The sequence below is a fragment of the Biomphalaria glabrata genome, chromosome 16 (assembly GCF_947242115.1).
Source record: "Biomphalaria glabrata chromosome 16, xgBioGlab47.1, whole genome shotgun sequence".
NCBI lineage: Eukaryota > Metazoa > Mollusca > Gastropoda > Planorbidae > Biomphalaria > Biomphalaria glabrata.
The window spans coordinates 16,097,158-16,215,383 of NC_074726.1; the positions used below are offsets into that span (position 1 = coordinate 16,097,158).

Genomic DNA, 118,226 nt, shown 5'->3' on the forward strand with positions numbered 1-118,226 from the left:
TTAAGATACTCAAGCTGCTCAATAATGGCAGCTATCTCTTACCCACCCCACCCCCACACACAGGCACACACACACAGACTTCATAGTTTTCTTAAAGCTCGAAAAAAAAAAACAACCCCAGCGCACACTCGTCTACTTTCAGAAAGCACGTGCGCACGTGACCTCCCGCCTCCTTTCTTCCTCTCTGCGGGGCTATATGGCCATTTTATGGAGTGGCTGGAACGATCAAATCGAGGTAGAACGGATCTCTGCGTCACGGTATTAATGGCCGCCCGATTGAGACGGCCCAGATTTACGATCTATAGGGAGAGAGGGGGAATACGATCTTCTAACTAAGAAGGGGTGAGATTGGATGGGGTCCCTCCGCCCCCCCCCCACCTCCTCATAAACTCACTAAATGTAGAACTGCTTTACGCTTGAGTGAACAACAGACACTTAGACACGAGTCAAAAAGATATAAAACTGCGCCAAATAGGTCAAGTAAAAAAATAAAAAGATCTAGTCTAGTTCAACTCTGCAAGGTGCCGAGGCTCTCGTATTGCCAAGTCTGTAACTGCTGTCAGGTTAAACTAATTGTCCGTAGATCTATGTCTAATGAAGTAGCGAATGTTCGTCATGTTTCGGTAATACGACAGAACCATCTGGCGTGGGGTTGGCATATGTGCGAAGAGCAAGCATTCGTTTGGGGAAAAGGGACACACGGTGTATTCGTGGCGCGAAGAAGATGAGCGATACACCTGAGAGTTAGAGCCCAAAACCTGGGATCCTTAAACCATAGTCAATCTTAAGGGCGAAAGAAAGACAGAGGGAGAGGGGGGGGCGAAGTCTACGGAGAAGGAAAAACAACAGCAATGAACACACAAACAAATTATTGGCTTGCTCTTAAGATGTTTGAACATATTTTAAACTTCCATGATCCACCAGTCTACATTTACTGTGTCCACCAGTCTACATTTACTGTGTCTACCAGTCTACATTTACTGTGTCTACCAGTCTATATTTACTGTGTCCACCAGTCTACATTTACTGTCTCCACCAGTCTACATTTACTGTGCTGAACTGAGAGAAATGAACGTTCGATGTGACACCAACGTAAATTGCTATTTCTTAGACACAAACTTTTAATTACTCTTTAGGAATGTCCTTGTTAAGGCTAACAACCACTCCCCCCCACCTCATTGGTTAATGTAAATATTAAAAGTTAAAGATGTATAAAATTGTTTTTTTATGCGATTGTATTCTGATTGATCACTGATGGTGGATGATTGATGAGTTGCGAGTAGTCAGACTTCACTTTGAGACGCTCATGAAATGAAACTACAAGACAAGGCATTAGTATGCATGCAAGTTTGACAGTTTGTCAATTAAATAACATCGGAAACCCCCATCCCCCCTCCTCTTTTCATTTTACCATCGTCTTGAACAATAGACCTTCTTGAACAGTAGACCTTCTTGAACAATATACCTTCTTGAACAGTAGACCTTCTTGAACAGTAGACCTTCTTGAACAGTAGACCTTCTTGAACAGTAGACCTTCTTGAACAGTAGACCTTCTTGAACAGTAGACCTTCTTGAACAGTAGACCTTCTTGAACAGTAGACCTTCTTGAACAGTAGACCTTCTTGAACAATATACCTTCTTGAACAGTAGACCTTCTTGAACAGTAGACCTTCTTGAACAATATACCTTCTTGAACAGTAGACCTTCTTGAACAGTAGACCTTCTTGAACAGTAGACCTTCTTGAACAGTAGACCTTCTTGATCAATATACCTTCTTGAACAGTAGACCTTCTTGAACAGTAGACCTTCTTGAACAGTAGACCTTCTTGAACAGTAGACCTTCTTGAACAGTAGACCTTCTTGAAACCCCCCCCCCCAACACACCTCTTTCTTGCATTCCACTTTCCTATTTGTTTTCTCTGTTCCAGTAGAAAGGAAGAGGAGACTGTGTTGCGTTCCTGAGAACAAAGGGAGGTCACAAGGCAGAAGGAAACAAACAATCGTTGTGTTTATTTAGCTTCGCTGGTTAAATGGTGTCTGTGACAAAAAGAATGTGGAAACAAGGGGCACAGTATTGGGCATTCAAGTGTCCACTAAATAAACCAACACATCTTCTCTTAGATCTGCATTAAACAGTGTGTAACCAACCTGACAAGTTCAATTTCTATTAGCTATAGCACCCAGCCATCTCTACCAATAGATATACTAGACATCAATGACAGACTAGTTAACAAATACATTGTAGTCTTGTGGTCTATGCAAAGACAGAGTGATACACTTTTATGCAATTCAAAAAGATATGCACATCTGGAGAACTCTTCTTCGAATGAAACTATAGGAAGATAGAGATATCCACTTACTTGAGACTAGTGAGCTCTCCTTGACATGGAGTTCCAGAATGATCGTCTTACCGGCATTGTGAACTTCCGGTACTTAACATACCGCACCAATAATATAAATGTAGTTTTGCTGTAATGAATGGATGGCATGGAGAATAATGGAATGACCTGAAGTTAACACTATGTCTCTCTACTAGAAGTAATATCTAGTTGTCCACAGTTACGTCTGGAGAATTATGTAGATCAGACGGACAGTAATCATCAGTGAAGTTGTTACATTACAAAGTATTTGTCTAACTCCAGTGAAGCAAAACAGAAAACGTATTGACTGTTCTATAAGTCTCTAGAGACTCAAGGTTAATGATAAGTCTCTAGAGACTCAAGGTTAATGATAAGTCTCTAGAGACTCAAGGTTAATGATAAGTCTCTCCTCCTTTGGCCTAAATGAAAGCAATATTTCTTTTTCCCTTCACTTCTCTCATCTCTGTCATCTCTCTCTTCTTTCCCTCCCTTCTCTCATCTCTCTCTCTTTCTCTTTCTTCTTTCCCTCAATTCTCTCATCTGTCTCTTTCTTCTTTCCCTCACTTCTCTCATCTCTTTCTTCTTTCCCTCACTTCTCTCTTCTCTTTCTTCTTTCCCTCACTTCTCTCATCTCTTTCTTCTTTCCCTCACTTCTCTCATCTCTTTCTTCTTTCCCTCACTTCTCTCATTTTTAACCTTCACATACTTTTTTTGTTTTCATTCTTTTTCTTATTTCTTATCTTTTTTTAAAAATGTATTTCTCTTTCTCTACTTGCAACTCTTCTTTCAGAGGTTACTCTTCTTTGCCTCCACTGTTCTCTCTCCAACACACACACACACACACTAGTGGGGTATTGCTGTTTGCCTAAGTTGATGTGTAGTCTCAACCCTGTGTGTGTGTGTGTGTATGTCAATGAAGTGTATGTGTGTGTCAATAAGTGTATGTGTGTGTCAATGAAGTCTACTAGGAGAAAGATGACATAAAAAAGAGCTAGGTAAACACACGAAAGAGTGAAGGAATGAAGCCAGGTGAGGCGGAGCAGGTGAGGCGGAGATATGATGCCGGAGTCTGGACTATTTATGTCTTCTTATTACACGACTTTCAGCTTTTTATTTTTTTTTTCATTCTTTTATTTTTATTTATTTATTTGCTTTTTCTTTCCTTCTGCACTTTGCCTCATGAAAACAAAATGTGAAGAAAGCGAAGCCAAACCTATTGGAGGACGAGCAGAGTGTCCTCAAGATATTGGGAGTGAACTAAACTTCTCTATTGATAGTAAGGAATAGTACGGGCATCGATTGTCGCATGATTGCTGAGTTCTATAGCAATATAAACTTCGCTGTAATGTTGATGATCACTAACATAGTGAGTATGCACTACTTCGTTGGTAACATCACATTGCACGTACATTTGTATTCAAATATATCAACTAAGGCTCTTTCAAAATGATATTGAGTCACAAGATTGGACAGAAAATGTTACAAATTGGAAGCTCTTGATTCACCTGTTCATTTTAGACTACTGGTGTACGTACGTTTATTGTATGCTCACGTATTAAAGTTAATCGATATTTTTTTACACTCAACACAATTATATATTTCAAACATATTATCCTCGGACAAACTTGTAGTCTTGGGGGATTTCAACGCCCTAGTTGGAGGCGACACGAGTGAACGATCAGGACCACTTCCTTAATGCTGTCGACCACTTGACAACACAAAGTTGCGTTTGTCTAGAGAAATAGACAACTTTGTTGCTAAGGCCAACATCGCTTTTGGCGCCTCCAATTGAGAGTCTAGCACTCTAGCATATAGGTCTTTTCACCTACCAACAAAATTCAATGTCTGGCCGCTTTTGTATCCGTCCACGGCCAATGGAAGAATTGTTTTCATGTCAGTCAGTAGGTACAAACATCACGGCCCTTAGGAATATATTAGAGATGTTAACAGTTAACCGTATGTAATTAAACAACAAAACAACAACTAATATCACGTACAAGAGAGTGAAGCCTAGCTAGCTTTAAAGAGACTTTGCTTTAACCAAGTCTAGTAGATGTCAAACTTCTCTACTGCAAGCAACAAACATCTCTCTTTAAATTTGAATCGGACAGTCGCGACTTCTGTTTGGTATTATCTTATCTTGCTCCCATTATAGGTCTATGTGTCTATGTGTCTATAGGTCTATGTGTCTATAGGTCTATGTGTCTATAGGTCGATGTGTCTATATGTCTATGTGTCTATAGGTCTATGTGTCTATATGTCTATGTGTCTATAGGTCTATGTGTCTATATGTCTATGTGTCTATGAGTCTATATGTCTATGTGTCTATATGTCTATGTGTCTATGTGTCTATATGTCTATGTGTCTATGTGTCTATAGGTCTATGTGTCTATATGTCTATGTGTCTATAGGTCTATGAGTCTATAGGTCTATGTGTCTATATGTATATGTGTCTATATGTCTATAAGTCTATGAGTCTATATGTATATGTGTCTATATGTCTATGTGTCTATGTGTCTATATGTCTATAAGTCTATGTGTCTATATGTCTATAGGTCTATGAGTCTATATGTATATGTGTCTATATGTCTATATGTCTATGTGTCTATATGTCTATGTGTCTATATGTCTATAGGTCTATATTTCTATGTATCTATATATCTATGTGTCTATATGTATATGTCTATATGTCTATATGTCTATGTGTCTATATGTCTATGTGTCTATATGTCTATGTGTCTATATGTCTATATGCTATATTTCTATATGTATATGTGTCTATAGGTCTATATGTCTATGTGTCTATATGTCTATAGGTCTATGTGTCTATGTGTCTATGTGTCTATATGTATATAGGTCTATATGTCTATGTGTCTATATGTCTATGTGTCTATATGTCTATGTGTCTATATGTATATAGGTCTATATGTCTATGTGTCTATATGTATATGTGTCTATATGTCTTTGTGTCTATGTGTCTATGTATCTATATGTCTATATGTCTATGTGTCTATATGTCTATGTGTCTATATGTCTATGTGTCTATATGTCTATATGCTATATGTCTATATGTATATGTGTCTATAGGTCTATATGTCTATGTGTCTATATGTCTATAGGTCTATGTGTCTATATGTATATAGGTCTATATGTCTATGTGTCTATATGTCTATGTGTCTATATGTATATAGGTCTATATGTCTATGTGTCTATATGTCTTTGTGTCTATGTGTCTATGTATCTATATGTCTATATGTCTATGTGTCTATATGTCTATGTGTCTATATGTCTATATGCTATATGTCTATATGTATATGTGTCTATAGGTCTATATGTCTATGTGTCTATATGTCTATAGGTCTATATGTCTATGTGTCTAAATGTCTATGTGTCTATATGTCTATGTGTCTATATGTCTATATGTCAATGTGTCTATATGTCTATAGGTCTATGTGTCTATATGTATATGTCTATATGTCAATGTGTCTATATGTCTATAGGTCTATATGTCTATATGTCTCTATGTTTATGTGTAGGACAAAGTCTCTGGTTCTGGAAAATGATCAAATTTTAATAAAGTGAGGGAAATTCTTACAATTTCATTTTTCAAGAATTAAATGTTATTTTCAGACCAATCAGTTACATCTGTAGAAATGACAAGGTATTTCCATAGGGTTCCGTTCGGTAAGTGAAAATGTCTCAGGCATACAGTTCAGAACACTCCTTGAGACGTCTACCTTGTACTAACATGACTTGTTTCGTGGCTTGATCTTGAACACAATTTTGTGCTTTTTAATGTTGACAGTAAGTCAAATCTTTTTTTTTTTTTGACTTAGAGAAATAGTTTTCACTTCATTTTAAATTATCTGATACCTAAACTAGAAAACATTGGCCTGCAGTTTTAGATTTAGCTCAGTGAGATAGCTTGTAACATCAACCTAAAATACTCCATTCAGAAAACATTTTTCCTGTAACAAAAGTGCTCGTGTGTGTCATCTTTCTCTTCTAGAAAGTCCTGTACACTATTTTCTTTCACATCCTCTAGAAAGTTACGCACCTCACAATGCAGGATGACATCAACATGTTCCATATTTAACAGTTTATTCTGTTTCATGGCCGGGGGGGGGGAGTGGTGACCGAATGACTTCTAAACCTGGTCGTTGTGCTGACCACTCCCTGCTCCTTAACCGTTGACCACAGAAACAGATAATCTTAACATTATCTGAACTATAGGCCTGATCGTTAACCGTTGACCACAGAAACAGATAATCTTAACATTATCAGAACTATAGAACTGCTCGTTAACCGTTGACCAAAGAAACAGATAATCATCAGCCCTATATATCGCAAGGTCTGAGAGTTCAATGAAATCAATCTCTCAATAGGAACTATACTTTTATTTTTACTTTACAATAACATGCTGACCATTCAAAGTGTTTCCATACAGAGAGTGGCTGTATAATGTAATGCCCTATGTTTTCTCCAATACATTCTTAAAAGATTGTCATCAATTTCTCATCACAAAAATTGTCAGAAGATTTACGTCCAAGGCCAATGAAAGGAAATAGAATGGAAACAACAAGGGCCTTCACTTGACACCATGTCCTCTTGTAGTTGTCTGCCTTAGGCGATTGATTTCATTGAACTTTCTTTCGATACTTTTATCACCTAGGCGATTCTATCAATTCTTTGAGACGTGGTTCATGAAGTCCTTCACCGTCAGAGACAGGTTTTCATTTGTTAACCAGAAGACATACTTTTTCTTGTATTATATCTGGTGCGCCATTTGTAACCGCGCCATCATTTGGCCACGCCTGCTCTAGACTAGGGATTAGGTCACGTGGTCGTTAAAAAATGCTCACACTAATTGGTGAATGACTTTGAATCACTTTTCTACTCTCCATTTTGACTTATTACCATCGTCTGCTCCGAGACCTGGAAGTTCACAGACTCCAGATCCCAACATATGGCGCCAAAATTTAATTTCAAAGTGATTTCCTTTAAGGGAGTTTCTGGTCTCAGGGCGCCCTTGTGGGCTAGCCAGTTTTTTTTTTTTTTTAACCCATACAACTATGGACTTTAACTTGTAAAAACTAAACCCTACCTTTAAAAAAAATTGAAAACTTCGCTACGCCGCTGACTTGTAACAAAGCTTTTCTCCTCTTTGAGTTCTGCAACCCACGTGACTTCATTGTCTAGAAACCAGGAAAAACAATAACTTCAGAAAACTAGGACAGAGAGGAATGTGTAAGGAGTGGGTTGTTATTCTTTTGCTCCCTCTCCCTCCCCACTCAATCTCTCCTCTTTAGGACGTCAGCCTTGAGGCTTGTCTCGAGAACATGAAAGGCTGAGGAGAGCAGTGTAAGGTGCTTAGCGGGGCGGCACATCAAAGGCGGGACTGAAATACCTGTCGAGAGGTGGTCTGCAGACTGCAGCTTAGATTATAGAGCCTTCCTTTCTCTCTATCCATTCCACTCTGCCCTTATTAGTTGGGCCCATGTCACTTCTCTTCAGTCCAAAATCTGGTTGCAAATCATCTCCCCCCCCCCCCAAAAAAAAAAACAGCAACAACAATTATCATTTATTTTGAGAGCCCCAAAGTGTTCACCTGCACGCTTTGTCAAAAGTAACAACCTAGTGGTCAGAACACTAGAAACTGATGGACAAACTGGCAACAGAAAATTGGACATCGAACTAGTCACGGTCAAAGTTTATTCGCTACAAATAACACTTCACGGTGTATTTATATTTTTAAAAAAGGCAGATGCCACGAAGAAATAAAAGAATGCAATATATATATATATATATACAGTTCGTCCATCGTGGTTCGATGATGACCACTTTGTCATCCAGGGGGCTGAGGGTTTGCACTGGGGATTTAAGCCTCCTCATGTGGCTGGTAAGACCTATGTGAGCCCGGAATGTTCGGCCGCACACTAGGCAGGTTATTCCAGCTGGAGCTAGTGTCATTGGCCTTGCTTTTCTTCTCTGGCGTTTTTCTTCTGCCAGCGTTGTTCTCTTTTCCTCAGCAACCTGTGCGCCAGTTTTCACAGCGCTACGCCATGATGCTCTGTCATGTGCCTCTGTCTCCCAGGTGGCTGGGTCTATGCTGAACGTCTTCAGAGAAGCTTTGAGGGTGTCCCTGAAGCGCTTTCTTTGACCACCTTACGAGCGCTTTCCTTCGCTTAGTTGGCCATACAAGAGTCATTTAGGGATGCTGCGGTCTTCCATTCTGCAGACGTGTCCTCCCCATCGCAGCTGGGACTGTATCAGGATTGTGTGGATGTGGATCAAATCTTTATTTGAATGTCTCTGTACACTAGCAATATTTTTGTCCGATTTGTGGAGTCCAACAAAACAAGGGAAAAAAAGACACAAAATACATTGACAAGATACATTGACAGACTTTTATTATTTAAACCAAAAAGAAAAAAAGTTTTAATAAAGTCAAAGAAATCTGAGATTTCAACCAAGTCAAAGAAATGTAGAGAACACAAGAAATACAATTACAAAGAGATTCCCTTGAACTTTCTTTAGATATAAAAAAGACACTCACCATCTGAACATAATGCCAAGTTTAGGAATAAAACAGAAACTTGGGCCCACACACACAAATGAAAGAAAAAAAGAAAAGAAAAAGTTAAAATTAATTAATAACACTAGCACACAAAAGGTGGAACATATATTACTGCTAAAATAAAAATGTGAAAATTGATTAATGAGCTGAAAATTGTTTTATTTATTCACATTACCTAGATCATTTACAAATTACCTAAACAGAGTGTTCATTACCTAATAGACACTCATATTAAGTGAAAAGAAACAGGATTTATTTGTAAATTACCTAGGCAACCCAAATCCTACTACTAATCCTTATCCCTACCATACCCTTAACCCTAACTCTAACACTAATCCTAATCCCTAAAATAATCTCTAACAGTACAGAGGCCGTTAATGTGCACATTACCAGGTAAAATGCAAATGATGCACAATAACAAAGCAAGTCAGGTAATGTGCAGATTTACTAGGTAATCTACAGATTTAGAGATTTTGCACTCTAAAAGTAGCATATCTATAAAAACGCATCCTAAAAAAAATTATAAATAAATATTGTACATAATAAAAACATTCATTTATATATAAATATTGTACATTATAAGCACATTGTTTCAATTCAATTAATAATTCAATGAAATGTTTTGAAATAGAAACAGACTTAAGACAGCTTTGAAATGAGCACAACCAAAGGGACATAATAAGTAGGCTTACATCTTGAGCTGGAAACTAAGTATGACTTCTTCAACAACATTGAAATACTGCAGCACTATCCAATCATTAAGAGAGGTATTGACATATAGAATCATTCAACTATCAGGCATAGGCATGTAATGAACAATAAATATTCTTAGGTTTTACCAAAACCCAAATGACATAAAAATGACTATACAAAATATAAAAAAAGAAAAACCAACAAAGCCCACAAATTCAGTACTATAAACAAATCCTAGAATGGCTAGTTGCTCAAAGACTATGTATCATCCAATTCAATAAGAGCATTTCAAGATTTTCAATGCTACAATTCATACATTAATATTCCAAACAATGCTAAGTACTCATGGAATACAAGTGGATTTTGGAAGCTAAATAGGCTGCACTTGGATTACTTATTGGAAGGCTGATGACAAAACAACAGATTTATCTGATTTAGATGGATGTCAAATAGAATCATTCTAATCAATGGTATTGCACTTCTGATGAACAAAAATTGATACAATTTTTTATCTTAAGAGTTTATCTTTTAACACCATTTATGACTAGAAGAAATTACAGTGGTTAAAGATACACTCCAAAGTAAGATGTCAAGCCATATGTGTATAACCAGCAATGAGAAACTCCATTGCTATTTACAAACCATTAGAATCAAATCAAGTCAACCTAAATCCTTGTTCATCCTAATGAATATGTTATACAGTACACATATGTTTGAGTCATTAGATGCACAGAGACATTGAAATCAAGTTAGCACAAATAAAAAGAAGAGATTATAGAACTATAAATATCTAGAGAAATATAAAAATTATAATCATTGCAGGTTCTTCAAGAAAAAGATTTGCTGAAATGTACAACAAATAACAACAAAACTTTAAAAACTCCAATAAATGCTAAAAAATAAATAAAATATACATTATTTCAAAAACTATTATTTACAAACACATTACACTAAAGGCATAAACTGTTCATACATCACAATACAGGGCAAAAGCTAAAGAACAACACATTATCTAAAGCAATGTAAAGTGAAGAAATAAAGTCCTGCTTGTTTTAATATCATCTTAGCTTTAGGAATAAAAAAAAATGATCTTAGAATAACATTTAAGTTACTTAGTATTAATACCATGACCATGTTAACAAAAATAGGGAATGTTTAACATCAGTAAATGAATTAGTTGCCACACTGACTATATGTTGCCATGACAATAAGCAGTTGCCAAAGGTACTGTTGTCATGCCAGATCATATTGTCATGCAATAATGTCCTAAAGAAACATGGTCATCACATTCACCTCAGTCAATCAATTTTTCTCCTTGAAGTAGGGCATTTTGGCAACTCAGTTTTGGTGACTGACATTTTGGTGCTAAATATTGTAGATGTATACACATGTAAATACACCTTTCAAAACATTAATACATGTTGTTTTTTTGCAAGCACAATTCTAATCTAATAATGTATTTGACATCTTATAGTTCACAATATTTAAGTGAAACTTTTTCTAACTTATTTTCTTTTAAATAAAGGGACCTTTTTTGCATATATTCTTTTAAATATTTAGGCCCTAGTTTTCCCTTTTAAAATGTATAGTATAAAAGGTGTTTTATGAAACGTCCATAAAACTCCTCAAGCCAAAAGGGTCATGGTGAAAACAACAGCACCAACACATAATATGCTTTTTGTTTCTTTTGAATATTCCTTTGTCATTGTTTAGAATTCAAAATCTAAACTTAAAATGAAAGTGAATTATTTATTACAAACATATATAACAAAAAATGTGTTTTAAAAAAATATAGGCCATTATGTAGATACAATCTTATATATTTCAATGACATAGCAGCAGTATGTTACCACAGATTTGATGTAGCTTACGCTTACATTTAATATATACATATCAACATTTGCATATCTTTAGCAAGACAAAGTTGTGTGAAAAGTATAACTATATAAAGAAAGATGTAAAAGAGAGATTCAAATCTGAACATAATATCAGACACCAACAAATGCAGCAACTTTGTCAAGATCAAAATGGAATGTCTTTAGTCAATAAGACAATCTCTTTTTTTTTTTTAATTAAAAAAAAATAATATATATCTAAAAAAATGAATATGGCAAGGGTAAAAAATACCCTACAATTTTGTGTAAATAGCATGAGTAATCGTTTAAGGCATATGGTAAGCCAATATAGTCTTTTCAAAAGTCAATAAACTAATGCTGACAATGATTCTATCAAAAAGAAATAATAGGCAGACAAAGATATTAAAGGCACTGAGATTTGGGCTCTCAACAGAAAAACCAAAACTGCTTTTAATATGATGTGTTTGGAAAAAAACAAACACTTGCAGTTTTTACAGTAACTACCTTGTCAGTGTAATATTTTGTGTCTTAATTAAATGTTGTGCCAGAGTGTAGCAACACTTCAGATGGTATGAGTAAGGTCAGCAAGTCATCAGACATGACACAGACATATTCACACTCACACAAATATCTTCATTAAACTTCAACATTTATAAACATGTCTAAAAGCAAAGAGAAAAATGTGCACTATTAAAACAAGAAATCAACAAATGCATTCCTCTATGAAACAAAACATTTTTGTTCATGGTTCAAGGTTTGTTGACTAGTGGAAGGAACTATTAGTACCAATATCATTCGCTTTGTTATCAACAAACAATCAGTGTAATAATACTACTAAGGTCTTGTTCAATCCAATAAAGGCTAGATATCCCAGTTTTAGTTAGCTAGATGATATAAGATACACATTTTGCCACAATGTTTGCTCAAGCTCTCTTTTATGTTTTTTTAAAATTTAAAATAAAATTGAAAGTAGTTGGTATAGTATAGTTAAAGTAGAACATGGAAGACCTTTGACATTCATAAGTATGTATATAGTATAGTCTATTTATTGCATAATATCTTTATCATTTGACATTTTGAGGTAGGACAAACTAAGAAATTCACATGTAAACTGTAAAGTAGGGCCTTAGAGGAATAGGCTCTGGTAATTTGTTCCAATTAAGAGGCCTAAGATAGTTCTTCCCTCTAGTCCTGTAAGCATTCACAAACAGTATACAATGAGACAAGGAGAAATTAAAAAAAAAAGATGGAAACTTCTTTTTTTTCCCATCTGATATCTACAAAAAAGAAAATTACAATTTATGCTAATATTGTTGGTAATTCTTCTAGCCTACTGACATAGTTATGGGTATTCTGAAAGCTTATATTTTATGTATTATAGATGATGACAGATTTTTCAGATTTTTTTTTTACTGGCTTGCAGAAATGTGTACTAGACTGAAAATGTGACTTATTCTACTAAAGGAAAAAAATAAAAGGTTGTAGGAGACTCTCTAAACCTCGAATAAAGTAAAACAAAAAAATAAAATAAAAGGCCAATGTTTATATGTGCGACTATAAATCAAAGATGCTGGATACTTAGGATATCTAAACAATATCAAGTTTAAAAAGCTGGTTTAACCCTGGACTGCAGATCCATCCACAGATTTGGGCTTGCTGTTGGCAACAGAGAGTTTCTCCTTCAAGTTCTCTTGTCTGAAGTTTGACCACAATACTTTGATGAGGTCCATCAGAACTAGCTCACTGGAGTTGTTGCCTACAGACCGCAGAAGAAAGACACCATCATCACGAAGGTAATCATGCACAAACCTTTTGAACAATGTCTTCTCTTTCCTAGACTCCTCCTCACCTAATATCATCAGGTACTTGTCAATAAAATGTTCACGTCTTTTGCTATCAAAGAAAGAAAACAAAATACAAAATTGTTAATCATTTTAGTTTTTAGCAAATTTTGAGCTGCTGTAGTAAATTAATAATAATAATAATTTAATTTATAGAGGGCTTTTAACAAACATAATGACTCAAGGTGCTGTAATAATATTACAAACGTAACCATTAGAGTTAAAATGACAAGTCTTAATGTTCTCCTTGAATGTAGTGAAGCATGTAGTCTGTCTGAGATGAATGGGGAGTGAGTTCCAAACCTTTGGTCTAGCAACTGAAAAAGCCCGCAAATTGTAACTTTTGGGAGGAAACGTGGCAACAGCGTTGCATCCATGGATTGCAGAGCTATCTGAGGGATATATGGAGTGATCAGCTTGCTAAGGTACAAGGGCATTTCTTATTGTAGATGCCACCTTATAGTTAATTCTCGCTTTCACAGGAAACCAATGGAGTGTGCACAAGAGAGCAGTAGCAGAATCTCATCTTGTTTTTTGTAGGAATATTCATACAATGTTGTTCTGAATTCGCTGCAGCTTGTCATCTGGTATATATGCAAGCATGGCGTTACAGTAGTCAAGGCTGGAAAGTATGTATGCCACAGCTAGCTTTTTTGTTGACTCTGTTGTCTAATATGATCAGATTTGGACTAATCTGCACAGCTGCAGATAAAAACCCTTGCAGACCAGACAAATCTGTGGGTTGAAAGATAGTGTTGAGTCAAAGAAAACTCCAAGATTGCAAACTACATGAACAAAAGGAACCTCCTGGTAGTTTGTGATAAAAATCTGTGCTCTCAACTTTTGTGATGCTGTTTCGAGTGTGCCAATCTTAATTATTTCTGTCTTGTCTTCGCTCATCAGCATTCTCAACCATCCAATTGCTCACCCTTGCAATAGTACTACTGAATTGCTGCCAGATGCGACACCTCTGAGGGTACTGTGGAATCTTACAACTGTTAACAATTAGACAAACATTTCTTTGCAATGGTTTCTATGTAATTTTCAAATGTATACTATAAGGAGATTGGACCTTGGAATGTAAGTCACCATAAGAAAATGGAAGGGCTGAAATTATTAGACATTCCAAATACAAATATGGCCAAAACATTTTGTATTATTCTTTAAATGGCAACCAGGGTAAAGAAAACTTATTAAAATCATGCTTGTAGATGTCCACATTGGATTATTTTTGGATAACATTTCCAACATTGCAAGGAAATTCACTTTATTCAATAAAAACTTGTTGCTATGGTCATGAAATGCCATATTTTGCTTTGCTAGAAACAATGTGGTATTAAGTAACTTGTTCAAAATGTTACTCTATTTTTGTTTCTTATTGACACCAATGATAGCAATGACTGTCCAGTCATTTTTTTTAAAATTCTAAGTGCGACAGCCAAAAGTATTTTCCATTTTTCAAAGGTTAACAAATATTCTTCATATGTATTGTGATATTTTGGGAATATGGAAGAAGACTGTCATCATTTGATAAACACTGACAATAGTTTCTGCTCCTGATGTAACTATGTTTTTTAATAGCTTTGATGAAACAGTTTTTAAAATTAAAGCAATGTTCATCTCCATGCAGCTAATACAAAGCTGAAAGTACAGTTTAACATTTGCTGGTGATATAAGGTATAGTATAATATTTTAAACATTGTTTCAAACAAATTATTTGAAGCAGAAAACATTATAAGCACCATAGATCTATGCAATGCTAGTGCATAATCATATTAAGGTATCTAGCCACTGACAATTATTTTTTGAAAATTGCCTACTTTGCAAAAATGCATTTTTCCCTCTTGGGTGTCATCCCGTTCAGCCTACACCTCCCTAATGATGCCACTGGTTGAGGGACAGAATGCTTCTCATTGTTAAATTAATTACCATCTTAGCAGCTATGTACCTGAAGAGTGTGTCATAGGTCCACTTCCAAAAGTTGACCAATGAAGCAATCCCAAGGAAGAAGAGCCAAAACCATGTGACAGCAAAAATTTTCTCAATGAACAAATTGATGCTCAAAACACACTGAAACAATGAAACAAAACAAACTCAAGCTTACATTAGTTGGCAAGAGCAAGCTAGAAACAAGAACATAAATAAACACTTTAAAAAAAAAGATATATCAAGTGTAATTGTGTCAATTATTTTGGATGAATCATGTAATTAAATTTGTAATAGATCTAGACTAACAATAATATATCTTTTGGGGAAAAAAAGGAGGAGGGGAGAATGGGGTATCTGGGTGAATGTTACCATGATGGCTTTTTAAATACATTAAAAAAAAAAAAAGTTGCATGTCTTGAATTAGAACTCAAGGGCTTGAGACTCCTCAAGGGGACTCATTCAACATGTACCACCTCAAGGGGACTCATTCAACATGTACCACCTCAAGGGGACTCATTCAACATGTACCACCTCAAGGGGACTCATTCAACATGTACCACCTCAAGGGGACTCATTCAACATGTACCACCTCAAGGGGACTCATTCAACATGTACCACCTCAAGGGGACTCATTCAACATGTACCACCTCAAGGGGACTCATTCAACATGTACTACCTCAAGGGCACTCATTCAACATGTACCACCTCAAGGGGACTCATTCAACATGTACCACCTCAAGGGGACTCATTCAACATGTACCACCTCAAGGGAACTCATTCAACATGTACCACCTCAAGGGGACTCATTCAACATGTACCACCTCAAGGGGACTCATTCAACATGTACCACCTCAAGGGGACTCATTCAACATGTACCACCTCAAGGGGACTCATTCAACATGTACCACCTCAAGGGGACTCATTCAACATGTACTACCTCAAGGGCACTCATTCAACATGTACCACCTCAAGGGGACTCATTCAACATGTACCACCTCAAGGGGACTCATTCAACATGTACCACCTCAAGGGGACTCATTCAACATGTACCACCTCAAGGGGACTCATTCAACATGTACCACCTCAAGGGGACTCATTCAACATGTACCACCTCAAGGGGACTCATTCAACATGTACCACGATAACTGTTACAAACAATTTCTTACGAATAGAAATTAACTAATTGGTTAATTTTTTTTTTATTGATTCTTCTTTGTCAGGTACAAGAAATAATTGTGCAAAAAATAAACTTGATCCAAGATCAGATGTGAGAGAAATAATGTGTACAAATTTTTTAACAGGCATACAGAGTGAGTTGATAGAAGCTTTGTAAAGAAAACTCAAATATATAAAGTAAATAAAAGTGAACTCGTGAGCACAATCCTGGTGTACCTGAAGAGAAAAGTCCTGTACATTCTGTAGCTGCCGAATCTCAAAATCACACATGACCACTCTAGGGAAGTGGTCAATATCCACCCATTTGCCATTTAAGTGTCTCATGACATCAAATCCATAAGTCCAGTAGTTAAACTAATAAAGACAAAATGAAACAAGTTTCTGTAAGAGACCACAGAAGAAAAACAAGGAGTATGGCCCAAACATGTGACGACTTTTTGGGTTCTAAGAAAAGAAAAATTGATTTCAGAAGCAAAGAAACTTACATCAACATCATTGATGGGACTATATTCATCTTCTTACTATTAGGCAATGCTTAGATAGTAGATATCTATCTATAGCTAAAGAATTTTTTGTAAATGTACATAATGTAAAATACAAGTTAAAGTGAAAATAACTAGAACAATTAAGGCTTAAAAAAACTTGATTCAAAGAATGAAATCACATTTAGAAAATATTTTAAATTATTTACTTTACCATTTCATATAACTAGTTGTTTTCATTTTTACATCTTTAACAATTTGGCTCAACAAAATTTGAAGATATTGGAACATGCTGCTGGTGTAAAAGTAAAAAACTATTTTAGCTACGCTGACAAAAAGACTTCCCAACTGCACATTACATCATATCGCTCCATAAAGATCAAAATGTGAAGCTTATGGTCACACCAACACACTCTCTACTATGCATACTTAGAACTTCTAAAGTAAGCAGCTTAAACAAGAATGATTAATAAACTAGTTAATGTAACAATTATTCAAGCATGTCCAAACCTTTAGGAAGGAAGACAAGAGAAGAAACTGGGAGATGACATTGAGCACATTGAGTAGCTTGATGAACAGAAACAGCCCAGTCAGATAGGTCCCCTGCCTTTTTCCAAAGGCAAAACAAAGCACACTAGACATCTTCTCTTTCACCCTGACAACAACATTGTACTGAAATACACAGGAAAAGTTTAGTCAGAGAATGCAATCATGTCAGCTTTTAATAAATTGACGACATAAAGAGACATGGTAACTTATAATTAAAGCTGACATTGTAGCTAAAAACCTTGTCACATCAAACAGGAGTTTGTGGACACTGTAGAGCAGACAGTTACATTGGGTATCTGCTGAGCAAAGTAATGCTAAGTCAATGTGCTGACTCTAAAGACATAAAGTTACCCATAACAAACTGTATTTTCTTGTAATTAATGGAGGCATTTTTAAATAGCTACTTCCCAATTAACTTAATTTATATATTTACTATGAATGATGTAATGCTATGTGGTTCCTTATGTAGCTTAGTCAAATTGTCTCTTTAAATCTAGCAAGTACTTATATAACATAAGCCTACCAGCCTATCAAAATTCATTAAAAGCAAGTAAAGTATAGCTTAGTGATATTTCATTGACAGATTGGAACACAGACTACAGTATCTAAATGTTGAAAATCAAAAATTTATCTAAAATGATTTGAAAATATTGTTAGTATCTAGATCTGTTAGCAAGTCCTAATTGTAATTTAAAAAATTACAAGTTTAAACTTTTTATTGAACTCTATTAATTAGTGAAAATAAAAACTTCATTAAAAGGAATACACATAATATATACTAGTTTATTAAGAATTTGTTAATAATATTATTTTTTATATACAATATCACTCTGTCACCCAGGTAATGAAAAGCCATAACAGTGACAAAATCTGTTCAGACTGAATGCAGATACATGGTATTTTGAATATTCTGAGATTTCTTTGTTTTGTTTTTTCAATAGATTATTTTTTTTTAAATCAAACCTTTGGATTTAATGATGTAAAACATTGACTCCAGTAATCATTTTAACATCTATGTATTTCTTGTCAAAGTTCTGTTGCAGGTTGAGAAAACAAATCCCTCCCAGCAACCCAAACACCAAGAAAACAGGGACATTTTTTTTTCTATATCTGGCTGCTGAAATGGTTTAAATATTTGCAAATGGATCCGTTGGATTTTATTTTGGGAAAGGGGGGGGGGTAAATTGATTTTCTACTTGGAAAACAACCTGTTTATTTGTATTAAAAAAAAAAAAACACGCCAAAAAAAAAAAAGCATATTAGTTGTATAAAAAAAAGAGTTATTAAATCAAAAAGCCAGACATTTATTGTCAGCACAAACTATTTCTCATATATAAGCTATGAAAACATTAAGTTGAAATACATACAGCTGAGGATCTGAAAGAGCTGCACTACATGGTGGGGGGAGACCAAAATAAAAATGTCTACATTAAATGCTTTCACTTGGGATCAACTGGTAAGAGTTGACAATAATTTCAAAATAGATTCATTTCTCCTTCCCAATTGTGCCTATTTTTTATTATTATTAATTAAAACATGTATTTCAATTTTACTAAAGATCCTTTGCACATTTATACTCATCTAGTCTTTACTCTTAATGTTTCTGGTTTCACTTATCCAGTTTAGGTAATCAATCCATCCTGTACCAAAAACTCATTTTAAAACATTAAAAAAAGAAAGAAAAATAATAGAAAAGTCATGTCACTGCCTACAGAAGTGGCTTTTGGTATTTAAAAATTTAAGATTGATTGAGTGTACTATTAAAGAGCCAAGCACGGTAGTTTTAAGGTTGGTATAGGGAAATATGCTAACATTTCTATTTATCCAGGTAGCAAGTGATTCAAATGGCAGTGTTTCTACCAAAACTAGACAGGGAGGAGTATCAATTCTGGCAGGTCATCTCACAAATAAGATAAAGGGACATAAGCTAAATATATTTAAAAAACTGGCCATGAGAGAAAGACTAACTGATTAGGAGTTTTACCTTGACTAAAAGTTGGTATCCTTTCCTTTATAAAAGATAATAATTTATTTTCATAGTACTACTGTCACATCATGGTTTGTGACATGAATTAGTGGGAATCACAAAGTATAACTTTTTGTTGTGTTTCATGTGAAAGTGAAACCTAATTGAGAATTCTGGGAGTTAACCACATGGTTAGAGCAGCAGTAGTTGCCATGTTCTTGAAGCATATGGATGTGTAATACTGTGAGTGGTAATAAGTAGTTACCATGATTTTGAAATGAGAGGACGCATAAAAATGTAATCTAGCAAGTATAAACAGATGTGTGCTTATTGTGCTTTATATATTATAGGATTATTATTGGAGAATTTCTTGTATTCATTGATGGCTGGACTTGCCAATATGTTAATATTTTATATTTTATGTCAAATGTCATCTGCTAATTCAGGCTTCCATTTCTGAATCTCCATGTTTGTTGTGCTATTACAACTGCAGAACTCATTTAGTAACCATACGCGACAATAAATAATACAACAGTACTAAGTGAATGAAAATATTGTAATTACTGTGCAGCTGACACTCTTTCATGCACAATCAAATGTCACCTATTAGCAGTGACAACTACTTACATAATTGTGTGTGGGTAATCAGTTCAATACTTGATAGTGAATCTATTATACATATATGACAAAAGAATCAATGAGAAAGACTACATCTCATCTTAAAACCACCAAATACAAAGGAAATAAAATAAAATTGAGAATAGGAAGCTACAATAAATTGTTTTGGGGGAAGTCTTCACTCTTGAGAGTTAACAACCACCTGACATATATCATGATAAAATGAACCAATGACTACCTTATATACTCTGTAACTCTTCAGCCACTTGTGCATAAAGAAAGAAATGTCAGAAATCTTCTTCTCCCTACTGTCTGGTGGAGACATCACCACCTCATCGGCCATGTTGACAATTTTCTGAACATTGATGCCAGAGTAGGAGCGCAGTTCTTTCCATAGCATGTTGGGAAATTTAAACAAAAAACACTGCCAAGAAGACAAAAAACAAAACATTTTTACATCATGTGTATTTCCCTTTCCCCAACAACCACACAAACAAATGAAGACTTGAAACATTTAGTCTACTTCCACAACCTGTATAAGGAATACAGCAACAACCCATCTATAGAAACTTATGTCTCTTTTCATTCTTTCAGCTTTGTCTCTAGGAACTTCCTCCGTCATTGGGATATAGTACATCTGGGAAATCCAGCATATATTTTCTGCATAAGCCTAAAAGAAAAAAAAAAAAGAGATGAATTAAAATTTTAATATATCTCAAAGACACACAAAAACATTAGTTAGTTTTTTTTTAAATAAATATCAATAATTAAGAGATTTCCTAGATTAATTTTTTAAATTTCATGAAAAACAAACATACAAATATGATCTATTCTTAAATTTTCCAAACATAACATGCAAGCATCAAAAGAGCTTGAGGATGGGCTCATGACACCCTCGTTAACCGTAGGCCACAGAAACAGATGACCTTTACATCATCTGCCCTATAGACCACAAGGTCTGAAAGGGGAACTTTACTTTACTTTTTACTTTCAATGTCACAAAGAAACCTAATGATCAATTTATCAAATACTTTTGAAGAAGAGGCTTTAATGGGCAGACAATCAATGTATTAGACAATAGTTTTAATTAATATGTAAAATGGCTAGACACAACACTGTTACCTATCAAAATAGATAAAATGTCTGTAAATAGTTCATTTTGTCCCAATGAAAATTTCATATGTGTCACATCTGCCAGCTAAATATACTTCTGAATTTAACACTTAGCAAATAGAAGCCAAAAAATGGCTCATATACATTGTTAGAGGAAAGTTTGGTTGGAAACAAAAATGGTATCAATGCTGTGTAATACAAATCAATGTTATGAATGCTGTGTAATACAAATCAATGTTATGAATGCTGTGTAATACAAATCAATGTTATGAATGCTGTGTAATACAAATCAATGTTATGAATGCGGTGTAATACAAATCAATGTTATGAATGCTGTGTAATACAAATCAATGTTATGAATGCGGTGTAATACAAATCAATGTTATGAATGCTGTGTAATACAAATCAATGTTATGAATGCTGTGTAATACAGATCAATATTATGAATGCTGTGTAATACAAATCAAACTCTTAAGTAAAAGGAAAATTTCAAGGAAATGAAAAGAAAAGAATGGTTGTAACATGGCTGGAAATGAATCTGATATAGTTGACAAAAAGGAAATAAAATCACAATGTAATGAAAAAGATAAAACTTTTTCTTCTTTCAATATGAAATTATTGTAAATGTTTCCCAATAAAAAAAACAACAACATGTAAATAAGCTTAAACCATTGCATTCCTGCTGATCAGTTTCATGTAAGATATACTAATAAACACTAGTAATTTACTAGAAAGGTCAACAATGTATAGTGCTGTGTATTTATTTTCAAAGTTATATTTTTTTGTCTAAAAAAAAAAAAAGTTTGAGAAGTTTGTTGAAGTTTTGTCCAGATCAGTACTAAGAAGTTAATACGTTAATACACCAACAACTGTTTAGTTGAAATAGCTGTCTGAAGTTATAAATCAAAGACCGAATATCAGCAATGGTCTAATCTCAAATACAGGGCATTTCATTATTTTTTCTTCCTTATACTCAAAATCAGCACAGAGAATATTTATGATTTATAAAATTACATGACTCTCCTTTTTTCTTTAACAATATGTTAATAACAATAAATTTTTTCTTAATGGTCAATGTATAGCCACACCACTGTTGTTGCCAATGGGTTTTAGTTGTGAGTTGTGTGTAGCATAATGTGGAGGACTGACAATTAAAGGCTAACTATGATTTTCTATAACACAAGCTAATAATGCCTACAGCTTACATCTGCTAAGAAATTATAAAAGCTTCAATTGCAATTTACTAGTTGCATCTACAATAGTTTTTTTTTACAAATACCAACTACAATGGTTTTTTTCAAATACCATTTTTATTTACTATCATAAGAGCCAAGTCTAATACTGCTTTAAATTTATTGATTCTTATTGGAAATTTCCGGAGTCTATTCTTTTCTCAATTAAAAAACAACATTCTACAAAACTACAAACTACAAAAAACTATTTAAAAAAAATACACAACACATAGAGAAGTTCATTTAGTGACTACACACAGTTATTTTCATCTTTTTCACATTCCCTAGTCAACAATTTACATTTCTAAGACATTTGTAGAATGCAATACATATGCATTTAATTGTGATCTTAAAAACAAGATAATATTGTTATAAACCTGGTGGTGGCACAGATGGGGGTAGTGGTGTGAGTGTAGTCAGCCGACGCAAATCACCCCAGGCCAGCGGTCAACCGTGATGAGTTACGATGGTCAGCCGAGTCAAGTGTCAACAGGACGGTTCGGGAAGGATCGCCATCGTGAACAGAGCTCAGGAGCGTCACGAGGAATGTAGTCATGTGATGAAGCTAGAAAGGTCGAGCGATGTTCTGTTCGGTTCAAGAAGGCCAGTAGGGACCCTATATAAAGAGCGGAGGTGTCGCAGTCAGTGTGGTTCACGACAGGGGCTCAGAACACGGTCAACTACAGCACAGTTCAACGGTGTGGTTCTGTATGGAGCATTATGACGGTTCAGTGCGGAGTACTGACAAGTACAGTTGAGACGACTGGTGTCTTGATCTTGGTCTGCGATCGAGTCCGACACAAAGAGCCTAGTGTGTGAAGTCAGTCCTGGACTGTTGAACCCAGTGAAAGCCCGGAACGAGACGGAGAGGCCAGTGCAAGAGTTGATACGGCGGAACGGTGTTACCGGAGAGATATTTGTACAGTGTACATGTTGCCAATTGTACAGTATTGGCTGTTATATATTCAACTATTAAAGTGTTACGTTACTTTGGAGCCCTGAGTTGTCAAGTTCTTTACGTTGGTGGTGTATGGTGCAATTTGCAGAGAGCCTGCATAGTGAGATTCATAACAACTGGTGTCAGAAGTGGGATCGGATCAGAATCGGATTGGATTGGATCTACTATGGCTCGTCTGAAGCTGCTGTACGAACTTGAATTTATAGAACTGAGGCAGGAACTGCGTGAACGAGGGATGAAGAATGGTGGAAAGAAGGAAACTTTACAAGCACGCCTCAGAGAAGACATTGTGGGAAAAGGGGAAGATCCGGACACATATCTGTTCGAAATTAAACCAACTTTAAGAGAGCTCTTGCACCAACAGCTAGATGACTGGAAGGAAGAGTTGCGGGCTATGAATATGACATGGAAGAAGTCCAACGAAGAGACCTGTACCAAGCTTGAAAAAATGTGTATCTCAGTGAAGGAAGTGATGAGCCCCATGGTGAAAACGATGGACATGGTAGAAGAAACCCTGTGCGACCAAAGAGACTTGAAAGATAAAGGAGCTGCGCCATAATTAAACAATGATCTACTACCACCCAAAGCTTTGAAGAAATATGCAGTGACAACGGTAATGCTGATGAAGGTGGTGCAGCCTGTGAATCCGAAAACAAAGAGTACAGACCTGTGGAGCCAAAAGAGACAGATGAAGAGACAATGGAAGCTGCCCATAGTTCGAACAAATCTTGTGCTGAAGCTTTACCTGATATGAGGACCTCAAACAGCAAGACAGATCAAGAGAACGCTGAATCTGCCTACAAGCCTGTTGCTGAGGGACGTTTACATGATGAAAGCTACCAGTGAGGCTTGGACCCTACAGACGTTCGTCCAGGTGCGAAGCTCAGCAAGAGAAGTCCTGATGGTGACCATAAGAGCCCAATGAAATCTGACGAAGCTGTTGATGGACATTTGCAAGCTGAGAGATACCAGCCAGGTCCGGGCCCAACAGACGTTGGTCCAGCTGCCAAGACTGGAGATGAAAGTCCTGATGGTGGTGAAAAAAATCCAAGGAAACATGACGTTGAAGTTAATGGACATTTGCACAATGAAAGTCATTGACAAGATCTGAAACCAACAGGCGAATGGCCCGATACTGAGACGAGAGAGAGAGGTCATGATGATGATGAAGAAAGCCGAATGGAGCCTGAGGCCGAAGATGAAGTGGAGTGTTACCAACCTGCCCCAGGGGCATGTCCTCCAGACACGGCTGGAGATGATGACTTGTCCCACCATTCCCTGTCCTGTGGATCTGAAACCCATCCCAGTCCTTCTCCGCAAAGCCCTATGAAGTCACCTCTTTGGCCAATGATCTTGGTATCCCCAGCCCTTACATCCTATACCTCTCGATGTGCCAAGCGGCTGCCCTCAATATCGAAGGACAAGAGAACGATGCGGCCACGACATCACTGCAGCCACATGAAGACCAACTGGCGGAGAAGAAGAAGGCTACTTTTGTTGAATACAACATGGATGACGATACAACCACGACATCACTGAAGCGAAATGAAGACCAACTGGCGGAGAAGAAGAAGAAGGCGATTTTTGCTGAGTGCAACATGGATGACGAAGCGATCACGACTTCGATACAACCAGATGAAGGCTAACTGGAGGAGAAGAAAACGTTTTCTGAATTCAACGTGGATGGCGATGAAAGCACGAAGGCGAAGCAAACAGGTGAAGGCCAATTGGAGGAGAAGAAGGAAGTGACCATTGCTAACTGCAACATGGATGGCTCCGTCAAGCACAACAGGCAAGCCAACTGCCACCGATCGACCCCCGCCTGCAGCGACGAAACTTTACCGCCAATGTCATGAGGTTAATTCTGTCCGGGACGGACAGATCTAAGGAGGGGGCAGTGTGATAAACCTGGTGGTGGCACAGATGAGGGTAGTGGTGTGAGTGTAGTCAGCCGACGCAAATCGCCCCAGGCCAGCACTAGACGAGCGGTCAACCGTGACGAGTTACGACGGTCAGCCGAGTCGAGTGTCAACAGAACGGTTCGGGAAGGATCGCCGTCGTGAACAGAGCTCAGGAGCGTCACGAGTCCGACACAAAGAGCCTAGTGTGTGAAGTCAGTCCTGGACTGTTGAACCCAGTGAAAGCCCGGAACGAGACGGAGAGGCCAGTGCAAGAGTTGATACGGCGGAACAGTGTTACCGGAGAGATATTTGTACAGTGTACGTGTTGCCAATTGTACAGTATTGGCTGTTATTTATTCAACTATTAAAGTGTTACGTTACTTTGGAGCCCTGAGTTGTCAAGTTCTTTACGTTGGTGGTGTATGGTGTAGTTTGCAGAGAGCCTGCATAGTGAGATTCGTAACAATATCTATTTCTAATAATAATTCAAATATATATGTACATATATGAAACATTTATGAATCTATAGTGTATAGAGTTCTATATTAATTTTTTTATGCAACTCTCTTAATTCCAATCTTACTGTATGGTGCCCTGGGAACTCTGCAGGCACCCAACAGTGAATAGGGTCGCCAACATACTGGTTCATGCCAATCAGGGCAGCAAAAGCAGCAAATAAGGCTACAGTTCCAAAGTGATGTAATTGGTCAATGCCATCATCATCACGAGCACCTCTGGACAATGTGATTTTGGACAAGGCCTCTAGCATAGATGACCACCTGTCAATATAGTTTTAAAACAAAATGGCTATTACTTAAAGAGTGCTAATGTGAATACAGAAATTATGTGTAAATTTAAAATAACATTAAATCTTTTGATAACTGTCAAGTTGGATACATTCAAGTGAATGTCAATTATTCTAAGAAATTTTGTGTAAATTTTGCTAATGCCAGTCAAATGTCACACCCCATGCCATTACTGTTTCATTTTGTTGTTGCTTGTTCAGCATATATTTGTGTGCTTTGAAAATACAAATAAAAGAAAATAAATTAATTTTAAAAAGCTATCCATCAAGATTGAATAGTGCAAACAAAATTGATAACCAATACTATAAAAAGGGGTCAGTCAAGCCTACCATTCACTGAAAATTTCCAAATTCAATTTTTCTAAAAGGTGATGTTGCTAAATATGGTAGTGAGGAACAAACAAGAAAAATGATTTAACTCCCTAGCTTTTATCAAATAGTACTTACATCTTAAGAAATTAGAAGATCTATGAAAAGTCACAGCCAAAACAAAAATTGCTTCATCCACCTAGAAATAGAAAACAAATTGAAAGGTTCTATGGTACAACTACAATGGTGGAGACTTCAATTAAAAAAGACACTTGATAGTAAAGTGTACCACTGTGTTGCACAAGTACTGGTTTATGTGAGGTATATAGACTAAACAATAGTGATTTATTAAATGAGCTTCTCTTTTGAAATGGCTATTACAGCACGGGATGTATTTGACAAAGTTGGTTCATTTCTGGGAAAGTATAAAATCTCTAGGAAAAATGTGTGTGATGTCTGCACAGATAATGGATAATCTCAGTAAACATGTCAGCTATTCTCCTGTCAACAGCCTTCTTTCCCCAATGCACTCCCACTAAAAAAAAAGAGAGGATTTTCTTGCAAGTAGATGTTGAACTTGGTCATAAAAATTACATATTGAGACTAAAGGCTACACACTGGGTAAAGGATATAGAGTAAAGCTGCCTTATCAAGCAAATTAAGCTGAATGGCATTTGAATTGTTGTAGCTTCGTATTGGCTAGACCTAAAAAAAAAAATGAAAACCTCTATAAACTCATCATCCATTGGTCAATAAAATTAGATATGTTGATAAGTTTCAACACGCATAGTTAAAATAAAATATGATGTCAAGAGGGGTGGGATAGGTATGACATAGTGTAAATCGCATCAAACAAATTTTTTTTCCCTGAAGATATCAAACGCCTTGTACACCATATCAGACAAAATGCATTAAAAAAAAATTTTTAATCATCTAATTCTTTCATTTTAGGTATTTTCTAGTCAAGCAAGAGGTGAACGTCCATGTGCAAAAGAAAACAAAAAAAAACTAATTGTCATACACATGTCACAGTGATAATTCAAAATGTAGGCAAAGTCAATGCTATAGAGATAGTAATGGCAGAGGTGAGCATACTAAATATAATTTTTTTAGGGGGAAAGGGAAGTAATTATGCAAAAAAGAATAATTGTTTGTTAATTTATACAAAAAAATTCATTATTTGTCAAAATAATATTTAAGAAGTATGTATTAAGAAATTGTGTATGTTTTGTTGTCTTATAGATACTAAAACTTTACTGATTACGTTTATTTTTGCTTGGAACATTAAAGGAAACATTGCATAAAAATACATGAATACTGTAAAAAAAATTTTGTTCGATATTGTAGCATTTTCTAAAATGGTAAATCTTTATCGCAAACCCCCTATAGCTCTGAATAGGTTTAATGGAAAGAAAGGAAAGTGTAATATACATGTTCTCCTTTCAATCCTGAAGCCAAATATGTAGGTCTTGCTTGGCTAATGCATCATAGGGCTATACAAAAGCCTTCGTACAGGAAGCACATCCATTTATGTGTATGAGGTCTGAAAAGGACACTTTCATACCAGTGTACTTTACGGCCTAGTAGAAAAATGATCTTGCATAGGAAAACAAAACTAAATGTGTTAAAAATTAGAAAAATTCAGTGTGCACCATACTGCCATACACAGTATTTCTGTTTAACCATCAAACTAAAGATTCTTGATAAAAATGCGGTGAGATGTACGATATGGGAAACAAAAGTGGGGTGCTCAATAAGGCAGCTTTACTCTAGAAATTAGATCAGCATATTAAAAAGGTGCTAAATCACTGATCTAGTTTTGTCTATATTATAAAATGACTCCTAATTCGGAGTCATTTTTTTCCCACATTCTCATTCTGACTTCTCATGATTGTCCTTTTTTTCATCTTGTCAACTTTTCTTTTGTATCATGAAAATGCAGTTAGAAATGATAAATTATTGTTATTTATAGTTAACTTACAGCTGGTATTTTTTTCATAATATAGACCTATATATATCTTGAGCCCTCTATATCTCTGGTCACCAAAAGCTCATAGCCTAAAGATAAAAATATACATTAAATTTTTTTAAGAATCTTCAAATAAGCCTTAATAAGAGTGCCTAATAATTCAATAAGGCTAATTTGTTGGGCCTTGGTTGTCAAAAAGTACCCAAGCATAAATAATTTACCATGCCTAAATGAGTCTGGTATGAATGTACATACATTTTGTTTTTTCTATAGTTATAATGTTGGTGTAATACACAAATTGTAATTTCCTTACACGACAATAAATATTATTACTATTATTATTACTGTTAATAGAATGTGTATATATAAAAATCACCCTTTGGCGGCTTTGGGGCAGAATTTTGTGATTTTACCATTGTTTCTGTGGTAATAAAATCATTAAATAGAAACTATCTGATATAAACATTTTGCATGTAAATTATGAGTGAGTCTGGTGACCGGTGTGAATGATTATTTTTGGTTTTGTATAATTATAATTATGGACTAAACTCTACAACTCTAGAGATAGATATACTCAGCCTCATAGAATCTAGTCGTCTAGATTCACTTAAGGCAAGTTAAGCCCGCACAGTTTAGGCAGTTTAGGCACTTTTACACTTTACGACTTTAGTCCTTTTTAGATTTTAGGGACTTTTAACTAAATTAGACTTTTCACTTTAGAGTCTGATGTCTGGAAATTAATAATATAAAAATAATAAATATTACTTATTAGATCTAGAATCTAGTCAATGTCATTAAAATGATTAACTTAAGTGTCTTAAGTTAAGTCATTACTGATAGTGATAAGCCAATTTATATAGTCTAATTGCTCTAACTCTAATCATAATCATTCGATAGTAGTGACATAGGACATAGATCTAGTAGATATAGGTGACTAGTGACGACTAGTCTGACCATCATTGACCATGGTCTGACACTCATCATAATTTCATATATAGATCTAGACTTACAATTAATTTAAATTAGATCTAGATCTAGATTCTATCTCGATATCTATTGACTTAATTTAACATTTGTGACTTGTCGAAACAAACAAACAAACATCCAATCGTAGCCACAACATTGCTGCTGAAGTTTGGAAAAGTTTGTCAAAGTTTTGCTATTTGATTTCGCCGAGGTCTGAATCCGTTCTATAAATAGAATATCAACTGTCATGGTGACTTTTTTTTTCTCCCCCTTCCCTCCCCCCTCATGTCTCCACTGACATCTCATGTCCTAACACCAGTTGAATGTAAAGTAGGCAAGGAAAGACGATCTGAATTTTGGGCACGGCTGGTTCACCAGTACCAAAGTCCAATGCAAGCGTACGTTTAGATGTAGATCAACACATCAGTACTCAAGTAAAGGAGTCTTAACAGTGTTTTTTTTTTATCATTAAAACCCTTATTTAATAAAGGCGGCCTATTAAAAATTAATTAATCTATGCAGATTATAAAGTGTTACATTATACCAAACATTGATCTAGATATAGGCTTAAATGGCTGTCTGTTTATGCGGTATTCGCGCCATTCACTGTCGTTTGATCGCCTCAATATTATGATCCCGGGTTCAAACCTATTTTGTCCGCTGCCTCTGCCACCCCCCGTCATCCTATTTATTCTAGATTTATACGTAACAATCTAGACGAAACGCCCTCAGTAAAGGAGCTGAGCATTGCCATTGACATGCTTGCACATGGGAAAACACCCGGAGGAGATGGCATTCCTGCTGAAGTAATTCAGGCTGGAAAACATGCCCTAATCAAACCACTCCATGAACTGCTAAGCTTGTGCTGGGAACAAGGAATGGCCCCCAGGAATTGAAAGACTCCAACATTGTTACAATTTATAAAAATAAAGGCGACCGCTCTGATTGTAACAATTACAGAGGCATCTCACTGCTTAGCATAGTCGGAAAGGCTTTTGCTAGAGTATTACTAAAGCGATTACAGATCCTGGCAGATCGTGTTTATCCAGAGTCGCAGTGTGGCTTTAGGGCAGGTAGATCTACAACAGATATGATTTTCTCTCTTCGGCAGCTACAGGAGAAGAGCAGAGAACAAAAGCAGCCCCTCTTCATAGCATTTATTGATTTGACCAAGGCCTTTGACCTTGTTAGCAGAAGCGGTCTGTTTGCTGTACTAGAGAGAATCGGCTGCCCAAATAAGTTAAGAAAACTAGTGTCAGCTTTTCACGAAAATATGCAGGGCACCGTTCAGTTTGAAAGTTCTTCCTCCAGGCCATTCTCCATTAAGAGCGGTGTCAAACAAGGATGTGTACTGGCCCCTACACTATTTGGCATCTTCTTCTCAGTCGTACTATCCAGTGCTTTTAAATCCCTGGAAGACGGAATATACATCCATAGCAGATCCGATGGAAGGCTCTTTAACCTGGCACGTCTTAAAGCCTAAACGAAAAGGCGTCGTATCTTGATAAGGGAGCTGCTGTTTGCCGATGACGCGGCACTCGTATCTCACTCACAAGGAGGTCTACAGAAGCTAGTGAACGCCTTAGCAGCTGCTTGTCAAGAGTTTAGCCTTACTATAAGTCTCTCCAAGACCGAAATCCTGGCACAAGACGTCGCAGAAATACCTATAATACAAATTGGGAACCACACCCTTTCAGTGGTGCAGGAATTTACCTACTTGGGTTCAACAATTGTCAGTAACCTAGACTTAGACATCGAGCTGACAAAAAGGATAGGAAAAGCTACCACAGCATTGGCAAAACTCTCCAAGCGCGTCTGGGAAAATGGTAAATTGACCACAGCGACCAAAATCCTAGTCTACAACGCCTGTGTTGTGAGCACTCTCCTTTATGGCAGTGAGAGCTGGTCAACATACATGTACCAAGAGCACAGATTGAATAGTTTCCACTTGCGCTGCCTGAGACGCATAATGGGCATCTCTTGGAGGGACCATGTCTCCAATCAAGAAGTTTTAAGATTGGCCAATATGAACAGCATGTATGCTCTCCTGACACAAAGAAGATTACGCTGGCTCGGACATGTCACCCGCATGCCAGATGGCAGAATCCCGAAAGATATCTTAGATGCTGAGCTTGTGGAAGGAGTCAGACCCAAGGGCCGCCCAAGACTAACATATAGAGATGTCTGCAAGCGAGACATGAGAGCCTCAGGCATCAGCGAAAGTAAGTGGGAAAACATGGCCAAAGACCGGAGTGCATGGAGACAGACTGTGCGTGCTGGGACAACCCTTGCTGAGAACAAAAGAATTGAAGCGGCTTTAATCAAGAGGGATAAAAAGAAAGCTGTCCTGTCTGCTAGCCCTAAATCAGAGGCATACACATGTACGAATTGTGGCAAAGTCTGCCGTTCTAGAATTGGCTTGATTAGCCACACCAGATTCTGCCCCGTCTCAAGATTAAGCCAAAACCAGTGACTCATTTGGGCGCATCCATTGCCTTTCGAGACAAAAGGAGCCATATATACGTACCAAGAAGTTTAATATAGGCCTACTACTAGGTAAAGATTCGATTTAAACGTTCACACCCCCCCACCCTTTGCCGAAATGAAATTCCCCCCTCTCGGGGGCGGGTGGAATTTTATTACTAATTTTTTACTAATTTTTGCTTTATGTTTATCTTAGGTGGCATGTTTGTGTTAAACCATCATTTGCCCCAGATCAGCCAAAGGGGTTTTGAGTTCAAAATCCCCCTCCAGGGGTTTTGAGGTTAAAACCCCCTTCTTCTATAAAACAAAAATAAAACAGACGACAATCAACATACTCCATGAACGTAGCCAAGGGGGGTTTTGAGTTTAAAACCCCCTTCCAGGCACTGGCGGATCCAGGGGGGCGGTAGGGGCGATCGTCCTCCTCCCCCCCCCACTCAGCCGACCCCCCCCCCCCCGTAGGGCGGACGAATTCACACAATTTGTATACGAATTTATTACTTATGTTAATAATATATACTAATTATTTATATTTCAACCTATTTTTAGATATTATTTCGCCCCCTCCCTATAGTATGTTGGCTGATTTGGTGGGGTCGGGAGGGGGCGATGCAGGGGCGGACTGGGTATCAAAATCGGCCCGGGCATTACCATATAAACCGGCCCACAAATGGCATGTCATATATTTTCGGTGGGGGATGGGGGGGAATTTTTACCCCACTCCGCAATTTATATATATATATATATATATATGTGTGTGTGTGTATATATGTAATTAATCTTCATCACTTTCTGATCTTTCATTCTTTCAAACGTTTTTTCTACCCTAGAATACTCTCTTCCTATAATTAGTGGAAAGACTGTACACACCGCCAAAGGGCAGCTATGGAGTCCGGGGGAGCGCTGTGAGCTTCCCCCAGTGGGGTCCGGGGCGAAGCCCCGGAACCAAGCATTATTTCCGTTATTTTAAGCATTAAAAATGCATATTCTGAAGTATCTACAGTGCAATTAGCTTGCTACTCTTTCGCTTTAAAAAATTAAAAAATCAAAGCTGCTATTCACTGGAGTCCAGCGACTTGTAGAAAAAGGTAAAATGCTTAAGATTTTGTTTTGGAGGGGGAAGGGAAACCACAAAACCCATTTTGGCTACGCTCCTGAAATTTGGTGACTGTAGTTTGCTTAAGTTAGCTGCACTGGGGCAGTAAGTAAAGTTTCCCTTTCAGACAATGAGGTCTGAGGCAAGTGATGGTTTGAAGACCCTCCCCTCCCGGCTACGCCCATGTGTTATATTATAGGTGTAAGCCTAATTCTTAACTAAATATATAAAGTTTGATAACGCATCGAAAACTGGATGTATGCATTCGTAGGATTACATAATATATTGTATTTATACATGTATGTAGTCTGAAAACTATAAACAATACAATTGCAGCCTAATGAGTTTGAAGCTTTTTGGTATTACTTATAGATTACAGAAGTTTCTTCAAAAAAATACGATTTTTACGTCTTACGCATTTCATGTGTCATTCTAGTCATGCATGTTGATCTGTGACTTAAAATATGATAAATCATTGGTTTTCCTGGCTGACTCAGGCAACCCATTCCATTAAAAGATAAGAGAAAGCAGAACGGTTAGAGAGACACTTACTTAATGTGAAAAGCTCTTGCTTCCTCCTAGTACATTCTCATAAACGCGATTTGTATATGAAATTACCATGACCCATTATTTAAAATATAAATCTCCTTTCATTAAATATCAGATGTGACAGCGCTATATAAATTATTGTAATGATTGTAATAATTTTCATCATTAATGACTTCATACTAAGCATAGGTTTGCCATTAATTATAGATCTAATAGTACAAAAATTGATTTAGATTTATTTTTTAATTAATTTTTTTTTTTGTAAGCCTTAAGAGTAGTATTTTTAGATCTAGATTCTATGTTATTAAAAATAAACAAAAAGAAACTTACTTTTTCTTTTCAAATCGCAGAAAGTAGAGCTTTATACCCATATTGAGATATGAATAAGTTGGGTGGTTTGCAATTTCGCGGCTGTGTGTATGTGTTAAAGTTAATTTCTATTAAGTTTTGTTAAAGAGCTAATTGTCTCCCCTTTTTATTATTATTATTTATTTTTTTTTGCTGCGTTATATCAATGTTTTGTAACTTAACCTCTCTCATCCTTCTTTTTGGTTAAATTTCATTGGAACCATTAAAAGACGGGGGAGGGAAGGAGCAAAAAAAATATATATATGGGAGTGCCATCAAAGGCCCATGCCGACCAGCAAAATGATTAGGGCAAACACAACCTCGAAGACATCAAAGCAGTCCATGCCGCTCGTGCATAGCAGAAAGTAGGGTCTAACGTTTTGCAAATGACAATACGTACAGTGTATAGTGTATTTTTGTGTGTGGATATTCTTGTTCAATTTCAAACAAAATTAATTGTAATAAGAATTTAAAAAAACAACAACCTGTTCGGGCCTTTGTGTCTTGCTGCTGTTACTTTTTTTTTTTTAAGTTGTCTGCATTGAAATTTTTTTTTCTTTGGTCGCGACCAGACCGGCCCATTTGGTACCGGCCCACCGGGCATTTGCCCGTTTGCCCATATACCCAGTCCGCCCCTGGGGCGATGGCATCAATTCCTCCCCCCCCCCTTACGATAAACTTTCGAGTGGGTGGGGGGCGGTCCAATTTATTTGTAGAAATCACAGCTTGCTAACAGAATCAATTAAATTTACATATGATTAAAACTTGTTATTAATATTTTAACTGATATTTATATTATGTCGTTCCCCTGTTGGCCGATTGGGGGGTTGGCGAATACCTCTACTGCCCTTCCCACCAAAACCCTGTGAGTGTGGGGGGTGCGGTCCTACTTTTATGGAGAAATCATAGTTTGTGAATAAAATTAGTTGAATTAATATATAATTTTACATTATGTCGCTCCCCTTCTGGTGTCTTCGCCGATTCAGTGGGGTCGGGGGGGGGGGCGATTGCATGTAGGCCTACTTCCCTCCACCCTCTAGCCCTCTGAGTGTGTGTGTGTGGGGGGGCGGTCCTATTTTTATGGAGAAATCATAGTTTGTGAACAAAATTAGTTGAATATCTATATAATAATACGTATTGATATGTGAAACCATTGTATATTATGTCGTACCACACTCTAATCTCAAATTTTATGATTAGTAAATATAAAGTGAAAAAGGGTTGTACCAGGTGGGAGGGGCGATACATGCAATCACCTTTCCCCTATCAGACAAACCAATACTTTTCTTTTTGTATTATAGTTAAGAAATTACAAAATTAAAAAATCTGTCACTAATATAATTTACATATGCTTTAAATTAGATTCTTATATCGAGTCGCCCCACCCCTACTCTATAATGCCAAATGCAATCATTAGCAGAAATTATAAAAAGGAGCGAGGAATAATCGTTTTTATTCCACCGCCCCTCCCCTTTCCAGAGAGAGTTTATTTTTATGTAATTTCACATGAATTTATCATAATTATTTTAAGAAAGACTTTGCTTTGGAAAAGTTATAATTCAAACGCAATTTTTCAGTAAAAGAGTCACGATTGAGATGAGTTCTAAACCCAAACAATTTTTCCCAAGTCGCCTTTTTCCCACCTTTACTCAATCTGATATTTTTCTAGATAAATTTGGGACTATAACTCACAATTTATACTTACATTTTATTGAATATTATTTATGGAATTTTTTTTTTCGGCGGCGATCCTCAAAGCCTTAATCTAAATATGTGGGGTATCTTAAATCTTTTCAAGGAACAAATCGGTTTTATTTGCAATGTATTAAGGGCATATACATTCATATAAGAATATTTTTCAAGTAGCCTACAAAATTATTCAAAAGGTGCTTTTTTAAAAAGGATGAATAATAAGCTTTAGGTCAGGAGAATACGTTTCTTCAGTGAAAAATGCAAGAAAACGCTTTTGGAGTCGGGGCGAACCACTGGTGAATAATGAGCTGTAGATGTCAGGAGAATGAATTTCTGCGGTGAAAAATGCAAGAAAACGCTTTTGGCGGGTTTCCGAGAAAGAGTCCTGCATGGTTACCTGGTTTTATTAATGGGTTTCAGCAACTGGCAAAACATTGCTAGTCTGAAATGTAACTATAATTAAAGCTTTTTTATTGATGGGAGAGGTTTAACCTCAAACCCCCCTTGACTACATGTAGGCCTAATGTAGTGGCTGTATATATATATTTTTATAGTATTGTAAGGATATTTTAACAGCTAAAGCTACAACGATGATGGAATTTAGTCACTGCATGAAGGTTTCCTTTCTTTTTTATTGAAAACCTGCAATTTAGACAGAAGTTTTTTATTGGCCGTGGGTTGGGGTGTTAAGCTCAACCGCTTCCCCCCATGGCTACAGTCATGAAATTTGGTGACTTGTTTGCTTTTTTTTTTATTGAATAAGGGGGTTAACCTCTAAACCCTCCTTGGCTACGCTCATGGATTTTGGTGAAATGTTTGCTAAACTTTTTTTAAAAATTGAAAATGGTGATTTTATCCGAAATCCGCCATTAGCAGTGCTGGTTTTATAGAAAAATCTAATATTCAATTAAACAAAAAATCCCCCCCCCCCCCCCGGTTTTATTTTTTTGCATTTCACTGCACTTTTAATTTCAGACCATAATGAAAAGAGTTCAGGTGGATAAGCAATGATAAGTTTGTGGGCAACATGCAAGAACCATTTGCAAATAGTGTGAAAGACTTAGAGGCTGAGAGAACTGCAACAGACCTTCGCTGTTTGTCCAATAGTCACATCATTTTTCAGAGGCCATGACCTTGAACATTACTTATTGAATTACAAAAACCTCTTACACAATTATATTTTATGAACAAAAATGTTATACACATAAAAACGTGGAGAAACCAACATCATTAATAGTTTAAAAGACTATTTTATTCAAGAAATATTTTGTACTTTTGGAACCATAAATATAATTGATATATAATAAGTATAAATTAAAACATAAAATTCATATTCATTAAGAAATCCTCTCAATAGAGTCAAACAAAATTGACAAACTATAAATGTGACAAGTGAACTTTTTTTTGCTGTTTGTATTTTCTTTCCTATCATTCAAAGCAATTCTTCAATTTAGTCCACACAAACATGGATTGATTTAGTCTAAGTTTGTATACAGCTAGCACCAACCTGATGTGTGTAAGTACTTGAAATAAAAACTTAAATCAAAACTGAACCGCTAATGAGATGTATAATGAGATGTATAAATCGAATAGCTACATACTGTAGTCTACATTAAGAATACACACATGGTCCAATATCAAACATTATTGATTAAACAGAAGCTAGACTACAGCTATCTTAAACAATATTCATAAATACACATATAATGTCTACAAAGTATCTTACTGAACAAGATCTAAAATGATTAAAGTTCATCAGGAAATGTACTATTTAAAAAGAAAAGCAGTGTCTACTTGACAGAATACCCACCAGAATACAAATCTAAGAGAATGGAAAATCTGAGATTTATTTGAAACCAAATAATAACAAAGTTTATTTTATTTATTCATTAGTTAGCTATGATATATAAGAGGTAGTTGGTCACTGTGCTGGCCACATGGTACCATCATTAACCATTGGTTATAGAAGCAGAAAAGATTTAAATCATCTGCTCCTAAAGATTGCAAGGTCTGAAAAAAAGGGGGTGGGGGAGAAGGTGTTATAACCCAGAAATACTTGCTCAAACTTGTTCTTTTCACTTAGTTCCGCCATTTTAATAGTTTTGTCTTCTCAGTGTCATGTGGTGGCTTGAGTAACTTTTCATTTCTTTGGGTCATGTCTGTCTTGTCAGCACAACGTTCACGTAGGATGTGACTTAGTCAAACACAATGACTTTTTTCTGTCTCTATGAAGTCTTAGATCTAATTAATATCTGAGTATCCACAATAAAAGTCAGCCCATCTTACTGTCCTAAATGTAACCAGAAACCAAACATTTTGTAAGTGATTATACAAATTGAATTAAACTTTTTCTTCTTAATGTTAAAAAAAAATAATCTTAAAATGGTTTCACATAAAATCAGCTTTGAAAATTGGAGATTTAGAAAATACAAAATGTAAAGGTCAGAGGTTTGTGCTATAGTCAACTGTGTGAAAAGTCAAGTTATAAAATAACATAAACATGCTAATAGTTGCATTAGTTCAATTAGAAAATTGGGTTTAAAGACAACAAAAAAAAAACACCTACTTTGCTAATAATGCTAATAAATATGTCAAGTAAGTCATTAACAAAAGTTGTGTGTTTAGACAGGGTCCATGTAAAAGGTGACTATATACATGCACGAGTGGGCCTACAAATGGTGGAGGGTGGGGACATTATGAGGGAGATGGCATTGAACTGTGTGGAAGGTTAGGGAAACCAATTAAAAGCTACTTATTACCCTCCCATCATATTTATAAAGGTCAATCAAACTGGCTATGATCTCTTACTCCCTGGTTTTAGAAGGTCACGACCCAGTTGAAAAGAGGAACTGGCGACATTTAGGAAAATGCAAATCTAAATAAAAAAGTCAAGGCAATTTCAAAACACAGGATTTGAAACCAAAATAATTAAACCAAAAACACTTATAATGGTTTTAATAAGACTAAAAAATGTACAATAAATGATTATTACAAAATAAAGAACGAAAGGATATTTTGACAGAGTTGACTTCAACTCAATAATAAAAGTACATATAGTGGTATATAAGAACATGATCTGGTAATTTCTTAAAGTTCTGCATTGTATCTGAGAACAAAATCATGATTAGATGAGTAAAGCTATTATTGGAAGAATGCTTTTTTTCTCAATATTCCAAACATTTGAACAATATTTCACGACGAAAAACAAACGTTTGACAAAAAAATATACAAAAGTAGCACTATGTTAAATAATGTTAATGCCATAATATAGAATTGTATTTTCAGTTACAAAACCATTATTTAAGTTCTACTTAATAATTGATATTGCTGTATGTTAATAACAAAAAGAAAAGCTTCATAGAAAATAAGATAGATAAATAATTAAAAACAGGAACACAGTTTGCAAGTTGTAAGAAACGAACAATTGAGAGGACTCGGCATGTGAACAAGAACTGTGAATGCAGAGTGAACCTTGGTTTTGTTCACATTTTGATGCACATTTCAATAAAAAGTTGAATTTTAAAAAACAAAACAATTAAACTATACAAAAGATTGATTGTAAGAAAACAAAAGTTTGCTTCTAAGTACAAATATATGGTGTGTCAGCAGAACAAAACAGTTGTCAGAGTTTCTACATCTGTTTTATGACTGATATAGTTTAACAAATTCAACAATAATTATTGAGAAAATGCATTTGTAGAATATACTGAACAAAATATGCTGGACACAATTCCACAAGTAAACTTCAGTAGGAATACTATAGCAAAAAATGTTTGGACAAGCAAAGACTAAGAAAAAGTCCACAAGAACAAAGCTTAGTTTAAAAATTTGTTTTTCAAGAAGGCTGTTACTTCTCATTTTCTGTTTCATTTACATCTAAATAAACACAATTATATTATCTAATATACAAAGATGTAGTTGGTAAGCTACATATAGAATTTTAAAAAAATATCAAAAGAGAATATTTACATGACTTTGTGATTGAATGAAATATAGAAATACAGAAAAAAAACTAATAAAAAAAGAATCAAATCTGTATTTTATAAAATTAAGTAAGAAAAAATAAATAAATCAAGAAAATGGATGCATAATATTGTAAAAACATGAGAAATTGTACTCAGAGGAACCCAAAACGTGATAATGGTCTAAAAAGTTAAATTTGTCACGAGGCATTTTTGGTTTCTGAGATTGAAACATTTTAAATGATTTAGCACATTATACATTTAAAAATCCCTGAATGATAGCTTTAATTATTTGTGAATATCTAGATCTATTTACCTTTGTTCAGACTTAGAAAATTCCCACATGATGTCAACACTCTGGAGAGAAAAATACTTTGACACATATAAAGACAAAGTCTGACTTCAGGGATCAGAAAGAAGTAAATGCTATTACAACTTCAAGTCATTTCACAACTGCATAACCTATTTGAAAATATGCTCTCTTAAAGACAGAATACCAAGAATACCAATAAGGAATGAAAACTGCTTTCTCTGATGGCCACAACTAACTTTGGCAACATGAGTGAATGAAAATATTTATTTACAGTGATTGATTGAATTAGCATTAGATTAGATTTTTCTCTCTTACTATATATATCTTCACCTTCCTGATTTAACCTTTGACATGAGGTCGTTGTGAAGGTGTGTACAGCCACTGACAGTATTTCATTCCTGACCACATGAATTTATGATTATCATCACTCCATCAACAATTTTGTTTTTTCTGGTGGCCACTAAACCTTGAAGTACAATCATGAGAGATTTTTTTTCTCAACTCTTTGGAATCAACTTTGTTTCTGACACTTTAAAGAATGGAGGAGTTCAATAATCTATATATGAATATTGTAAGTCAGAAGTACTAAATTTATGTTTATGAGAAGTTCACAAATGAAATTGAATCAAAGGAAGATCAAATGACATAGATGTACAACACTTAGGCAAATAGAGGACAGAATTTTAATGCAAGGGGCACTTTGTTTTTGTGGCTCTTAGTTGTAACAAACAACAGAAATATAAAAAAAAACTCATATGAAAAGTTGTTAAAAATATTTTTTAAATAAATACAACAAAAAGAAAAACGTCTTAGAGTAAGACTATTACAAAAGAGGAAAAAACTTTCACTAAAAATATACTAATGCTATGTTAATCCTATTATTAAATGTATGACATTAACAAAAAGAAACATCAAATATTTGTCTTCAACTGAATAGTTCATTGAGTTAATTCTGAAACAATACAACTATGCTATCCCATAGACGTTTGAGTTACTTTGTTATAAGGAACAGAAAAATTAACACAAACCACAAAATTTGTGCTAGACAAAAAAGGGCAATAGAACCCTTATTGAGTTTTACTCACAATAAAATAGGTATTAAATATTACTTTGTTATAACAGATTGACAATTCAAAATTGCATAATAATATAGATCTATCTATCTATCTATATATATGAAAGCAACATATATTGTATATATATATATATATATATATAACATACTATACTAAGCATTGATTGGAATGAAACTGAATATAAAATATTTGAGTACAAATGAACAAGAAAAAGAATGCCTTTTCGTAACAAGCAATGGCCTGAGTAAAAAAACAAAATGAATTCCTATTTGAACATTGAGGGTAAGAAAATAAAACAATATTTCTTTACTACATCAAAAGTTTGATTGAATTTTAACTTGAATGGGCATTGATAATCAAAATATTAGAATGTCACCAAGAGTTTGTTTTTAAACATAAATGGAGATAACAATGGATAACAGTTTGTGCAATCACAGTTGAGTAAGGCACTTAAAAAACATGAACATGTTTATTGTGGAGCAATGATTAGATGGTAACAAAAACTTAACTCAGCCACAATGTATTTCATTTTAATGAACCAAATGAGCATAAGGGAAAATAATAATTACAGAGATAAGGAAAAAAAAACAAAGAAGAAAATGAAAGAGCAGAACAACTTTTTTTGTGTTCATAAATTGGACCAAAAAATAAATCCAGGACTAATTTTTTTTAAAGTTTGAAACCAACATGACAATTAGTGATACTGGTATTTTATTTGTCCCCCCAAAAAAGGAACAATTTAAAATTACTTTTTAAAAAATTATAATACAGTATACACACATAAAAATAATTCATACTATGTAAACAGGTCATGCTGGTTGAATTCAGATTTACTAGCTTCAGAATAATGACATTTTACAGGTGAGAGTAAAATGAATTTAAAATTTGCTCGAGAATTGTTTAGATAACAACAAAAAGTCATTTGAAAATATTTTTAAATTACTGGCAAATCAATAGTACATGTTTTTTTTTATATTTGTATATCATTCAATACTAGCCTACAGTAATTTTGTCCCAAAAAGTGTTAAAATATACTTTAAAAAGTACAAAAAAAAATAAATCAACATTTATTTTAATACATCACTTTTTTTAATCAAGCCTTTTTAAGGGGAGATCATCATCCCCATCTTCTATTACTGGAGCAGAAGGACTTTTTGGTAAGCCATTTGTTCTTTCATTAGTTCCAATGTCATCATCCTCTTTCAAGCTGTGGGTATCTTTGAATTTCTTCCAAAGATGATTCACAAGGTCCAGGGCCAGCATGTCCCCAATGTTTGATGCAACAATTCTCATCATAAACACGCCATCTGTCCGCAGGTAGTTTCTAACAAACTTTTTGAACAGCTTGCTCTCCTTGTTCTTATTGATATTAAGGAGCAGGAAATACTTGGAGAAGAAATCTTCTCCCGTGCGGGGCAGGATGGACCTCATAATCCACTGGAACAGGTTAACAGCATTAAAAACTAGTAACATGATCAGCCAGCACCAAAATATGAGGTACATTTTCTCCAGAAAAAGATTGATGGAAAGCACACACTGTAGGGTGTAGGTCTGCAGATTTTGGAGCTGTCGTACCTTGTAGTCACACCAGCCCACCCGGGGGAATGTGTGGTGGTCCTGCCAGTTGCCTTTTTTGAACAAGGACTCTATAGCTCTAAATCCAAAAGTCCAGAAATTGATATCCAAAAAGGCTGAGAGCAGAAAGAACTGACCAATGACATTGACAAAGTAGAGAATTTTGGTTAACATATACAGGCCACTGAGGTAAGTCCCAGACCGCTTCCCAAAACAAAACATGACACGAGAGCACTTGTCTCGGAAATTGGTCAATGCATTATACCTGTACTGAGAGTATGTTACTAGCCACCGATCAATGAAATGAGTGATGTGGCGCATTTTCTCCTCTCTTTTCTCTTGGGTTAACATAGCTGTGTCCAGCGCCATTGCAACTATTTTGGAAACATTTAGGCCAGAATACTTCTTTAGCTCTTGCCAGACCAAATGAGGGAAGTAAAATAAGAAAGCTTGAATAAGGAACAAGATGAAGACCCATCTATAGTAGCTGATGTCATTGTACCACCTACAAAAGAAAACAAACATTTTTTTAAGACTTGATAAATGGAAGTTGTATTATATATATATATGCATTATAAAAAACAACAACAATGTAATACATGTATGTGTACATATAATTTATATCAGAATATGCAAACATGAGCATATATACTTGAAAGTATCAGTCGAATATTGTCTTTGAAAAGTGGATTACATTCAAGGCATGAATAACTTGGGCATAATTCAGAATGATTATCATTATGTCATTGACCTTATTAAGTTACTGTATGACATTGACATAAGTGTGCTAATGTGTGACCTATTAGCTCTTGGTTCTTTTTCCATAAATGTTTAATTTTAAAATATCAGTATGTTTATAATGTAATAGCAGTAATAAGAAAAAAGAAAGTATAAAAAAAAATACTTCAAAAACAGATTTTTATTAAGCGTAATTGTATCAACTAGTTTAGATCAGTCATGTATTTCAATTTGTAATAGATCTAGACTAAAAATAATAAATCTGTGCGACTAGAATATTTTTACCAATTATTTTTTGTTTAGAGCAATTTCATACTTTTAGTTTTCTCAATATGCAATAACCCTAGCACTTGTCTGGACCAGTTGGGAAAGGGGTGGAGGAAGAAAAAAAAAAAGACCTTCCAGACCTTGTGGTCTATAGGGCAGATGATGTAAAAGTTATCTGATTCTGTGGCCTACGGTTAACGTGAGTATCATGTGGCCAGCACAATGACCAACTGCCTTTACTTTCCCCAACTAATGTCAGGTACCCATTAGAGCTGGGTGGACTGGGGGAGAAAGAACGACCTGAATTCGAACTCGAAGGATCAAGCCTCCTCAAACCAGTACACTAACCACTATGCCAGTGAAGTGCTTATAAAAATAGAATATTTTATAGTTATGAATTGTTAGTTTCAAACTTAAAAGCAGCAATCTATTTCTCTCTGCAAAATATTAAGGGAACTTTACCTCCACATTAGTCAAGTTAATTTTTTCCCTTGTTCAACACCAAACAAAGTAATTAATTACCAATAGTTAATTAACTAATTATTTTTTGTTTTTTTTTTAGTGATTCTTGTTTTGTCAAGTAAATGAAATAATTACACAAAATTTCAGCTTGATCCAAGATTGGGTGTGGGATAAATAATGTGTTTTTTACCAAACAGACAGAGTGAGTTTTGTAAAAAAATTTTTATATACTAACAATAAACTTTAGGAAGGAATAATTGGGCCACCTTTATCTTTTCCTAACTTTCTGGGGGCAGGGAAAAAGTTTGTACCTCATAGTCTTTGTAGACTAGTCTTTGTCAATATTTACAATCTATATATAACACTGGAGCACACTTTAGATGTAATCCTCTATTACTAACTCTCTTCTCTTGTAACTAAACAAAAGATGATTCTAAAATAAATGTCAAATCAACCTCTGGCCATGTTGACAAAAAGACATATAGCTCTAACTGAAAAAGAAGAAAAAATGGGAGGGGGGGGGGATCAGCATGAGGCAGGTAAAAAGAATGTGGGTGTGCATGCTGACATAAATGGGGACAACCAAATCTTGTTTACCTGTCCTCTTCAGCCTTTGGAATGGTCTCCTCAAATGGTACATTGTACATTGGATGGACCCAGCAATAGCTGTCACAGTACTGCTGAAAGTGTTTCTTGCTGTACTCCGCAGGCACCCAGCAGTGTATAGGGTCACCAACATATTGTTTAGCACCAATGCCTGCAACGTTGATCACATAGTACAATCAGAAAGTAATGCTACTAAAAGCTAGAAAGCTAATAATACAGAAAGAAAATAATAAGATGGATAATTTTTTTCAATCTATCCTACAAGAAATTACTCCATATTCCTACATTCAAACATCATTAGCAGTGATAAGTTCACCAAACCCAAATATATTTGTGAACAAATATACATATATAATATATAAAGCAGAAAGTAAGGCGTATGTATGTATAAATGTATGTATGCATGCATGTATGTCCTGCATAGAAATCAAAACCATTAGACCAATCTTGACATAGACTAGATCTAAATTCAATGCACTAGATCAGTAATACCCTAAGGCCTGCGGGCCGCTGGTATTATCCGGCTAGTATATAAGTTCCCTTACTGGTCCATGAGATGGATTAAGATCTTTATTTTTGTGGCAAATAGTTAAAAGTTTGTTGTGTGGCCGGCAAAACTAACAACTTTCTATATTTCGCCAAGCTGCTGCCAAAGTCAAGTGCCCATTTAATGTTGGGTGAACCAACCTAAGAACTTTACTTAATAACTGCTATATAATTCTTGCAATCTAAAGTAAAATCTAATCAACTTTATTTTTTCAATGACTTTCAGATAGTTGCTGAGCATTTGACTAGAGACCACGTTATCCTAAAAGAATTTTGCTAAGATCTGCTCAAGAAGATGTTGCTTAACTATCTGGCCTGAGGTTCATATAAAAAAGGCTTTTATAATTTACTAGTCGACCGGCGGCGTAGCATACGCCGCTATTTTGAAGGGCCGGCCTTAGGCCAGTGATACCTATGCGACCGCAGTGGGGCCCACACTTTCATAGGACCCGCTCTAATTCAAGGTGTATACATTATTAAATTAAACCATATTACAACAAAACAGATTTCCCGCGCCCTCCTGTCGATTTACCAGGAGCTCCTGGAAATCTCCCAAAATCGCAAATTATACAAAAAAGTCCTTAAAATATATGGAAATATATACACAAAAATTGTCATTCAATATGGAAAGGCCAATCTTTTGCACTGCATTATGCATCAGCCGTAATTGTGTAATCTGGTGAAAGAAGCTTTTCGCGCCTCAAACTAATGAAGAATTACTTGAGGTCAACAATTCTCGTATATAGATTGAAACATTTGGTAATTTTTGCTATTGAGCGTGATCTTTGTTGGAAATAGATGTACTGTACAACATCGCTACATGCAAGGCTCGTAAAGTAATTCTGAACGTAGTAAAGAATGAATAAAATGCATAGACAAATTTATTTTCTAATACAAACTCTTAAATTTGACTTATTGTCCCAAACTTGGCCTCGCGAAATCCGTTTCAAATAGGGCCCCACAATGCTTAAGTCCGGCCCTGCTATTTAGTGTTTGTAAAATGTTCCTTCAGAGTTGACGATAGTTTACTTCCTAGTCCAAACCTCCCGCATGGGATGGGAGCGGGCAGGGTTTGACAGTCCAGCGCGCAGCCATCCCTAGTGAGCTGTGAAAACGTGTTTTCCCCCCTCTTGTTTTTTTTCGTGGGGTGACTATCCGCAGAAATAAGAGAGTGATCTTCCCATTTAATTCTCGTCTGACCTGATTAGGGAAGAAGAGAAATATATATAATGATAGTGGACCGGCGGCGTAGCCTATGCCGCTATTTTGCAGGGCCGGCCTTAGGCCACTGCAACCTATGCGACCGCAGTGGGCCCCACACTTTCATAGGACCTGCGCTAGTTCTAGGTGTATAAATGATTAAATAAAACTATTTTATAACTTATAACAAATTTCCCGTGGCCTCCTAATTTACCAGGAGCTCCTGGAAAACCTGAAATTGCAAAATATATGAAAAAGTCCTGGAAAACTTCAGAAATTATTAAAATCTTTTGAAAACATACAAATCTCCTGAAATATATAGACAAAAATTGTCATTTTGGGGTGTCATTCATTATGGAAAACGCCAATCCTACGTGCGATTAAAAAAAACTGCTTTATGCAATACCCATGATCTATGTAGGAAACAGAATTCTTATGATATACTGTATGACTTCGCTACACACAAGGCTCGTAAAGTAATTCTGTACGTAATAAAGAGTGAATAAAATGCAAAGACGAATTTATTTTCTAATACAAACTCTAAATGTTCACTTTTTATTTGTATCCCTACCCAAACGTGGCCCTGCGAAATCAGTTTCGAAGAGGGCCCCAAAATGGTTAAGTCCGGCCCTGCTATTTAGTGACGGGTGAATACAGAGTAGATTACTTGTTCTCCTCTCCCCCTATTTTTTTTCGCCGCTTAAGTTACGTGGGGTAACTGTAGTCTGACTTAAAAAAAAAAAAGAGTGATCTTTCCATGACTTCTTGGTCACAATGGTTAAGTCGGGCCCTACTATTTAGTGACGGGTGAATACTACTTGTTTTCCACCCACTCTCTTTTTTTTCGCAGCTAAAGTAATGTGGGGGTAACTCTAGTCCAACTTGCAGAAATAAAAGAGTGATCTTTTCTTTATTTCTTGGTGTCAGGAATGGTTGAGCCATGAAGTGAATTATATATATAGATAGTCAACCCACGGTGTAGCATAAGCCGGTTTTTTGCAGGGCCAGCCTTAGGGCACTGCAACCTATGCGACCGCAGTGGGCCCCGCACTATCATAAGCTAATCCTAGGTATAAATTATTAAATTAAACCATTTTATAACTAACAGAAAGAGTGATATTTCCTTTACTTCTTATGTATATACATTGATACTCATGATCAAACAATTTAGTTTGTTCAAAAAAGATCACTATAAAAACTTTTCCAGCAAATACTTTTTGTACTTTTTATTGATCCTTTTCAAGTGAAAGATTGTAGGGATACAAAAAGACAAGATCAAAATGCACATCAAGGGATACAAAAAGACAAGATCAAAATGCACATCAATGACCTACCCAGAGCTAAAGCAAAGAGTAATCCTGTGGTAGCCCAGTGGTTTAACTGGTCCACAACATCATCATCATGAGCTTTGTTTCTCAAGGCAATATTGGCAAAACTGGACAGGAGTGAGGCAATAATTGGTGCCCTAGGTGAGAAAAACAAAGTAAATATAATGTATGGTATGCAAAAAGTGAACAAGGTTCAAAATGGAATAGCAAATATACAATTGAGAGTATAGCACAGTCTAAAAATACAAAAATCAAAAATACAAATCTAAAAAAAAATATTTTTTTTATATTAAACACTTCATGGAAATCCTTGGGGTATGGTAAAGTTTACATTTGCTTAAGCGACCAATGACTAACAAAGGTATAAACTGGCATGAACAACTGCCTTAACCTCTCTAATACTCAGCAGAACTAAATAGGAGGGACATCCCAAGAATTTTTTTTTTTTAATTCCTGACCACACCAAGTCCCTAGATTTGACACTTTAAAACCCAATGTCATAAATACCTAACAAAAAAATTATTTTACAGTTCAATGTAAAAGAATGATGGCGCAAAAATATGGGAGTAGTAGAAGATATGAGAAAGCTTAATAAAAGAAACTGTGGGATTTATTATTGTTAAATGGTTCTAAAATAATTAATATGGCTTTACCATACTTTGTAATAATTTCCTGGAAATTGGGAAAGTCATTATTGAAAAATAAAAATTTTGATAAAGGAAAATAGAAAAGAAGAATATGAACAGGCTGACTCTTGTGGCGATGGTGAGGTGAGAGCAAAGTGTGTTTGTCTTGTAAGAACATACATGGAAATTATATTTATGCTAGTAATTTTGAAAAAAAAACAAAAAAACAAGATTACAAAAATAGTAAGTGTGGAAACAAAAACTCACAATTGGCCCCTGAAGTGTGCACTCAGGCAGGTTTTAATATTTTTAGTATGAATATCAGAAACTATGAACTACAAATTAATGACTAAGAGGAAATTTGTCTTGTGTATATCACTCTCCACTTCTAGAAGATGAACATTGCTTATAAATTGTTTTTTATTTATATTCGACTTATATACATGACATACTAAATGCATTATTTGTCTTTTAAAACAAAAAACATTTTATTTAAAATGTAAATAGCTAATATAACATAAAACACTTAATTTAGTAATACAATATTTTTTATAACATTAAAAAAAAAAAGAAAAAAAACTGTTTGCATAAATGTTTTTAAAAATATATATACAAAAATAACTCCCTTATTAAAGAGGTTCTGTTCTACTAAGTGGTAAAGCGCTTGTATTCCGAACTGAGTCCCCAGTTCAAATCCTGGAATTCTTTTTTTCAGGCTCTGTAGTCCACCCAGCTCTAATGGATACCTGATGTTAATTGGTTGGAAAAGGTACACACAGTAGGTCATTGTGCTGGCCACATGACACCCTTGTTAACCATGGGCCACAGAAATAGATGAGTTTTACATTTGCCAATATAGATTGGAAGGTTTGAAAGATAAACTGTTCCCTGTTCTTTATTATTATAGTCCTTCCCCCCCCCCCCCCCCCCAACCGGTGTTTTTGTGGATTTTTATGAAGAAAACAAAAAATGCTTGCATAGTTAACTTTAAAAATTACGGCTTCACTTACAGAATAGAAAAAAAAAGCTTTTGCCTCGAGAACTTTGTTAAGATCTAAAACATCAGGATATTTGATTTTCAATATCTCTTTTCTAGCTTTTATGATCAAAAGGGGACAAACTCAATCTTGGATGATTTATGAACTGAATGGTACTTTAGTTTATCTGTAGATTCTGCTCCAGACAGGTCCCATATTGTTATTGTAAGGGTCCCCATCTTGTTATTGTAAGGGTCCCATCTTGTTATTGTAAGGGTCCTATCTTGTTATTGTAAGGGTTCCATCTTGTTATTGTAAGGGTCCCATCTTGTTATTGTAAGGGTCCCCATCTTGTTATTGTAAGGGTCTCATCTTGTTATTCTAAGGGTCCCATCTTGTTATTGTAAGGGTCCCATCTTGTTATTCTAAGGGTCCCCATCTTGTTATTGTAAGGGTCCCATCTTGTTATTCTAAGGGTCCCATCTTGTTATTGTAAGGGTCCCATCTTGTTATTGTAAGGGTCCCATCTTATTATTGTAAAGTATGTTTCACCAGATGATGGGCTCAATATATGAAAGTTTTCTAACTTTCCTAGAGGTGGTTAGCTACAAAGGACAAAAAGTATGGTTAAAATGGTGCACAACTAAACTACAGATAACTGTCAGAGATATATTCCATGTGCTGGTCATTCTCTGAACCTGTTAGTGCAGCAATTGACTGCATTAAACTATTTTTTTAGAATTAAGAAATATAAAATTTCTTTTAAAGATTTATTATATCATATTTATATCACTATCTTCTATATAATACTGGTACTTCTTAACTGTATATATGTTAAACCCTCTAAATATTAGAAAAATCATACTTATTACTGACATATATATGATATCTAAACATATAAAGGACCCTCTATCTTAAATAGCCAAAATGGCATTTTCATGTCAAAATTTGGTTCTGGCTATATCATATGTACATGTACATGTGTATTTTCTCAAGGCCATAAGTAATTTTCACACACACACACACAAACTACATCCATCTTAATTAATTAACAAAACTTTATATAAAAAATGTTATAAAAGACACAAAAAAGTTTGATTACTTCGGTTATATCACACTTTGATCCCTATATATACTTGATAAATATATGACACTTTAAATCTTGTTTTAAAATGGTGCCTACTTATGAATACAAAAAGTTTTGATATTTAATTAAAACACAAAAGGATTTGCTTTCAGACGACCAAAAGTGAGTTTTGTGATTTATACAGGTGAAGATGAAATCATATTTTTAACCTTTAGATCAAAATATGACAAACAGAGTCACACACTCATAAATCAATAGTGGGTTTATTCATTTAATAAGTACTCACATGTTTGTATAAAGTTATATTATCCTCTTTCCTCTAAGCTTAAATTTAATATTTTATCTGAAACAACAAATAACAAATAAATAAAGCAAAAAAATAAATTCTTAACAATTACAAATAATAGGGCCATTTAGAGATTAGAGAAAGACAGTGGCACAAGAGCTTTGCTACCTCGTTTTTTCTAATCCACTTTTTTTTTGTATAGATTTTAACAATATATAATTTGCAGTTTTAAAGTATTATAAAAAAATTTAAACTAAGACATAAAAATGAAATAAAATAACAAGTATAACACCTGATCAAGGTAACCAACAACTACATTAGAGGATAACGCCTTACAAAGGGGAACATTGCTTACAAATTATTTAATGAAACATATCAGTTAACAAAGACCATCATATAAATAAACAACTATGTTAACTCTTTCTCTCCTAAGTGATGATAACATTATTGAGCTACCCCATTCTCTAAGTCGAATGAACAATATTACAGTCGAGGCTTAAAAGAGTAACATTTTTCATTTTTTCATCTCAAAATATTTTTAACTGGTTAAAACTTGACCTTTAATAGTTTCCCTTTTTATCATTTTCAGTATGTTTTTACCCAAACGGATGTTTTTAAAAAGAGAAGGCTAAAAAAAGGCTAAATTTTCTTTAGATTAATTTTTTAGGTTATGGTTATGTGGGATAATAAGCTAACAACCACAGTTTTGTATGTTTTAGATATCTTAGTTTTTAAGTTTTGTGAAAATATGAATATCTATCATAAAAATACATTTATTTTAATTTGAATCATAAAATATAACCTAGATCTAGTTCTATTGGGTTTGTAAGTTTTCATTTTAGAATTCTATAATCCAAAATTAAATTAAATTTTGGTTTTATAAACATAAATTTGTTTTATATAACAAATGCATGTGTTCCCTTTTAATTCTACACCAAAAATAGCATTTTCTGATAAATAAAAAGTTATTAAAGTTTAATCATAAGAGCAGGGTAGTGAAAACAAATGAATAGTTTTGTAAAAGTGACTTCATAACAGTTCATAATTCACACTAACATATTTATGGAAATCCATGCATATTGACCTATAAGGTGTTTGGATTGTATACACTGATATATAACTCATTCACTGTCCTGTGTTTTGAGATTTCTTACAGATGAAAAATTAAAAACAAATACTGAATTGATTATAATTTTTATTTAGATCTAGATTCTAGATCTAATTATTCTAATTAACCTATAATAAGACTTATTAGATTTACAAATTTTAATATTATCATTAACTGATTAAGTCAATGATTAGAGAATACTAGACATTACTGTTCATTACAAATACAATTATAAATCATAATTATGAATTAGTCATAATTAGATCATCAATATAAATATTATTATATATTCTAGATTATATCTATTTAAATATTTAGAATAATAGATCTAGAATCTAGTAATAGTTACTAATAGATAGACTATATAATAATAAGTATATACTATATATAACTATATATATTATAATTATTATATAATAGGTCACTAGTAATGACTAGTTAGACTAGTCCTAGTAGTAGAGTAGTACGTAAACTACGTACTTATGACTTATGTACTACTACTAGTCTAGTAGTGTAGAACTAGTAGAGAGTAGTCAGTCTAAAGTAAAGTAAAGTCTAACTTAACTAACTAAGACTTAGTTAGACTACTAAGAGACTTAAGAGAGTCAGTACTGTCAGTAGACTAGCTAGAGCTTTTTATAATATAAAATATTATATAGATCTATGTCTAGTACAGTCTAGTGATCTAGACTCTGTACTGAAGACCTAGATTTAGACCTATTATTATTATCTAGTCGACTCGACTATACATACAATTATGGGATGGGTTGTTTATCTCCTACGAGTCTAGATCTAGATCTAGTTCTAGTTCTAGTCTAGATAATCTTATTTTAGTTTATTTATGTCAGACAAAAGTTCACTTCCTGTGTCTATAGCTCTTTTACTTTTAACTTTTAGTGAATTTATAATTATATAGATCTAATCTAAAGGTCTTGATCTAGAAATTCTAACTAGATCTATATAGATCTAGATTCTAGATTCTTGATCTAGATTATATAGATCTAGATGATTAGGTAACGATTATTCTACTAATAGAATAGATTTCGGAAATGTTGAATAAGTCCTGGATTCTTGACTAGTTTTAGATCTATCTATATTATACAGCCTAAGTCTAGCTAGACGTTTTATACTTTAGACTTTGACTAGAATTGACTAGATTAATTAATATTAATTTAATATATAGATCTAATATATTTATACAGAGAGAATATAGATAAGCAAATATTCACATCGGATATATAAAACAATTTTTCACAAGTATTTCTTTTACCTGACAACACAAGAATCAATAATAATAATAAACAATTAGATCTAGTTGATTAACTATTGGTACCGGAAAATAATTAATTTATACTAATTAGTGGTGTTATACTAGATAATAATAAGGCTAATCTTCGAGTCCGAAGATTAGTGAGGAATGCAGTGTTTCCCGTGGCTGCGCAGTCCCAGCTGTGACCTACATATTTTGCCACATCCAGGACAAGCATAACCATTGTCCGCAGGTGGTCGATTTAGCTTTTCCCTTCGCCGTCTGCGCTTGTCATTGACAGAAGATTTTCTTTTGGTCTCAAATGTGTATCCCGCGGCCTTCGTGAGTGACCTCCAGCTGTCTCGTTCTAAGGCCGCATGCAACCAGGTGCTCTCCTCTATGTCAGCCAAGGAATGTTGATGCATAAGCTGGTCTTTGAAGCGTTTCCGTGGGGCGCCTCTGTTACGTCGACCACAAAAAAGACTGTCTTTGGCATACGTTCGTCTCCCATACGGGATACGTGCCCTACCCAGCGTAACTGTCGGACCAAAAGAAGTCCCTCTATACTATCCATACTGGCGTTCGCAAGGACATAGCTGTTTGTAGTGCGGTCTTGCCACCGTATGTCCATGATGGAGTGCAAGCATCTTTGGTGGAGCTCAAGAAGTCCCAGATGTTTCCTGTATAGTGTCCATGTCTCAGAGACATACAGAAGGGTTGAGAGAACCACCGCCTGGTAGACACTGATTTTTGTAGGCAGGCGGAGCGATCTGTTCCGCCAAACTCTCGCTTGAAGGCGTCCAAAAGCGCAAAGGGCCCTGGCCAGACGGTTATCAACTTCCCTTGAAAGTGAGGCGTCATTTGACACTATACTACCTAGATATGTAAAGTGGTCTACCACATTAAGGGGCTGTCCGTTTACGGTGGTTGCCAGAGCTAGCCAGGAAAACCAGTGACTTGGCAGAATTTAAGTCATTGGTTAATATGCATGACTGAATGCATGACGCGTAGGACGAAATCATCTTCTTTTTTGAACTAACGTCTGTATTATATAAAATAATATTAATATATATATATATATCATGGGCGTAGCCAAGGGGGGGGGGTTTGGGGGTTCAACCCCCCCCCCCCAAATGAAATCCCCCCCCCCCCAGATATAAAATCTAAAGCAAACTACAGTCACTTAATTCCAAGAGCGTATTCAAGAGTGGTTACACATTTTAACAGTGGCAGGGCTCCCTTAACAAACTGTAGTGAATAGTCATCTGCCGAAATTGAAAAACACTAAATGTGGCTCAACAAAGATGGCTAAGACAGATTTTAGTAGTCAGTTATAGAGATCGGGTTTAAATCAAGGAAATCCTATGCCGAACTGGGAGTCGACCCTTTAGTAAGATTGTGAGAGAGCGACGCATGAGGTTTGCGGGACATGTTCTCCGACAAAATGAATATATATTATAACACCCATGGGCGTAGCCAGATGGGGGGGGGGGGGGGTTCCCCCCCCCTAGGGCGGGGGAGACAGACTTTAGTGACTGATTTTTTGCTTTGATTTTGTTTATTTTAGGTGAGATTTTAATACTAAACGATCACTTGCCCCAGCGCAGTGGGTTTTGAGTTTAAAACCCCTACCAGGGTTTTTTGCAGTTAAATCCCCCTCTTCTATAAAACAAAACACACAAAAAAATGCAAACGGCAATCCCCAAATTCCAAGAGCACAGTAAAGGAAGATTTTGATTTTAAAACCCCCTCCAAAATTTACGATGAATCTACTCTTCAATATAAAAAAAAAAGCAAATTATGCACTCAAAATGTTATGAGCGTAGCTAAATGGGTTTTGACTCAGTTTTAGGTTTAAACTCCCCTCCAGTGGAGTTTGAAGCTAAAAAAATACATCTTCAATAAAAAAAAAAAAGCAAATTACACACTCTAAAATCTATGAGCGTAGCCAAATAGGTTTTGAGTTTAACCCCCGCCAGTAGGGTTTGAAGCTAAAAAATACATCTTCAATGTAAAAAAAAAAAAAAGCAAATTACGCACTCAAAATGCTATGAGCGTTACCAAAAGGGGTTTTGAGTTTAAATCCCCCCTTCAGAAGGGTTTGATGCTAAAAAATACCTTTTCAATATAAAAAAGCTAATTACACACTAAAATTATTTGAGCGTAGCCAAGCCAATTGGGTTTTTGAGATTAAACTCCTCTCCTCCAGATGGTTTTGAGTTTAAAATCCCCTAACAGAGCGTTTTGAGGTGAAAAACCTCTATCTTCAATATTGTTACGTATTTCTGAATCTTCTGGCTAGATGTATTAGTTGGCACACAAATAAAAACACTGTAAAGAACTTGACGACTAAACTTTCAGTTTCATATAACTTTAATGACTATTAACTCTATCAATTTGTTACTGTAACATGTAGCGTAGAAGACTGTACAATATCTGTCAGTTTACAGTTAGCTATACTTCGTTGCAATTCATCTCTTCACTTAGTTGCAATTCATCTCTTCTCAACTTCCATCGAGCCGTATTCCACAGAACAGACCAACGACACACTTCCCAGTGTCGCTCCAGGTCTCCAAAACTGAACCAAGTCGTAACAGACCAACGACACACTTCCCAGTGTCGCTCCAGGTCTCCCAAAGCTGAACCAAGTCGTATTCCAGTCTACCACATCAGAGCCGCACACGTCTTACATCGACTGTATCGACTGTAACGGCTGAAGTCCACTGTAGTTCGCTGTATAGACTTTAACGACAGTAGTCCACTCCAGTTAACTCTACCCTAGTTAACTTGCATCGAGTCGTACACATTTCTCTTCCACAGAGCCGCACACGTCTTACATCGTCTGTATCGACTGTAACGGCTCACTCACGACTCCATACGACTGACTTTCACATTAACTCTCTGGCTTATATAGAGTCCCTAATCGCTTGTCCAAAGTTGCACAAACACGGCTAGTATCCTCTGGAATAACACGTGAGGAAACGTCACATCCTGTCTTTGTTTATACACGTAGATTCCAGAAAACATCGGCTGCTGTGTCATCTTGCCGGGGTCACAAGTTGTGACCTCTATCTGTCACTGGACATTGCTAGTACCTTTTGGAATAACATGTAAGGACACGTCACATCCTGTCTCTGTTTATACATGTACATTCCAGGGAACACCCGCTGCTGTGTTATCTCGTCGGGGTCACACGTTAACCTCTTCCTGTCACTGGTCATTTGTAACAATATTATTTTAAAACAAACTACAGTTTCCAAATTCTATGCTCGTAGCTAAATGGGGTTTAGAAAACCAAGTAAGTCCTGAGATTTTTTAGTTTAAAACTTCCAACAGATGATTTTGACGATAAAACTTCCCTTTTCGATAACAAATCTAAAGCAAATTACAGTCACCTAATTCCAAGAGCGTATTCAAGAGAAGTTACATATTTCTACCAGTGGCGGGGCTCCATTAATAAAGTGCAGTGAATAGTCATCTGCTAAAATTAAAAACACTAAATGTGGCTCAACAAAGATGGCTAAGACAGATTTTAGGAGTCAGTTATAGAGATCCGGTCTAAATCAAGGAAATCCTATGCCGAACTGGAAGTCGACCCCTTAGTAACTTAAGATTGTGACAGAGCGTCGCATGAGGTTTGCGGGACATGTTATCCGACAAAATAAATTACGCATAATAAGAAATGGGATGACATCCTAGTAAAACTTGGCGCCACACATACATGGAGGTCCTCAGAGCAGGTGGGAACAGGCTTCAGACATTACCAGTGACAGATTTTTGTGAAAACAGCTTGACGCAAATGCGCCGAACGGCGCGGGAGGGTCTAAGTTAGAAAGAATAGCACATTAATTTTTGAAATAAGACTTTTTAAAAGTAGGAAAATGCACTGTAGATACCTCAGAATATGCATTTTGCTGTCATTCAATACCAGAAATAGTGCTTGGCGGCGGGGCGGGCTGGGGGAGCTCCTAGCGCTCCCCCAGACCCCTTTACTAGCAATGGCGGGGAGTCAACAATTTTTCCACTAACTACAGGAAGAACCTATTCTATGGCATAATAAACGTGTTCCGAAAGAACGAAGGGTCAGAATTTAATAAAGATTATGTACACCCACTCACATACATAGGGGAAAGGGGGGTAAAACGTACCACTGTTTAATTCGTACCACCGAAAATTTTCATATTTAGAAATGGTCTTTAAAAATAAAAAACCTGGCATATTGACCTACAACTATAGCGTCATCATTCATGTTAATTTTATGGAGCTTAATCAAAAGACACCAAAACGGTAAGGTTTTATTCATTTTTACCTTTTTTTGATGTAATTTTTGCACATGTTAGAAATCGTATAATTATCTAATGAGGCAACCTATCATGTTCCAAAAGCTATTGCATTGTTAACCAACCTTTCCTCTTGAAAATAATGCCTCAGTACATCAGTTATTTTTAGACATGTTAATATGATAAACCGTTATGTGGGCTGACCCCTTGAGGTAAATCGTACCGGCGCCAGGAGGGTAAAAAGTACCGGAAGTTCTAATTATCCGACATTCGGTACTATTTAGCCCCACAGTTGATCTCGACATAATATCTAGATGTAGATCGAATAACTTTCTTATTTTATGTTTTAAAGCTAGAATCTAGTAATTGCTAAAGATCTTTCTACTATCTAGATCTAGATTTATAATATAATCTAGTTCTAGAATCATATTTTATCATCCTCTATACTCTACTCTATGCCTATGTAACAATAACTTTCTTTATAACTATAGACTATAGAGTCTAGACTAAAAAAGATAATTAAGGTACTAAATCTAGTAGATTTAGATTTAATAAAATTAAGGCTATATCTAAATTTTAGACTAAACATAATCTAGCCCTTAACTATAAGTAGATCTACATTTAAAAAAATAAATAAAATACCATATAGACTATAGCAATCTATTTAATAATCATTTACATTCATTATTTTTTTTACACAGGGGCAGAGCTTCAACCTGGTCCCCGGAGGATCTTCAGAAAGCCTTGGAGGCATTGAGGAATAAATATGGTCTCAATGAAGTGTCTAGACTTTACGGTATACCTAAACCAACTCTAAAAAGACACTTAGATGGAAAAAACAAATTTGAGAATGTGAATGTAGTACAAAGAGGTAGAATGACAGTTCTCCCAGCAGAGCTTGAGAATGAACTTGTCAGTCACATCAATCAACTGGAAGGAATGCTGTTCGGCCTGACCAGAAACGATATAAGATGTATTGCATACCAAATAGCAGAAAAAAATGGCTTGTCTCACAGATTTAATAAAACAGAAGGAATGGCAGGAAAAGACTGGTTTAGAGATTTTAAGAAACGTCACAATCTGAGCTTGCGACAACCTGAAGCAACATCTCTTGCGCGTAGTACCGGTTTTAACAAGATAGCAGTTAACAGATTTTTTGACAAACTTGAAAGCATCATTACAGAAAATAAATTAGATGCTCTTAGGATCTTCAATGCCGATGAAACAGCGCTCTCAACTGTCCAGAAAAAAACAGCAAAGAGTGGTGAGCTTGACAGGAAGGCATCAGGTGGGGAAGTTGACCAGTGCAGAAAGAGGTCTTACCACCACAGCAATATTTTGCGCTAATGCAGCAGGAAATGCTATTCCACCTATGCTTGTCTACAAGCGAAAACGGATGAATGGCGAACTTTTAGATGGTGCTCCTCCAGGAACAATCGCTGTATGCAATGAAAGTGGCTGGATGACTGCAGATAGCTTTTCAGAATGGATGGATCATTTTATAAACAGTGTAAAACCATCGAAAGAAAAGCCTGTTCTTCTTATCTTGGATGGACATACCTCTCACAGCAAAAATTTGCAAGCCATCACTGCTGCAAGTAACTCTTGTGTTATTATGCTCAGCTTGCCCCCTCATACTACACATAAGCTTCAACCTTTGGATGTCTCGTTTTTTAAGCCCCTGCAAAGCTGTTATGTACAAGAGTCAGATAAGTGGCTTTTTAATCATCCAGGTAGAGGAATTACTGTATTTCAGGTGGCTACCATCTTAGGTAGAGCATACCCAAGAGCAGCTTCGGTCGCAAATTTTGCTAATGGTTTTTTGAAATGTGGCATATGGCCTTGCAATCGACATATATTCACTGAAAGTGATTTTGAAACTCCATTTGCTCAGTTATAAATATTCCTGTAGAACCCATCCCTTCAACCTCAAATTCCCAACATGATCAGTTGTTAGTGCAGTCATCATCAGACTCCTCAACAATAGTTGCAACATCCCCACGCAATTCCAACAGAGCCTGACGGCAGATGCTTTTTTAGAAGCATTTGCATTTCATTACATGAACATCTCCAGCTTACTGACAGAGATTCAAGTGGAGTTGTATGTAGCCTGCAAGTTAAAATACAAGAAAAGGCATTGGCAGATTCTCTTAGAGCACAAGTTGTTGACTATATTTGTAAAAACATTGAGCATTATACTGACCTTGATGCAGCAACATTGTGTGCTGACATGCCAAATGCAAAATTTGACAATATTTTTGAAAGGCTAGATAGTATTTCTAGACCAAATACTATGGTTGGCGAGCTAGAGATAATAGCAACTACGAAGCTGCTCAGAAAGCCAATAGTCATTATGAATGCAACTAGTAATGTTGTTTTAAAATATGGCATGAATGATTTTCCTTCCTCCCCTGCAGTAGTTATTCGATTTACAAATATTGGAGATGATGTAGGCCATTATGATTGCTTAATTCCTTCTCGGCAATCAAAGTCTAAATACATCCCTGTAACTGCAATCTCTCCTATCCCAGCAAAAGAAAAACCCCATGTTAAACAGAAAAAAAAATCTTTTCAATCTGAAATTTTAACTTCCAGTCCCTATAAAAAAATTCTTGTGGATGCTGCAATTGCAAAAAAAAGTAAAAAACAACAAACTCAAATTATTTCTGCAACACAAAAGAAAAAAAAAAGTAAAATTTCTATTCAGTTTGGTCAGAATGAGAGTGAGAAAAGTCAAAATTGGTATTGTTTTATATGCGAAGAAAACCTTAAAGAAGATATGATACAATGTTTAATATGTGCTTCTTGGGTGCATATTGCATGTGCAGGTTGTGAAAATGCTGATACTTATTCTTGTGAGTTATGTTTGTGAATCTTTCTGCATTGTTATGTATATATATAGTTGGTACTTATTACCCTCCATGCTGGTACTATTTAGACTCTTGGGAGGGTAAATAGTACTCTTTTTTTTTTTTTTTGTTTTGTATTTTTCTATTTTAATATAAATAACTCAGTCTTTAAACCTTGTACATTTGTAGTATGTGTTGTTGTAAAGCTATGACATAAAAAATAAACATTCTTTTTGCCAAACTTTTTTTTTATGAATTTTCTCCCTTAGGGGGTACGTTTTACCCCCCTTTCCCCCTATATGAAAAAAGGAAGGGGGGGACGGAGGGAGAAAAAACAATCCCCCTAACCCCCCCCCCCCCCCCGAAAAAAATCTGGGCTACGCCCATGATAACTCCATTAATTAGTAAAATCACTCCAGGATAGAAGAATATTTAGTAAATTAGATTCCACACATAACTAGAATCTAGATATCTACAAATACAAAAACTAAACCTAATAAATAGGCTCAGAAAGACACAGAGATAAAGAAACATTACTTATTCCATGAAACGGGTTGCCTGAATCAGCAAAAGCCATGCAAGCCAACTACTACTTCTTTACTGATTATCATACATAACTGACATAAGTAGATTGACAGATGAAATGTGTAGGAAGTATATAGATCTATGGACGATCTAATTATAATCTTCTCTTTTGAAGTAACGTCTGTAATTTATAAAATAAGATTTATGCATAGGCCTACGCTATTTGTTGCTACAATCTACAAACTATAAAAAAATATGGATCTATATAATATCATTATTATGATTATTATTCATAATATACAACTATATAATATATTATATTGTAGATCTAGACTATTAGTAGGCCTCTAGGCCTATATTTTACATGTTTTGTTTTGTTTTACACGTTTAGGGTGTTCCTTCAGATTGTTACATAGGCCAACTAAATCAAGCCCAAACCTTCCTTAGAACTGTAGGGGATAGCGATTGGCAGGGTTAGAACAGTGCGGTACTGGATCACCCAGACGACCAGTGGGATATGCATAAGTTATATTATATAGCTATTGGCTACAATATTCTAAAATTGATATAAGTTCATATAATTATAGTAAATGATACAGGGTCTATATGTTAATAAAATAAATTTAATTACAATATGCAATTATTCATGGTACGTACACTTACGTTGAAATAAAAATCACATTGGCTATTTAAAGTTGACAACAATCATATGGTCTTACAATCCTCAGAAAAGCAATCTTTTATATAGATCTAATTTTTAAACAGGTTCATTCTAGACAGTCCAGATCTAACATCAGGTTGGAAATATCGAAGCAGGCAGCACATAAACAGAGGGACAGTGAATAGAGGGTCCTTGAAGGGAACCATGCTTTCTGCTGTGTGATGATGAAAAAAAAAGGTGGGGGGAGTGGAGGAGGTGCGCTCTCTCTCAGTACGTGACAAGTTCAACATATGCACACCAGGTCTCCCTGAGTTCAGACCCCTACTCCATGCCCGCTCCCTTTCTCCAACTGCATCCTCATCGTGTGCTCTTTTGTTTATCCTGCCGACCCGCTGGCCTTACCAATGTGTGCTGGGTCAAGAGCATTGACGAACCTTAGTTTACTTTTGACAAAGCTTATATCATCTCACTCTTGTCTGGTAAAAAGTTTGTACAAGCTATTTCTCCCACTCCCAATCTCGGATCAAGCTGAAATTCCGCACAATTATTTATTTTGCCTGACAACACAAGAATCAATTAGAAAATTAATTAATTAACTTTCGGTAATTAATTATTTTGTTTGGTATCTTGCACAAGGGAAAAAAAATCGTAGGCTACTTGACATATGGTGATTTAAGTTGAATTAGCCCCCTTGAGGACTCTTGAACCCTGAGTGAACATTTTTTATGCATTAAAAAAACGATCATGTAAACATTCACAAGATACCCCCCTTCCCTTTCTTCCCTCTACTTTCACAACTGGTCCAATTACATTTAATATAAGATTTTTTTTTTTTTTGAAGAAGGCGCCTAATAGATATGAAGGTGAGTGGTTCTGTAACTTTTCGTCACTGCACCCACAAAAGCAATATAGACTCCAGTAGTGCATGGGCGTAGCCAGGATTCTTTTTCGAGGGGGGGTGCTATTGAGTGTGTGTGTGTGTGATTCCAAGGTGACGATGGGAAGAGGTTAGCTATGCAGTGTGAATGATGCAAGATTTGCGGCATTGTCGTCAGCGGTCTTAGGTAGGACAGACGACTCCAAAACATCAGACTGAACAAGGTTTCAAAGACAGACTCAAAATCGGACACCGAAGTGGTCCACCCAGGCAGGTAAAAAGGCAGGTTTCAATATTTTCAGAAAGAATATCAGAACAGAGAAAGAAGGTTTACAGATCTTATGTGGTGCCCCAACGGTCCTTCAGACCAAGGGATAGATGAAAGTGAAGTTAGATGTGAACCTGGCCTAACTGATTTCATATAATGATTATCTTATTGATCTAATTAATTTGTATAGGGTCAATCTCTTATTCAAAGCCTTATTAAAACAACAACAAAAAAATCCGTAGGTGTCTTACATGTGTAATACCTTCCTGCGGTTCTGGCGATAATATAAAAAAAAAACTACGTATTATTTGTTCTTTTAAATTATGTTCCACTTATATGCATGTTAAATAGATTTTTTCTCTTTAAAAAAAATAGTAACCACTTTTTAGTGGCCCCCGAAAGGGGAAAAGACGCTATTAGTTTTGTGTGGCCTGTCTGTCCGTCCGTCCCGTTTAGATCTCAGAAACTAGAAGAGAAAATGAAAATCGGACATCATGATATTTTAGATCATTCAAAGCTCTGATGCAACGGCTACTTTTTTCTTTTCCGAAAGCGAACCATCTAAATTAAAAATTATATATGCAAGTAGATTTTTCAAAAAATTACACCACTTTTAAATGAAAAACTATAGGGAAAGTAAGTCTTATTAAAAAGTTCACAGGCTTCTTCATTAATAAATCAAGCTTCATTAATAGGTTCGCGCATTGGTAAAAAAAAATTGCATCTAAGGTCACAATTGAAAAAGTACCAATTGATCATTATAAAATAGATTTTCCATTAATTAACTATCTCATGGAGTAGAATATTGAGTCAAATGTTGTTTTTAAAAAGAATTTTAATACGAACTTCTTTTCAATTGTAAGTTTAAATTTAAAAAAACAAACTACATTTATACCGCGCAGTTTTCACACATCGTCATTAGGCTATACACTTGATTCGACAACAATCTAAATTACAATAAATAGAGGCCAGACAAAATCTAGATTTAATTGTATTAAACAATTTGAACAAAATTTACATTTATAATCCATTAAGGAATCAATCAAAATCTAATTAACAACTGAACAAGTAGTGCTTCCACTGGTGACTGAAGTACACTGGCGGATCGGGGGGGGGGGGGGAGGGGCGGTAGGGGCGATCGCCTTCCAGCGGGGTTTGAAGCTAGAAAATACATCTTCAGTGTAAGAAAAAAAGCAAATTACGCACTCAAAATGCTATGAGCGTTGCTAAAAGGGGTTTTGAGTTTAAACCCCCCTTCAGAGGGGTTTGATGCTAAAAAAATACCTCTTCAATATAAAAAAAGCAAAGTACACACCAAAATTATTTAAGCGTAGGCAATCCTATTGGGGTTTTTGAGTTTAAACCCCTCTTATACAGATGGCTTTTTTAAAACTTTAAAACCCCTCCAGATGGTTTTGAGTTTAAATTCCCCTACAGAGTGTTTTGAGGTGGAAAACCTCTATCTTCAAAATTATTCTGAAGCAAACTACAGTTATTAAGTTCTATTACCATAGCTAAATGGGGTTTTGAATTAAAAAAAAACCAACTCTACTAGAGATTTTGTAGTTTAAAACCCCAACAGATGATTTTGACGATAAACCTTCCCTTTTCGATATAAAATCTAAAGCAAACTACAGTCACTTAATTCCAAGAGTGTATTCAAGATAGGTTACACCAGTGGCGGGGCTCCATCAATAAAGTGAAGTGAATAGTCATCTGACGAAATTGAAAAACACTAAATGTGTCTCAACAAACATGGCTAAGACAGATTTTAGGAGTCAGTTATAGAGATCGGGTCTAAATCAAGGAAATCCTATGCCGAAGTGGGAGTCATCCCCTTATTAAGATTGTAATAGAGCGTCGCATGAGGTTTGCGGGGCATGTTCTCCGTTACAATGAATCACGCATAAGAAGAGTTGTGATGACATCCTAGTACAACTTAGCGCCACACATTCATGGAGGTCCTCAGAGCAGGTGGGAAGAGGCTTCAGACATTACCAGTGACAGATTTTTATGGAAACAGCTTGACGGCTAATTCGCCGAACGGCGCGGGAGGGTCTAAGTCAGTAAGAATAGTACATTAGGTTTTTGAAAATAAACTTGTTAATAGCAGGAAAATGCACTGTAGATACCTCAGAATATGCATTCTGTTGGCTTTCAATACCAGAAATAGTGCTTGGCGGCGGAGCTCAGCCCCGCGATGGGGGAGCTCCTAGCGCTCCTCCAGACCCCCATGCTAACAATGGCAGGGAATCTAAAATTTTTCCACTAACTCCAGGAAGAACCTATTTTAGGGCACAATAAACGTCTTCCGAAAGAATGAAGGGTCAGAATGTAATAAAGATTATATACACACACACACATAAATACATATAATTTTTTTTCGCGAGGGGGGGGGGGTAGAAAAAAATCCCCCCCCCCGAAAAAAAATCCTGGATACGCCCATGGTAGGCCTACTAGTGGGTAATAGTGTATTAGACCTATATATATGCTATTCGTATGGGAAACCTGTGTAGCTGTGCGGGCTCATTTTTCTTTTATTTCCTACTACGTATACGCCAATATATTAAACGAAATTGTTGGGAAGAAGGGTTACGAGCAGTGGCGTCATGGGGGGGGGGGGGGGTAGTGATGGTGAGGTCCGCACCGGTCGACACCATTTTGGGGGTGGCAACCAAATTTGAAAAATTATAACTTGGCAAAAGCAGACACATTGGAAAAGATAATAATAAAATCTCGAGATATATCTTGGAGCAGTGGCGTCACTAGGGGGAAGGGGTGTAAGGGGCGCGGTCAGCACCTGTCGACACCATTATGGGGGTGACAACCAAGTTGGAAAAATTAGAACTTGGTAAAAGCAGACACATGGGAAAAGATAAAAATAAAATCTCTAGACATATGCCCAAATATGCCTAGACACATCTAGATGGTAGTTTAAGTGTAAATGACACAGCACAACGTTATACCATTTCTGTCTTAAAGTATAACAAAGGAAACCTGTTCATATGATGTTAAATCCGTTTGTAATTTTAATTAAATATTATTGTAATATTTGCAATAACATTTGAATAAATGTAATAAACATTGGGATTTTACATTTGAGTAAAAATCAACAAAAGTAGGTAATCAGGTCACTGTATTGGTTCAACAAGAATTAGCTAGCCATAATGTTCATTGTAACATATTTCAAGAAAGTTGATGGGGAGGGGTGAAACCCTGAGCTACCGCACTAGGTGCGACACTGTATCAGGAGGTTTCCATGCTGATCTTAGGTGATCACTTAACGCTACTCTACTTATTCCTGAAGAGTTAGAAGAGTCTTATCAAAGACGACGTGTTGCACTGTTTGCTTTTATGTGAAAAATAACGCCAAAGTTTTACAATTTCTTTAAACGATCAAAACAAGACTATGGCTTAAATATATTTCTCGTCCATTGGTGAATTTGATTGGGGCCGCCTCTGAGTTTGTGTGATGACACAAACTCTCTTTGTAATCTTGTTTTTTTACGAAAATGTTTTTTTTTTTTTTTTCAGGATTTGAATAAGAGATTGACCCTTTACAAAACAATTAGACCAATTAGATATTTATTATAAGACATCAGTTAGGCCACGTTCACATATAACTTCACATTCACTTTCACCAATCGTTTGGTTTGTTGGACCGCTGGGGCACCACACAAGATCTGTCAACATTCTTTCTCCATTTTTCTCTATCATTTGTTTTTGATCGAATTTAATTCTGATGTACTTTCTGAAAATATTGAAACCTGTCTTTTTACCTGCTTGGGTGGACCACTTCGGGGGCCAATTTTGAGTTTGTGTTTCCACACAAACTGTCTTTGTAACCTTGTTTGTAAATGTAGTAGTTAGTATAACAGAACTTACATAAATTAGCAATACATTTGTAAACAAATATTTTTGACATACAATTTAAAACCGTTTGCATAAATGTTTAAAAATATGGTAAATGGCCATTCCCTTACTAAATAGCCTCCTGCGTTTGTTAGGTTACTATTAATAGTGAATAGTTGTAAAAATGGTGTATTTGTATGAAAAAACTGCTTGCATAGTTGATTGTAAAAATTAAATTTTTCACTTTCAGAAAAGATAAAAGTAGCCGTTGCATCAGAACTTTGAAAGGTCTAAAATATTATAATGTCGGATTTTCAACAGCTTTTCTAGTTTACGAGATCTAAACGGGACGCACGAACGGACGGACGGACAGACATTGCACACAAAACTAATAGCGTCTTTTCCCCTTTCGGGGGCCGATAATAAATAGAATGAGAAATGATAGACTACAATAGGAATTGATTAAAATCTTAATTGTCTAGTATTGTAGAATCAATTTAACAAGACAATTTTTTAACAAAGAGTACTGTTAATAATAACCTAATGAGCCAAAGGTTGACCCTGATGCTCAAGCACTACACTTTCGAGGGGACTAGGCCTATATAGTGGTGGACTTGTGTTCAAGACTAGTGTGGGGAATGTCGCGTGCGTATTTGTATTTTGCGTGATTAGTTGTCAAGAATCTTATTTGTGCTAGAGGTCACGCTGTGACAGGTCCTCTGTGGAGAAGGCGTTCTGGCTGTGGGATTCTTTTTTGCTGCAGTACAGTGTTATGCTTTGGGCTGTATTGCTTTCTATTGAGCCGTGACTAAGCCAGGAATTGGGCAGGCCGAGCAGGCCTTGATTAGTGTACAGCCTTGGACTTATGGGCCGTTTGATTAAAATTGTTATACCCTAAAATTAATCGTGCGTGAGGTGTGCTCTTTTTTTTTTTTAAAAAGTAACCTTGAAATAATGTTTTGGCCACCCCCATAGTTTGTCCGCCTGTGTGCGAGACCATTTGTTATAGACGAATAGTCTCGCTGCGTGCAATGCACACATTTCACAATATGTAGCAACGGACCTGACTACACTTGTATACTAGATTCTTTACATTATAAGATAATTTCACATTAGAAAAACTATTTTATTTGCATTCGTAAGAACGGTATGCTTTATCTAACGAAGACTTTCATGGCAGGGAGACCTAGATATTAGTGGAACTAAAGTAAAATGTTAAAACAAATAAAATAGCGCAATTTTCAGGATGTCAAACACACACACACACCGATACTAGCATAAGTGATAAACCCAGTATTAGTCTCATTCATCAAACATCTTCAAAACATTATCGTCTTCTGTTAGGTCTATATTTTCTGTGCATTTAGTATGATTTAGTTCAAAGTCAGTACACAATTATAAATGAAAAATTATTTAAAACGAAAATTGTTGTTTTTAAGTACATTATGAGATTTGAAAATAATTATATATTTCCTTACGTTGATATATCTATATAAAATTGTATACAATTGTAATTAACAGAATAAAAATAGATTGAAAAAAATTTTTTTAAAAACTTAATGTCAGAAGTGGGATTTGAACCCACGCCCACAGAAGTGGACTGCGACCTGAACGCAGCGCCTTAGACCGCTCGGCCATCCTGACTACGTTTATAAAGGGTACATTTATTAATTATATTTCATAGACACACAGCCTTGATAGAAGCCTAGTGATAAGTGTAATTTAATTTACATTTATCCAGTAGGAACTTAACATGTTTCTTACATCATAATGTTTAACCTTTGATAAGTGATTAATATCGCTAATCAGGTGAACTTAATTTTAAAAAAAATCGTTCGCTCGGGCTATTCTCTATCAACTCTATATGACTATGTGTATGACTATGACAGTCTATGACCAGATTTCACCAGATAATTGGCAGATAGACTCTAGATAATTAGTCTAGATATAATATTAATAATATTTTAATAATAAAGTAATCTTTTAGTATCATTATAATATTTAATTCTGAATTGCGTTTCTATTTAATTTATTTTTAGGTACAATAGTTCGTATAACTACAGCAGTATTTTTGTCAATCTTAGCTTGTACATTTAAATTTAAAGAGTTTAAAGCGTATCTAGAATCTAGTTCTAGATCTAGATGCAAATATGAACATTACTATTACTATTACTGTACTGCAACTGTGAACTTACGAATTAACATAGATTACCAGACTTTTCTTAGTAGGCCTGCTTTAGGAAAATTTTCACTTGAAAGTGACGGAAATTCGATTCGTTTTTAAAAAATAAAAATAATTTTAAGTTCATATTAGCTCCCGGATAAGTAAGTAGGCCTACTGGTAAAAAAAATATATTTTGAGATGTGAGTTTCAACTAGATCTAGATCTATTATAATATAAATAAGTTAGTTTTATGCAAGGGAGATAGCTCCACAATATAAACATTGTCTACCTGAATCTGGTTATCTTTCTTATTCAAATGCTATGTTTTGTAGATATGTTCCACATGTTTCGGATGTTCCTTCACAAGTTTAAGATAATCTACTGAAACAACTTCCTAGTCCAAACTTCCCTCAGGATGACGGATGATGCAATATGGTTCTACTTGAAAAAAAAAAAAAAAAAAAAACGCTTCTGACGAGTGAGTGTCTCCGACATGAAGGCTTGTTATAAAATAAGACTGAAGTCAACGAGTAGGCCTAATAAGAAATGGAGCGAGCAAGAGGCTAAGAATGAATTTAAAAGAAGTGAAACAGATCAAGCAGAACGTCACTTCTTGAAGATATATTTATACACTTGAATGCAGGTCCGGATTTAAGGGAAGGTAGCTGGGGCCTCCACATAATAGGTGAACAAAAAAAATTGAATTTCGAAGGTCGGAAACGTTTACATTTGATTTCTCATTTTGCTGACAATAGCATACGGTTGGCAACACACTCGTTGTTAAGAAATGTTCGCTTGTAGCGTGCACGTAATAGATAATTGCTGTGATAATATTAGAAGATATTACGTCAGTGTTTTGTTGTCACAGATTATTAATAAATTACTGTAGACGTTACTAATTAATAATGATAATAACGAGACTGTCTTTATCAAGGTAGACATATATAACTTAACTTTTATTTCCGTCCCATTCTTTGCTTTCGCATAAAACATAAACAACAAACAATGACGTAATATCTTCTAAACAATAGGGCATACTCCTAGATTTAATATAAAGTACTCTCTTTCTCTGCCAATAGGACATACTCCTAGATCTAATATAAAGTACTCTCTGTCTCTGCCAATAGGACATACTCCTAGATCTAATATAAAGTACTCTCTGTCTCTGCCAATAGGACATACTCCTAGATCTAATATAAAGTACTCTCTGTCTCTGCCAATAGGACATACTCCTAGATCTAATATAAAGTACTCTCTGTCTCTGCCAATAGGACATACTCCTAGATCTAATATAAAGTACTCTCTGTCTCTGCCAATAGGACATACTCCTAGATCTAATATAAAGTAGGCCTACTCTCTGTCTCTGCCAATAGGACATACTCCTAGATCTAATATAAAGTACTCTCTGTCTCTGCCAATAGGACATACTCCTAGATCTAATATAAAGTAGGCCTACTCTCTGTCTCTGCCAATAGGACATACTCCTAGATCTAATATAAAGTAGGCCTACTCTCTGTCTCTGCCAATAGGACATACTCCTAGATCTAATATAAAGTAGGCCTACTCTCTGTCTCTGCCAATAGGACATACTCCTAGATCTAATATAAAGTACTCTCTGTCTCTGCCAATAGGACATACTCCTAGATCTAATATAAAGTACTCTCTGTCTCTGCCAATAGGACATACTCCTAGATCTAATATAAAGTACTCTCTGTCTCTGCCAATAGGACATACTCCTAGATCTAATATAAAGTACTCTCTGTCTCTGCCAATAGGACATACTCCTAGATCTAATATAAAGTAGGCCTACTCTCTGTCTCTGCCAATAGGACATACTCCTAGATCTAATATAAAGTAGGCCTACTCTCTGTCTCTGCCAATAGGACATACTCCTAGATCTAATATAAAGTAGGCCTACTCTCTGTCTCTGCCAATAGGACATACTCCTAGATCTAATATAAAGTAGGCCTACTCTCTGTCTCTGCCAATAGGACATACTCCTAGATCTAATATAAAGTACTGTCTGTCTCTGCCAATAGGACATACTCCTAGATCTAATATAAAGTACTCTCTGTCTCTGCCAATAGGACATACTCCTAGATCTAATATAAAGTACTCTCTGTCTCTGCCAATAGGACATACTCCTAGATCTAATATAAAGTACTCTCTGTCTCTGCCAATAGGACATACTCCTAGATCTAATATAAAGTACTCTCTGTCTCTGCCAATAGGACATACTCCTAGATCTAATATAAAGTACTCTCTGTCTCTGCCAATAGGACATACTCCTAGATCTAATATAAAGTACTGTCTGTCTCTGCCAATAGGACATACTCCTAGATCTAATATAAAGTACTGTCTGTCTCTGCCAATAGGACATACTCCTAGATCTAATATAAAGTACTCTCTGTCTCTGCCAATAGGACATACTCCTAGATCTAATACAGAGAGTAGGCCTACTTTATATTAGATCTAGGAGTATGTCCTATTGGCAGAGACAGAGAGTAGGCCTACTTTATATCACTCTCTGTCTCTGCCAATAGGACATACTCCTAGATCTAATATAAAGTACTCTCTGTCTCTGCCAATAGGACATACTCCTAGATCTAATATAAAGTACTCTCTGTCTCTGCCAATAGGACATACTCCTAGATCTAATAATATTGAAGAAAAATGATGCACAGGATCTTTACTTACTAAAATCCGGAACTTCTATACACATCATATTGTTACGTATTTCTGAATCTTCTGGCTAGATGTATTAGTTGGCACACAAATAAAAACACAGCAAAGAACTTGACGACTAAACTTTCAGTTTCATCTAACTTTATTGACTATTAACTCTAACATTACTGTAACATGTAGCGTAGAAGACTGTACAATATCTGTCAGTTTACAGTTAGCTATACTTCGTTGCACTGCATCTCTTCACTTCGTTGCAATTCCTCTCTTCTCTACTTGCATCGAGCCGTATTCCACAGAACAGACCAACGACACACTTCCCAGTGTCGCTCCAGGTCTCCTAAAGCTGAACCAAGTCGTACTCAAGTCTACCGAATCAGAACCGCACACGTCTTACATCGACTGTATCGACTGTAACGGCTCAAGTCCACTGTAGTTCGCTGTATAGACTTTAACGACAGTAGTCCACTCAAGTTAACTCTACCCTAGTTAACTTGCATCGAGTCGTACACATTTCTCTTCCACAGAGCCGCACACGTCTTACATCGTCTGTATCGACTGTAACGGCTCACTCACGACTCCATACGACTCACTTTCACATTAACTTTCTGGCTTATATAGAGTCCCTAATCGCTTCTCCAAAGTTGCACAAACACTCCTAGTATTCTCTGGAATAACATGTCAGGAAACGTCACATCCTGTCTTTATTTATACACGTAGATTCCAGAAAACATCGGCTGCAGTGTCATCAAGTTGGGGTCACACGTAGTGACCTCTATCTGTCACTGTTCATTAGTAACTGTCCCCCTACTTAGATCTGTTCGTCCCCTGGAACAACACGTGAGGGCACGTCACATCCTGTCTTTGTTTGTACATGTAGATTCCAGAGGACACTCGCTGCTGTGTCATCTCGCCGGGGTCATACGTTGACCTCTACCTATCACTGTTCATTTGTAACACTGCCCCCTTCTTAGATCTGTTCGTCCCGAACAGATTCTACTTCACCACGATACTGATGAAATCGATCGACGATCAAGAAGGAAGCTTTGGTGGTTGCCCCCTTCTCAGAGATGTTCTTTCAATCTGGCCGTTGTCCATCTTCTTTCCATAGAAGAATGGGAGCCAAATCCTCATTTTTCAGCAGGTCCTCACAAATGTTTTCATCAATCTTGGTATGGAAACATCGATCTTCAGATGACGACATTGGGCACTCTTGTCGAGAAAATTCATCAGCATTCTAACGAGTTCGTGCTTCACTGGCTGAGTTTTACATTCTCCAGCATCTTTTTACAGAGCTTCTTCAGAGATACACAGGTTCATCACAGTACAGCAATATTCACATGTTCTTCTTACAACAGCAACTGACTTTGGGTTTGTACGATGTCTGTTGGGTTGATCTTCTTGTACAGTTCTGTCACAGATGGTTACTCACTACAGTTCTGACATCTTTAAACTACTTCTTTTCTGTCCTTCTTGCTTCTGACTTAATTAGCGTTCTTCTAAAACCTTTGTTATACTTCATCAAGCTATTCTCATGAGGAATGTTCTTAAATTATTCTTTAGTGGCTTCACACTTTCAACTGATAGTAAGGCTTTCTTCTTTGGTCTGATGGTTCCGGACAGAATCTTTCTAAAAACATGGGCTGTGGAGTTTCATCAGTGCAGGTGGGGGTCTATCAGTGGGAGAAGTGGTGGGCTTGTTTTCTAACAACATGGGCTATGGAGTTTCATAAATGCAGGTGGGGGTCTATCAGTGGGAGAAGGGGTGGGTTTGTATCTTGATCTTGTTGGAGCCATCCACGTTGCACTCTGCATATGTCGCTTTCTCCGCCTCCTCAATTTGATATTTCTTTGGTTGCGTTGATGTCGTTGTCGTTGTCTTGCTTTCTTGTCGATCAATGCTGATGGCAGCCACTTAGCACTTAGGAAGGTATTGCATTTCATGGCTGTAGTCATCAAGGCTGTTGATCTAACAAGTTGCTTCAGCATTATTCTTCGATGGGTGCTTTGCAAATGAGCTGCAAGTCCACTTGAAGGCAAGGTGTCAAACACGTCATCACCTTCATCCGAGTCTGGATGACTCGACTGTGGGGCAGGTTGATAACATTCAGCGTGCAAAGGTCCATCAACTTCAGCATCAGTTTCTATTGTAATTCCTTGACTATCACCAGGGCTTCTCACGCCTACCTTGATAGTAGTACAAGCTTCTGTTAAGTCTAGAGCTTGTTGGTGTATTTCTTGGCATTCACAGTCTTCTTGCATAGCTACGTACGTACAGTTCTTGTCAAACGCATGGGTGAAATAATCCAGCTTCGAGTTCCTCTCGTAGACACTGGCAGATAGAAGACAGAAGTCTTTAAGGCCCACAGCAACATGCTTGGACGCAGACCCAACGTTGTCTTGATCTGTTTGGCTGGTTGAGGTACTCATATCAGGTTTATCTGTAGCTAAAGCTTCGGTCAAACTATAGGTCTCTTCTATTGTTTCTTCAGCGGTCCCATTCTGCTTTTCGTTGAAATAGTAACAGCTACCGTCTCTTTTCATTTCTTGTGGGCCACATTCGTTTGGTTTGCTATCACAGTCACAGACAGCACAACCATCACCAGCATCCCTATCGTAATTGTCTGTATCGCCACATCCTTGGTTGGACAATTGTTCGTTGTTCATCAGTGGTGTAGCTCTTTCATCTGTCGACTCAATCTGATAATGTTGGGTGTTCAGCAGCTCGTTAATCATGATTCTAGTTTGATCTTTTATCGTATCTGTTTGTTCTTCTGTCTTATTGGGCGTGGTAGCTATTTGTTCATTTTCATTCATGGCTTTAATCAACTGGTTAAATGAAGAAAATCTGGTGTTGATTTCTGATTCTATCTTCTTAATGCTCTCGTTCACCGAGTTCATTTTGTATTGCAAAGTTCTCAGGAGCTCCGTCATATTAGGTTTGATTTCAAATTGGCAGGTGTCCGGGTTCTCATCTTCCTCCAACAGGGCTTGTCTGAGACGTGCTGTTAGCGTTTCCTTATTTCCGTTAAGCTGTAGACCTCTTTCTCGAAGCTCTTGTCTAAGTTCTTTCATGTCAAGTTCAATAAGAAGTTTGATGGAACACATTCTAGCCAGAAATATCCCACTTCTGACACCAATTGTTACGTATTTCTGAATCTTCTGGCTAGATGTATTAGTTGGCACACAAATAAAAACACAGCAAAGAACTTGACGACTAAACTTTCAGTTTCATCTAACTTTATTGACTATTAACTCTAACATTACTGTAACATGTAGCGTAGAAGACTGTACAATATCTGTCAGTTTACAGTTAGCTATACTTCGTTGCACTGCATCTCTTCACTTCGTTGCAATTCCTCTCTTCTCTACTTGCATCGAGCCGTATTCCACAGAACAGACCAACGACACACTTCCCAGTGTCGCTCCAGGTCTCCTAAAGCTGAACCAAGTCGTACTCAAGTCTACCGAATCAGAACCGCACACGTCTTACATCGACTGTATCGACTGTAACGGCTCAAGTCCACTGTAGTTCGCTGTATAGACTTTAACGACAGTAGTCCACTCAAGTTAACTCTACCCTAGTTAACTTGCATCGAGTCGTACACATTTCTCTTCCACAGAGCCGCACACGTCTTACATCGTCTGTATCGACTGTAACGGCTCACTCACGACTCCATACGACTCACTTTCACATTAACTTTCTGGCTTATATAGAGTCCCTAATCGCTTCTCCAAAGTTGCACAAACACTCCTAGTATTCTCTGGAATAACATGTCAGGAAACGTCACATCCTGTCTTTATTTATACACGTAGATTCCAGAAAACATCGGCTGCAGTGTCATCAAGTTGGGGTCACACGTAGTGACCTCTATCTGTCACTGTTCATTAGTAACTGTCCCCCTACTTAGATCTGTTCGTCCCCTGGAACAACACGTGAGGGCACGTCACATCCTGTCTTTGTTTGTACATGTAGATTCCAGAGGACACTCGCTGCTGTGTCATCTCGCCGGGGTCATACGTTGACCTCTACCTATCACTGTTCATTTGTAACAATATATAAGGCCGCGCTTTTTTTTTTTACTTGCGCTATTTTGTCGGGAAATTTTGCGATATTTTGTCGGCGATATTTTGTCGGCGCTATTTTGTTCGCGCTATTTTGTTCGCGCTGTTTTGTCGGTTCATCTAGATTCAAGACAGAGTGAGTTGATGTAAGTTTTGTAAAAAGAAAACTGAACAAATAATACACTTTTAGAAAATTAACCGCTGCAGTTTCGACGTGAAAGGTGCTTAGTTGTTCTAAGTGCACGGCAAGTGATAACAGGTTACATTTTCATTATTCCATTGAGTGAATGAGTCAGCAATGAAGATTGCGAATCTATTTCTATATTTACACATCTATTTCAGTACAGATTGTGATTGAGAACCCTCTCTTGTTCATTGAGATGATACACTATAACAAAACTATTATTTTAAAATTTAAAGCACACTTTACACATTTCATCATTTGTTGTCTTTACTGTGTAACCTTTATTATTATGTATTACATACCAACTCAGTTGATCAGGTGAATCTCTCATATTGTCATGCTCATTTACAATAAACGGCCAAGTCTTTTTAAAAACGCAAGTGGAAGTACTGAATACAGCCTGGACTGGGTATTCCCAATAGATTCTGATCTCATTAACGTTCTAGAGTACTAGACAGATGGCCAAATTGAGTCCGATTTATTTTCTGTCTCTCTATTTTTTTTTAATTTTTTTTTGCTATATTCAGTAAAGTGCATAAAAAAAACACCTTCAGCTAATGATTACGTTGTTGAGGTTTGCTTGTAGTTATTGGAGCCTGTGACTAACACTTGAAGGTCAAGGTTCGTGGCATTGACAAGAAACTTGTCGACTGCTGTTTCCAAAAGATAGATAGATAGAGAGAGAGAGAGAGATCAAACAAGTAAAATACCAACACAATATTTAAAAAAAAAACAAATCTTATATTAATTGTTACAATTAGTTTGTATCATTCATGTAATTAATTCTCTATAATAGAACTAGAGTAATCATGACTAATATTAATAAATCTGCGATTTGAAATATTTTTTTTTACCAATTGTTTTATGTTTAGCGCAATACGCTATGATCCTATCAATTGTGTGGACCAGTTGGAAATGGGTAGGGGGAGAAAGAACGGGGTATCTAGGTGATCGCTTTTAAAATATATTTAAAAAAAAGGGAACTACCTGAATTCGAACTTGTGGGCCAAAGCCTTCTCAGGCCAACGAGGTAACACGGTAACCACTCTACTATCGAAGAATCTATGAACATGAAAGACTGTATAGATATCTATTGTTTCTATTTCATGTTTGTCCCCACTAAACCTCAGACGACGACCTATAAAGGGTACTAATTCATCTTATACCACCACTTCAATCAAGTACAGTTTCTTTCCCTTGTTTGAGATACCAAACAAAATAATTTATTACCAATAGTTAATTAACTAATTGGTTAATTTTTTTTTTGTCAATTAAAAAAAATATTTGTACACAAATTGTACCAGATATGCAGAGTGACAGACAAGCTTTGTAAAATAACGGGTAAAAATGAGAGATAATGAGAGACACATGCAAAGAACGAAATGGCGTGATGGTTAAAATAGAGAATTGAAGGCGATGAAAAGAGAGAAGAGAAAGAGAGAGAGAGAGATAGAGAGAGAGAGAGAGGGAGAGAACTTAATGTAATGACAGAAAAACAAAACAGAAATAGAAGGAGCTATATACTCAGATTAGCAAATAGATGGATAGAAATAACCGCCAATGGGTGATCAGTGATGATTAATCGTGAAACATACTGAAATTTTTATTTTAAATTGCTGGATTTGAACCAGGAGCAAGTTAAACTTTCGCTTAGCTATGTTGAGCTCTATCTTGCACCACAGCATACAACACCACAGCACACCCTCTCCAATCTACTTAGTAATGACGTACAAACTGGCCAATGTCGAGAGTTGTCAACAATCTTAAGGAGCTGTTGGGAATTATCTACTAAGAGACGTCACTCACAGTGTCACGAAGGCGGAGTCATTTTTAGCAGTACGGGGATAATTCAACTGTATGGTATACTATCATCAATTTTTAAGAGAGAAAAAATACAAAGATTTTCAAGTTGAATTTTTTTGCCTGAGCTATGAAGGTATCGTGTCCTTTAAGGAAAGTATCTGACTCTGCGTTGTTGAATCCACACAAACAGTTGACCACAGACTAAACGAATCTACTTGACCTGGCCATCATATTCTCATTATAGTGGGCTTTAGAAAAAATCCTATATGACCCCAATTTAACTATAGGCCTACAGATGAAAAAGTTAAAAAGTTAAAAGTAATTCATTCTTATTACTCACTGCTGATAGATAACTATGACACCGATTTGTCGTTGGTGATATTCTGAATACATAAAAAGTAAAAGTTGAACAGGAAAGAAACTAAACGAAATCAAGCTCATCAAGATCTATAAAAGGTACAATCACACCCTACTCTGCGCCCTTGTGACGTCAATACATTGATAAGTTTTGGGGAATGGTCGGGGAGGGAGCAGAAAAATAAGTCTGGACATTGCTCTTGAAAACATTTATTGCAGACAACTTGTATCTCGTCTTCACGTGATCATTTTGGTAGACCAACAATTGGACCTGGCTAGCTGCAGTCTACTACCAAGAGAATAATAAAGTATATTAATCTGTTACCCTCACGTAAGTGATTGAATGTATTATATTATATTATATTATATTATATTATATTATATTATATTATATTATATTATATTATATTATATTATATTATTATGACATGTGCCTATTTACCAGTTTCTTTTTTTTTTCGTTTGCCAAAAAAGCTTCAAATCTTCTGATCTCTGAACAATGGTCAGTTCTTAACGTTGACATAGGATTTGCTTTTTAGGCTTTAGTCCAAAAGTCAATGCGTTCAACTTAGGTCCATTTGTTTACTTCCAACTTTCCATTTAATAAGCGTACAAATGGTCACATCTCTGTATTATTTCTTAACGGGTTTGAACTTAGAACTCTTCCATCCACAACATTTGCTCTGTTAAAAGTAGCAAGACGACTTTTGACCTTTTCATTGTTCACTGGTTTAATGATCAGGAAAGTGTACAAAAAAAAAGTAATTACAATTTTTGGTTGTAGGCCTATATCAGTAAATGTATTCTACTCTCTGGGCTAGTTGAGACGTCCATCCTATGAAGTGTATGCGCTGCTGTTAGGAAGATCGCGGGATTGTATTCCATTTAGAGGACTTCGCAAGCCTTGCAATCATTTGTTTGTTACTCTCTACAAATACTTTTTAATAATTATTACAAACTCATCAAGCACATTTCAATTGAGTAGTTTGCTATGAAAGTATAGGGAAATATATAAATATATATATAGTAAAGTAAAGTTTCCCTTTCAGACCTTGCGATCTATGGGGCAGATGATGTTAAGGTCATCTGCTTTTATGGCCAACGGTTAACGAGCAAGGTGTCATGTGGCCAGCCTTTACTTTCCCCAACTAAAGTCAGATACCCATTAGAGTTGGGTGGACTCAGGGGCTTTCTAAAATCCCGAAATTCAAAATCCCAGCATTCACCAGGATTTGAACACAGGACCTCAGGTTCGGAAGCCGAGCGCTTAACCACTCAGCCACCGCGCCCCCCTATATATATATATATATATATATATATATATATATATAGGCTTAGAGATATATAACGGAGGCGTTTATATATTGAAATGCAATAATCCAGATAATTGGTTTATGTACAATGACAGAAAATGAATTATATCTGAAATTTCAATGTTAAAAAGTGTTAATCGCAACAAGAGTGTTCTTGTTGATGAGTTTTAAAATTAAGGTGAAAGTTCAGGTCTAAAGTAAATCTATTTGTGTCAGATTGAGAAAGCGAGTTCAGTATCCTCCTTCACTATAGAGTGTTGTTATTTTTTTCAACACTCTCCTGTCATTACGTAGCATACAGCGAACGAAAATAATAATTCATTATAATAAAAAGAAAAATAAATACATTTAACTCATTTTTGGTCCACAGATATCGATGATCATGAATGTAGAGATAGTAATAAACATTACAGTTTTCCTTTCAGTACTAGTGTGTCTAGTGGTCTACGTAGTTAGGTAAGTCACTATAGAGTGTCTAGTGGTCTACATAGTTAGGTAAGTCTCTATAGTGTGTCTAGTGGTCTACGTAGTTAGGTAAGTCTCTATAGTGTGTCTAGTGGTCTACGTAGTTAGGTAAGTCACTCTAGTGTGTCTAGTGGTCTACGTAGTTAGGTAAGTCTCTATAGAGTGTCTAGTGGTCTACGTAGTTAGGTAAGTCTCTATAGAGTGTCTAGTGGTCTACGTAGTTAGGTAAGTCTCTATAGAGTGTCTAGTGGTCTACGTAGTTAGGTAAGTCTCTATAGTGTGTCTAGTGGTCTACGTAGTTAGGTAAGTCACTCTAGTGTGTCTAGTGGTCTACGTAGTTAGGTAAGTCTCTATAGTGTGTCTAGTGGTCTAAGTAGTTAGGTAAGTCTCTATAGTGTGTCTAGTGGTCTACGTAGTTAGGTAAGTCTCTATAGTGTGTCTAGTGGTCTACGTAGTTAGGTAAGTCACTCTAGTGTGTCTAGTGATCTACGTAGTTAGGTAAGTCTCTATAGTGTGTCTAGTGGTCTACGTAGTTAGGTAAGTCTCTATAGTGTGTCTAGTGGTCTACGTAGTTAGGTAAGTCTCTCTAGTGTGTCTAGTGGTCTACGTAGTTAGGTAAGTCTCTCTAGTGTGTCTAGTGGTCTAAGTAGTTAGGTAAGTCTCTATAGTGTGTCTAGTGGTCTAAGTAGTTAGGTAAGTCTCTATAGTGTGTCTAGTGGTCTAAGTAGTTAGGTAAGTCTCTATAGTGTGTCTAGCGGTCTACGTAGTTAGGTAAGTCACTCTAGTGTGTCTAGTGGTCTACGTAGTTAGGTAAGTCACTCTAGTGTGTCTAGCGGTCTACGTAGTTAGGTAAGTCTCTATAGTGTGTCTAGTGGTCTAAGTAGTTAGGTAAGTCTCTATAGTGTGTCTAGTGGTCTACGTAGTTAGGTAAGTCTCTATAGTGTGTCTAGTGGTCTAAGTAGTTAGGTAAGTCTCTATAGTGTGTCTAGTGGTCTACGTAGTTAGGTAAGTCACTCTAGTGTGTCTAGCGGTCTACGTAGTTAGGTAAGTCACTCTAGTGTGTCTAGTGGTCTAAGTAGTTAGGTAAGTCTCTCTAGTGTGTCTAGTGGTCTACGCAGTAAGTTAATTCACTCTAGTGTGTCTAGTGGTCTAAGTAGTTAGGTAAGTCTCTCTAGTGTGTCTAGTGGTCTACGCAGTAAGTTAATTCACTCTAGTGTGTCTAGTGGTCTACGTAGTTTTGTAAGTCTCTCTAGTGTGTCTAGTGGTCTAAGTAGTTAGGTAAGTCTCTCTAGTGTGTCTAGTGGTCTACGCAGTAAGTTAATTCACTCTAGTGTGTCTAGTGGTCTAAGTAGTTAGGTAAGTCTCTATAGAGTGTCTAGTAGTCTACGTAGTTACGTAAGTCTCTATAGAGTGTCTAGTGGTCTAAGTAGTTAGGTAAGTCTCTATAGAGTGTCTAGTGGTCTAAGTAGTTAGGTAAGTCACTCTAGTGTGTCTAGTGGTCTAAGTAGTTAGGTAAGTCACTCTAGTGTGTCTAGTGGTCTACGTAGTTAGGTAAGTCTCTATAGAGTGTCTAGTGGTCTACGTAGTTAGGTAAGTCTCTATAGAGTGTCTAGTGGTCTAAGTAGTTAGGTAAGTCACTCTAGTGTGTCTAGTGGTCTACGTAGCTAGGTAAGTCTCTCTAGTGTGTCTAGTGGTCTAAGTAGTTAGGTAAGTCACTCTAGTGTGTCTAGTGGTCTACGTAGTTAGGTAAGTCACTCTAGTGTGTCTAGTGGTCTACGTAGTTAGGTAAGTCACTCTAGTGTGTCTAGTGGTCTAAGTAGTTAGGTAAGTCACTCAAGTGTGTCTAGTGGTCTACGTAGTTAGGTAAGTCACTCTAGTGTGTCTAGCGGTCTACGTAGTTAGGTAAGTCTCTATAGAGTGTCTAGTGGTCTACGTAGTTAGGTAAGTCTCTATAGAGTGTCTAGTGGTCTACGTAGTTAGGTAAGTCTCTATAGAGTGTCTAGTGGTCTACGTAGTTAGGTAAGTCACTCTAGTGTGTCTAGTGGTCTACGTAGTTAGGTAAGTCTCTATAGTGTGTCTAGTGGTCTACATAGTTAGGTAAGTCTCTATAGTGTGTCTAGTGGTCTACGTAGTTAGGTAAGTCACTCTAGTGTGTCTAGTGGTCTAAGTAGTTAGGTAAGTCTCTCTAGTGTGTCTAGCGGTTAACGTAGTTAGGTAGGTCTCTTCAGCGTGTCTAGCGGTCTACGTAGTTAGATCTCTCTAATGTATCTAGCTGTCTACGTCGTTAGATAGATCTCTCCAGTGTGTCTACCGGTCTACGTAGTTAGATCTCTCTAGTGTGTCTAGCTGTCTACGTAGATAGATCTTTCCAGTGTGTCTACCGGTCTACGTAGTTAGATCTCTCTAGTGTGTCTAGCTGTCTACGTAGTTATATCTCTCTAGTGTGTCTACCGGTCTACGTAGTTAGATCTCTCTAGTGTGTCTACCGGTCTACGTAGTTATATCTCTCTAGTGTGTCTACCGGTCTACGTAGTTAGATCTCTCTAGTGTGTCTAGCTGTCTACGTAGTTAGATCTCTCTAGTGTGTCTACCGGTCTACGTAGTTAGATCTCTCTAGTGTGTCTAGCTGTCTACGTAGTTAGATCTCTCTAGTGTGTCTACCGGTCTACGTAGTTATATCTCTCTAGTGTGTTTACCGGTCTACGTAGTTAGATCTCTCTAGTGTGTCTAGCTGTCTACGTAGTTAGATCTCTCTAGTGTGTCTAGCTGTCTACGTAGTTAGAGCTCTTTAGTGTGTCTACCGGTCTACGTAGTTATATCTCTCTAGTGTGTCTACCGGTCTACGTAGTTATATCTCTCTAGTGTGTCTACCGGTCTACGTAGTTAGATCTCTCTAGTGTGTCTAGCCGTCTACGTAGTTAGATCTCTCTATGTGTGTCTACCGGTCTACGTAGTTAGATAGATCTCTCTAGTGTGTCTAGCTGTCTACGTAGTTAGATCTCTCTAGTGTGTCTAGGTTTCTACGTAGTTAGATCTCTCTAGTGTGTCTAGCTGTCTACGTAGTTAGATAGATCTCTCTAGTGTGTCTTGCGGTCTACGTAGTTAGATCTCTCTAGTGTGTCTAGCGGTCTACGTAGTTAGATCTCTCTAGTGTGTCTAGCGGTCTACGTAGTTAGATCTCTCTAGTGTGTCTAGCTGTCTACGTAGTTAGATCTCTCTAGTGTGTCTTGCGGTCTACGTAGTTAGAACTCTCTAGTGTGTCTAGCGGTCTACGTAGTTAGATAGATCTCTCTAGTGTGTCTAGCGGTCTACGTAGTTAGATCTCTCTAGTGTGTCTAGCGGTCTACGTAGTTAGATAGATCTCTCTAGTGTGTCTAGCGGTCTACGTAGTTAGATAGATCTCTCTAGTGTGTCTAGCGGTCTACGTAGTTAGATAGATCTCTCTAGTGTGTCTAGCTGTCTACGTAGTTAGATCTCTCTAGTGTGTCTTGCGGTCTACGTAGTTAGATCTCTCTAGTGCGTCTAGCGGTCTACGTAGTTAGATAGATCTCTCTAGTGTGTCTAGCGGTCTACGTAGTTAGATAGATCTCTTATAGTGTGTCTAGCTGTCTACGTAGTTAGATCTCTCTAGTGTGTCTTGCGGTCTACGTAGTTAGATCTCTCTAGTGTGTCTAGCGGTCTACGTAGTTAGATAGATCTCTCTAGTGTGTCTTGCGGTCTAAGTAGTTAGATCTCTCTAGTGTGTCTAGCGGTCTACGTAGTTAGATCTCTCTAGTGTGTCTAGCGGTCTACGTAGTTAGATCTCTCTAGTGTGTCTAGCTGTCTACGTAGTTAGATCTCTCTAGTGTGTCTTGCGGTCTACGTAGTTAGAACTCTCTAGTGTGTCTAGCGGTCTACGTAGTTAGATAGATCTCTCTAGTGTGTCTAGCGGTCTACGTAGTTAGATCTCTCTAGTGTGTCTAGCGGTCTACGTAGTTAGATAGATCTCTCTAGTGTGTCTAGCGGTCTACGTAGTTAGATAGATCTCTCTAGTGTGTCTAGCGGTCTACGTAGTTAGATAGATCTCTCTAGTGTGTCTAGCGGTCTACGTAGTTAGATAGATCTCTTATAGTGTGTCTAGCTGTCTACGTAGTTAGATCTCTCTAGTGTGTCTTGCGGTCTACGTAGTTAGATCTCTCTAGTGTGTCTAGCGGTCTACGTAGTTAGATCTCTCTAGTGTGTCTAGCGGTCTACGTAGGTAGATCTCTCTAGTGTGTCTAGCGGTCTACGTAGTTAGATCTCTCTAGTGTGTCTAGCGGTCTACGTAGTTAGATAGATCTCTCTAGTGTGTCTAGCGGTCTACATAGTTAGATAGATCTCTCTAGTGTGTCTAGCGGTCTACGTAGTTAGATAGATCTCTCTAGTGTGTCTAGCTGTCTACGTAGTTAGATCTCTCTAATGTGTTTTGCGGTCTACGTAGTTAGATCTCTCTAGTGTGTCTAGTGGTCTACGTAGTTAGATAGATCTCTCTAGTGTGTCTAGCGGTCTACGTAGTTAGATAGATCTCTCTAGTGTGTCTAGCTGTCTACGTAGTTAGATATATCTCTCTAGTGTGTCTAGCGGTCTACGTAGTTAGATCTCTCTAGTGTGTCTAGCTGTCTACGTAGTTAGATAGATCTCTCTAGTGTGTCTAGTGGTCTACGTAGTTAGATCTCTCTAGTGTGTCTAGTGGTCTACGTAGATAGATCTCTCTAGTGTGTCTAGCGGTCTACGTAGTTAGATAGATCTCTCTAGTATGTCTAGCGGTCTACGTAGTTAGATAGATCTCTCTAGTGTGTCTAGCGGTCTACGTAGTTAGATAGATCTCTCTAGTGTGTCTAGCGGTCTACGTAGTTAGATAGATCTCTCTAGTGTGTCTAGCGGTCTACGTAGTTAGATAGATCTCTCTAGTGTGTCTAGCGGTCTACGTAGTTAGATAGATCTCTCTAGTGTGTCTAGCGGTCTACGTAGTTAGATAGATCTCTCTAGTGTGTCTAGCGGTCTACGTAGTTAGATAGATCTCTCTAGTGTGTCTAGCGGTCTACGTAGTTAGATAGATCTCTCTAGTGTGTCTAGCGGTCTACGTAGTTAGATAGATCTCTCTAGTGTGTCTAGCGGTCTACGTAGTTAGATAGATCTCTCTAGTGTGTCTAGCGGTCTACGTAGTTAGATAGATCTCTCTAGTGTGTCTAGCTGTCTACGTAGTTAGATAGATCTCTCTAGTGTGTCTAGCGGTCTACGTAGTTAGATCTCTCTAGTGTGTCTAGCGGTCTACGTAGTTAGATCTCTCTAGTGTGTCTAGCGGTCTACGTAGTTAGATCTCTCTAGTGTGTCTAGCGGTCTACGTAGTTAGATCTCTCTAGTGTGTCTAGCGGTCTACGTAGTTAGATCTCTCTAGTGTGTCTAGCGGTCTACGTAGTTAGATAGATCTCTCTAGTGTGTCTAGCGGTCTACGTAGTTAGATAGATCTCTCTAGTGTGTCTAGCGGTCTACGTAGTTAGATAGATCTCTCTAGTGTGTGTAGCGGTCTACGTAGTTAGATAGATCTCTCTAGTGTGTCTAGCGGTCTACGTAGTTAGATAGATCTCTCTAGTGTGTCTAGCGGTCTACCTAGTTAGATAGATCTCTCTAGTGTGTCTAGCGGTCTACGTAGTTAGATAGATCTCTCTAGTGTGTCTAGCTGTCTACGTAGTTAGATCTCTCTAGTGTGTCTTGCGGTCTACGTAGTTAGATCTCTCTAGTGTGTCTAGTGGTCTACGTAGTTAGATAGATCTCTCTAGTGTGTCTAGCTGTCTACGTAGTTAGATATATCTCTCTAGTGTGTCTAGCGGTCTACGTAGTTAGATCTCTCTAGTGTGTCTTGCGGTCTACGTAGTTAGATCTCTCTAGTGTGTCTAGCGGTCTACGTAGTTAGATCTCTCTAGTGTGTCTTGCGGTCTACGTAGTTAGATCTCTCTAGTGTGTCTAGCGGTCTACGTAGTTAGATAGATCTCTCTAGTGTGTCTAGCTGTCTACGTAGTTAGATATATCTCTCTAGTGTGTCTAGCGGTCTACGTAGTTAGATCTCTCTAGTGTGTCTAGCTGTCTACGTAGTTAGATAGGTCTCTTTAGTGTGTCTACCGGTCTACGTAGTGAGGTAGGTCTCTCTAGTGTGTCTCTGGATTGTGGATCGTAAGTGTGTATAGTCGTCCTTTGTCTTAATTAAAAATGGAACTTCTTACTTGAAAAATTGCGTTCGTAGGGTTAGTTTTGCTTGGTGAGACTACATATGATTAGCTCCCTTCTTTTTCATACTGGAAAAGTAAAGAAAGTTTGCGTTTTTTTTTTGTTTTTGTTTTGCTTCATTCAAATATGGTTTTAAAAAAATGAAAAAGAAATCAAATCTTAAAAAATACAGGAAAAGATGTCTAGATTTTAAAGTAAAAAAAAAAAAAAAACTAGAAAAGTATTTCGTTCAGTTCATGGGGCTAATGAAGCCATAGATTTCTATTACCTCGAGATAACGATATATTTATTTGATATTTTGGCCTCAATGGTTACATAAAAATACAACAACATAAAAACATATGGACTAGCTCGCTTCACTATAGTTTTACAATACCTCTATTCAACTCGTATCTTCGTGGAAGTAGGGTGGACGAGGACGCGATTCTCGAAAAAGGCTCTAACGTTTTTCCAAAAATATTCTACAGTTGCTGTATAATGTTGAAAAGAATTTCTAGTTCGTTGGCCAGGCTTAAAAAAACTCTAATTTGACCGTTATAGTTCTACAAAGTAAAAAAAAAAAAGAAATACATTTAAATTTGGCTAGAGATCTAGATCCAACACCAGTTTTGATAGGACTATCGCTTTCGCGATTTTCTGAATGTAAGGCGTTATTAATTCAAGAGTTTAATAAATGAATATTCAGGAAGATTTTGCGCACCGTCTTCTAAGTCTAGGTCTAAAGGCCTATCGTTGGAATAGTATAAAGAGAAGAATTCTTTCTCGGGGGGGAGGGGAGGTGAATGGGGCCTGGCCAATAGGTTCCATTGTTTTTTTTATCTTACATTCATTAGTTAGTAAGAGAACCAAAAAATCACTCTATAAGTTCTATCAAGGAGATATTGTCTTTTAAAAAAAAATATTTTAAATGCTTTTCTTGTAATTTTTTTTCTTGTTAGACACTCAAATTTGTTTTGTGTAAAAAAAAATAAATAACAAAAAACAACAACAACAACAAAAAACAAAAAACAACTATTGACTTTGTGTCTAGATACATCAAATCTCAGTACACGGTCTTCAGTAAACTTGGCATACCAGGACCGAGACCAACCTTCTTGTTTGGCAACTCTTTGGATTTCGCTAATAAGGTAGGCGTCCAGAACTAATGTGAACAAGTCGCTTCTCTAATCATTTTATTTATATTTTTATATTTTAAATATATTTTAATAGTGTTTTTTTTTTAATTTGTTTCCATGATTTAAGCTCTTTTTATTTTATTATTTCTAGTGAAATGTAATACATATAGCATTGTAAACGCACCTTGAAATAGATAAGTGACGTCACTTTAAAGAGGCAACGTCATGATAGCGTCACCTTAAAGAGGCAACGTCATGATAGCCTTTAGATCTAGCTCAATCTGGGTACATACAAAATAGGCACTTGTATTCATAGATAATGTCATTTAATGGTCAAGTTACATAAATCATTCTGCGTTTTTTAAAACAAATCTATGAAATTTATCAACTAATACAATAGCCAGCCATTGTGTTCTCTAATGCTGTGTTTCCCAAACTTTTCCCATAACGGAACAGTGCATACATTCTGAGTATTTAGCTTAAAAATTTGCTTATTTTTTCCAAAAACTGAATTCACGTAGTTCATTATTCCAGTATTTCGTGGAACATTCAGGCTCCGTGGACTATTAGACTTAGGGAAACACTGCTCTAATGTAGACTATATGCTGGTGTGGGTAATGAAAGTTGAATGTGTATCAAGCTTTGCAATATCAATAGTTTTCGGAAATATAAATTACTTTAGATACGCACTGCAGTTCTTCACACAGGTCAAAGAATTATCAGGATGTTAAGTGTCAACAGAAAAGGTCAATAAAGTTTAAATAAGACACTTGATATCCAAGTAAACTATGTAGGCCTATACACATGAGCCAATACCAAAGTATAGCTAAAAGGAAAAGGAAAATTAATTTCTCAATTATGTCAATGGAGTTTGTGTGTGTGTGTGTGTGTGTGTGTACTCCAATCTTTGATACTTTCTTTATATATCACCAACAGTGCTACAACATTTGTTAGAGTAGTAAGAACCACTGACCTATATATCTATGGCAAGAACATATCACAACAAAACATAGGTTAGATTAATAAGGCAATTAAAAAAGAACAAGTTTTGTGTGAGAAAAAAACAACACCCTACACGTCGCTAATGACTAGGTAAACACAACGAGAAAACACGAAATACCCCCGCCCCCCTCACTTTTTTTTTGTTCCATGGTCAATGTCCACTAGGGGCTATTTTCACGACATCCAAGATTAGAAGATCAATATTGTCTTGGAGTTGTGTTTTCACATCTGTGGCTCCAGGATTTAGTTGGAAAAGGTTGGTGGGGAACAAAACAACTATTTTAAACTGTATTGTTTGCTTCTAGTGTTGGTTGGTTTAGTTTTTGGTTTCATTGTTTTCTTTGGTGGTTTGGTTCTGGGTTTTTGTGTGGTGGTTTAGTTCTGTGTTTTTATTTGGTGATTTGGTTCTGGGTTTTTGTGTAGTGGTTTAGTTCTGGGTTTTTATTTGGTGAATTGGTTCTGTGTTTTTGTTTGGTGGTTTGGTTCTGTGTTTTTGTTTGGTGGTTTTGTTCAGTGTTTTTGTTTAGTGGTTTGTTTCTGGGTTTTTGTTTGTTGGTTTTGTTCTGTTTTTTTGTGTTTGTGTTGAAGTTTTGGCTGTTTTCGTTTTATTTGTTTGATAATATTGTTTTTGTTTCAATACAGTAATTTATAGCAATATAAACAAATAGTATAACTACAGTCGGACGTCCATCAGTCAGATGCTGTGAAACATTGTGAATTAATCAATTGAACTAGAAAAACATTGAAAGATTTTTTTTTTGTCCATCTAACTGTAATTGAGACTTGACATTGGGCCTAACACGAGACCTAGGATATGAGACCTTGGACGAGACACGAGAGAGTTCACATCTGTTGTGGTTGTGAGGAGAGACCAATCTTAAAACATAAAAACAAACTACATAACAAAATACATTGTAATGAAATTAATACTGCAGTAGTTATGATTAATTAATATAATTATTAGTACAGGTTTTAAGATTACACTGTAGAATTACCAAACACAATTTCTGATTAAAATAAATCACTAATAAAATAAAGATAGGGAATAAATGCAAGAAATAACGTTTTCTCAGCTATTTTATTTCAATGTTTGTCACGACTTGGAATTGTGTCCCTTTCTAAAGCTATCTACTCCCTATGACCTCCTGCAGTCGCGAAGTGACTTTGGATCATCTCATGAACATGAGATGAATGCCTGGGCATTAGCTGTGATCGGAACGCGATGTCGACCTAGAGCTATAAAGCTCTAAAGCTATATCCCTATATATCATAAATACATCTAATTTACTAGCCTATAAACCAATACATCTCAATAGTTAATGTCTTCAAAACATTCATTATCCTCATTGATATGTTCGGGTGCAGATTTGTTGCTAATGATACTACACTTTTTGTTCAGCCTTGGTGAAGTCTTTCATCTTATTATGCACAAGAAACCATCCAATCAGATATTACATTACATCCAGCACATTAACACCATCCTATCACATATTACATAACATCATTAAAACATGAGCAGATACACTTCTAAGTATGAATCTGACTATTGTTTGTCACAGCCCTACTCTAGAAAACATCCACTGCTAGATACATCTACCAAGATGATCTCTTACAAATATGTTTTTTTTCCCTCTCCTCTGAACTAGTTTCCTATGGATGTCTTCCAAGCCTGGTCAGCACGATATGGGCACGTGTATGGGTAATTGATTGGTTTTAAATCATACAAATACAATCATTTCCTTTCTATACTTCTGCTTGAAGACAATTTTCTAGTTTAAAAACTGCACATTTGTGAGATGTATTAAGTACATTTGTGAGTTGTATAAAGTACATTTGTGAGTTGTATAAAGTATATTTGTGAGATGTATAAAGTACATTTGTGGAGATGTATAAAGCAGGCTACATTTGTGAGATGTATAAAGTACATTTGTGAGATGTATAAAGTACATTTGTGAGATGTATAAAGTACATTTGTGAGATGTATAAAGTACATTTGTGAGATGTATAAAGTACATTTGTGAGATGTATAAAGTACATTTGTGAGATGTATAAAGTACATTTGTGAGACGTATAAAGTACATGTGTGAGATGTATAAAGCAGGCTACATTTGTGAGATGTATAAAGTACATTTGTGAGATGTATAAAGTACATTTGTGAGATGTATAAAGTACATTTGTGAGTTGTATAAAGTACATTTGTGAGTTGTATAAAGTACATTTGTGAGATGTATAAAGCAGGCTACATTTGTGAGATGTATAAAGTACAATTGTGAGATGTATAAAGTACATTTGTGAGATGTATAAAGTACATTTGTGAGTTGTATAAAGTACATTTGTGAGTTGTATAAAGTACATTTGTGAGTTGTATAAAGTACATTTGTGAGATGTATAAAGTACATTTGTGAGATGTATAAAGCAGGCTACATTTGTGAGATGTATAAAGTACATTTGTGAGATGTATAAAGTACATTTGTGAGATGTATAAAGCAGGCTACATTTGTGAGATGTATAAAGTACATTTGTGAGATGTATAAAGCAGGCTACATTTGTGAGATGTATAAAGTACATTTGGGAAAATGGTAAATTGACCACAGCGACCAAAATCCTAGTCTACAACGCCTGTGTTGTGAGCACTCTCCTTTATGGCAGTGAAAGCTGGTCAACATACATGTACCAAGAGCACAGATTGAATAGTTTCCACTTGCGCTGCCTGAGACGCATAATGGGCATCTCTTGGAGGGACCATGTCTCCAATCAGGAAGTTTTGAGACTGGCCAATATGAACAGCATGTATGCTCTCCTGACACAAAGAAGATTACGCTGGCTCGGACATGTCGCCCGCATGCCAGATGGTAGAATCCCGAAAGATATCTTATATGCTGAGCTTGTGGAAGGAGTCAGACCCAAGGGCCGCCCAAGACTAACATATAGAGATGTCTGCAAGCGAGACATGAGAGCCTCAGGCATCAGTGAAAGTATGTGGGAAAGCATAGCCAAAGACCGGAGTGCATGGAGACAGACTGTGAGTGCTGGGACAACCCTTGCTGAGAACAAAAGAATTGAAGCGGCTTTAATCAAGAGGGAAAAAAAGAAAGCTGCCCTGTCTGCTAGCCCTAAATCAGAGGCATACACATGTACGAATTGTGGCAAAGTCTGCCGTTCTAGAATTGGCTTGATTAGCCACACCAGATTCTGCCCCGTCTCAAGATTAAGCCAAAACCAGTGACTCACTTGGGCGCATCCATTGCCTTTCGAGACAAAAGGAGCCATATAAAGTACATTTGTGAGATGTATAAAGCAGGCTACATTTGTGAGATGTATAAAGCAGGCTACATTTGTGAGATGTATAAAGCAGGCTACATTTGTGAGATGTATAAAGCAGGCTACATTTGTGAGATGTATAAAGCAGGCTACATTTGTGAGATGTATAAAGTACATTTGTGAGATGTATAAAGTACATTTGTGAAATGTATTAAGTACATTTGTGAGTTGTATAAAGTACATTTGTGAGATGTATAAAGTACATTTGTGAGTTATATAAAGTACATTTGTGAGTTGTATAAAGTACATTTGTGAATTGTATAAAGTACATTTGTGAGATGTATAAAGTACATTTGTGAGATGTATAAAGTACATTTGTGAGATATATAAAGTACATTTGTGAGTTGTATAAAGTACATTTGTGAGTTATATAAAGTAAATTTGTGAGTTGTATAAAGTACATTTGTGAGTTTTATAAAGTACATTTATGAATTGTATAAAGTACATTTGTGAGATGTATAAAGTACATTTGTGAGTTGTATGAAGTATATTTGTGAGTTGTATAAAGTACATTTGTGAGTTCTATAAAGTACATTTGTGAGATGTATAAAGTACATTTGTGAGTTGTATAAAGTACATTTGTGAGATGTATAAAGTACATTTGTGAGTTGTATAAAGTACATTTGTTATGTATAAAGTACATTTGTGAGTTGTATAAAGTACATTTGTGAGTTGTATAAAGTACATTTGTGAGTTGTATAAAGTACATTTGTGAGATGTATAAAGTACATTTGTGAGATGTATAAAGTACATTTGTGAGATGTATAAAGCAGGCTACATTTGTGAGATGTATAAAGTACATTAGTGAGATGTATAAAGTACATTTGTGAGATGTATAAAGTACATTTGTGAGTTGCATAAAGTACATTTGTGAGTTGTATAAAGTACATTTGTGAGATGTATAAAGCAGGCTACATTTGTGAGATGTATAAAGTACAATTGTGAGATGTATAAAGTACATTTGTGAGTTGTATAAAGTACATTTGTGAGTTGTATAAAGTACATTTGTGAGTTGTATAAAGTACATTTGTGAGTTGTATAAAGTACATTTGTGAGATGTATAAAGTACATTTGTGAGATGTATAAAGCAGGCTACATTTGTGAGATGTATAAAGTACATTTGTGAGATGTATAAAGTACATTTGTGAGATGTATAAAGCAGGCTACATTTGTGAGATGTATAAAGTACATTTGTGAGATGTATAAAGCAGGCTAAATTTGTGAGATGTATAAAGTACATTTGTGAGATGTATAAAGCAGGCTACATTTGTGAGATGTTTAAAGCAGGCTACATTTGTGAGATGTATAAAGCAGGCTACATTTGTGAGATGTATAAAGCAGGCTACATTTGTGAGATGTATAAAGCAGGCTACATTTGTGAGATGTATAAAGCAGGCTACATTTGTGAGATGTATAAAGCAGGCTACATTTGTGAGATGTATAAAGCAGGCTACATTTGTGAGATGTATAAAGTACATTTGTGAGATGTATAAAGTACATTTGTGAGATGTATAAAGTACATTTGTGAATTGTATTAAGTACATTTGTGAGTTGTATAAAGTACATTTGTGAATTGTATAAAGTACATTTGTGAGTTTTATAAAGTACATTTGTGAGTTGTATAAAGTACATTTGTGAGTTGTATAAAGTACATTTGTGAGATGTATAAAGTACATTTGTGAGTTATATAAAGTAAATTTGTGAGTTGTATAAAGTACATTTGTGAGTTTTATAAAGTACATTTATGAATTGTATAAGGTACATTTGTGAGATGTATAAAGTACATTTGTGAGTTGTATGAAGTATATTTGTGAGTTGTATAAAGTACATTTGTGAGTTGTATAAAGTACATTTGTGAGATGTATAAAGTACATTTGTGAGTTGTATAAAGTACATTTGTGAGATGTATAAAGTACATTTGTGAGTTGTATAAAGTACATTTGTTATGTATAAAGTACATTTGTGAGTTGTATAAAGTACATTTGTGAGTTGTATAAAGTACATTTGTGAGTTGTATAAAGTACATTTGTGAGATGTATAAAGTATATTTGTGAGATGTATAAAGTACATTTGTGAAATGTATAAAATACATTTGTGAGTTGTATAACGTACATTTATGATATGTATGTAGTGTAAGATGTAACACAAACTGCCATTAGAAACATGTTTAAAAAATCTAGTCTAACTATCCATGAACTAACCTTTTCATCAAAGCAGCCATCCATCTTTTCATTCATTTTTTCTTTCCTCCACCTTACTATTAATCCATTTATCCATTCAACTATGCTTTCCTCTAGTCATCAAGTTATATATTTATTCACACATCCATTTTTTTATATTTATCAGTTAATTTTCTATCAATTTAATCATCCATCCACTAATCATTCCATCCATTAGTTAGTGTGTATATCAATGTCTGTTAAATTTTGTTTCCACCAGATTTTACGAAGGTCTGAGACCGAGTGTGGTAGTTTCTTGTCCAGATATGGCGCATCAGATTCTTGTTAAGCATTTCAATATTTTCTCTGCTCGACCGGTAAAGACATAGATCAAAATACAAAATATATAATGTATTAGTTGACTACAATAACTATTAGTGTCAACAAAACATCAAACTATGCAACTAAACACAAACCAAGAAGAAACATTGTTCAGCCAAGTCTCAGGGATTTTTTTTAGACGAATTCTATTTCCGGAGATTTAACGCCTAGCTTCATACCAGCCCCCCTTTCCGCCTCAAAACCAAACCCTTAATTTACTTGGAATTCTCACTAAGCACTGGATAACATACCACCAAATGAATTCCTATATTTTTAAATGGGTTGGTGAGGGCTAAGCAGAACAAAGATAGTACGCCATAGTCAGCTATAGTATTCTAGCGGAGTCCCTGTGGCTGGAATAGATGCCAGCCAATCCGTTCTTCTGATAAACGACTTCCTCTGCGATTGACACAGTTGCTATTTATAGCTTCTACGTCACCAGTGGACCTCTCATTGAACAAGACGATAGCACCGCTCCCTTCTCTTCATTTCTCACACATTTAAACAGTTTAAAAGCTTTTTATCAAGCGAAAAGTATTTTATGTGTGTGTGTGGATGCGTTTTCTAGTGTGGGATTGAGCTTCCTTTTTTGTTGTTTTTTAACAAACTCAGTAATGTGAGGTGTCGCGGTCCATTACACGCTGTAGAAAGAGTCCAATGGAATTGTGGGTGGACACATCGACACGGCTGAATACGTTACAAGGACATCCAGAATTGAATACATGGCCGATTATGTTGTTATTTTGATCACGAAACCTCATCGAATTGTTAATTAAATAGTAATTAAAGTTAACTAAGGCTATAATACAATATCTCATATCAGGTTATATGTGATACTTCTTCATGCAAGCGATAATAGAATTCAAAAGAATATCCAACTATAATGTTAGCATTACATATAAGTTAGGACCAATGATTTAGAGAGCAACACAGTACGTTTTTTATTCTAATGGTAGACAAACCAACGGGTCCATGTATTTTGTGTTAGTGTATGTATCAGGGGAAAAGGAAAGAGGGAGAGAGATTTAATGAAGGAATAGGTGCGAGAGAAAAACTAGACCTATCACCAAAGGGACATGGGTTTGGTCATAAAACATGTTACATAGTCATGAAAGCTCACTTGAAACAATTTTTTGGGGGCTCGATACACAAATACTTTACAAGCGTCGTCATGGTAGCAAAGTAGACTTCTTGGCGCTTTACTCTGTCTAGTAACATGAAGCCGAAATAAAGGCGTTATTTATCTTTCGTTTTGCGTCTATTGGGTTGTGAGCAATGTTTTCATTGGCATAAATTAAGAAACTACATACTTGGATTAGGCCAAGATACAAATTAAACAGTGTATGCTTTAAATGATTGCCTGTCAATATAAAAACATCACATATAATAATTTTAAAATGTATCGGCCTGATACTATGTGCTTTGTTTTGACTTAGACAATCAATCCTTTCAAATACGAGAGTCAAGGACTTAGTCTCCAGCACGTCAGTGGAGCTCTTTGGAAGAGGCAGCGTCAGGCGGTTAGTGCTGGGCTGACTACAAAATCCATAAAGCAGGTGATTACCATTGATCAATACACACATAGTTTTCTTGGGAAAAAAAGTTAAAAAAATTAATGAATGTTCTCATTTTCTAGTTCAGACCTATATTTCAAGAAATCGTCTGTTCTATTCATCACATTAACAATGAATTAGGTAGCCTTCACCTGTACCTTACTTTTGTGGACTATTCTGGCATCATAGATGATCTGTTGAACATCTCTTTCCAGTCCTCTCTGTCTTTTGCCAGAATGAAAGTCGCTTTGAATGGTAGGCCTGTCCATTCTATGACAGTGTCTTCCCATCGTTTCTGTCTGGTGCTGTTCACTGCATAAAAGTCTTTATGAGACTGATGGATTAAATAGAGACATTTAAAAAACAAAAGTCGTCAAATGAAACTGATGTTCGTTATATACTTAAGATGTTCTCTACGGCGACATCAATTAGTGCTATGCATAAGTTTTAAAGAAAAGCCACTTGGAGCATCTAACATTCTATCACTGGACAACTTGCTTTTTAAAAACTTTATTTCGAAGATGTATCCAGTGATGTGTGACGTCACTTCCCAGTTGATAAAACATCTGCAGACGTCAACAGAAAATTCGCCGGATGGTTTCTACATTGACGAGTAAGTAGCTTCCAATAATAATAACAATACATTACCATAATACTTTTTCATAACATATTGACTATGCCATATCATATACTATTTGTTGTGTTCTACCAATGATTAATTATTAACATGTTTTCTATTTTGTTTCCTTCTTTCTTTTTGTTTTCCTTATCTCGCCCAGAGCCAACCTTGTAGGTTCTATTGTTTCGTTGTTTATCTCGTCCAGAGCCAACCTTGTAGTTCTATTGTTTCGTTGTTTATCTCGCCCAGAGCCAACCTTGTAGGTTCTATTGTTTCGTTGTTTATCTCGTCCAGAGCCAACCTTGTAGGTTCTATTGTTTCGTTGTTTATCTCGTCCAGAGCCAACCTTGTAGGTTCTATTGTTTCGTTGTTTATCTCGCCCAGAGCCAACCTTGTAGGTTCTATTGTTTCGTTGTTTATCTCGTACAGAGCCAACCTTGTAGGTTCTATTGTTTCGTTGTTTATCTCGTACAGAGCCAACCTTGTAGTTCTATTGTTTCGTTGTTTATCTCGTACAGAGCCAACCTTGTAGTTCTATTGTTTCGTTGTTTATCTCGTACAGAGCCAACCTTGTAGGTTCTATTGTTTCGTTGTTTATCTCGTACAGAGCCAACCTTGTAGTTCTATTGTTTCGTTGTTTATCTCGTACAGAGCCAACCTTGTAGTTCTATTGTTTCGTTGTTTATCTCGTACAGAGCCAACCTTGTAGGTTCTATTGTTTCGTTGTTTATCTCGTACAGAGCCAACCTTGTAGGTTCTATTGTTTCGTTGTTTATCTCGTACAGAGCCAACCTTGTAGTTCTATTGTTTCGTTGTTTATCTCGTACAGAGCCAACCTTGTAGTTCTATTGTTTCGTTGTTTATCTCGTACAGAGCCAACCTTGTAGTTCTATTGTTTCGTTGTTTATCTCGTCCAGAGCCAACCTTGTAGTTCTATTGTTTCGTTGTTTATCTCGTACAGAGCCAACCTTGTAGGTTCTATTGTTTCGTTGTTTATCTCGTACAGAGCCAACCTTGTAGTTCTATTGTTTCGTTGTTTATCTCGTACAGAGCCAACCTTGTAGTTCTATTGTTTCGTTGTTTATCTCGCCCAGAGCCAACCTTGTAGGTTCTATTGTTTCGTTGTTTATCTCGTCCAGAGCCAACCTTGTAGGTTCTATTGTTTCGTTGTTTATCTCGCCCAGAGCCAACCTTGTAGGTTCTATTGTTTCGTTGTTTATCTCGTCCAGAGCCAACCTTGTAGGTTCTATTGTTTCGTTGTTTATCTCGTCCAGAGCCAACCTTGGAGGTTCTATTGTTTCGTTGTTTATCTCGTCCAGAGCCAACCTTGTAGTTCTATTGTTTCGTTGTTTATCTCGTACAGAGCCAACCTTGTAGTTCTATTGTTTCGTTGTTTATCTCGTACAGAGCCAACCTTGTAGTTCTATTGTTTCGTTGTTTATCTCGTACAGAGCCAACCTTGTAGGTTCTATTGTTTCGTTGTTTATCTCGTCCAGAGCCAACCTTGGAGGTTCTATTGTTTCGTTGTTTATCTCGTCCAGAGCCAACCTTGGAGTTCTATTGTTTCGTTGTTTATCTCGCCCAGAGCCAACCTTGGAGTTCTATTGTTTCGTTGTTTATCTCGTACAGAGCCAACCTTGGAGGTTCTATTGTTTCGTTGTTTATCTCGTCCAGAGCCAACCTTGTAGGTTCTATTGTTTCGTTGTTTATCTCGTCCAGAGCCAACCTTGTAGTTCTATTGTTTCGTTGTTTATCTCGTCCAGAGCCAACCTTGGAGTTCTATTGTTTCGTTGTTTATCTCGTACAGAGCCAACCTTGTAGTTCTATTGTTTCGTTGTTTATCTCGTACAGAGCCAACCTTGTAGTTCTATTGTTTCGTTGTTTATCTCGTCCAGAGCCAACCTTGTAGGTTCTATTGTTTCGTTGTTTATCTCGTCCAGAGCCAACCTTGTAGTTCTATTGTTTCGTTGTTTATCTCGTCCAGAGCCAACCCTGTAGTTCTATTGTTTCGTTGTTTATCTCGTCCAGAGCCAACCTTGTAGTTCTATTGTTTCGTTGTTTATCTCGTACAGAGCCAACCTTGTAGTTCTATTGTTTCGTTGTTAATCTCGTACAGAGCCAACCTTGTAGTTCTATTGTTTCGTTGTTTATCTCGTACAGAGCCAACCTTGTAGTTCTATTGTTTCGTTGTTTATCTCGTACAGAGCCAACCTTGTAGTTCTATTGTTTCGTTGTTTATCTCGTACAGAGCCAACCTTGTAGTTCTATTGTTTCGTTGTTTATCTCGTCCAGAGCCAACCTTGGAGGTTCTATTGTTTCGTTGTTTATCTCGTACAGAGCCAACCTTGTAGTTCTATTGTTTCGTTGTTTATCTCGTACAGAGCCAACCTTGGAGGTTCTATTGTTTCGTTGTTTATCTCGTACAGAGCCAACCTTGTAGGTTCTATTGTTTCGTTGTTTATCTCGTACAGAGCCAACCTTGTAGTTCTATTGTTTCGTTGTTTATCTCGTACAGAGCCAACCTTGTAGTTCTATTGTTTCGTTGTTTATCTCGTACAGAGCCAACCTTGTAGTTCTATTGTTTCGTTGTTTATCTCGTACAGAGCCAACCTTGTAGTTCTATTGTTTCGTTGTTTATCTCGTACAGAGCCAACCTTGTAGTTCTATTGTTTCGTTGTTTATCTCGTACAGAGCCAACCTTGTAGTTCTATTGTTTCGTTGTTTATCTCGTACAGAGCCAACCTTGTAGGTTCTATTGTTTCGTTGTTTATCTCGTCCAGAGCCAACCTTGGAGGTTCTATTGTTTCGTTGTTTATCTCGTCCAGAGCCAACCTTGGAGTTCTATTGTTTCGTTGTTTATCTCGTACAGAGCCAACCTTGTAGGTTCTATTGTTTCGTTGTTTATCTCGTACAGAGCCAACCTTGGAGGTTCTATTGTTTCGTTGTTTATCTCGTACAGAGCCAACCTTGTAGGTTCTATTGTTTCGTTGTTTATCTCGTACAGAGCCAACCTTGTAGTTCTATTGTTTCGTTGTTTATCTCGTACAGAGCCAACCTTGTAGGTTCTATTGTTTCGTTGTTTATCTCGTACAGAGCCAACCTTGTAGTTCTATTGTTTCGTTGTTTATCTCGTACAGAGCCAACCTTGTAGTTCTATTGTTTCGTTGTTTATCTCGTACAGAGCCAACCTTGGAGGTTCTATTGTTTCGTTGTTTATCTCGTACAGAGCCAACCTTGGAGGTTCTATTGTTTCGTTGTTTATCTCGTACAGAGCCAACCTTGTAGTTCTATTGTTTCGTTGTTTATCTCGTACAGAGCCAACCTTGTAGTTCTATTGTTTCGTTGTTTATCTCGTACAGAGCCAACCTTGTAGTTCTATTGTTTCGTTGTTTATCTCGTACAGAGCCAACCTTGTAGTTCTATTGTTTCGTTGTTTATCTCGTACAGAGCCAACCTTGGAGGTTCTATTGTTTCGTTGTTTATCTCGTCCAGAGCCAACCTTGTAGTTCTATTGTTTCGTTGTTTATCTCGTACAGAGCCAACCTTGGAGGTTCTATTGTTTCGTTGTTTATCTCGTACAGAGCCAACCTTGTAGTTCTATTGTTTCGTTGTTTATCTCGTACAGAGCCAACCTTGTAGTTCTATTGTTTCGTTGTTTATCTCGTACAGAGCCAACCTTGTAGTTCTATTGTTTCGTTGTTTATCTCGTACAGAGCCAACCTTGTAGTTCTATTGTTTCGTTGTTTATCTCGTACAGAGCCAACCTTGTAGTTCTATTGTTTCGTTGTTTATCTCGTCCAGAGCCAACCTTGGAGGTTCTATTGTTTCGTTGTTTATCTCGTACAGAGCCAACCTTGTAGTTCTATTGTTTCGTTGTTTATCTCGTTGTTCTTTCCTGTCATCATTTCCATCATCAATTATTTGTTCCGTATTCCCCTCCACCTACAAATTGTACTGGCAAACTTATGATTTTTGAAACTCAGTCTGATAGAGAGATACTCATTGGATTGGTTTGCCCAAGCTGCACTAGGTTACCATAGTGATGCACTGACCAATGGAAACAGTATCCAATTACGCTTTATGCGAGCTTCCCATGAGTCCATGTCGCCTAGCAACGCTATTACAGGACTTGCAAGTGAGTCAAATATGAATCGAAATATGATATTGAGAGATTAAAAATACTCCACACAAAGCAATAATGAAATAAAGATAACTCGTTCAGATGATAAAGTTGTTACACTATCGAGTCAGTTTGCAGAATCTGACATTTTATTTTAAATAAAAGCTTTGTTTACATTACTTTGAAATAGATTTTTTAAAATGTTAAAATTGCATTTATAAGAAATCTTTATCATGTATGTGGTGAGTAGAGAACTGTGGTAGTCCAAAACAAAATGAAAGCAAACGTGTTTGGTCAATGGTACTTTTGTTTTGTTTCTCGCCAGACAATATTTCTGTCTAATGTTCCAAGAAAATCTTTTTTATTTCATCGCAGAACTGTTCCCTTCATTAACGCCACTTCTTAAACCACTGGACAAAACTCACAAGGAACTGTCCAGTTTACAGACCAGTGAAATTAAACATTTTCTCAGGACATTGATGGTAAGATTCTAGCCAATGACCATTCCATTCCTGTCCCGTTCATGCACGCGTATCTTGTGTTATACATTCTGATTCAAAGAGCACAAAATATACAAATCTTGAGAGCATTTAAAGATAACCAGACTCAGCTTTCTACATGGGACAATGTAAGACATACTAAGAAGAGATTGAAACAAAGCAACAACTGACCTCAAGTTTTCTCTTTGGCTCCTTTTTATACTCTTCAAAGAATATCTACAAACATATTGTTGTACATCTAAGGCAGGCACTCAACGTAAGGCAGGATATAATAATAGACGAGGTATTTATTTACAGTTACAATCAGGCATGGACTTCAGCTATCAAGTCCCAGAGTGTCTTATCTTAAGTGGCACCAGTCCTTTTCTATATAAATACCAGTACAGACCACCGACACACTTCCCAGTATCGCCCCAGGTCCTCAACACAGTTCATAGATAGCACAAAGGACGTTCTCTCGAGTCAAGACAGCTTAGACTCCCATAACTTGCTGATCACTGCAGCCGGATCTACAACAGTCCTTCTTCCTGTCTTATATCAACATGGCTTCTCCTACTTGTTCAATGGTGCCCCCATGCGCACCATCAGTGTGGCGCGGGAGCGGAGTTACAACAGTATAATTCTACTAAATGCGAAATATAAAGGGACCCATATTTATATTTGCTTAGGGCTTTTTCAGGTAGGTCTAAATCAGTTCCTGTGGAATAATCAATCTCTAGTAAATTTGTTTTTATTTTTAACTTCTATTTGTACCAAAGTGCATATACACTTAATGTACCAATGGATGAACTCAATTTGATCTGTAAAACTTGAAACAATGAAATACTTTTTTTTTTTAGACCAATTGGACCAAAAGACCAGGAGAACACTGCCAAAATATCCTCTATAACTTGCTGACCAGGAAGGTGGCTAAAGCAGATGCTGATGAGCCTACTGATACAGGTGACGGAGAAACGCCTCATGGTACTAGAAGTCGTTTGTGCGAGGATGAAGTCGTTGGAGAAGTTGCAGGTTTGATTGGGGGCGGAGTTGGACCCGTATCGGCGACCTTGACCTTTTGCATCTACAATATGGCTGTTTATGAGGAGGAACAGATGCGTTTACGAGAAGAACTGGAGTCAGTGACGCGTTGCAAGGTGAGTTTATAATTAGGAGTCATTAGTACTTTGTAAGCTTATGTATAGCAGTCAGTGAAGCAACAAATAAAATTAGGTTCTTTTATTTGTAATTATACATCTAGTTATGAAAATAGTGTTTTGATTTAACCAAAGACTTATTTTCAGGACAATGTGACCTTGGAAGAACTAGGGAGGCTGGACTACATGGAGAGATTTATTCTGGAAACACTTCGTCTGTTTCCTGTTGCTCCTGGGTAAGTGATGCCCTGTTGGGGACATTTCTGCATCGAAACACGGGGATGACTTTTTCAATAATCATGTGATGGTAGGACATAGATACAAGCACATAGTGATGACTTTTTCCTATATTCACGTGATAGTAGGACATAGATACAAGCACATAGTGATGACTTTTTCCTATATTCACGTGATAGTAGCGAACTATTCTTGATTGCACCACGATATATTTAATAGACATTTGTTCTACATTGTAAAATATATAATTACTAACATTGGACACAGTCTATGCCCGATAGTTTTTTCCCTCGGTATATATTGTTTTCTTTTTACCAGTAAACCCCTCCCTTTGTTCTCATCTACTGTCACCCCCTCCCTTTTTTTTTATTAGCACATTTGCATCTTTCTACTCTCACACACAGTTTTCTGGCAGCTTCCCCCCCCCTACCCCCCACCCCACCCCCGTTATTCGTTTCCAATGAAACGGCCCGGACTTTGTCGCTTTCCAGATATACATGTAAATTGTAACAATTTGTAACAATTGGTTCTTGAAAGATCTATATTGCTCCCTCTCCACAAATCTAATTTTAGCCATTGAATTCTAGTATCACTTTTCTCCCCCCCCCCCTTTTCCGCTTAAGGATATGTTTATTTTGGCACACAGTTTAGTAGCCGCGGTACAGATTGTCAACTGTCCATGCATCGAGCTCATGTTATTCTCATGAATCTTTCAAGAAGCATCTGTTCCAATATACCCAGGCAAACATAACGAGATGCTTGAGAATAACGTAATAATAAAACATCGCTTCTCCAAAAGAAAAAAAGTCCTTGTTACAATCTATGATTATGTTTCGGCTTCTCAAGTCAGTGTTGAAAACTTTGAGAGGCTTTATGCCTCTTAAATACTCTCCCCCAGAACAGCTCTATAAAAAACAAAGTTTAGATCTAAATTAATATGCCTCGTAGTTACTGTGAGAACTAGTTGGATTTTTGGATCTATAATACATGACCTTCTAGATCTAATCTTTTAGTATACATTACAGAGTTTCCTTTTAACAGAAGATAGTCCTAATAAAATAGAACTTCAGATTCTAAATATTTCTTGTCTAGATCTACAGAGTTAAAAAAAAAGAATAAATGTGTAGAACTAAAATTAGACCTATAAGCTGGAGCGAACAGAAAGTGGAAGTTTATTAGCCATTAAAAAAAAGGAAACGCGAATTTTGTCTTATGTCGTCTTTCCAAAACATATTGGGTCGAAACTGCGACTAAAGAATCGTAGATGGTCTCGCTGCGGTTTCGATCATGAAAATATATTACTTGTCCTAGACCAAAGGTAAGTGATAACAGGTGAAATATTCGTTGTTGTTTTGTTTTCGTCCACGGCAATTGAGACAATCAGTGATTAGTAAACTAATCAGGGTCCTTACGAATATGTAATAGATTAATAATCTTTATTTAAAAAAAAACAACGTATTAGTCACCAAAATTCTAGGTCTTCTATTACACTACTAGCTGAAACAGTAAACTTGCTGCAGGAAGGAAAATAAACAAAAACATAGATTGAGGAAGTAAGCTTTGATCAATGAAGCTACTATGCCATGAGGTGGTCGAGAAATGAATTGCTGTCTACAGTGTCGATAAAGTTGGACTGGCCAATTTAAAAAGTGACTTCACCGAACCAGGGTGACCATGTCATACAACATAGAACATTGGACTGTCTACTGCAAGGCTGAGACTGTAACCCGATATCTACACACCAGATTTTAATTGTTGTCTATCAATCAGAAACATCATTTTGCTGATAAACTATAGGAAGAAAAAACACACACTGAATGTTTAAAATAGGCGTGGATGTCGCCTATCGCTAATCATGACTGACTAGTTGATGCCTAGTTTAATCCTTAAGAAGTAGTTAAGTCAGAACTAATGCTAAAGAATAACAAAGCACCAGGACTAGACATGATATCAGCAGAAATGCTAAAATATGGGGGACAGTGCATTGTTAACAGAATGACTGATCTCTTAAATCTCTGTTGGCGAACTTCAAAAGTCCCAGAAGACTGGCAAAAGGGAGTGATTGTAAAGCTTCCAAAAAAGGGCAACTTGGCAGATTGCAACAACTGGAGGGGCATTACTCTCCTCTCTGTCCCAGGCAAAGTTTTCAGCACTGTTTTGTTGAGACGGCTTCAACAGTCTGTAGATGAAAGGCTCAGAGAAGAACAAGCAGGCTTCCGAAGAGGCAGATCATGTACAGAGCAGATTTTCGTTTTACGAAATATCATAGAACAAAGTCTTGAGTACCAACAACGGCTAATGATCAGTTTTGTGGACTTCAAAAAAGCGTTTGATAGTGTCCACCGAGAATCACTATGGAAAATAGTTAGAGAATACGGTATACCAGAAAAATTCGTCCAGATCCTACGACGCCTTTACAGTCAGTCTAGTTGCTGCATTAAAACAGAAGAGGGAACAACAGAGTTTTTTACAATCGAGACAGGTGTGAGACAGGGGTGCATCTTATCTCCCTTCCTTTTCCTCCTAGCCATCGACTACATAATGAGGAGAGCAATGAACCAGACTGCCTTTGGTATTCCATGGCATGAACAACTCCGATTGATGGACTTGGACTTTGCTGATGATGTTGCACTACTCGGGGCTACAAATAAATGCATTCAAGAAATGACGGAGAGCCTAGACAGAGAGGCACCCAAAATTGGCCTCCGCATAAACTTGGATAAGACTAAAATTATGCGAGTGGGATATAAGGCAAAGGGTGTCCCCATCAGACTTGGCGAGTCAAAGCTTGAAGAGCTGGACAAGTTCACGTACCTTGGCAGCATCATAACAAATGATGGAGATGCTTACCATGATGTAGCATGTCGAATAGGAAAGGCAGGGAGCATTTTCCAAAGGCTGCAGCCTATTTGGACTAGCCAAGCCATTGGACTCGAGACAAAAATACACCTTCTCAACACAATCGTCATTCCAACTGCTACATATGCATGTGAGACGTGGAAGTCATCTGTCAAAATTGAGAAAAGACTAAATGTGGCTCAACAGAGATGGCTGAGACGGATTTTGGGAGTCAGTTACACAGACCGGATCTCAAACAAGGAAATCCTATGCCGAACTGGGAGTCGAACACTTAGTGAGGTTGTGACTGAGCGTCGCATGAGGTTTGCGGGACATGTTCTACGTCAAAATGAATTACGCACACCAAGAGTTGCGATAACCTGGAAGCCAAAACGAGGAAAGCGCAAACAGGGACGTCCTCGTATTACCTGGCGACACACCTTCATGGAGGACCTCAGAACAGTGGACACCAGATGGGAGGAGGCTCCAGACATTGCCAGTGACAGATCATTATGGAGACAGCTTGCCGCCCAATGCGCCGAACGGCGCGGGAGGACCTAAGTCTAAGTAAGTAAGTAAGTAATGGCTCACACATTTCGTTGATATTGTTAAGATTTGTATGTTTTACGATGACATATAAATAATATGGAAATAAATGTCTTTATTCCGGTTCAAGTTTAAACTTATCCATATTATAAGCCATTTACCAAAAGCACGATTATGTTACACGCAGCCCGTGCAGGCACTAGTGCTCACACAGTACATGGAAGCTGGGAGGTGGGGGGAGTTCTAAAATGTTTGTGAGTGAGTGAGAAACCTCGTGCACTATAGACAAGTCCAGGTGTTATTGTGGAACAAAATGTCCAGCGATCTTTGGTGTTTGGAAACAAAAGGTGGTATAGGATTAGACTTGTCCGTCGTTGTCAAGCGCCATTTATAAACAGATCCAACGTCCCAGATGATTGAATCAAGCGCTATGTCACATTTTGGATGAATGATTTCATTCTAACAAAGTTTTCTTGTCTACATTTGGTTGTATTGCTACGCTGGTATCAGAAATACAGGTGAGAGAAATAGTCCCCTGAGGCTTCATTTGATACTAAAAGAGTGAAAGTCTAATTGAGATTCACTTTGATGTCAAAGATTTGAAAGAATGCAAACATAATCATTTTCGTATTTGTACTACAGCCAACTAATACCTAGGCACACACAAACTATTAAAAAAACAACAGGTTTGTCTTCATTTGACCAGACTTGATTGGAATACAAAATCAACAAGTGGAAGAGAACAAAGTACCCGTGTGTAATTACTGGAACTCTTCTGAGGAATGAGGAACAAAACTTCCCAGACGGTCTGACAAATTGACAATGACGTATTTTTTGGTCTATTCAGAAAGTCTATTTATAGCTGCAGACCACATTGTTTGGAAGTACGACTGGATCTGGAATAGTTCACTGCTGACAAACTTTGAATCTCGCTAGAAATGAGTGTTTCACATTCTGTTAGCACTTCAATGATTTTTTAACGACTTTTCAAGAAAAAAACTATTGAAAAGTTTAATAAAGGATTTAAATAATTGACGCCTCTGGGTGTTAAGGACAGCCCCACATTATCTAAATTTGAACTGGAAACAGGTTAATGATCTAGAGTTATTTCAGCAAAACCTTTTTTTTTTTTTGTAAGAATCTTGAATAATGTTACAATGTCTGAGTACTACTAAAAGTAATCTTAATATTTCAGATTTGTTCTAATAGTCCAGTACGTGCTTATTGTGAGAAATTCCAATTCCCGGAACACGGACCTCTGTAATAAACGTTTTTTTTTCAATATCAAAATAGATTTCAAAGCGAATTTTTTTCTTTAAAATAAATGACTTGGAAAACATGGACACTAAACAGAACAGATATTAAAGTGCAAACTACATACTAATGAGATATGAACGTCTAGTAACTCAATAATAAATTAAACAAAATTATGACCAAATTGTGTCTGCATACGTTTTGAAGAACACTTAAATGATTCAACCTATAAAAGGTCTATCCATGCCCAGACTATTCCATCGTGCACTATTTATGAGAATAGACTTTAGCTAATTTCTTTGAACTTGAGTCATGGTTTCATTCAAGATTTGTGCACCAAACCTTGATCTGTAGAGGATTGTTTCGTATAGATTCCCAACTAGTTCTTATGATTTGGAAAGATATATCCAGCACACGAATAAAATGTAACACTCCTGTGTGTCTGTTACTAAGTGTGTCAATTAGGTCAAGTGTATGTTTGTATACTCCAAAATGTATTGAATGTTTGTATGACCAGCTTAAGTGCAATTTCTATAGTTTCCCAGACACAAAAATAGAGTTTACTAGTCAGTTACGTTCTTAACCTACAGATTAGATGGCGATTCCGATCAGGTTTCAAAAGTTTTGAGATTCACTTCTTGTCATAAGTTTTATTATTTAACGAGCTATCATTTGCAGTCACAAGTGTCTGGAGACTCGATGATGTTTAGATTTAACTCCTCAGCGTGTCCAGAGAATGTCTAGAAGACTGCTCTATTCTTGGCGTCCAATTCAAGAAAGGAATGGTCGTTCGGGTGTTAGCATCAACCATGCACACCAGAGAGGATTTGTTTCCTGACCACAAGGATTTTAGACCACATAGGTATTTAAACAGACAGATATTTAAACACACAAGTATTTAAACAAGTATCTAAACAGACAGTTATTTTAAGTGACAAATATGTAAACAGAAAAATATTTAAACAGGCAGGTATTTAAACAGGTATTTCAATAAACACTTATTTCAACAAACAGGTGTTTCAACAGACAGGTATTTAAAGCCCAAAAGGACATTTTTTAAAGAATAAAACATTCAGACCAAATATCATTTCAATAAGCGAACCAAATAAATTGTAAATAGATTTTTGTTCATTATGAAATTCCAATGTACCTCTATTATTTGTTTTGATACTATTAGCTAAGCAAATTTGATAGTAATATGGATAACTGCCTGGTCCTCTGAACTCTCAATGGTTCCGGGTTCGAACCCTGACCGTTGTCGTTTTGAGGAATTAGTTGTCTAGTTTTAATGTTTAAATTGAGTATTATGTATTGAATAATACCAGCTACCCCAAACTCCACTCGATCATTGTATAATCCAATGTTAATTGTATCAACTCAGTTAATGGTATATCACACTTAAGTTCAGCTCTATGGAGTCTTGTTCCTCCCTAATACAACTATTGTGTGAATCGTCATAGCAATGTCTTTTATTGAGAAAGCTTATCTCAACTCTGTCTGTCTGATGCAAATATTGAACATATTATTTGCCCCACATCAATTCTCGGATCAAGTTGAAACTTTACACAATTATTTATTGTAACTTATTAGGTATGAATCATTAACAAGGTTACAAAGACAGTTTGTGTGGAAACACAAACTCAAAATCGGCCCCCAAAGTGGTCCACCCAGGCAGGTTTCAGTATTTTCAGAAAGAACATCAAAATGAAATCCTATGAATTCCTAAAAAACAACAACAAATAGTCAATTAATCATTGGTAATTTATTGTTTTGTTTGCTATCGAACAAGAGAAATCAATTCGAACATTATTGAGAGATACATTTGTAAATATTTTGTTTGCTATCGAACAAGAGAAATCAATTCGAACATTATTGAGAGATACATTTGTAAATGTTTTGTTTGCTATCGAACAAGAGAAATCAATTCGAACATATCTGATAGATACATTTGTAAATGTTCCTCCCCTTAGATAAGCTTTGTGGTGTCTGTTTTAAGTATTTTTATATTTGGTTGATTTCTCTTCAGGTTTATACCAGGAGCGTCGTCAAACAGAGACAAGGCGTACGGTGGTACTTCTCATCCTAGAGGCTACCTCCCCTTTGGTTTAGGACCACGCATGTGTGTAGGACAGAGGCTCGCCATGGTCAGTTTGAAACTTGCCCTGGCCAGACTCCTGCAGGAATATGATGTTACTATCAGTCATAGGACACAGGTAAGAAATGAGCCCTAGCAAAGTCAACAAAGTGTTTTGCCCAACAGCTACACAAGGAAGACATAGTTCATTGGAGACACTCACATTTTCTTGTTCCTTTTACTCCCTAGCGTCCCCATTCCTTATCAATAGTTGACGTCACAACTTTGCTGTCTGTCTCATCTCCGTGCTTCTTTCTGCAACCACCCTCTCTACTTCCTTTCTTCTACACGTCATACTCTCTACTTCCTTTCTTCTACACGTCATACTCTCTACTTCCTTTCTTCTACCCGTCTTACTCTCTATTTCCTTTCTTCTACCCGTCTTACTCTCTATTTCCTTTCTTCTACCCGTCTTACTCTCTACTTCCTTTCTTCTACCCGTCATACTCTCTATTTCCTTTCTTCTACCCGTCATACTCTCTATTTCCTTTCTTCTACACGTCATACTCTCTATTTCCTTTCTTCTACCCGTCATACTCTCTATTTCCTTTCTTTTACCCGTCTTACTCTCTATTTCCTTTCTTTTACCCGTCATACTCTCTATTTCCTTTCTTCTACCCGTCTTACTCTCTATTTCCTTTCTTCTACCCGTCATACTCTCTATTTCCTTTCTTCTAGCCGTCTTACTCTCTATTTCCTGTCTTCTACCCGTCATACTCTCTATTTCCTTTCTTCTACCCGTCATACTCTCTATTTCCTTTCTTCTAGCCGTCTTACTCTCTATTTCCTGTCTTCTACCCGTCATACTCTCTATTTCCTTTCTTCTACCCGTCATACTCTCTATTTCCTTTCTTCTATCCGTCATACTCTCTATTTCCTTTCTTCTACCCGTCATATTCTCTATTTCCTTTCTTCTACCCGTCATACTCTCTATTTCCTTTCTTCTAGCCGTCTTACTCTCTATTTCCTGTCTTCTACCCGTCATACTCTCTATTTCCTGTCTTCTACCCGTCATACTCTCTATTTCCTTTCTTCTACCCGTCATACTCTCTATTTCCTTTCTTCTACCCGTCATACTCTCTATTTCCTTTCTTCTACCCGTCTTACTCTTTATTTCCTTTCTTCTACCCGTCATACTCTCTATTTCCTTTCTTCTACCCGTCATACTCTCTATTTCCTTTCTTCTACCCGTCATACTCTCTATTTCCTTTCTTCTACCCGTCATACTCTCTATTTCCTTTCTTCTACCCGTCATATTCTCTATTCTTTCTGTTTCTCATTTCTTCTTGCACTCCTAAACCTCCGCCCCCCCCCCCACTCTTGTCTCTGTATCCAGAATTATTTCTGTGTCCTCAATCCTTCCTGTGTCCACAATCGTCTCTCTTTCTCCACAGTCTATCCTGCTTGTGTCCAATCTGTATTTTGGTCCCTAACTGTTTGTTCCTCATTGTCATTTAGTCCTCACCTTTTCCCACAGTCACAGTCCTATCTTCCAAGTCCTCCTGCTCAAGTGTAGCCTAATTTAAACACTAAATCTTAAACCTTGAAATAACATTCTAGATATAACAGTTTAGTAGTAACGGCTTAACAGCTTGGGAGTAACAGCCTCGACATAACAGCTTAGAAGTAACACCTTGGAAGTAACAGCTTAGACGTAACAACTTAACAGCTTGGAAGTAACAGCTTAGATGTAACAGCTTAGAAGTAATAGCTTAGACATAACAGCCTAGAAGTAACAGCTTAGACTAACAGCTTAGAAGTAACAGCTTAGACGTAACAGTTTAGATTTAACAGCTTAGAAGTAACAGCTTAGACGTAACAGTTTAGATTTAACAGCTTAGACTAACAGCTTAGAAGTAACAGCTTAGACGTAACAGTTTAGATTTAACAGCTTAGAAGTAACAGCTTAGACATAACAGTTTAGATTTAACAGCTTAGAAGTAACAGCTTAGACGTAACAACTTAGAAGTAACAGCTTAGACGTAACAGCTTAGACGTAACAACTTAGAAGTAACAGCTTAGAAGTAACAGCTTAGACGTAACAACTTAGAAGTAACAGCTTAGACGTAACAGCTTAGACGTAACAACTTAGAAGTAACAGCTTAGACGTAACAGCTTAGACGTAACTGCTTAACCCAGTCAATAAAATGTTATTCTTCTATTAAGTCTGTTGTCATTGAAAGTCATTTTCCTAAGTAATCAATAACGCTGGGCATAACAATTTACGACCTCAGGTTATTGATAGAAACTAATTATACTTATTCAGTAAAACATTGGCCGCAAATAAATGACTTGAAGCTCAGCCATTGATTCTCACTCGTCAGAGAAGTGCTTGACATCTTTGAATCAAGTGAATAAAACTGTTCAAGAGTCTTCTTCTAGGTCTAGTTCTATTATTAGAATATTATAATAGATTTAAACATTTAATTAACCAGGATTTTTTCTTCGGGGTTGGGGGGGGGGGGGAGAATGGGACAGGTAAAAATGTCCCTTTTCAAAATCTAACATTCATAAGTTATTAAGAGTAAAGTCATCGCTCTATAAGCTGTTTAAAAGAGGTCACTGTCTTTAGAAGATTACTTTTGTTTTCTTCTTACTTTTTACTCTACCTCTATTCAATGTGTAACTTCTTGGAAACTTCAAAAAACTTGGTTGGTTAGACAATGATCACTAAAACAATCTAACGATTTCCATACAAAATTAACAGTTGATCTATGTTACCTAGAAAAGAATTAGAATCTCGTTGGTTACACTGGGGAAAACTCTGGTTGGACTGGTAAAAAAAAAAAATAATTAAATTTGGCTTGAGAATCTTTAACTTAAACGGACTTAAAAGTCTTCGGGTATTTTATTAATGAATAATATCCAGGAACATTTTGCAAACCGTCTTCTAAGTCTAGATCTAAAGGGCTATATCATTGTAGATGTAGATTAAAACATTCGCTTGTCCAGAATTACGCTATGAGGTTTGTGCAAAAGTTCCGTCTGTCACACTCAGATCTGGAAAGCAAGAAGAAAAATGAAAAATATTATTTCACCATGCGATACGGCTTTAAAGGTTAGGTGCTTTTGGTTTTCTAAAAGCAAACCGTTTAATTTATAAAATTAATTATGCAAGCGAGTTTTTCATAAAAAAAACACCAATTCTAAAACAACACATAAATGTAAGGGAGATAATGTTACAATATGTTAACAAAGAAATACAATTTTATTGTGTATTTTCAGTATCACAAAGTCAAATATAATATATTTATAAAATGTACAAGAACTGTTCACAACAAATATAAATATTAGTTATAGGTGTTTTTTCTGGTCAACTAGCTGCTAAAATTAAAAGAAAACATTTATTTTCGTTTATAAATGCTAAGAATGCACTTTGTATGTAAATATCACGCACATTTTTTAAAATGGATTTTTTGTTGCAGCGACTTTCATGCAGCAGCGTGACAAGCAGCAGCACGACATAGTACTAATCAGTTCCTTCAAATTTTTTTAAATAATCAGATTTTTTTTTCTTAGTGCCCCTATCAGAATAAAAGACGCCTTTTTTGTGCTTTGTCTGTCGGTCGGTCTGTCCGTCACGTTTAGATAACTCTAAAAGCTATTGAAAATCTGATTTAACCTTTAATGTTCCTCCCGTAACATCTCAACAGTTTTAAGTATATATCATATATTGTTCCGATGTTTATGTGCAAAACAACTCAATGCCAACAAATGTTTGTTTGTTCTTCTAACTTATATCACATTTAATTTCCTTACTTAAACGTTGCAAAAACACATGTTGTCCGTTTTTTTTTAATGTAAATAGCTTATAAATCAAAATCTCTATACTGACTTATATTTCATTAACTATAAAGTTGTTCCGGATATTGTTTTATTAAAAATAAATTATGTAAACTGATTGTTTGAAATCGCATAATTGACTAATATTACACTTATATTCTTTGACAATACGTCACTATAGTTTAATTATGGATATCAAATTGTTCCGTATTTTCATCTTTTATGTCAACTGACTTAATTTTTTCAAAAATATCGATAATAGGTTGTTCAGGATTTTAAAATAAGAAAGTAATTTACTAGAAACAATTCTTTAAAATCACTTTTTAGACTTATTTTACATTTAATTTTCTTGCTGAAACATAACAACAGTTTTTTAATCGATAAAGAATGTTTCGGATTTTGTTTTGAAAAAGAAATCGACCTACATTACTTAAATTTTCTTACAAATCGTCGCCAAAGTTTCCGAATTTCATATGAAAAATCTACTAACGCCAAAAAAACTGTTTGAAATCCCTCTTCTAATTAATAAAGCAAATAATCTTCTCATTTACGAAAATAGGTTGTTCCGGATTTTTTATGAAAAATATTTTAACTCTATTTATGTAAAATCTCACTTCTCTCTTACAGTACATTAAATTTAAACTAGATCTAGATTTTTTACGGTATATCTAGAATTTTTAAAACTAGATCTATATTTATATTCTAATTAAATCATTGTGGATTCTAGATCTAGAATTTCTAGGTCTAGTTTAGAATGATATGGACTAGATCAACATATAGAATTTCAATTTCTAGAGTTCAAAAGTAGATTTTGATTTCCGAACGTCTAGATCAATATTGCAATGCTATAATATACTAAAACTAATCTACTATTTTTTAAATTTAATGTAGCATTCAGTCTATTGATAGATTATCTAGGCTTTTAAAAAAAAAAAATCAAATAACATGTAAATTATTACAAATGTATATTTTAGATCTAGATCTAGTAGATATAGATCTTAAGAGTCTTAAATCAGAAGTTTAGTTTAGGTAGATCTACATCCTCTATCTGGTTCCAGTTCAATGAAAATGCCAATAGCTCTTTTGTTAACTGTGCTGAGACATCGTGGTAGGCCTTCAAGCAGGATTTCTATTCTTTCTTCTTTTTTTTTTTTCAATTACAAATCAATGCTGAAAGATCATCTAAATCGCTCGTCTGACATATTGTACATATCCGGTAGATGCCATGCCGTAATGTGTAATATATCTCTTTATCATAATAGGCTATTAGTTTGTAGCCAGTTTGTTAATAAGTTAAGAGCAATGCCTGGTCGTGCGGTTAGCGTGCTGGACTGATGATCTCGACGATCCCGGGTTCATACCCTGCTCGCTGCTATCCCCCGTCGTCCAGTGGGAGGTTTGGACAAGGAAGTTAATTATCTTTAACTTTGAAAGAACATCCGAAAAATGTAAAACAGAAAAAAAAAAGGTTTTACAACGGCAAATGAATCTTTGAAACATTATTATTTTTGACACTTGAATATTCCTTGCGAATAGATGGATCCGACGGGGGCCGCCTCTGAGTTTGTGTGATAACACAAACTCTCTTAGTAATCTTGTTTATCTTATTTTTTATGGTTTAACTCAAACATGTCAGCGGATTGTATATATTTATCTGATTCTAAAGCCGGAGGAAAGAGTGGGTCATTATTATGAAAACTTTCCAGGGATAACTCTTTATCAGTGAAAAGCTTATCTACAAACAAAACAAATCCAGAAAAGCAATTTCTTTCTTCTCCTTGACCTGTCACTGCCATACACAACAGACTGTACATGAGCCATTGCTATTGGATCAAAGCCTCTACCTCTCTCCTCAGATACCCGTACAAGTTGAACTTCGACCTTTCATCGTGGCCAAGAATGGAGTCCATATCAAACTACTGACTCGACGAAAGAGTAGCTCCCCCTGTCGTTCTAGAGCAACACATTGAGGTCCATGTATGAACAAATCATGTAGATCTAATCATTTGTAGCCATCAACCATCGCTCAATATATGAACTGAACATTTAGCAAATAATTCAGAGATTCTCACATTTTTTTTTATTTCATATACACATACGAGCTATCTGGCTTATGCTTCACTCTCTTATCTTTCAACATCTCTCTTGTCTTTTCACCTTTTCTCTTATATCTTTATACGTCTCTTTCTTATCGATAAATTTCTCTCTCTCTCCCTGTCTCTCTCCCTCTCTCTCTATCTCTCTCCCTCTCTCCCTCTGTCTCTCTCCCTCTGTCTCTCTCCCTCTCTCTCTGTCTCTCCCTCTCTCTGTCTGTCTCTCTCCCTCTCTCTCTCCCTCTCTCTCTCCCGATTAACCTTCATTTATCTTTAAACAAAAAATGTTTGTCAATCTATTACGTCTCTTGGTAATTAAGAATTAAAATTCCTCAGAATTTTGTTATATTTTAAGAAATGTTAAGAAATAATTAAAAAAAAAACAACGAAAGACCATCACAGAATCATCTGTTGGACATGCGAAAAAGATTTTTCCCTTTTTGAAAAAAAATTCAGACCAAAATTTTAAAAATCCTTTTTTTTAATCAAATAAAACATTGACTTCTAGGCAACAGAACAACACAAATTAAAAACTATTTGTCACATCAACTGATTTTCTTTTCTATCAGCAATCATTGCAATGGAAACAACAAGTGTATGTACGACATGTTTTGTTACTTAAATAATATGGCCTCCTTCAGTCACGAAACGACAATGAATCATTTCATGGAAATGGGACAAATATCTGGGCATTACCTGTGGTCAGAACGATGTCACCCACACACCATTTCCCCCCTTTCGAGGGAGCTGATGTATCCAAAGGAACGGGCAGTGCTGATACAGTTTGGGGTCAGCGGCGCCGCAGACTCTGCCAGGTGTAGCACTGTGTGCTGCAAACTGCCTAAGGGTCGCCGACTCCTGATTTTTCCTCAGGTTTGACTCCCGAAGGCTTTCCCATGACTGGGTATAGATGAAAGGCAGCAAAGGTTTGCAGAGTTTTCCTTCTCCTAGGTGGGTAGCCAGCCAAGGCTAACGAGCCCCTCCTACTCGAGACTGACTGGTTTAGGTGTCAGTTACTCATCTTCGCCCCCTTTTCCTGTTAGTGATAACAGTTCACAGCCACACGTGAAGACCAGAAGTTGGATTAATTAATTAGGAAGCAGTTTATAAGTAGTGGAGTGCTTATATCCATTACCAAATACCAATACCATTACAAATACTAAAACATGGAACTAAAAAAAAACAAACGAAAGAACATATGCCTACAAATATAAAAGAACATAGGCTTCAAAGAAACAAATTAAAGAGCCTAACCATCAAAGAAACAAAAGAACTAAAAAACAACAAAAGAACATACACCCTAAAAAAAGCTAACCATCTTGAAAAGTTTTAATCATTCTGTCATGATAGCATGTCTCAGATTATCCTTTCAGAAATAACAATGTTTACATCGTAACTTAATCCTCGCGAAGGACATCGAAAGGTGGCGGCAGACAGAACCCTAGACAGTCATGACGACTGTTCAGCAATATCACATGCTGAAAGTAACCTTGAGAAAGTACAGAGCTAGCTGAAAATAACCTAGAGATAGTACAGGGCATGCTGAAAGTAACCTTGAGAAAGTACAGGGCATGCTGAAAGTAACCAGGTGAAAGTACAGTGCATGCTGAAACTAACCTAGAGAAAGTACAGGGCATGCTGAAAGTAACCTAGTGAAAGTACAGGGCATGCTGAAAGTAACCTAGTGAAAGTACAAGGCATGCTGAAAGTAACCTAGTGAAAGTACAGGGTATGCTGAAAGTAACCTAGAGAAAGTACAGGGCATGCTGAAAGTAACCTAGTGAAAGTACAGGGCATGCTGAAAGTAACCTAGTGAAAGTACAGGGCATGCTGAAAGTAACCTAGTGAAAGTACAGGGCATCCTGAAAGTACCTAGTGAAAGTACAAGGCATGCTGAAAGTAACCTAGTGAAAGTACAGGGCATGCTGAAAGTAACCTTGAGAAAGTACAGGGCATGCTGAAAGTAACCTAGTGAAAGTACATGGCATGCTGAAAGTAACCTTGAGAAAGTACAGGGCATGCTGAAAGTAACCTAGTGAAAGTACAGGGCATGCTGAAAGTAACCTAGTGAAAGTACATGGCATGCTGAAAGTAACCTAGAGAAAGTACAGGGCATGCTGAAAGTAACCTAGTGAAAGTACATGGCATGCTGAAAGTAACCTTGAGAAAGTACAGGGCATGCTGAAAGTAACCTAGTGAAAGTACAGGGCATGCTGAAAGTAACCTAGTGAAAGTACAAGGCATGCTGAAAGTAACCTAGAGAAAGTACAGGGCATGCTGAAAGTATCCTAGTGAAAGTACAGGGCATGCTGAAAGTAACCTAGTGAACGTACAGGGCATCCTGAAAGTAACCTAGAGAAAGTACAGGGCATGCTGAAAGTAACCTAGTGAAAGTACAAGGCATGCTGAAAGTAACCCAGAGAAAGTACAGGGCATGCTGAAAGTAACCAGGTGAAAGTACAGGGTATGCTGAAAGTAACCTAGAGAAAGTACAGGGCATGCTGAAAGTAACCTAGTGAAAGTACAGGGCATGCTGAAAGTAACCTAGTGAAAGTACAGGGCATGCTGAAAGTAACCTAGTGAAAGTACAGGGCATCCTGAAAGTACCTAGTGAAAGTACAAGGCATGCTGAAAGTAACCTAGTGAAAGTACAGGGCATCCTGAAAGTAACCTAGTGAAAGTACAAGGCATGCTGAAAGTAACCTAGTGAAAGTACAGGGCATGCTGAAAGTAACCTAGTGAAAGTACAGGGCATGCTGAAAGTAACCTAGTGAAAGTACAGGGCATGCTGAAAGTAACCTAGTGAAAGTACAGGGCATCCTGAAAGTAACCTAGTGAAAGTACAGGGCATCCTGAAAGTAACCTAGAGAAAGTGCAAGGTATGCTGAAAGTACCACATAGGAATTACAGGACATGCTGAGAAGACCGTAGAGGAATTACAGGGCATGCTGAAGGTATCATAGAGGAAATACAGGACATGACTGATAGTAGCCTAGAGAAAAAAAGGGCATGCTAAAAGTACCATAGAGGAATTATAGGACATGCTGAAAGTACCATAGAGAAACAACAGGACATGCTTAGAGGAATTGCTGGACAGCTGTACAGTACATGCTGAAAATAACCTTGTGTAATTAAAGGACATGCTGAAAGTAGCCTATAGAAAGTAGTGGACATGCTTAAAGTACCATAGAGGAATTGCTGGATATGCTTAAAGCAGTTGCATCCATAGGAGGGTGCAGAGGGTCCTGGCCGCACCGGGTGACACTCAAAACGGGGTGACACCTAAGTCAGAAAAATGAACTTTTTCTATATAAGACAAAAAAAAAATGTCAGTGTCTAGATACACGAACATTTTTATGCTTAATTAATATATAATTATATAAATATATCTCTAAAGTTCTCGTTTTCTGTTCTGCCAGCTACTAATAATTCTAGGAAAACTTATGTTTATATTTAAAAAAAAAGGAAGAATGCATATTGTATGAACATAATTTAACTTTTTTTTTCAATTAAAAAGTTTTTCAAGACATTCGGAATGAGAGAGTGGCCATTCAACAACCCCTTTGTCTGTATGTCAACCACCAATTAGAGGATGATTTAATCACATTTGTTTTGCGTGATTACGGACACTTCAGCCATTATCCGTTACCCCTGCCGTTGCAAGGCGAGCAGGGAGTCCTTCATATTGCTCTAGAATACTGCTGAACACAGTGAAAAGGTTGCTTAAAAAAAGTTTACATTCACCAGATTGTCAAGTTGAGTTTCAATGTGAAAATATACATACGCCATTCATTATACATGCTGACTTGGGTACCGGGCCCTGACAGACCTATTCTGCACTATATAGCTCATTTCCTATGAACTCGAAGGTGACTGTTAAGTCCAATCTTCGCTTTAAAAAGCCGGTGGCATGAGTGGGCTTTGTCAGTTGGAGAATGGCCTGCTTCTTCTCTCAGCTTTTTGTTTGTTCGG

At 36.4% G+C, this 118,226-nt stretch overlaps 3 protein-coding genes and 1 non-coding gene across 17 annotated transcripts; 1 reads left to right on the forward strand and 3 right to left on the reverse strand.

Annotated features, from left to right (window-relative positions):
* Positions 1 to 8,748: 8,748 nt before the first annotated feature.
* Positions 8,749 to 29,511, reverse strand: LOC106063414 (innexin unc-9-like). Of its 11 annotated transcripts, none has more exons than XM_056013519.1 (12): positions 29,437 to 29,501; positions 28,347 to 28,423; positions 26,984 to 27,070; positions 26,504 to 26,564; positions 25,835 to 26,030; positions 20,580 to 20,717; positions 20,286 to 20,471; positions 18,831 to 18,854; positions 17,425 to 17,586; positions 16,649 to 16,786; positions 15,276 to 15,397; positions 8,749 to 13,379 (listed from the first exon to the last, which is right to left on the reverse strand). In XM_056013519.1, coding segments are annotated over exons 4-12 (1,245 nt in total). In that variant the 5' UTR covers positions 26,506 to 26,564; positions 26,984 to 27,070; positions 28,347 to 28,423; positions 29,437 to 29,501; the 3' UTR covers positions 8,749 to 13,102. The 11 variants fall into 11 exon arrangements, 10 of the variants coding, with proteins under 10 accessions (XP_055869494.1, XP_055869492.1, XP_055869493.1 ...); XM_056013517.1 differs by having other exon boundaries at positions 29,345 to 29,490; XM_056013518.1 differs by lacking the exon at positions 29,437 to 29,501 and adding an exon at positions 28,711 to 29,222.
* A 7,188-nt stretch (positions 29,512 to 36,699) lies between these two features.
* Positions 36,700 to 61,387, reverse strand: LOC106063416 (innexin unc-9-like). Of its 4 annotated transcripts, none has more exons than XM_056013510.1 (5): positions 61,193 to 61,387; positions 50,519 to 50,575; positions 47,549 to 47,679; positions 44,460 to 44,619; positions 36,700 to 42,900 (listed from the first exon to the last, which is right to left on the reverse strand). In XM_056013510.1, coding segments are annotated over exons 2-5 (1,284 nt in total). In that variant the 5' UTR covers positions 50,521 to 50,575; positions 61,193 to 61,387; the 3' UTR covers positions 36,700 to 41,909. The 4 variants fall into 4 exon arrangements, with proteins under 4 accessions (XP_055869485.1, XP_055869486.1, XP_013077226.1 ...); XM_056013511.1 differs by having other exon boundaries at positions 61,187 to 61,387; XM_013221772.2 differs by lacking the exon at positions 61,193 to 61,387 and adding an exon at positions 52,380 to 52,472.
* Positions 61,388 to 67,747: 6,360 nt separating this feature from the next.
* Trnal-cag (transfer RNA leucine (anticodon CAG)) lies at positions 67,748 to 67,831 on the reverse strand. The gene has a single exon. It is a non-coding gene; the product is annotated as a tRNA-Leu (tRNA).
* Positions 67,832 to 77,518: 9,687 nt separating this feature from the next.
* On the forward strand, positions 77,519 to 114,659 carry LOC106063357 (cytochrome P450 3A29-like). Its single transcript, XM_013221696.2, has 14 exons — positions 77,519 to 77,773; positions 79,126 to 79,211; positions 86,494 to 86,590; positions 89,227 to 89,279; positions 93,341 to 93,437; positions 94,878 to 94,997; positions 95,516 to 95,607; positions 99,597 to 99,748; positions 100,109 to 100,215; positions 101,073 to 101,369; positions 101,517 to 101,605; positions 106,969 to 107,106; positions 108,271 to 108,457; positions 114,018 to 114,659. Exons 2-14 carry the CDS (start codon positions 79,132 to 79,134, stop codon positions 114,129 to 114,131), a joined length of 1,623 nt encoding a protein of 540 aa, XP_013077150.2. The 5' UTR covers positions 77,519 to 77,773; positions 79,126 to 79,131; the 3' UTR covers positions 114,132 to 114,659.
* The last annotated feature ends 3,567 nt before the right edge of the window (positions 114,660 to 118,226 follow it).

Coding starts and splice junctions, on each gene's coding strand:
- LOC106063414 (XM_056013513.1), bottom strand. Junction 18,855..20,285: donor AGAGTTACAGAGTATATAAG/GTAGTCATTGGT, acceptor CCCACCATGTAG/TGCAGCTCTTTCAGATCCTC. Junction 17,587..18,830: donor GCTCTTTCAGATCCTCAGCT/GTATGTATTTCA, acceptor TGTGTATTTCAG/TACAATGTTGTTGTCAGGGT.
- LOC106063416 (XM_056013510.1), bottom strand. Junction 44,620..47,548: donor ACTCTTTGCTTTAGCTCTGG/GTAGGTCATTGA, acceptor TCAACGTTGCAG/GCATTGGTGCTAAACAATAT. Junction 42,901..44,459: donor CCAAAGGCTGAAGAGGACAG/GTAAACAAGATT, acceptor TTTCTTTTGTAG/GTGGTACAATGACATCAGCT.
- LOC106063357 (XM_013221696.2), top strand. CDS start 79,132: ATGATCATGAATGTAGAGATAGTAATAAACATTACAGTTTTCCTTTCA. Junction 95,608..99,596: donor GATGGTTTCTACATTGACGA/GTAAGTAGCTTC, acceptor TTTGAAACTCAG/TCTGATAGAGAGATACTCAT. Junction 101,370..101,516: donor AGTCAGTGACGCGTTGCAAG/GTGAGTTTATAA, acceptor ACTTATTTTCAG/GACAATGTGACCTTGGAAGA.